This window comes from Arvicanthis niloticus, chromosome 1 (assembly GCF_011762505.2).
Source record: "Arvicanthis niloticus isolate mArvNil1 chromosome 1, mArvNil1.pat.X, whole genome shotgun sequence".
Lineage (NCBI taxonomy): Eukaryota > Metazoa > Chordata > Mammalia > Rodentia > Muridae > Arvicanthis > Arvicanthis niloticus.
In genome coordinates, this window is record NC_047658.1 from 7,331,433 (window position 1) to 7,457,944 (window position 126,512).

Sequence of the window (126,512 nt, forward strand, 5' to 3'; positions counted from 1 at the left end):
CCAGAATTCCAAATATCACACACTCGCAGAAACTACCAGCCGATGGTAAAACCACGTCCCGACTACAGCGTGAGGCAGATCACAGTCACCTGCTGTGAAGCAGCCCCATATGCCACACCTGGGATTAGGATGAAAACATATTCCCATAATAGTTCTGTGTTTCTAAAAAAGAAACCAAAATTCCCACTACAAGTGTGCATATATGTATATGAGTGTGTGTGTGAATGCATGTGTGCTCATATGTGTGCATGTTTGTGTATGTATTTGTGTATATGTGTGAATTTCTATGAGTGTATATGTGTGTATATGTGTGGTTGTGTATGAGTGTGTGTGTGTATGAGTGTATGTGTGTATATGTGTGGTTGTGTATCAGTGTGTTTGTATGTGTGTGTGTTTGACATGGGTTTTGTTATGTAGCAGGCTAGCCTGAAACCCTTTAAAAAGTAAAGCAATTTATATATATATATATTTACATATGCATATGAGTGCCCTTGAAGGTCAAAGGAGGGAGCTGGATCCCTGCGAGCTGGAATTAAAGGGGTGGTAGGCTGCCTGCTGGGTGCTGGGAACTGAACTTGGGTTTCCTGAAAGAGCAAATTCTCTTAGCCACTCTGCAGACCTGGCCTGGGACTTTTTGTTTTAATTTTTTTAGATTTATTTATTTTATGTGCACGAGTGTTTTGTCCACATACATACATTCATACATATGTAAGTGTACCATATATATGCCTACAGACACTTGTGAGCCAACATATGGGGCCTGGGAACTGAAACCTGCATCCATTGCTAGAACAACCAAGTGCTCTAAACGGCCGAGTCATCTCTTCACCCTTGAAGATTTATTTTTCCTGGTTTTAAACATTGTATGTAGGAGCCAGGCATGGTAGTGTCTCCATCTATGACACTGTGTCCAGCATCCCAACACCTTTTTTTTCTTTTTACAAACAGTTGATATTTTCATGTTCTACACTGTCTTTTGTTTTAATTTTTTGACGCAGGGTCTCTCTATGTAGTGCTGGCTGTCCTGGAGCTCCCTCTGTAAATCAGGCTGATCTTGAACTCATGAGGTCCTCCTGCCTGTGCTCCACAAGAGCTGGGACTAAAGGCATATGCTGCCACTCCCAGCTACTGTATCTATTTTTTTTTTAAATCTATGTATATATCCACAAATGACATCATTGTCACAAGTGTATCGCTGCTTCTTGGGGCAATTTTTAAAGAAATGTATTAATTTTTATTTTATGTGTATGTGTGTTTTGCCTGTGTGTATGTCTATGTATCAGGTACATACATTACCCACAGAGGTCAGAAGATGGTGTCAAATACACCTGAACTAGAGTTGCAGGTGGTTTGTAAAACATCATTTGGTTGCTGGGAATTGAACCTGGGTCCTCTGGAAGAACAGCTGGTAGTCTTAACCTCTGAACCATCTCTCTGACCCTTCTCTGCTGTGACTTTTAGTATCCTCTAACTGCTTAAGGCCAACTGGCATTGACTTGGAATGGCTGAGGGCAGCCCTGGAGGGATCCCACCCATACTCTGATAAAGGGTTTTGTTACATAAAGCCAAACTTGAGCATTGTACATACAGGTTTATGAAAAGGACCCCAAAAGGCTGTGAGGTAGCACTTAAGGGTTTTAAGTGAAGGTATCCTGTAGAAGTGGGAGAAGCTTTTAGGAATCCTAAGGTTGCTGGGTAAAAATTCCAGTACTGGGGTGAACTGCCTCCCTATGAGTTGTTGACCTAGGAGGCCATCTTAGTCCCTGTTCTACTGCTGTGAAAACACATCATGATCAAGGTAACTATTCCAAGGGAAAGCATGTAATTGGAAGCTTGCTTACCGTTTCAAAGATTTAATCCATTACCATCATAACAGGAAGCTTGGTGGCCTGCAGGGAAGTGCTGGAGTAATTGTCAGGAGCTGTATTCTGAAACTTCAAAGCCTACTCAGAGTGACACACTTCCTCCAACAAGGCCACACATCCTAACCCCTCTAATCTTTTCTTTCTTTTTTTTTTTTCTTTTTTTTTTTTTTTGTTTTGTTTTTTTTTTTTTTTTCGAGACAGGGTTTCTCTGTGTAGTCCTGGTTGTCCTGGAACTCACTCTGTAAACCAGGCTGGCCTTGAACTCAGAAATCCTCCTGCCTCTGCCTCCCAAGTGCTGGGATTAAAGGCGTGCACCACCACTGCCTGGCCCCTCTAATCTTTTCAATAGTGCCACTAAGCATTCAAATAGATGCACCCATGAGGATCAATTTTATTCAAACCACCAGGGAGGCCCCAGAAGTCCCACAAACCATTAAACCCATTGACACAGATGTCACTTACATGCCTGAAGTAGATGGCACAGATGTCACTTACATGCCTGAAGTAGATGGTAAATTTCTATTGCTGAAGACGCCAGACACAGTGGCTAGAGGACATTAAGAAATCAGTCGGGGACTGAACTGGAAACTGTCTCCCTGCTTAGATGATTTTCTTCCTTCCTTTCTTCCTTTCTTCCTTTCTTGTTTTCAAGCCACAGTTACTCTGTGTAATAATCTTGGCTGTTCTGAAACTCACTTTGTAGACCAGGCTGGCCTCAAACTCAGAGATCTGCCTACCTCTGCCTCCTGAGTGCTAGAATTAAAGGCACGTGCCACCCACCATGCCCGGCTGCTGGCTGGTTTTCACAGTGTTAGGATATACCATTCAGACTGCTTACTGGGAGAGACTTTCCCCCAGCAATCCTGATCTGCCTTATGTTACTGTACAAACACGTGAGGCAAGCTGCCCTCAAAGGTACAAAATTAGACAAGTGTTATGGGCAGAACCAACTGCTTTCCAGGGAATCTAAGACTTATTCCACAGGAAGAAAATCACACCTGATACTGTAAGCTGGAGCAAAAGCCTGTGGCTGAGAGGGTCCTAGCTTCCATTGTGTAATTCGCCACTATTGTTTTGTTTAAATACATGCAATAAGTCTGTCAAATTATTTCTAAACATTTCTGCCTTTACTCACAGATTACTGTTGCTCTCAGTTGTGGGGAGCCAAGCTAACCCAAGACTTTCTCCGAGGCCCTGATAAAAGAACAAAGGCAAATTTAGTCCTGTGTCCTTGTTTAGGAGTGGACTTGGCAAGGTCAGTCTAGTGCTGGAGCTAGGACCTTGAAGGAGTTCAGGTTGTTACTTCTGGGGACACAATTCTTCCCCCTGGGCTGTGTTGTGTCTGAGATATCCTGTGCTCTCTTTGCCAACATTGTCTGATTTAGCTCTCCAATAACCTTGGCCATTTTTTCCTAGCAAAAACTATATAGGATTCTGAACTTCTTAATAAATGTTCTTGGCATAAGTCATCAGCTTATGCAAGACCTCCTGGTCCCAGCTATTGCTTTTGTCTTATTTCTTGTTTCCTTTATTTCTCATCCCTGGTCCTCCTACTTGATACCTCACTATTCAGAACTATTATTCCTGTGGACTTTGGTCAGTCAGCCTTGATTTGTCATGGAAGAAATTTTTATGTTTGCTAGGGGAGGTGTACTGCAGAGATTCATAACTGGTCAACATCCTGGGACTGGCTATCATTGTAGCATAATATCCTAAGTCTTAGCCATAGATGAAGGAAAATAATCAGTCAACCACATGACTCCATCCATGACTGGGGAAAACTGGGGAAAACTGGGGAAGAGTTGGCAAAAAGAATGTGAGAGCCAGAGGGAAGGATGGGATGTTACATAGCCATTTTCTTGGAACTGAAACAGCCCATTCTAGAGGGAAGCTCCTTAAGATTTATGAAGTACAAAACTGATAACGACTTCCAAGTCTCAGGGAGTTCCTCAAACTTACAGGATTCACAAGGCCCCTCCTGAAGGTAATATAAGCAGTAACAATTACTCAGGCGAAAAGACTCTCTGAGACCTTTATCTGTGATGGAGTGTGTTTTTTGGTGATGGAATTGCCCTTAAGTAATCTGTGATCCAATAAGTAACCCCTCACCCACATTCCTTCTGTAAGTTACCCCAATACACTCATTCATTTACTAAGTTTGATTTTTTGTGGTTGGTTGTCAGTGCACTTTCTGGAACAAATAGAAATCTACTCACTATTCCACAGGTGTCTTAGTTAGGGTTTTACTGTTGTGAAAGGACACCATAATCAAGGCAACACTTGTAAGGACAACCTTTAATTGGGGCTGGCTTACAGGTTCAGAGGTTCAGTTCATTATCAAGGTGGGAACAGCATCCAGGCAGGCATGGAGCAGGAGGAGCTGAGAGTTCTACATCTTCATCTGAAGGCTGCTAGCAGAATTCTGGCTTCCAGACAATTAGGATGAGGGTCTTAAACCCATACCCACAGTGACACACCTACTCCAACAGGGCCACACCTTCTAATATACACTTCCTGGCCCAAGCATATACAAATTATCACACCAGAAAAAAAATTACATAATACAAGAGTAATTTCCAGAGTCTGGTGTGACCCTGCAGTCCTGGTGTAATGGTCATGCTATTCCAAGGAATCTCCAGTTTCAAGATGACCTGTGACAAAATCAGAAAACTCACTATTTCCAGTGTACCCACACTCTCACATGGCTTAAAGTTTCAGAGTCAGGAAATTCTAGGTGTCAAGGGTGTGACTCAAGAACTCAAGGGTGTGACTCAAGAATTTCCAGACTCCTGGAGGCTTGAACATGGAGTTCTGAGGATTAACCAGAGACCCCAAGGTTGCCTTGTAACCTTGAATTCCAAGAGAGATCTGAGGACACCATCATGAAGTCAGAGGGAAGATCAGTGAGTACCTTAAAATTCAGTTAGAATCAGGGAACCCAAGATTTCAATTATCAGATCCCAGGGACCCCATGTCTGGATAAGAAAATGGGGAATCTAACGATTCCAGAAACAGTGTGTTCTTTCTCCTGGGATCTGGAATACTACCTGCCAGGCTGGCCAGGAATAACCCCTTAAGTCTTATTCCATTGCTCAGACAGATAGCTTCGGACAAAAGTCTACAAGATTTGGGTGAGGCAGGGCCTGAGAAACAGGGAGACAAAGAGAGACAAATGGATCGGCCCTAGCTAAGATCTCCAAGGACAGGATAGCATAAAGAAGAGAGACTCAGGGATGAAGAAGAGATCCATGAGACAGAGACAAGTTACAAGACAGGAAAACTGGCAGGGCCATCAGACCAGCTAGTGAAACCAGAGATAGGCAATGCCCAGCTCTCCCATATCCGTGCTCTATTCTGATGGAAGGCATCAGCCCAGCTCAGGCTTCTCACCTGGTCCCACCCAGATGCAGACCGCCTAGCTCAGCCCCAGAGGACAGAAGGACATTGCTGTGACAGGGAGCTGCTGAAAGGACTTTAAGTAAATGCAGGTGGGACCAAGCTTGGTGACTCAGCCTACACCTTCCAACCATTACCCACATCTGGCACAGACCCGGGCCCTGAGGCAAAGCTGTCAAGGCTGGGCAGGTCTCCTCCTATTGTACCCCCACACTCTGGGGCGTGGCTGCCCTGCCCTCTCTTAGGCTTGTAGAATAGGGACAGTCTTTAATATTGAGATTTGCCCTCCCCTCCCCCCCCACCCCACCCCCCCATCCAGAACAGGCTTCCTCCTGCCTTGCACAGTGCTCTGTTGGGTTTCCTGGAGACTAGCCAAGTCCAGACAGGCTCAACAAGCCACAGCCTCCACCTACTCTCCCCAGAGGGCCTTCAGCCCAGGATCCCATGCTGCTTTGCTTAGCCAAGATCAGCCTCTGCCATTTGTCCCAGCTATGAGAGCTACAACTGGGAGTCGCAAGGGCTGCATTATGTCTGCTTGTTCAGTGCTGGGTTAGTCACAGGGGGTCTGGCATACGGGAAGTGCCAGTAACGGAGGGTGAAATAAAGATGCCACACTTAATAATGGTGTCCAGGCCTCTGGGTGTCCAGATGTGTCAGAATCTCTGAAGCCACCAGGACAACAGAGAGCAGCCTCCACAAAGCACTAACAAACAGGGAACTGAACCGGTGAGAGCAATTTTCATAAAGATCAGCTGTAGGACCACTAACTGAGCCACTAAGCAGGTGTCTGTCTCTAAGGAGCTCTCCTGAGGGCTCCATCCTGATCAGCTCCAGCTCAGAGTCCAGGAGCACATGTCCTGGTTTGATCCCTTAACTCTTTAGCCCCTCTCTGAACTCCTGTCTTCCTACCTAATTTGCAGATGGGGATCAGGGGGAGACAAGATACGGGTTGGAGTGTTCCAGACCCCAATCACCACCTGGTTCAAACATGAGAGAAAATGGGAACACTGTCCACAAATCTTTGGGGCCAATACTCTTGGAGAAGACTCTTAAAAGTAGGAGAGTCCAGTACTGTATTAAAAGAAGTTGCTGGAAGGCAGACAAAGGATGAATGAGCAGCAACCACACCTAGCAGCTCAAAGTCCACGAGGGCCCTACTCTTGCCCTGCCCACCAGGTTGTAGAGTCCAGGAGTGAGGTGCATGCTGGGAGTGAAAAACTGACATGGAGACTCTAAATATAAAACCAGCTCCCTATAGTCCTCCCCTGTCCTAGTGCTCCCGACATTCTAGCCATGTGCTCCCAAGGACCCTCACATGGATGACCAGCTATAGAACCTCAGGTGAGGGCTTGTAGCACTTTGGAGGCAATGTGGGCTTCCTGATAATTCCATGCTAGAGTCCCCTAGAGGGCTGCAAAAATAACTCAACAGTAAAGTACTTGTCTAGCTTGGTTAGGTTCTGGGCTCCATCTTCAGTGTCATGAGAAAAGAAAAAGGAGAATCTTCAAGTGTGGTGGTGGTCCATGGATGCAATTACAGAGTCTGGGAGGTGGAGGCAGAAGGAACGGGAGTTCAAGGCCAGAATATGAGCTCTGGAGAGGCAGAGCCAGCTTTGGTGGGACAATGTAGCCGGCGAAGCCTGGGTTGCTTTTTAATAATTACGGAAACACAAGACCACTGGCGATTCTTTCTAAAGCATTGCACGCCCCTCCTCCCCTTCTCCGCCCTAGCTTAACTTGTCTCTCTGTCTCCAGCGCAGAGAGAGGGAGAGATTTTATTTTTCATTTTGTATGAGACAGGTTCTCACAATGTAGCCCTGGATGGCCTGAAACTTGCTATGTAGAGTGGGCTGGCCTAGAACTCAGAGACATTCTCCTGCCTCTGCCCTTAAAGGCTGATTTTTCCCTATGTGTATCTTGAGCTTGCTAATCCCTCCTGATGCTGACTTTGCTTTTGATTACTCTGAAACTATTTGAATTAATTAATTAGTTAAGACTATTTAAAAATTAATCTCCAATTTTAGACAACTTCTTGCCTCGTTTCTCCTTGGCACTTAAAAGGCAACATGAATTTTGATTCTGAAATTTATTTGAAAAAGGATCTTGCTATGTAGCCCAGGCTGGCCTCCAGTTCATGGCAATCCTTTTCCATGTGCTGACATTATAAGCATCTGCTACTGGACCTCCATACTACTTTTCCAGGAGGGAGTGCACTGCCTCCTTTGCAACTTTTTAGTTCTGAGGGGTAAAATGTCAGTTTGGTGAAATCTGTTACGTGAATATAGCTGCAAAGGAGTCCACAAGAAAGTTCCTCATTAACCTCCCAGGGGAACCCTGCCTCTTCCGTTCTGGCCTGGCTTGGGAATTCATACTACATCAATGTAATCCCATTTTCTTACTCACAAGTGAACTAGTGACATTGGCTTGAACTGAAGCCCCTATTATGATAATATAAGTGTCAACGAAGGGGATGTGACGACGTCTCAGTAAAGTGATTGCTGAGTAAGCATAGGACCTGAGTTCAATACCCAGCACCCATCCAAAAGGCTTGAGGTTTGGTGGCATGTGTTCTCAATCCCAGCACTTGGGAGGAAGTGGAAGGTGAATCTTCATGAGTTTGAAGCCAGCATGGTCCGGTGAGTTCCAGGTTAGTCAGGGCTACATAGTGAGATTATGTCTGAAACAACAAATGAAGAAATGTTTTTAAAACTAGGCATGTGACAGCCTGTGCTTGTAATCTTAGTCCTGGGGAGAGCAGGGACAGGAGGAGGCAGGGGGCTCAATGGCCAACCAACCTAGCTTAACTTGTTGTCTTAGGGTTTACTGCTGTGAACAGATGCCATGACCAAGGCAAGTCTTATAAAGGACAGCATTTAATTGGGGCTGGCTTACAGGTTCAGAGGTTCAGTCCATTATCATCAAGATGGGAGCATGGCAGCATCCAAACAGGCATGGCACAGGAGGAGCTGAGATCGCTACATCTTGTTCCAAAGACAACAGAAGACTGGCTTCCAGGCAGCTAGGACAGGGATCTTAAAGCCCACGCCCATACCCAGTGACACACTTCCTTCAACAAGGCCACACTTACTCTAACAAAGCCACACCTCCAAATAGTGCCACTCCCTGATCCAAGAATATTCAAACCACCACACCTGTGTACCATCTCAAAAATTCAATGTTCCTGAGTAAGTCCACTCAGGGTCTCTGCCTCCACATGCTTGTTTGAAGGAACCTGCACATGTGCACACACACAGTAAACTAGATTAAACTATGCTAAGCTAAACTAAGTATTTTAAAAAGTGGGAATGGAATTTATAACTACTCCATTCATCTTCCCTCATAATTACAGCATGATCTGGCTATTCTGTGTGGGACATTTTTTTCTGATTGGTTTATTAGTTTGTCTTGTGAGATAGTCTCCTGTAGCCCGGGCTGTCCTCAAACTTGTTATGTAGCTGTATATACACAGATAGGTACGTATACATATATACACATACATATATGAGGTAGAAACTTCTAGTTTCTTTGGAAAGTTAGTTACGTCAAATGATGTCTTGCTGGGGCACACAGGTGAAAGGATGTTTAAATATAGAAAACACGTGATGAAAAAATGCTTGATGAAAAAGTGTAAATGTGACTTCACAGACATCAGGAGATGAGCCCTGAGCCTTGGTCTGGTTTGCTCCGCCTTGCTGTTCTTCGCCAAAGATACACATGTGTTGCTTTGCCTTACATAGCGTTATTGAAGCACAGTTTGTGAGAACACTGTTGTATTAGTCAGGGTTCTCTAGAGTCACAGAACTTATGGATAGCCTCTATATAGTAAGAGAATTTTTTGATGACTTACAGTCTGTAGTCCAGCTCCCCAACAATGGTCAGCAGCAGCTGTGAATGGAAATCCAAGGATCTAGCAGTTGCTCAGTCCCACAGGGCAAACAGGCGAAGAAGTGAGCCTTCCTTCTTCCATGTCCTTATGTAGGTCTCCAGCAGAAGGTGTGGCCCAGATGAAGGGTGTGCACCACCACACCTGGATCTGGGACTTGCCTTGTCCCAGATGATCTTGAACTCAGAGATCTCCTTGCCTTAGTCTCCTGAGATTCATAGGCACTATGCCTCAAGATCTCCATGCCAAGATCCAGGTCGGAAACTTGTATCTCCCAGCCTCAAGATCGGGATCACAGGTGAGCCTTCCAATTCTGGATTGTAGTTCATTCCAGATAGAGTCAAGTTGACAGCCAGGAATAGCCACTACAATCGCCATTGAGAGAAACTCGCCCAGGAACTGCTTGTGAGAGTCCAGTGGAAGCTTGCTGCTTCGGGGACCTCACCTAAGGCCAGTTGGTGAGCCTGGTGGTTTCTTCAGGATTGAACTACAGCTGCCTGGTGTCTGCTTGTTGAAAGGACTGGACTGTAGCTGCTAAGTTGTATTTGGTGTTTGCTAAGGGACTGAACTGCTGCCCAAGAAGAAGGAGTTCAGCCCTACAGAACTAACCCTGAACAGGTCCACTTCCTCACATCCTAATAACTTTTCTCTTCCACTATCTCTGCCGAGTGGTGGGCTGGGGGAAAGGATGAACCCTTATTAAAAGTAGGTTGCAAAAATGTATGCCTACATAAATATATATACATACATATATAAACACACATGTATGTATGTATGTATCACAGAAGAGAGGCAGAATGATAGTAAGAACCAGAACACTGGGAACACTGGGAAAACCCTCTCCTAGGATGCCTGAAGAGACAAGGCTGGAAAAATGTCAATATCAGGAGATCTGCTAACATGGAAGGGGAAAATTGTTTGCTATGGGGTCCCAACTCTAGGTAAAGAACTATCATCAACTACTGACTGCTGGGAGGAGAATTAGCCTGTCTGAGGGATGAACTCCATTATTGCCTGTCCAATCTGAGTGGTCAGTCCAGAAACCGTAAACACACAAGCAGCAGACATGGACTCAGCAGGTCGTATTTGCAGATGTGTGCAGACATATGCAGAAATATGTAACAATAATAATTTAAAAAGAGGCTATGGATTTGAGAGTAGGGAGACGTGGGAGGGGTTGTTGAAGGTCATGGGGCAGTTGGAGGTAGGGTACCCGGGAGGGACTGAAGGGGAGAGAGCAAAGGAGAAAGTTATATAATTCTGCTTTAATTAAAACTTATTTAAAAGTAAAATAAAGATATACATGGTGGTGGTGTATGTATTCGTATATGTCACAGCCCAGGTATGGCGGTTGAAGGTCAACCTGTGGGAATCCATTCTCTCTTTTCACACTGTGGTTCCAGGGAATCAGACCACGCAGGTCTTCAAACTTGGTAGCAAGAACCTCACCTCTACCTGCTGAGCCATTTGGCCTGTCTTAACTTTTTGTGGGTTTTTTTTGTTGTTGTTGTTGTTGTTGTTTTTGAGGCAGGGTCTCACTAGGTAGCTTGACTGTCCTAGAACCCACTATGTAGACCAGACTGACCTTAATTTTTTTTTTTTTTTTTTTTGGTTTTTCGAGACAGGGTTTCTCTGTGTAGCTCTGGCTGTCCTGGAACTCACTCTGTAGACCAGGCTGGCCTCAAACTCAGAAATCTGCCTGCCTCTGCCTCCCAAGTGCTGGGATTAAAGGCATGCACCACCACCGCCCGGCCCTTAATTTTTTTAACTATATTTATTTATTTTTATTTAGCCAGGTAATGTGATGTACTCCTTAATCTCAACACTTGAAGGATGGAGGCAGGTGGATCTCTGTGAGCTAAAGGCCAGTGTATGTGCGTGTGCATGTGTGTGTGCATGTGTGCGTGCACATGTGTGTGTGTTGCCATGACACATGTGTGAAGGTCAGAGGACAACTCTGTGAAGCTGATTCTCTCCTTGCACCTCTCTCAAGGTCCAAGATTGATCTGCCTTCAAAGTGACTAAAATCTGGGTAAAACATGATATCCTCACTTTTCTTTCTGTCTCATTTGACTTAAAACCTTGAGTCACAATACTACCCAGCTATGACACACCCATGAACCCCATCAACAACCAGCACGGGACAAAGATCTTCAGGGTACTGTAGTAGCACACACGTCTCAGGGTAACCAACAGCTCTCTAATTGGACTTAAGGCCCATTCAATAAGAGGGACTCCACACCTGGTACTGGAAGCCTAGCTACCCAGTGCTAATGAAGTCATGATTGTTGACGGAGAATCTACAACCATTAATTTACAAAACCACCATAATCCCTAACAACAATCTGTAAACATTTGTCTTATATGCACAGATAAGTGTAGTCTTCATCCCTCCCTAAGGAAGCTTCTCTTTGCAACAGATGGAAATCACTGCAGAAAACCACAACCAGTCAAAATGCACACTTGTGGAGCCCAGTCCCAACAGATGCATCTACAAAACACCCCAGCACCCAAAGCTCAGGAAACATTGCAGGCAATAAGGTAGACAGATTGTAAGAGCCAGTGAGTCAGGGAGTTTGCCGGGAGATTGTGTACTCCTAGTCTCACCAACATGGCTGCCTAAACATAAGCTGAACAAAGAGAACACCAGTAGACACGCCAAAGTGGATGGAGAAAGGCCCACAAGGCCTCAAGTCTACACAAAGAACGGCAGGCATGGAGGAAAACTGGGTGTGGGAGCAATGTTCTTCCTCAGGGAAGCAGTATTAGTTTTCCAGTGTCAAATGGTCAGCCCTGAAAATATATGTACAAATAATATTGTATAGACTGAACTGGTTATACTTAAGAATACATATGTATATCAAAATTTTATATATATATATATATATATATATATATATATATATATATATATATTGTGTATATACATGCAATTGTACATAAATGCACATATATACATTATATATGTGTATGTATACATGCAATAATAATTAGTGAAAAAAAGGACATGAGTTTGAAAGAGATCAGGAAGCAGTATATGGCACGGTTTGGAGGGAGGAGAGAGAAGGGAGAAATATTGTAATTATAATCTCAAAGCAAACAAACAACACTGGGCGAGTCACCTGTTTAGCCCTGTGTGTTAGCATGTTAGTCACTCCAGGCGGGGGTGCTCTGTCTGGAACTAGTGGTAGCTAACTCACCCCATATTCTTCAGGGCTGAAGGTACAGTCGTTGAGGAGGCTGGGAGAGAGTACCCAGTTGGTAACGCGCTTGCCACCCAAGCATGAGAACATGAGTTTGAGCCTCAGCACCCACATAAAAAGCTGGGCATGGGAGAGCATGTTTGTAGTCCCAGCACTGAGGATTTGGAGTCAGCTGGCTCTCCGGGCATGGCTGGCTAGATGAGCTAGCCGGATATCAAACTCCAGGCTAATGAGAGATGCTGTCTCCAAGACCTAGGTGGGTTGCTAAGTGTGGTGGTACATGTTTTTGATCCTAGCACTGAATAGACACAGGTAGGAAAGTATCTGTGAGTCCCAGACCAGCCTGGTCTACACAGTGAGACTCGGTTGGGGCAGGAAAGGCAGGACGTCAGAGGAGAGAGTCACCCAGAGCATTGTATTATCAGGGCTTGACATTTAAAAGACCTCCTCTATGGCCTAGAAATGCTTACTGCACAATTAAGACACGGAAAAATGAATCCCTTGTAAAAATCATACTGTCTGCTTAAAACAATTAATAGATTTTAATTAAATAAGTTCATAAATGGAGCTAACACTACAAGAAAAGGCTTGCCCTCATCAGAGACTGGAGTGTTCAGCCTACTATAGTCATTAGAAGCATTAGCTTTCATACAGGTGCAGTGACTCTAACCTGTAACCCCAGCAGTGGGAGGGCTGAGGTTTGGCTAGCTTGTGCTATGGCCGAGAGCTCATCTAAGAAAGAAAGAGGAGGCTGAAGAGATGGCTCAGTGGTTAAGAGTACTGGCTGCTCTTCCAGAGGACTCGGTTTTGTTCCCAGGATCCACAAGTGACTCCCAACTGTCAATAACTCCAGTTCCAGAATACTTGATGCCCTCGTCTGGCTTCCTCAGGTACTGCACTCTCATGGTGCACATATATGCAAGCAGGCAAAAAACCCATACATATATAAAGTAAAAAACCAACAAAATCTATGTCAGAGGGCTCACAGGCCTGTGAATTCCAGCTCTGGGGATCTGACGCCCTCTTTTGGTCTCCCCAGGAATGTATGCATAACATGCATTACACTCACATGCATATACCTCTCAGCAGGCACACACTTAAACCGAAATCAAATTAAAATCTAGACAGTTCAGATTTTCACCAAATCATCAATATCATTATCACTTCATTCTTTTCTTACCCTTTTTCTATTTTTGTTGTTGTTTGTTTTGTTTTGTTTCAAGATGCAATTTCTCTGTTTCACCCTGGCTGTGCTGGAACTTATTCTGTAGTCCAGGCTGGTCTCAAACTCAAAGACTTACCTGTATCTGCCTCTCTAGAGCTGGACTTAAAGGCATGAGTCACCATGCCTGGCTTCACTTTGCTACTTTCACTGTGTACAAAAAAATAATAAAAACTAAGACAGACTGACATTGACAAGTGGAGTCTTGGGTTTTAAGTTTCCACAGCTGAGCTGGGGATGTGGATGCTGGCCCGCCTGTCCATCATGGACAAAACTCTAGGTTCAGCATTGCAGCGACCAGCTGTGATCACACAGCCTAGCACTTGGGAAATAGGGGCAGTAGGAGTAAGAATTCAAGGTCATCCTTGGCTAATTAGGAAGTCCAAGGCTAGCCTAGACTACATGACATTTTTGTCTCAAAAACAAAACAAAACAACTCCCTCTTTACCTCCCCCAAAACCTCAAGGACCTATTTGTTAGAATCTTTCTTGCTTTTTTTGTTTTGTTTTGTTTTGTTTTGTTTCTCGAGACAGGGTTTCTCTGTGTAGCCCTGGCTGTCCTGGAACTCACGTTGTAGACCAGGCTGGCCTACAAACTCAGAAATCCGCCTGCCTCTGTCTCCCAAGTGCTGGGATTAAAGGCGTGCACCACCACTGCCCAGCTGCTAGAATTTTTCTTAATCCATAGTATTTTTCCATAAAAATAAACCCTAGGAAAAAAAATAAATTCACTAATGAATTAGAAATGAAAAAATGAATAAGTTCAAGGGAATACTATTCATTCAAAGCTTACAGTGAAGATGATTGAGACAGTCAGACATAATCAATCAGTGATGTAGCACATCTCAATTCCCAGAAAGGAGGTAGATACAGGAACCGATAAAAAGGACTGAATGCAACTGTTTTACCAATCACCTAAGGCAAGTTCAGACCCGTGAAGAGCTGTCTGTGAACTTCCATCCAGCTCTGATGAAGAAAACGAGAGGCCAGCCAGAGAGGCCAGCCCGTGGGAACCAGCAATCACAAACAGGACTGAGGTGCAGACAAGTGTCAGACAGTGATTTATACAGACGTGAAGCCAAAACAATGGAAACCACAATTATCAGCCTAACTGTGACAAGCAGGTGGTGGTGTAACATGAAACCTGGTGTCCTCTTGTTGCAGCCTCTGATGGGTCCTTGTCTGTCCTTGTCCTGTGGAAACACAAGTCAGAGCCTTCAAACCTCACTCTAAGTAGCTCCTCAAACCTGAGGTTTCTTGTTTGTTTGTAAAGAGTTTTAAAGTGTGTGTGTGTGTGTGTGTGTGTTCCTTGTGTGTGAACTTGAAGAGGCCATAAAGGGCATCCGATTCTCTGGACCTGGACTTACAGAAGGTTGTAAGGCCCCTGATGTGGGTGCTGGGAACTGAACTAGGGTCCTCTGAAAGAGTAGCAATGTTTTTTTATTATTATTTTTGTTTTGTTGTTGTTGTGTTTTATTTCTCTGTGTGTGTGTTGACAGGGTTTCTCTGTGAAGTCCTGGCTGTCCTAGAACTCACTCTCAAGACCAAGCTGGCCTTGAACTCACAGAACTGCCTTCCTCTGCATCCGGAGTGCTGGGATTAAAAGCATGTCCCATCACTACCTAAAAAAGGAAGGAAGGAAGAAGAAAGGAAGGAAGGAAGGAAGGAAGGAAGGGCAGTTGCTGTTGAGACAGTCTCCTGCAGCCCATGATGATTTCAAATGAACTTGAGCTGACTCTCCCGACTTCATTGGTTTCCAGGCGGAGTAATCACTTTCATCTCAAGTCTGTCTTCTCCGTGCTCCTCCTGCAGCATGTCAGCACCCACGTTTCTCTGGCATCTTCTGTGCCCTCTCTGGACCTCCACATGGGAGTCCTTGATGTGTGTTCTAGGGTGGGGAGGTGAATCTGGGATACTGGGACAGAGGAGCAGGAGATGAAGCATGATCCTAATCTCCATGGCAATTTTCCACTCCCAGCATGCATCTGGCCTAGGGCTCTGCCACCTGCTGGGTGGGGTAGGAGTAGGGTGGTGGGGGTAGGGATGAGAAAGATCTTCCAGGAAAGCTGCTGGGTTGTTAGGACTGGTTAATGCTCAGCACTCCCACCCTCCCTTTCCCTGTCTTCCAGAAACTTCTTTTTTCATTCTTTATGAGTCACCCCTACACACACACACACACACACACACACACACACACACACACACACACATACTTCTCTGGAGTGCTGGTCCAAGGAGACTAAAACTTAGGCTACTGGCAGTTTCCCCATTGTGTTTCATTTATCTGGGGGGACACCCACCAAACTATATTCTATCTCACTCTAATTGGATGGGAAGATGGGCTCAGTTCAGGGAGGAACTGCTAGAGACCAGAAGAAAAGCAGAACAGATGTGCTGCTCCTGGGAAGGGTATAGGACAGAACCACTGAGAGTGAGAGGGACAGGGGGAGGGGGAGGAGGAGGGGAAGGGGCACTGTGGCTAAGCTACACCCCACATCTCCTGGTGAGGTTCTGACACATCTGGACATCCAGAGGCCTCAGCCTGGCCGCTGTGAGCATACCTTCTTTATTTGACCCTTCATTACCAGTCACTTCGAATGTGCCAGACACACTCTTGGTAACTTGGGGGGCCTGGCATAGGACAAGAAGAAATAACAGGTTTCCTGGGGACCCCAATGAACAGCATTGAGTTATTATACCTGTTTTCAATGGCTGAGGCAGAGTTGCCCAGGACAAACCAGAACATCCTGAGCTCGGGGGAAGAGGCTCCTTTTAGAAAGGGTGGAGGCTGACGCTTGCTCAGCCTTTCTGAATCCAACAGAAATCCAAAGAAGTTCTGTGTCTGGCAGGGCTGTAGGGGCATGGGAGGGGAGGTGGGATGCTGTGGGGAGCACATGGCAAACCTCCCCAGTCTTGGTATTAAAGATTGTCCCTCTCTCTAAGCCTAGGAAAAGGGGAGAGGGAGCTGCACCACCACTTGGTGTGTGGGGGCGGGGCAGGAGGAGACTCGCCCAGCCTGGACAGCTTTGCCCTAGGGCAGGGGTCTGTGCCAGGTGTGGGCGTTGGATGGAAAGGGAGGAGCTGAACCACCACCTTGCCTTTACTTAAGGTCCCCTCCTGCAGCTACTGGCCACATTGTTGCAGTATTGCTGTGCCAGCCATGTCTGTAAGTGTTCTATGGGCCGGAGCTGGGGGGAACTGAGCCTCGGGATAGGGCCAAGTTGAGAAGCTGGGGTTGGCTGAAACCTCCCCTTCAAAGCAAAAAATGGGTATCAGGAGAGCCGAGTGCTACCTATCTCTTGGGTTTCACCAGCATGTCCTGATGGGCTGTCTACCTACTGGCTTTCCTTTCTTCCAACTGCTTTGTCTCTGTCACATCTGTGTGTCTGCCTCTGCTTCTCCCTTAAGCTGCATCCTTCTTGGTTTCTGCCCTGTCCATGGAGTTCCTAGCTGGGGCTGACCCATCTGTTTCTTTGTCTCCCTGGGTCTCATCCTTGCCCCACCCAAATCTTACAGGCCACCCAGCACAAGACCTCTCTGCCTCAGGGCATCCGTGTGGGCACTGTCATGAGAATTCGAGGCGTGGTTCCTGACCAGGCTAGCAGGTGATATGCCAGGTTCCAGGGGGAAGGGTGGGTGGGGCATCTCCTGGCTCAGTTGAGCCCTGTTTCTTAGAGCCTACATATGGTGTCCCTGGGACCTTGTTTGCCAAGTGGGGTCTTGGGTCCCCTATTGCTAGCTTAAGCCATTTGGATGTTCCCTAAGACTTGTGGGTGGTGCCCAAGTCTCCCTAAAAACGTAGGGTTCTATAATAACAGTAAGGTTAGTCCCAGGATCTCCAATGTCCAGTTTTACAGGACACTGAAAATCTGTCTTGGAGCTTGAAGCTACCCTGAATGCCTAGGATACCTGGCATCAAGTCCGTGGCCTACTAGAATTGAGACCTTGAGCTTTGTGGGCGTGTTGATAACCTGGAATAGTGGGGTCCCTGCTATTAATTCTGCTCATCTGGAGTTGGATTCCTGTAATCAGGAGCTGCTGGACATCACACCAGAACCCTAGGACAGCTCCAGGCTCTGGAAACGAGGGGACCCTGGCTATAAACGCAGGGAATCTCTATGGTTGGGTGTGCCGTGGAATCACACAAACCTGCGCATGGCAGCTGCTGACCTATGAGGTCTACTTGTCCCTGAAGGTTCCATGTAAACCTGCTATGCGGCGAGGAGCAAGGGGCAGATGCTGCCCTGCACTTTAACCCGAGGCTGGACACATCGGAGGTTGTCTTCAACACCAAAGAACAAGGCAAGTGGGGCCGTGAGGAGCGGGGCTCCGGCATCCCCTTCCAGCGTGGGCAGCCCTTCGAAGTGCTTCTCATTGCCACAGAGGAAGGCTTCAAGGTGAGTCTTTGAAGGAGAACAGGCTAGACCCAAGTCTAAAGCCAAATGCTGAAGACTGAGCTGTTGAGGATGGCGGGAAAGCCCTTGGGGTACTGGGACCTGGGCCCAGACCTGACACGGGCCTCCAAGCCCCTCTCCAGGTCCGCTTTCTAAGAGCGACAAAACAGGAACAAGAGCCAAGTGCCCAGGGGTTGGGTGTCCTAGCAGTACACCGTGTTCTGTTACAATGGACAACCGACTCATTTTCCTTCTGAGGGGAGGGGAGAGGCTCGGGTGTAGTTAGCCTCCTCCAGACTTAACTTGGGCTCTCACCCTGCAGGCTGTGGTCGGGGATGACGAATATCTCCTCTTCCGCCACCGGATGCCGCCCATGCTCGTGCGCTTGATGGAGGTGGGCGGAGACGTGCAGCTGCATTCCGTGAAGATCTTCTGAGCAAGGACCTAAGGGCTTGGCGGGTCCGGGTAGGGGTGTAGGATCCTAGAGGAGAGTTGTGGATGGCGAATAAAGTGTAACTGTAGTTCCTGACTGTGTCTGTGTCCTTTATGTGTGACTGGAGAAACTGAGGCTCAGAGAAAAACATTTTCAGGGTCAAAGCGAGCCTGTGCCTGAGACGCTGTTCAACCTGCCCGGCAAGTGAGCAGAAGCCCAGCAGAGTTTCCTTTGGGGAGCAGTCAGGTTTGGAGTGGGGGTGGGGATAAAAAGTCAAGGCTGTGTAACCCGGGTCGGTTAACTTGTGACCACTCCCTTGCCTCACCCTTCCAAACTGGTAGAAATTACAGGGAGCATGATCACACCAGTTGTGTGTGTGTGTGTGTGTGTGTGTGTCTGTCTGTTTGTCTGTCTGTCTGTCTGTCTACATGCACATAAATGAATAGAGTGGGTGTTACAAGGAGTTGTGAGGTGCCGGACATGGGTACTAGGAACTGAACTCAGGTCTAACGCAAAGAGCATCAAGTGCCTTTTGCACAGCAAGCCGATGTCTTCGGCGGCCTGCTATCATTTGGAGGTACCTTTCTATGACGCTATGCCAGCTTTATAAAGGTCACCAAAATGCCTCCTTTTGAAAAAGGAGAAATGCTGGGCCTGGTGACTGAGGCCTGCTATCCCAGCACTCAGGAGGCTGAACTAAAGCAATTGCCCTTAGTTCGAGGCCAGCCTGGGATACATACAGAATGAGATTCTGTCTGGATAAATAGTTAGATAAATTAGTTAATTAAAAACCAAGGGAGTTCCATTTTATCTCTCTCATCTGGGCATCCCAAACTCACGACTTCCTGGGCCCCCTGGAGGTGCCCCGGCAGGCAGGGATGGGCATCTCGCTGGGTGGACCCAGCTGGGAGGCTCTCCCAGCATTGGGACAGGTCCCCACTCGCACACCCCCAGGGTAGACGCAATGTCTCCAGCAGATGACACTCTGAGCGAGGCGGGGCGGCTTCCGTCCTCATCGCAGCCATGCACCCCTTGGACACAGGTCCTGCTGACCTGACCTGACTATCCGGACCCCCACCTTCCCCATTCCTGCCATAAATAAGCGATTTTGGTGGCCGGGCGTAGCCTGGTCTCCAGGTTGATTTTCAGGCTCTGCCAAGGAGGCACCAGACACAGCGCCCCGGAGCCAACACCGCTCCTTGTTGGAGACCAGGAAGCTCTACCTGTGGCTTCCGCGTTAGGCAGTAGGTTGGAGCTCCAAGTTGCCCTTCTTTCCAGAACATTCTTACGGAGACACGCCCAAGAGAGACACGCCACAGGTCTGTGCCCAGGCCTAGAGCACAAACAACACTTCCCCCTGGCGGCCACCGTCCGCCTTGCCACGAGGATCAACGCGGGCGCAGAAAACTCCCCAGGATCTCTGTGTCCTCAGCGGGACCCTAGAGACCGCATCCCCAGGATCCTGCTCTTCCTCCACCCAAGGTTTTTGCCCTTGGGACCTTCCGCTGGAGACCCCTCACTTTACCCGCACCCCAAATACCCAGAGGCTGCGCTAAGGATGGGCGCCCCCCAGAGGTAGAGGAGAATTCTGAAAACCCTCTTTTTCTTTTTTGTTGTTATTGTGTATGGTGTTTGTGTATATGATGTGTGTGGGGGTTTACACACTTTGTGGAGTTGGTTCTCTTCCTCTGCCTTTAGCTGGGTTCTCCAGATTTAGCTTGGAATGCAAACTCCTCATCAGCCATCCCACTGGCCTGAATTAATTCTTTGTTCTTCTGTTTTATATGTGTGTAGTATGCATGTCTGTGTCTATGGGCACGCGAGTGTGCTCGTGTGTGTGTGTGTATGTGTGTGTGTGTGTGTGTGTGTGTGTGCATGTGTGTGTAGGCATGAAGGCCTAAAGTTGATGTCAAGAATCTCCTTCCATCCTGACATAGTGGCACACACTTTTAATCCCAGCACTTGGGAGGCAGAGGCAAGCAGATCTCTGTAAGTTCGACACCAACCAGCCTGGTCTACAGAGTGAATTCCAGGATAGCAGGGGCTATCTCGAGAAAAGAATCTTCCTCCCCCATTTTTCAGCTTATTAGTGAATAAGTCTCAGAAAATCCCCCAGGTCCTTGTTCTTCTCTGCTGGAAGGAGGTTAGTCAGCTTGCTCTGGGGATCCTGTGTCCATTTGCCTTCTATAGGAGCCCTACCGAGTGCACCCAGCTTTTATGTAGGTTCTGGAAGCCAGTATTTTGATCACCTTCATCATGCAGGCACCTTAAACCCTAAGCCATCTTCCACGTCCCTTAATGATTGAATTATTAGTTATTTATTGTTTTGGTGGCAGGACTCACTGTAGCCTCTGGCTGGCCCAGAATGAATGAATATGAAAAAAAAAATATATATATATTCTGAACTCAGCCTGGTCTACAGATCAAGTCCCAAGGTAGCCAGGGCTAGCCTCAAAAAACAGAAACAAATCAAAATAAACAAGTAAATAAGTAATCAAATCAATCAAAAAACAATGTCCCCTTGAGAAATATTCAAAATAAAATGTTAAATAAAGAACAGTGTTGGCACAGTGGTGAATGGAGTCTGTGCACCTTGCTATAGTAGATAGTGGTGAACCATTGATGTTTTTAAACACTGTTGGGGGCTGGAGAAGATGGCTCAGTGGCTCTTTCACACTGCTCTTTCAGAAGACCAAAGTTCATTTTTCAGTACCTGTGTTAGTGAGCTCAAAACTCTAGCCCCAGGGGATCCATCTCCTTTTTCTGGCCTCTGGCACATGAATGCATATGTTAACATCCACTCATGGGCATGTGTTTACAAATAAAAATAGGCGGGGCCTATTGGTCCGTGCTTTTAATCCCAGCACTTGGGAGGCAGAGGTAGGTGGATCGGTGTGAACTCTAGGCTGTGTGATGATATGCTGTTAAAAAGAAAAAAGGAAATAGAAAAAAAAGGAGAACAACTTCAAAACACATGCTGGGATCCAAGTTTTTGTGTAGGGAAATTTTCCTCAAAGACTCTGTAGACTTTGAGACATATTCACATTAGTTAATTTTCCCTCCCTGGGTAAGTGGCAGTGTGGTCCCTGAGCTGCTTTTAGCACCAGTAATGACACCAGTCACAATGACATCCCTGAGTCCCTACTGTGTATTAGTCCCCGGTTATGAGTGTTCTTACAAGAAAACAAATATTATTTAAAATCATCTTTTAGTTACTTAATGTGGATGGGTGTTTTGCCTGCACCTATGTCTGGGCATCACACCCATTCCTGGAACCCTCCGAGACCAGAGAGATCACCAGATTTCCTGGAGCTGGAGTTATAGACAGCTTCGGGTCACTATGTGGATGCTAGGAATCAAACTTGTGTCCTCTGGAAGGGCATTCAGTGCTCTCAACCTCTGAGCCATCTCTTCAGCCACACCCCTCTTTAAAAAAAAAAAATTAAGATGGTCTCATGTAGCTCAGGCTGGCTTCAAACTTACTAATTAGTCGGAGACGACCTTGAACTTCTGCTCTTCCTTCCTCTGCCACCTGAGTCCCCGGTTTATAATCCCCTGGGTTTATAGGTGTGCACCACCATGTGCAGTTTTATTCAATGACGGAAGAGGAACCTAGAGTTTCTGTATGTTGGGCAAGGACTCTGCCCTCTGAGCCACATTCCCTAGTCCTATGGCCATCCCTTTCAGTTTTGAGGGTTTTGTTTGTTTTTGTTGTTGGTTTCCCCACCAAGACAGGGTTTCTATACATGGCTCTTGCTATCCTGGAACTTGTTCTGTGCCTTGAACTCACAGAGCTCCTCCTGCCTCTGCTTCCTGAGGATTAAAAGTGTACCCCACCATCACCTGGCCTCTTTCAGTTTTGTTTTGTTTTGTTTTTTTAAAAACAGATTTGTTATTTTTATTTTATACATGTGAGTGTTCTACCTGCATGTATGTGTGTGAACCAGGCTGGCCTCAAACTCAAAGCAATCCTCTTCAATCCTCCTGCCTCAGCTTTTCCAGCATTGGGATTGTGGGAATACACCACATCTAGCAGAAAGTTGTAGACAACATATATTTGATCTGGCTTTCCCATCCTGTTTAAGGATATGTCGGTTATCTATTGCCACATTACAAGCTACCCCGAAAACTCAGCCCCACTGTTTACCTTACTTGATATCTGAGGTTAGGAATTTGGGAGTGACTCTCTGCGTGGTGGCTCGGGACTGCTCATGCCGGTGGAGTTTACAATCATATCAAAGAGAGAGTGGCACACTGAGGATGGGATCCAGTTTGCGCCACTTCCTATGGCTCACAAGCTAAGAATGAGTTTTCCAAGCTAAAATAGCTAGAGAGAGAAAAAAAAATCAAAGACGACTTCCATTATGTGATACTGAAAATTATATGACTTCAAACTTTGGTGTTCACAAATAAAAGTTTTATTGGCACCGAGCCACGCTCATTCTCTTGCGTTATCTAGTGGCTGGTATCTTGCTTCACCAGTGTTGCAACATTGTGGCATCACCCACAGTGCTTTAAAAGCTTGCCTCACCCATAGTGCCTTGCGCTTGTGCACTCAAGCCAATCCCGGTACAGAGAAGGTGCGCCGTCCTTTCAAAGAGCTGACTGATGCTGTGGGGTCTTCCTCCAAGAAAACGCTCAGATACAGGTCTTAACAGGAAACTCAAGTGTTATATTACTTGTGTCTGTCTTTTCGTTGGAGGCACAAGAAGTGGCCGCATCCTCAGAGAGGCTGCTCAGAGCAAACGATGTGGTGTCTGGTGTAGCCTCGTCTTAGACATGGTGTAATCCCCTCTGTCAGCGTCTCATCACCCCTAACAACCTTGGTATGATTTAGGAGATGAACACCCCCAGTTCTGCAGCTTAGGAGGTCACCATGGACCTGGCTGCCACAGACAACCTCTGAGATTTTTTGTTGTTGTTGTTTCTCTTTTTGAGAAGGGTTTTTCTGTGTAGCCTCAAATTCAGTCCTGGTTCAATTTCCCGAGTGTTGTGACTAAAGGCCCATGCTTCCATACCTATTTAATAGCTCCTTCCAACCTGCGTGTTGGCACAGGACTTCAATCCCAGTACTGGGGGAGGCAGAGGCAGGCATATGCCTGTGCGTTTAAGGCCCGCATGATCTACATAGTCATTTTCAGGCCAGCCAGAGCTACACAAAGAGACCCTGTTAAGAAAAACAGCTGTTTAGGGGCTTACAATATGTATCATCTTTATGGGTCTGAATTCACGCCAGGGAGATGCAGCAGCCTGGCTCTAAAGTCTTCTTCCTTCCCTCCATCCTTTGTTCTACATCATCACGTACAGAGATCACAACAATATACGTTATTTCAAAATTTAAAATCCATTTTACTTTAGCCTGTGTATGTGTCTGCCAAAATGCATGCGTGGAAGTCAGAGGACAATTTGCAGGAGTTGCCTCTCTCCACATCTTAGGGATCAAACTCAAATCATCAAGCTTGGCAGCAAGCACCTGACCCCGTTTATAGTTTCTGAGACGTGATTGGCTGGCCCCGGTGCCCCAGAGATTTGCCTGTCTACATGGCTTCTTTCCCAGTGCTGGGGCCTCGTGATCTGAGCTCAGGTCCCCAGAAAGCACTTCACCCAATAAGCTATTTCCCCAGCCTTCCTAGTCTTTTTTATTTTTTATTTTTTATTTTTTCCCAAGCAGATCTCTGGGTTCGAGGCCAGACTGCTTTACAAAAAGAGTTCCAGAACAAGCAGGGCTACCCAGAGAAACCCTCAACAACAACTAAAGTTGTTTTGTTTTGTTTCAGACAAGGTCTCTCTATTTAACCCTGGCTATCCTGGAACTTACTATTATTATGGGGTATCCACCAGAGAAGACTACTCAGACTGAAGCCATAGAGAATCTTTATTAGGTGGCAGGTGACTGCATCGGGGGTTCTGGATCCCAGCGTAGCACAGAGCCTTTCTGAGTGAGTTTTAAGCACAAAAACCGTATCTAGGATTGATACGCTTCAGTTAACAAGAACAGATAGCCAGAAGCAGAACTACAGAAGATAAAAGGCAAGGTTAGCGCATTTAGATACTTTCCCAGAAGTGTGGCCTTTCATGGATCAGGTCTTTGTTTTACGTTAGGTAGATGTTGCTGTCTGTGTTCTGGGTTTTATACTCTGAATGGGAGGGAGTCATTTGGGCTAAGGTCTGGGGGCTTCGTAATTTTCCAGTGGTCCTAGTGAATGAGTCAAATTGTAGAGTGAAAAATTATAAAGGCCATTTTATGAAATATGTGTAGATTTTTCACCTTAGACCTGAGCAGGAAAAGTGCAGATTCCAGAACGCGGAACTGAAAATAAGATTTCAGTCCTTCACATTCCGGTGAAGGACATTGCCCCTGAATCAGAGGACACTTGCTGGATTACATTCCTCAAGCCTCAGGCAGCGAGCCCACCTGTATGGGGGGGGGGTTGGCGAAGCAGGAAGACGAATTCCTGACCATAAAAAATAGCCGTCTAGGTGGGGCTGTGACCGGAGGAAGTGAGAAATATTTTGTAATGACAGTATAGAGGACGGTGACTTGGTAAAACCACATTTTTTGAGAAGAATGGTTGTACTGAGTAATTTCCATGGCTATTAACCCTTTAGGGTGGGTTTCTCTTAAATGTACCACTATTTTTATGTTTTGTATCCTTGACAACCCCTCACCCCTTCCCACTACCCTGGTTTGTGGGTTTTCCCTTTAAAACCTTCCTCAGACTGGCTGGCGGGGGTCGGACCCTACTCCTGCGAGAGTACGTGGTCAGACCACTGGCTGCCAGCTCTTTTTCCTAATAAACCTCTGCTGATTGCATCCAGGTATGGTTTCTTGTGATCTTTGGGTGGTCGTGATTTCCTGAGACTTGAGGAAGGGTCTCCCGAGTATGGGGGTCTTCAAAATCATGGACTCATCCTGTTTTAAAGAAATGTAACTGGCCCTAAGGACTACTAATTTTACTGAGCTGATACATAATTGGCCATATAGTTTAAGATGGGGGGGGGGCACTGTTAATCCAATCAGAATAAGAATTAAAAGCTTAGCCAGGGCTGACAGCAGAGTAGTTAGCCAGACTAAGAGAACAGAACTGATATCAATGATCTGACTAAGGGCTTTGTCTCTTTCTCTCTCTCTCTCTCTCTCTCTCTCTCTCTCTCTCTCTCTCTCTCTTTTCTTTTCTCTTTTTTTCTCTTTTTTGAGTTTTTTTCCCAAGCCATGAGATTTTTTTTTTTAATTACCCCTGATCAACTAGCATAGAAACAATAGGTTTTCCCCAAAGCCAGACACAGTTTCCTTTATCTCAAGCCTCTCCAGTGTTGTAAGATTGTTTCTGCAAGGGAGTCTAACTGCTATGCTAATACCTCTAGGTCCTGATCAATCGTCTACTTAGTTTGGAAAGTATCCGAAGAGGTACAAGGCAGAGCAGCAGCATCAGGATAAGGGAAGGGCCTAGGTTAAACGTTTGGATATCAGACAGGTTTTAGGCCCTCAATAGTCCTCTCACATTAATCTGGGCTGCCCCAGTCACAGTGGCTTTTGTCAGTCACTGGGCTGACAGTCTGGCTTGTTCCTATCCCTATGTAATATATGGTCTCAGTGTCTAAGCATAACCAGTGATCTTGGCTTATTTAAGTCTGGAAATAATTAACTCTAATCCCCAGGGGCCCTTCCTGTGGCACAGAGTCTGATTCCCTGGGTTTTTCCTGTTTTCCAAAGGCCAGAATCTTTTTAAAGGAAATCTTCAGTTCAATTTCAGTCTTATAACCCCAGTTTTTGAAATGGAAACTCAAAAATTGTTTCTGGCAACTATGAAGTCCACCCAAAGAGGCATGCATAGATTGTACACTCTGTATTCCTGCCTCAGAAATAGGTCTCCATGTAATAGTATCTTTTATGTGCCTGATGTAATTGTCTCCGAGGCTTCCTGCCTTGGTCTGCTAACCTAGGCCTAGACCTAGAAGCTTCTAGCCCCTGTACAATCTAATCTGGGCCTAGAGTGTTTCAGCCTCTAAGTCTTACTGCTAAGTAAGCTCACCCTTTCTAGTTCTTTCTGAACTCTGTCTGGTTCAACTCAACTGTTTTGGCTCAGAACTCCTCTCCAAGCTGACTGATTCAATCTGCCTTCTCTCAGCTTCTCTTGAACTGCTGTGCTTGACTTCAAACTAACTTTGACTATCTAATCTTCTGGCTCCATCTCATTCTCTGGCTTATTCTGTCTTCACCTGTGTCTAAATTGTTCTCTCTCTGCAGCCTGTCTCTCTGTACAACTGTCTCAGTAAAAAACTGCCTCCTCGCTTCCTCTCCCTCTCTTCCTCCCTCCCTCTTTCCCTCTCTCTTTCCCGGTCTCTGTCTCTGTCTCTGTCTCTCTCTCTCTGTTTCTCTCTCTTTCTCTCTCTCTCTCTCTCTCTCTCTCTCTCTCTCTCTCCCCTCTCTCTCCCTCTCTCTCCCTCTCTCTCCCTCTCTCTCCCTCTCTCTCCCTCTCTCTCCCTCTCTCTCCCTCTCTCTCTCTCCCCCTCTCTCTCCCTCTCTCTCCCTCTCTCTCCCTCTCCCCCTCCCTCTTCCCCTCCCCCTCCCCCTCCCCCCTCTACCTTTCTCTCTTCACTGCCCCTCAAGTAGTTTCCCTTTCCTGTCTCTTCTCACGAGAATTGGTCAGATTCTATTCTGTCAAATCTTTCTCTGATTTGTCACTTTGCCACTCAATTAGACATCACTTTTGAATATGGGTGATTCTTTCTACAAACTAACTTTACCTTCATTTTTTGGGATTAGAGCTGTGAACTAAAGATCTGTCTGTATTCCAGCCAGAGGATTAAAGGTGTGTGCTAAGGCTGAGCCACACTACAACTAGAAACAGGTTTTTCCAGTAAACAACACAATCTTGGGGTTCACAGTAGGATCAAATATCCTGCAACATTTCCAAATATTTATTTTTCTCCAATACAACCAGACACATAAGGAGGCTTCAGGCTCAGTGGTTAAGAGCACTGGCTGTTCTTCCAGAGGTCCTGAGTTCAATTCCCAGCAACCACATGGTAGCTCACAACCATCTGTAATGGGATCTGATGCCCTCTTCTGGTGTGTCTGAAGACACTGACAGTGTAGTGTACTTACATAGAAACAAATAAATTAATCTTTAAAGTAGGCTTCAGACAGGTGGATTTCTGAGTTCGAGGCCAGCCTGGTCTACAGAGTGAGTTCCAGGACAGCCAAGACACAGAGAAACCCTGTCTCAAAAAAAAATAAAAATAAAAATAAAAATAAAAATAAAAAAAATAAAGTAGGCTTCAGTGAGAAAAAAAAAAAAAGTAATATTGGTTGCTGGTCTGTTGTCACACTAGCTAATACCTTCCGTGTATCTGTCTTCCTCAGTTTCCAGCCCAGGCTGGAGGGTAAGTAGACCATGACCCCAAATTCATACTCATATCACAAAACACAGACTCAGGAAGTGGTAGAGGGGCAAGAAGTGGAAAGGCCAGGGGCCCGATGAAACCTTAATTCCAATGAGTCCATCATCTAGAGACTGTCCATTTAGCAGCCAGTGTCTGTGGCTTCTGCTCTTTTGACTTGGTGTGGTGAGTTCATGCTGTGATACCAGCTACCTTCACAGTCACAGGAGTGGAGAGACTCACCTCATAGGGTTCTTTCCAGGCTAGTTCCAGCACCCCGCACCTAACCTATTTGCTTGACTCAGACAGTCTCACTGGACTTGAGCAAGGGCAAACTGGTGGAGCTCTCAGAGGTCAGCTGGGTCCCTCCGATCAACGTATAGCCTCTATGGAGAACTGGAGAGCCTGTGGTGACAAGAAAAAATGATTAGAGAGTTCTGCCAACTGCCGGTCTCCGAGCCTGGGAAGCAGTGGTGGAGGTCGTCCAAACATAGTCTCATAGTGGGAAACTCCTCCCTTTATGTGCTGCAGTGGGCCACTGGACCAGCAGCCACATCTGACCTCTCCTGTGTGTCCAAACAGAAGGTGCCTTTATCAGACTTTACCTCTGGAGGTAAAGACCACGTGAGTTTCTAATATGTTTCCTTTTGGGGTGTAGGTGTCAGATCCCCCTGAAGTGTTAGGTGTCTTATTGATCAAGGTCCTGGGGATCTGGAACAACTCCTTGCTCATTCCCTAGGAGTCCCCTGGCCATCACACTCTTCACTGATTTAAGGGGCTCTGAGACCCCCTGGTGTCTCAAAGTCTAGTGTCTAAATCCCAGTGGTGCCTTGAGAAGTGTCGTGAGGTAGGCATTCACCAGAGAGGACTGCTGGGGCATTTAAGCCAATAGAAAGCCGTTATAGCTGGCCATTGACTACACTGGGTTTTCAGGATCCCAGTGTAGTAGCAAGCCTTTCTCAGGGTGAGTTTTAAAGCACAAAACCATATTCTGGGTTGACATACTTCAGTTAACAAGAACAGTTAGCCAGAAGCTGAACTACAGAAGCCAAAAGGCAAGGTTACTACATTTAGAGACTTTCCCACAAGTGTGGGCTTTGACGGATTAGGTCTTCATTTTGGCAGGTGTTCCTGTCCATGTGCTGAGTTTTACAACCTGAGCAGTACTTCCATCATGGAGTCCGTTGTGCTAAGGTCTGGGGCTCTGTTATACTGTGTAGAACAGGCTGGCCTCAAACTCATTGAGATCTACCTGCTTCTGTTTCTGGACTTCTGGGATTAAAACAGTATACCACCACACCTGGCTTTAATTTATATTATTATTATTTTGTTTTTTCAACTTAGGGTTTCTCTGTGTAACCAACCCTGCCTGTCCTGGACTCACTCGTAGACCATGATGGACACAAATTCAGAGATCCACCTGCCTCTGTCTCCCAAGTGCTGGGATTAAAGGTGTGTATCACCATGACTAGCCTTAATTTATTTTTTAAATTTATCTGTATGAGAGTGCACCTGTGTGAGTGTATGTCATATATATATAGGAACCATATATAGGTTCCTAGATCCCCTGGAGTTACCTGTGGTTGTGGGACCCCTGGTATCTTTGCTGGGATTCAAACTTGGGTCCTCTAGAAGAGCAGTAACGGAGGAACCATCTCTCGCTGCTCCTATTTCTATAAGTCACTAAAAAGCCAGGCCCACTGTACACACCTGTAATCTGAGCACTTGGGAGGATCTAGGATTTAAGGTTGGCTTTGGTTACAATGAGAATATGAGGGCTGGAGAGATGGCTCAGTGCTTAAGAACACTGGCTGCTCTTCCAGAGGTCCTGAGTTCAATTCCCAGCAACCACAAGGTGGCTCACAACCATCTGTAATAATGTCAGGGGCAGCTTTTCTTATACATTGAAGGCCTAAAATCAGCCATAGGCCTAAGTCAGCCCGCTAACACAAGGTCTCGGTCTCTGTGGAAAAAACATGAAACAGATGGCTAGACACTATTGTAAACAAGCAGCTTCGGTGGAAATTTGCCAGCCTAGGTTGTCATAGACCTTATAGATACATAGCCTTGGTGGATAGTACCAACTTAGATAAGGACAAGTGAATCATAGGCAGAGTCATAGTGGCCTGTCCCCTGAACCTTCACCCAGCTGATACTCTGTTCTGGAAGATATCTGTACTCCCCCTGAACATTTATGTTCCTGCGTCATCCCCTTCCCCACATCCTGCCTTTTTGTGTATATAACCCCTGTGTGAAAAAGTAAAAATGGCGATTTGATCAGACTATAGACAGATCGCCATTCTTTATGTCTTTGCCTGTTCCCCACCCCCCTTTCTTTCAGGTGACCTCCCCGAGCCCCTGTTTACTGCCCTGCTGGACAGGATATAATGGGATCTGATGCCCTCTTCTGGTGTGTCTGGAGAGAGCAATGGTGTACTCACATACATAAAGTAAATAAATAAATATTTAGGAAAAAAAAGAAGAATATGAGGCTTGTGTGCAAGTCCATAGCCAGACTGTGCTCTCAAAGTCTCTACAGAAAGAAAAGAAAGATGAGGAGGAGGCAGTAGAGGAAGAAGAGGAGGAAAGGGGAAGGAGGGAAGGAATAAAAAAGGAGAGAAAGATGTTTTCTTAAAGCCCCTGGGAGGCCAAGGCTAGATGGCTCACAAGTTCAAGGCCAGCCTGGGCTACAAAGCAAGGCTATGGTTCAAACAATAAACAGAGCAGAGCTGGGGAGGTGGCTCCCGGGCTAAGAGTGCTTAGCTGTGCAAGCATGGAGACCTGAGTTCAGATCTCCTGTCCTGTCCCTGCAGGACAGGAGTGTTCAGGGCCTGGAATCCCAGCACTGGAGGGCAATGGCAGGAGGGGCACCCAAAAGTGCTGACCTCCAAGTGTGCATGCCGGGTCCTCCACACAACCACAAAATAAAAGATGCTTTCTGTCAATTCAAATGTCACACTTCAGGGATCTGGGGAGATGGTGTACCAAACAACTGGGCTTTGCTCTGGGAGCTTAAAGCTTCCAGAGTTTGAATCCCCAGAACCCACATAAAAAGCCAGACTTCCCTGGGTCTGCTGGCCCATCATCTATAATCATGGTACTTTAGAGGCAGAGGCAGGTGGATCTCTGTGAGTTTGAGGCCAGCCTGCTCTACTTAGTGAGTTCCAAGACAGGGCTTTACAGGGAGACACTTTTTAGATAGGAGAGAGAGAGAGAGAGAGAGAGAGAGAGAGAGAGAGAGAGAGAGAACAGAACTCAACTTAGATATGTCTGCCTGTAGCCCCAGGATGGTAGCTGGAGACAGGGGGGTAATGAGGCCTCTGTAGCCAGCCAACCTAACAAAAACAGCCTAATTTCAGGTTTAGTAAAAGACATTGTCTCAAGGCAGGAAAGTGAAGAGCAACAGAGAAAGACACCCCATGTCTCACTCTGGCCTCCACATATGTGAGCATGGGCATGTGCACTTGGACACAGAGAGAGGGAAGGGGAGGGGAGGGGAGAGGAGGGGAGTGAGAGGAGGAGGGGGGGACGGGGAGGGGGAGAGGGAGAGGGAGAGGGAGGTAAAGGAGGCTGCCCTGGCTCTGTGGCACACTGTTTACCTCCACTCTGCCATTCTAGAGAAGCCTAAACAATGAAGATACGGCCTTCTAACTGGTCATCCTTGAGAGCTACAGAAGCCTGGTCCGCACTGGCCTTGAGAAAGCATCAGAAGCCTCTCTTCTCTTCCCCGTCCTCAAGTCGCTGCATTCAACTCTGTCTGCAGGCTGCTGGACTGTCGAGTCACAAAGAAACATTTGTAACTAGACCGAGGAATGTCAAGGTCAGTCATGATGTTAAGACCGGGAGATAAAAAGAAGTCCGGGCTCAGGGACACCCTGTTTTCCATGTCACAAGATGGGACTTTGAAAACAATATAACAATAATCCTTCTGTGTTCCTGGGGTTGGACCTTAAATACCCTGGTTCCTTGTTGTTTTCTTTGTCTTCTTCTCCTCCTCCTCCTCCTCTTACTCCTCCTCCTCCTCTTCTTCTTCTTCCTCCTCTTTTATCTCCTCCTCCTCCTCTTCTTCCTCCTCCTTCTTTTCATCCCTCTTTTCTTTTTTTGGTTTGTGGAGACAGGGTTTCTCTGTGTAGCCCTGGCTGTCCTTAAACTCACTCTGTAGACCATGTTGGCCTCGAACACAGAGATCAGAGATCTGCCTGCCTCTGCCTCTGCCTCTTAAGTGTTGGGATTAAGGACATGTGCCACCACTGCCTGGCTGAATCTTCCTTTCTTTCTTTCTTTCTTTCTTTCTTTCTTTCTTTCTTTCTTTCTTTTCCTCCCTCTCTTTCTTTCTTTCTTTTCCTCCCTCTCTTTCTTTCTTTCTTTTTTTTTTCTTGTTTAATTTCTATTTTTTTTTTTTTTGACAAGGTTCTACTCTGTAGCCCAGGCTGGAACTCATGGTACCTCTCTGCCTCAGCCTCCTCACCATGCCACCAGATGTGGGTAGAACCCTGGCTCTCAAGTTGCCTGGTGAGGCTTTAGTCACCATCCTCTGCCTTGTGAATATGTGTAGTCGCTGTGAGTCCACTGAAAGTTTTATCCCAGCGCTTGAGTGCTTGGCGTATTGAATCCTGGGTAGATCTCTTTGTCAAACCAGTGTGGTGTGTGGTGCTGCTCACCTATTGTCCCCAGGCTCAGGAGGCGGAGACAAGAGAATCAGAAGCTCAAAGTCATCTTGACTCTCTAGTGAGGCTAAGCCTGAGCTACCTGAGAAAAGTTTGTCTCAAAAAACCAGTTCATTCGGGGCTGGAGTTCAGTGGGAAGGAGCACTTGTTGCTCTTCCAGAGGAACAAGTTCAAGAGATCGAACCCAGGAAGGGCCTCATGCACGGTGAGCAGGCTGCCTTCTACTGAGCCACATCCCAGCCCTTGTGTCAGGATCTCTTGCAAGGACCTTAAGTGTCAGCTTCAGCTTGTTTCTCCAGCTAGTCCGCTCAGGCACAGATGCCTCTCAGACTCTTTCTCAGGATCTTGCCCTATTACATCAGGCTAATACATTTAAATATATGCCTTTTAACTCAGCTGCTAGGGGCCACCAGTTGCCCCGGTGTGGGCCACTCATTCCCAAGGGAGTCAGCCAGCAAGTAAACAGAAGGCAAAAGGGAGCGGGCTTTGGTGGCTCACGTCTGTGAGTCCAGCACTCGGGAAGGAAAGCTGGAGACCTGCACCTGCACAGCAGAACCCTGTCTCAAAGAGCAAACAAGGGGACATGAGTCCAAGTCACCAGGGCCACATACAGAGATGTGTGTGATCCTGAGCAGACACCTGAAGCTTCAGCGCTGGACTGAGGGGGGAGGAGGGGGAAGGGGAGGAAGGGGAGGAGTGGAGGAAGGGGAGGAGGGGAAGGAGGGGGACAGGGAGGAGGGGGAGGAGGAGGACTTGAGTTTGTTGGGCTTGCTAGTTGCCAGCCTAGCTCCAGGATCAGTGAGGGACTTTGTTTCAGGTAATAAAGCATTGTGTGATTGAGAAGACCTTCCATGTTCTCTGTATATCCCCCCTCTCTCCCTCATACACACACATACACACTTTTTTTTTTTTTTTTACAAGATCTCACTATATAGCCCTGGCTGGCATGGAACTTACCACGTAGCCCTCCCTCATGTTGAACTCGCAGAGATCCACCGTCTTCTACCTCTCTAGCTCTGAAATTAAAGGTGTATCTCACCAAGCCTAGCCCATACAACCAATATTTTTTAAAAAAAAAAATAGTATTTTTAAATTTTATGTGTATGAGTGTTTTGCCTGTTTGTACGTATTTGCATCAAGTGCTAAAAGAGGCCAGAAGACATCACCAGATCCCATGGCTGGAGTTACAGACAGTCGTGAGCTTCTGTGTGGGTGCCAGCCCTTCACACTGCCAATTTCTAAAAAGCTAAAAGGCAATTATAACAAGGGCTTCCACTAGTCAGCTGTCAGAGACACCAGCCTTCCTGGGTGGGCATGATGGAGTTTAGAAATGGTTATCTTTCCATTTATGTATTCATTGGCTTATTAATTAGCATAGTAAGTGCTAAAACTGAGTTTGAATTGATGAGTCAGTACACAGTGGTGGCTAGAATATTTTAGATACCTCTGCCCTTGTTTGAGCAGATTACAGGGATCAAGTGTACATTGGGGACTGACTGGATGTGCACTGTAATGATCCTGCCTTCAGGGACTAGTCTAGCGCTCTCATTTCTAGGGCTGCCAGAATATGGTTTTCCAAGGACATGGTCAAGTTGACCTTAAACGAACCTTGTACAAAAGGTGTGTTCATAACACAAAGCTGGGACCTCATAAACCTACAGAACAGGTTGGGTGGCTGCTTGTGCCTGCCTGTGTCATCCGGGGCCTTCATCTCAGTTCCCCTCACCTGCATTCCAGCTTCATTTCCGAGTATGTGTGGCTAACTCCATGTGGAACCAAGAATGACCTTGCTGACCCTCCTGCTGTCACCTCCTTGGGTGCACATACCACAGGGCACAGGGCTTCATACACACCGGGCGGGAGCACCGCCAACTAAGCAATGTCTCCAGTCTCTAGGCACTGGATTAATGCCCTGAACTAAGCCAAATTAGTCATGGGCAAGCATCAGCTCCATCTTGTGGGCGGGCATTGGCAGCTGCCCAGAGCAGGAGGAGGCCAATGTGGATTCACTACTGGGTAATTCGGTCCGAGAAAGGTCCTCATTACAGCTGGATGTGGTGGTGCGCATCTTTAATCCCAGTACACAGAAGGCAGACGCAGATGGATCTCTATGAACTGGAGGCCAGTCATCAGTCTGGTCTACTCTGACTTCCAGGCCAGTAAGACTCTGTCTCAAAAACAAATAACAAACCTAACAAACCCACCTGGGTTTCATCACATCTCGACACCTGGAGTATGTTTTCACACTTGGGGGAATCGTGTCTCCCCATCACTTGGCCACCCTCATCCGTGCTTGCTTTAAGCAACTCAGCACCAGCAAAGAAAGAGAGAGGTTAGCGAAGATTGGAATGATCACCATTGGGGGCGTGGCCGAGTGTGGCCAGAGGCTGCTGCACTGTGATTGGCGGGTCTGCGTCAGATGTGGTCTGAAGGGAGGGGCCATCTCTTAGGAGACCCCAGTGGCTAGAGAATAAGCCACAGGAGCCAATATCAGACAGGCTTCTGGGTTCCGGAAGGAGCTCTGCAGTAGAAGTTTGACTAGCGTGTAGGGGTCCTCACGTTCATCTCCAGCCCCGGCCAAAAAAAAAAAAAAAGAGGCAGGAAGGGAGAAAGGCAAACCATGGACACTCACTACTATTTGAAGAAACTGAGGCACATGGAGTTTATGTGACTTAGCTCACAGTCCTTTGTCCCACAGTGTAGCCTAGGCTGGCTTGGAATTCAGGTTCCTCTGGTCTCTTCCTCCCAAGAGCTGGAGTCACAAGTGTGAAGCATCATACTAGGTTTCAGACATACAATTCTGAGTGGCGGGGCTGAGACTTGAACCAGATACCTGTCACGTAGGTCTTTGTAGGATCCCAGCAACTCCACAGGAAGAAAACTGTAGGATTTTTCTGTTTCGTTACTGGGTCTCTTGTAGTTTAGGCTGCCCAGTATTTGCTATAAGCTAAGACTACTGTAGAACTTCTGATCCTCCTGCCTCAGACAACCCCTGTTGTTGGCTGTGGTGTTTGGGAAAATGGTTGGATGGAAGATGTTGAAAGCTTGAGTTGTCAGCATCTCAGCAAAACTGAAGTGACTAGGCTCCTCTAGGGCCAGAGGCACTGAAAGGCAAGTCTGTCTGCCTTGCCAAGGATCCTCCTCGTCTGCTTCACAGAGCCTGCTGAGTTTGGAAAGGGGCCCCAGAATCCTGGGCACAGGTGAGCACATATTCACAGCACAGAGCAGAACCTCACAGCATAGAGAAGAACCTATTTTCTGTAGTCAGCCTACAGTAGTGACCTAGCCATGGTCTACTTTCCTGAGAGCTAGCAGAGTGAGCTGGAAGGAAACCAAGCCAAGGATATGTTTGGTAGAGCCAGGTATGGTGAGGTGGGAGGGGTGCCTCGGTGGGCCCATGCTGAGCCATCCCTTCCCCCTGAGGGACCAGCCACAGGACAGTATAGTATAGAATACAGTTTATTTAGGGCATGGGGAGGGGAGTTGGGAGGGAGAAGAGAGAGAGAGGAGATGAAAGAGAGGGAAGATGAGAGAGAGAGAAGACGAAGACGAGAGAGAGAGAGAGAGAGAGAGAGAGAGAGAGAGAGAGACAGACAGACAGAGAGAGACAGAGAGACAGAGAGACAGAGAGAATAGAGAGAAGAGGGGAGGCTGGCCAGGAACATGTGGAGAGAGGGGGAGGGCCAAGGGGAGAAAGGGGCCAGAGAGTAAGAGAGTAAGAGAGGAGGGGCAAACAGCTCCTTTTATAGTAAGCCAGGCACACCTACTGGCTGTTGCCAGGTAACTGTGGGATGGAGACCAGAAGGAATGTTAACACAGGGTGCTAAGGTGAGTGGCCAAGGCCACATGTGGGCTGCAAGATGACACAGAAGGACCAGAGATGGGAGACAGAATCAGATGTAGAAGCTGGTGTAGTAGTACATGCTTTTGATTTCAGGCAAGTAGATCTCTGTAAATTCAAGGCCAGCCGGGTCTATATAGTGAAACAATGGTTTCTCAATGAAACCTAATAATAATAAAAACTAACCACCCCTTAAAAACTGGTGCATACCTTTAATCCCAGCACTCGGGAGTCAGAAGCAAGGGGATGGATCTCTGAGTTTGAGGCTAGCTTGGTCTATGGAGTGAGTTCCAGGACAGGCAGGGCTATACAGAGAAACCCTGTCTGTCTCCAAGAACCCAAACCAAAGGAACAAAAGGACAAAAGCCACCACCAACAAAACAATGTCACACCAGTAGATCTAACATCTGGGATCCTAAGGCAAGAGAACTTGAGAGCCCAAGGCTAGCCTTGGAAACTCAGTGAGCCCATGTCTCTAAGTAAGCAGTTAAAGGGGGTTGGAGAAGCAGTGCAGAGGATGCTTGCCTGCCATGTAGGGAGGTTCGGTCCTCAGCACTGTCCCCACCCCAAAGCAGCCAAGGAACCAGTGAGGCTGGGTTGGGCTGACATGTGGCAACAGGAACAGGCATGCAGAAACACACCCCCACACTGACCTCCTTCCTGGCGCTCCCAGTGATGGCGGCTCCTTCGAGGCCTGCCTACCTTTTGTGTGCTTCTGGTCATTAAGCTGCTAAACTGGCCACAACTGAAGGCTCCACGCCCCAGGGAGGAAACCACTGAAGAGGCGTCCCTGCTCCCTCGCACCCCAAACCAGCAATTAATATTAACAAGAGAGAATGCTCCTCGATGCCTAAAGACCCCCAACGGGGTACAAATGGAGCAGAAGCCCCGCCTCATGACTCAGGAGGTTAAAGGGCTTGGGTCCATCTGTGTGCCCAGAGTGTCCACATGGAGAGTGGCAGCAGGAAGGTCACCATCCAGCTGGTGGATGACGGGGCCGGAGCTGGAGCTGGGGGCCCACAGCTCTTTAAAGGCCAGAACTACGAAGCCATCCGAACAGCTTGCCTGGATTCCGGGATCTTGTTTCGTGACCCTTGCTTCCCTGCTGGCCCTGATGCCCTTGGCTATGACAAGCTGGGACCTGACTCAGAGAAGGCCAAAGGGGTGGAATGGAAGAGGCCCCATGTAAAGTGGGGCTGGGCTGGGACCTGGGTCTGAGGGAGGAAGGGTGCGGCCTGGATTATTGATTCTTGGGTCCAAGGGAGGAGGGCCAGGGCCTGGACTCCTGGGTCTGAGGGAGGAGGGCCAGGGAATGGACTCATGTGTCTGAGGGAGGAAGTCTAGGGCCTGGATCTGAGGGAGGAAGGCCAGAGTCTGAGTCTGAGGGATCAGGGCCAGGACATGGACCTGTGGGTGTAAAGGAGGCAGGCTGGGGTCTAGAACCCTGGTTCTGAGGAAGAGAGTGAGGGATAAGGGCAGACTCGGCCATGGGTTTCAGGGGGATCCAGGTAGGCGAATTGCCACCCACAGACCTTCCCAAGGTTGCAGGCCCTCATTACCTGGGATACTGGTGTCAGGGGCCCAGGTCTCTGACTTCTCCATTGCTCCGGCTTTCCCTTACCTGGGTTTGCTGGAACCCCAATCTTCCAGGAGTTTTGTGCTGAGCCCCAGTTCATCTGTGAAGACATGAGCAGAACAGATGTGTGCCAGGGAAGCTTGGGTGAGCCCCCATGTGACCATCAGGAGCGCCCAGACCCAGGACTTGAAAAGCTCCACTCCTCTGTCTTCTTTCTTCAGTTTGCTAGTCTCTGGTCCCCTCTTAGCTAATCTAAGACTCTCTCCTCCTCCCAGGAAACTGCTGGCTTCTTGCAGCTGCTGCCTCCCTCACGCTGTACCCTAGACTCCTGTACCGGGTGGTCCCCCCTGGACAAGGTTTCCAAGATGGCTACGCAGGGGTCTTCCATTTTCAGGTAGAGCTCATTTCCTCTCTCCGTGCCTCAGTTTCCCCCATGGTAGCATGATGACATAGGCTTCACAGTTACCATTATGTCCCCACCCCAGCTCAGGGGGACAGGAATTCCAGAACTTGGGAAGTGGAAGGCAGAAGTGGGGGTTGGAGGTAGGATTCAGGAAGGGTCTGGAAGCCGAGCCTGCTCCTGCCCTGTTTGTTTTTTCCCACTAGCTCTGGCAGTTTGGCCGCTGGGTGGATGTGGTGGTAGACGACAAACTGCCTGTGCGTGAGGGGAAGCTGATGTTCGTGCGCTCGGAACAAAGGAACGAGTTCTGGGCCCCTCTACTGGAAAAGGCCTATGCCAAGTAAGGACTCCACCCCCTCCCAAAGCCCCACCCCCTCCCAGCTGCAGCCGGAAGAATATGCCCAAGCCATATGGAGTACTGACATCGGGGGGTCCTCCAGACACCCAGCCTAAGACCCTTGATCAAGTCATAGCCGCCACTGCCCTACCTAGTGTCACCACACTCTCCCGGAAGAACCTTCATTTTTTGGTATTTTATTTTTATATTTTATTGAGAAAGGGTTTCATACAGACTAGCTTGTTCAGGAATTAGCTGTGTAGCCAAGGGAGACCTTGAACTGAGGGTCTTGCCTCTACCTCAGAAGTGCTGGGGTTATAGGTGTGTGCCACCACACCAGGTTTATGTGGTGCTAGGGATCGAGCCCAGGGTTTCATGTTTGCTTGGTCAGCCGTCTATCAACTAGCTGCATCGAACCTTTACGCACTCACCTAGTGTCTCTATGTAGGTCACGTTGGCCTCGAACTCATAATCCTCCTTTGTTGGGCTCTTATGTACATAGAATACAACCCCTGACTAAATTTAGGAAGAGAGTGTGTGTGTGTGCTGGAGATGGAACCCATGATCTTGTGCATGGTGTGCCACGCCCCCAGCCCCTCCCTGGGGGAGTCTAGGCTGGAGCTTTACCACTGAGCCACGCCCCCAGCCCCTCCCTGGGGGAGTCTAGGCAGGGGCTCTACCACTGAGACATAAGATTCAAACTATGAATCTTCTAACCTTATTTATTTATTCATTCATTTATTTATTTTTGGTTCTTCAAGACAGGGTTTCTCTGTGTAGTTCTGGCTGTCCTGGAACTTACTCTGTAGACCAGGCTGATCTCAAACTCACAGACATCTGCCTGCCTCTGCCTCCTGGATGTTGGGATTAAAGATGAGTGCCACTACCCAGCAGAATCTTCGATTTTTAGGCCTTCTGACATTTTCCACAAACATTCCTAAAACCCCATTGATACTCATATTTCCCAAGGATCCTGAAGTCCCACCCATCTGTCAGGTCCTGGATTTGCCAAATCTTATTCCCTCAAGGGCCTTTAACCTTACACCGTCTCTCATGGTCCTTTGAGACGTCCACAGCCCATCCTTTCCCATCTCAGGCGCTGGAAGGCCCGACAAGTCCCCATAGGCATTGCCTTCACAGGCTTCCAGAGCCTCTAAGGTTCATGGAAGGTTGAGAATTCTGGCCGGCTCCTTCCATGGCTTCCAGACTGCATAGTTTCATGGACCCTAGAGATCACAGGCCTAGCATGTGTCAGAGTCCCCCACCTCATCTCTGAATAGTTCAGGGATTGAGCCAGGCATGGTAGCCTACAGCTATAATCATAGTAGTACTGAGTACCCTGAGGCAGGAGGATTGCAAGTTTGAGGGCAGACTGAGATGCATAGTGATATCATGTCCCAGCAAAACAAAACAAAACAACTGAACCACCCAATTAGCTGAACATGGGAGAGGACATCTTTGTTTTTAGCACTCTGAGAGCAGAGGCAGGTGGATCTCTGGGACTTTGGGGCAAATGTGCTCTACAGAGTGAGTTCTTGCTCAGTCAGAACTACATAATGAGACCCTGTCTCAAAGACAAGGGAGGGATGGGGATGGGAGTTCGGAATCTGCAGAGATGGCTAAGTGTTACGATCACTAGTTGCTCTTCCAGAAGACCTGGGTTTTATTCCCAGTCACAACTGTGTCTAACTTCAGTACCAGGGATCTGAGGCCTTCACCGACACTGCACACACGACATGTGGTGCACAGACATACATGCAGGCAAAACACATACATATAAACATTATATACACATACACACAATTGGGGCTAGGTCCTGGGGACCCCTACCCTGATAGAGCTCCCAGGCCCCAGATGTCCCTGTGTACGTCAGACCCACCTCTACCTGCTCCAACAGGCTCCACGGCTCCTACGAGGTAATGCGAGGAGGCCACATGAACGAGGCTTTTGTGGACTTTACAGGCGGCGTGGGTGAGGTCCTCTACTTGAGACAAAACACTCCAGGTGTCTTTGCTGCCCTTCGCCACGCATTGGCCAAAGAGTCCCTTGTGGGTGCCACCGCTCTGGTGAGAGCCGAGCTCCCTCCCGTGTGGACCTCCACCAGACCAGCATAGTCGGGGATGAGGTGGGAGGGGAGCCTGGCGTCCAGTGTCTTACCTACCTTCTGCTGTTGCTCCGCCCACGCCCGATCCTCAATGGTAGATTCTAGGCCATGTTCTACATGTAAGCTACATCCCTCCACCCCCTCCATGTTTACAGTTCATTTGGAGGCAGGGACTAAGTTACCCACACTGGCCTTGAGTTTATGATCTTTCCGTACCAGCCTTCCGTGCCATTGGGATCCCAGTCTTGTAATGCAGAGTCCTGGCCCCCTCCATCTCCTTTCTGTCACTCCAACTGTTCACCCCAGCACCCTCCCTTGGCCTTTTATGCTGCTTGGAGAGTTCCTGGGTTGGAAGCATGAGGCTGGGTTGGGAGGCTAGGGAGAGATGCTTCTATCCCCCACCCGAGGCTCACAATCTTGACCTCCTCCAGAGTGATCAAGGTGAGATCCGCACAGATGAAGGGCTGGTGAAGGGACATGCTTATTCTGTCACGGGCACGCACAAGGTGAGTCAATCCTAGTCCTAGGTGGACTAGGCTAACTCTATCCTCTGTAATGATGTCCCCACACCACCCTCACGGATGACATTGTCTTCAGATGTCTCTGGGCTTCACCAAGGTGCGGCTGCTGCGGCTGAGGAACCCCTGGGGCCGCGTGGAGTGGTCCGGGCCCTGGAGTGACAGGTGGGATGGGCTTGGGGTGGGTGGGGGCGTGACCAGCGGGTGTGGCCCCACATGTCTTCCTCTCACATTGGTCTCCTCAGCTGCCCACGCTGGGACATGCTTCCCTCTGAGTGGCGAGATGCCCTGCTTGTGAAAAAGGAGGATGGCGAGTTCTGGTGAGTTCTTAAGGGACTCTACCTGTGGGGGGCCCCGCTGGGAGAGGAGCCTTAGAACACAGGGCCAGAAAGGACACAAAGAAACTCAAGGGATGGATGGGCCATGTCTATAAAGGACATTGTTTTCAGAGGGAGAACACTGAGATTAGGTTAGCCCCAAACTCACTATGTAGACCAGGCTAGCCCCAGACTCATGGCAATCTTTTGACCTCAGCCTCCCCAAGGGCAAGGCTGGAACTGCAGGCATGAGGGGATCTAAAGGAATTTGGAGTCAGTTATTTTGGGAGGTTTAATGGGAACAGAACCATATTTACGGTGATCTGGGGAGGCTTGGTGACATTTGGGGCTTTAAATATATATATGTTAAAACTATTCCCCTAGTTTTATATTTCTCTATTGACCCTGTGAGAGGAGTCAGTCCTCTCCTTCCACTGTGGGACAGACACTAAAGTCGAACTCACTCACGCTGCCAGGTTTGTACAGCAATAGCTTTTATTGGCGCAGCCATCTTCCCAGCCCTATTTGAAGATATTGAGAGGCATTTGTGAGTCCTTCTAGTGCTGGGGTATTTGTCAGGACTTGGAGACCTTGGCATGGCCTGAAGGTTTCATGGTTTCTGGAGATTGGAAGTTATTCGACAGTATTTAAGGATCTGGGAGCTTTGTGGTGATGTGTACTTCTGGGGTCCCTCAAGCTGGGCTCTGGGGTGCCTGGGCACTTCTCATGGTTGGTGCTTTCCAGGATGGAGCTTCAAGACTTCCTCACACACTTCAACACAGTCCAGATTTGCTCACTGAGCCCTGAGGTGTTGGGCCCCAGCCCTGCTGGTGGCGGCTGGCACATCCACATCTTCCAGGGCCGCTGGGTGCGAGGCTTCAACTCCGGTGGGAGCCAGCCCAGTGCTGGTGAGGCCTGGGGATCCCTGAGAAGCAAACTTGGGTGAAGCGTGTGGCAGGGTGGAAAATTCCACCACCTTCTTTTCTGTCAGAAAACTTCTGGACCAATCCCCAGTTCCGGCTGACACTGCTGGAACCTGATGAGGAAGAGGATGATGATGATGAAGAGGGGCCCTGGGGAGGCTGGGGAGCAGCAGGGGCACGGGGCCCAGCGAGAGGAGGCCGGGTCCCCAAGTGCACGGTCTTGCTGTCACTCATCCAGCGTAACCGGCGGTGTCTGAGGGCCAAGGGTCTCACCTACCTCACTGTGGGTTTCCACGTATTCCAGGTGAGGCCAAGGTCAAGTTGAGGGTATGGAGAGGCAGAGGGTCACAAGGGCACCATTACGGGCAGGAGTGTACTGGGGGTTCAAAGAGGAGTGCCACTGCAGAGATCATTGGAGAGAGGGACTCAGGTACAGGGAGAGAAACAGGTTGAGGGTCAAAGGGCAGGAGGGAAACCAAAGGGACAAAGAAGGGATGAGCGCACAGGTGGAAAGGAAAAGGTTGGGGGAGGGGTTACAGGGAACTAGGTCAGAGATGAGGAAATATTAAGGGTCCACAAAGAAGGAGGGGTGTGAGAGGTGTGGAGGGGCAGGAAGGAAATCTGCGAGCTCCCCAGCCCTCATTCCGTTGGTGTTTTCTTCCTGCAGATTCCGGAGGAGGTGGGTATCAGATGCGGCTCCAGACCCACCCTAGGGCTTGGTGGACCAGTGCAGGCAGCCTGGGAACTCGGGAGGGCTGGGCCAGACAGTCTGGGTGTATGTGGGGAATGGCAGGGGATATCAGAGGGTTGGGTGGGAGCTGGTCATGGGTGAGTGGTGGTCATGGCGTCCCGCCCACAGCTGCTGGGACTCTGGGACTCCCCGCGCAGCCGCGCGCTCTTACCGGGACTGCTGCGCGCCGACCGTTCGGTTTTCTGCGCCCGCCGCGACGTGAGCCGCCGCTGCCGCCTGCCGCCCGGCCACTATCTGGTGGTACCCAGCGCCTCGCGTGTGGGCGATGAAGCCGACTTCACGCTGCGCATCTTCTCGGAGCGCAGCCACACAGCAGTGTGAGTCGGTGCCCTCCTCCCCAAGACTTACCAGGGGCACTCTGACCCCTGCCCAGACACCTCAATCTAGAATCATAGGCTCCGCCCCTGGCACCAAGCCCCGCCCAGGGATCACAAATCCCTGCCCCTGCATCCCCAACCCCGCCCTACCCAGGGATTGCCCCCTCTCCCCAAAACCCACTGCCCTTTGACTGTACCCACTTCCTCTGCTGATACTCCCGCCCAAATGCCTCCCTTCTTCTGTAATTTGCAGGGAGATTGATGACGTGATTAGCGCAGACCTGGACGCCCTCCAGGTGAGGACTGCTGTGCTCCGGGACAGGACTCAGAGGGCGGGCAGGGCTTCGGTAAGGAACTGAACTCCTCCACCCCACAGGCCCCCTACAAGCCCCTGGAGCTGGAGTTGGCACAGCTATTTTTGGAACTGGCTGGAGAGGTGAGAAGAGTCGGGGACTGGGGGTGCCCCGCCAAATGATACTGAGCTCCCCTCTCTCCTTAGGTGTCTTTTTGTTTTGTTTTGTTTTTCGAGACAGGGTTTCTCTGTGTAGCCTTGGCTGTCCTGGAACTCACTCTGTAGACCAGGCTGGCCTCGAACTCGAACTCAGAAATCCGCCTGCCTCTGCCTCCCAAGTGCTGGGATTAAAGGCGTACGCCACCACCGCCCGGCCTTAGGAGTCTTAAGAAACAAACAAAACCACAAACCAAACCAAACACTGTAGATCAGGATATCCAGGAACAATTATGTATCCTGTAGCCCAGGTTGGCCTCCTTCAGGTTACCCAATGCTGGGGTTACAAACCTGAGCCACTTTGCTGGGGTTTGGGGTGTCTCTGCCTTACTCCCACAGTGCTTTCTTCTTGTGTTCTGGGAATGCTCAAATTGCCTCAAGGCCTTCGCTGGGTCTGCACCTCCTTTCTCTGGAGGTTCACATCTCCTGTCAGACTCAAACCCGTCTTTCCGGAGTGTTTTCCTCTGTCATTTGCCCACGGTGGGCTCTCGAAGTGTGTCTCTCACCACCGTCCTGACCACTCGGGGGACAGGCCTGCTTCTTCTAGCTAAACCCTAAGAAGGCAGCCACAGACACGCCCTCAGCACTAAGGAGCCCGGGGTAGATTGTCAACTGGCTGTTTTGATCGGGTAGCCTCACAAGGGGTTCTCTCCTGCTCAGGAGGAAGAACTCAATGCTCTTCAGTTGCAGACACTAATAAGCATTGCTCTGGAGCCTGGTGAGTTTGGCTGAAGGTTGAGGTGGGGGCCCTTGCAACTGGAGCACAGAACCTATAGAGCTTCTCTGTGTGAAGCTAGGGGTCCAGGCACAAGAACTAGGACTTCCTACCTGGTTATGTGAGGGCCATGATCACTCGCAGCCCCGCCCACCTCCTCTGAGAGGTGGGAGCAGAGACATAGAACCCAGCTTGGTTGGTTTTGCAGGCATGAACTCTCAGCACCTGTTTCTACAAAATGACCACTGCAGGGAGTTAGTCTGCAAAGCTCTTGCAATGTTGGCCTACATGCAAGGGCTGCTGGATTTCTTTTTTGCAGCTAGGGCCAACACCAGGACCCCTGGAGAGATTGGGCTTAGGACCTGTGAACAGCTTGTACAGTGTTTTGGGGTACGTGGGGCAGTGTATGGGGAGGAGGGACAGGGATGCTGGGGTTTTCCCTTGCCTTTGAGGAGACATTGATTGTAACTAGGTGTCCTCACTACAGCGAGGGCAAAGATTGGCTCTACACCACTTCCAGGAACTCTGGGGCCATCTCCTGTCATGGCAGGTATGTGAGGGTTGTGATCTGGGGCCATCTCCTGTCACAACATGTAGGTGAGGGTTGAGAGCAGGTGCCTTCTTCTAGACACTGATATCTTGTGGGCCACCAAGGGGGCACTGTCAATTTAGGAGTGAGGTGGATATAAAATCCCTGTCATCCTATGGTGGCCCTCTGAGGGTACTAAATGCAGTGATCTGGAGCTGCCTTTGGTTCCTGTTGGAAGTCCAACACCCAACGCAGCTTCTTCCTTGCCAGGGGATTGACCACAGGCTTGTCACCTTCCCTCCGAGGAGCCTCTGCTTAGGGTACTCCTTCACGGGAGAAGCTGAAGGCTCCCAGGACTGATCATAGTGATAACTCCTTGGAGTCCTCCCTAGCCTTTGTGGGTAGATGGATTTGAACTTGTTCCCAACAGCCTGGGAGCTTGTCCCTTCTCACAGATACAGGTACAGAGTGGTGCCCACCCAGAAGCCAGGGGAGCTGCGGCTGGAGGCCAGCCTGTTGGGCCTCAGAGGCCCTCTCTTAGCTACTTCAAGGTGCGAGAGCATCACTCTGGGGCTGGACTTGTGATACTGACTCCCACCTGCTTCTCCATCCTCCAGGCCACATTTGACAAGTTCGATGAAGATGCCTCTGGGACAATGAACTCCTGTGAACTGAGGCTGGCACTGACTGCCGCAGGTGTGGCTGGGGACCTGGGATGACTGTAGGGACAGCACTCAGTCCTCAAATTCTTGTCTGCACCCCTCAGCTGTGGCCGTCCTTAATGGGCTGGCACAAGGCCCAGTGCCAATTTCCTTCTGGGGAGGCTCTGACTGCTCTTATCTGTGACACAGCTAATGTGTAGTGTGGCAAGGAGCCCTCAGGATGTCACTGGACAGCCTCAGAACACCACAGATACCCTAAAGCACCTTCTGAAGCTATTGCGTTTACAGCAGAGGAAGGAAATCCCACCCTAAGCCATGGGGAAACATATGGTAGGGTGGAAACATCGAGATTCCAGAAGACAGATCCATGCCTCTAGCTGGGTTCATCTGACCACTAAGTAGAAGCCAGGACAGGCAGGGGGTGGAACAGTTGGCAGTGTCCAGGAACATGTAAGACAGGATCGCAAGGCATCACAGTAGAAGGCTGGGGCCAGGGTGCTGAACTAAAGCAGTGGACACAGGACAGAGGGGAGGTCGGGAACTCACTGGACCATCCGTCCATTCGTCCTGGAGTGCCTGGCACATGCTAAAGGCTGTTTTGGACGGGAGTCTGAAGACGTCTGCGGGGGAATTCTCAGCAATTCTAACAGGTTGACCGAGGGCTCTTGGGGTCCTTTCACTGCCATCTAGTCAGGTTTCCCCTCAATCCTGGGCCAGCATATCCCAATACTCAAGGGTACATCAACACCAGAGGGACACTGACCTGCCTCAGGTCACCTAGCTCTGGGCATGGTGTGTAACATTTGTTGAATGAGGCACGATGCAAACTTGTGCAGTTATCTCTGAGACAGTATGGGGCATGTGGAAGCTGAGAGAGACAAGTCCTTAGGCCTTGGTCCTCTAGAAGCCAGTTGCATTGTGATTCTACAACAGATGTGGCAGAGCCAATGTCTAGACTTTAGGTGTGGGCTCAGACGAGGAGTCATGCAGCAGTGTTCTCCAGTCCCCAGGCAGGAAGAGAGTCCTTCAACCTCTGGAGCAACCTTGAAGCTGCACCCGTCAGCACCTTGAGAGGCAGCCTAAGCAACTAAGTGTCACATTAGATTCACAAAGGGCTGTGGACGTGGCTCAGTGGGACAGCCGCTGCCTAGTCTACCAGCGAGGGGCTGCGGGCAAGTACAGTGGAGAGAACATTTGCTTAGCCTGTGCAAGGGCCCTGGAGTTCCATCCCCAACACTCCAAAACAGCAACAAAACCCCCAGATCAGCTGGAGGGTGTCCATCTAGCATGCTGGAGGCCCGGAGTTCTATATCAAGTACCACATAAACCACAGGCTGAACTCCTGGCACCTGGAAGGAGGGGGCAGGAGACTCAGGAGCTGGTGACTGTCCTTGGCTATGTAAAAGGAATTGGAGGCCAGCTTCTTTCAAACAATGCAGCACAAAACAGCACACAGGAATGTGGCTTAGGTAAGGTACCCGCAACTAACGTGTGAGGGCCAGAGTTCAGATCCCCAGCACCCATGTGAAGGCCAAGTGATCTCCAGAGGAAGTTAAACAAACTGGTTTGAGTTGTGGATCTCAGTGAGACTCTGCCTCAATACATAAGGAGTGATTAAGGAAGATGCTTCCATGTGTACACGTGCCTGCACAAGTGAACATACCACACACACCTACCCCCAACATTAAAATGAAAAGCAACACCACGTGTGGAATGCTGTAAACACACTCAACAAGGCCGCCTCCTTGTAGGCTTCCACCTGAACAACCAACTGACCCAGTCCCTCACTAGCCGCTACCGGGACAGCCGGCTCCGTGTAGACTTCGAGCGCTTCGTGTGCTGTGCAGCCCGGCTCACCTGCATCTTCCGTGAGTGCTACTCCTGGCAGGGGCGTGTGGCAGGGCGTACCTCAGGGCTGGTGCTGCATACTCACCCTGGCCTCCCACACACACAGGCCACTGCTGCCAACACCTGGATGGCGGCGAGGGGGTCGTCTGCCTGACCCACAAACAGGTGAGCTGGCCCGAGGAAGTATAGTGGACAGGGTAGCTGCTCTAGCAGCATCCCAAAGCCTCTGCCTCAAGGCCGTCTCTTCTTTCTCTTCAGTGGTCGGAAGTGGCTACCTTCTCATAGGTTTGAAGCTGAGGGAGGCCACCCTGCTGCCCTGCTTGGTGCCAGTGACAGAAGCTGAACATGGAAGCAAGTGCCTGCTCAAGTTTCCATCACACAGGTGGTGGCTATGGTGTCTGTCTTCTGGCTCTGTAGCCATGGCTGGCCTCACAAATGCTGGGATTGTGAGCCAGAGCCATCCCAAATAGAACTGCCTTCCTTCCTTCTGAAGCCTGTGCCCACAACCCACACATAAGCACTGGGCCAGTGGCACTGCCAGCCCCCTGGGGCATGAACAGGGATACAGGGAGAAGATGACACCAGAGTCCTTCTTAAAAATATTACATGTTTTATTCTCCCATCCCCAGAGGGTGGTTTATCCAGAAACCAAGAAAATAAAAATCAATCAGAATAAACTCAAGGGGGTGGGTGGAGAGAAACCCATTAACGACCAGGCAGGCAGGCCAGCAGCCCACCTCCACCTCAGGAGGTCCCCAGAGACCCCTGCCCACCGCCACAAGGGGAAAATCAGGAGGGGACTGGGGAGGGCATCGAATCAGCTATGTCTTCATTATGAGAGTGAGAGAGGTGGCAGAGATATGCAGCTAGATGGATATATATTTATATAATAAATCCGTAAGTTAATAAAGTAAATAGTAATTCTCTGGAAGTTTTTAGGTTTTTTTTTATAGGTTTTTTTTTTTTTTTTAAGTTTTTTTTTTCCTTTTTTTTTTTTTTAAATGATTTTTTGTTTGTTTATTTCTGTTCCATTCTTTGTGTTTTGTTGGTTTTGGTCCTTAGAAAATCTGAGACTCAGAGCCCAGGTGAAACAAGGCCAGGTAGGCTGGGGCTGACTGCCCCAGCAGCCACTCCTGAGGCAGAGAGGGAGGGGTTATGGCAGGTCCTCTGTTCCTGGTGATCACAGGGCCGGGGGAGGTGGGAGGAGCCACTACAGTCTGGTCCAGGGAGCTAGGTGCCCTCTGCTGGACTTCTTAGGGCAGGCTGTTCCTAGACAAGGCACATGGGGCTTTGGCCTGGATGTGAGAGGCTTTGAAGGGGCCTCAGGGGCAGAAGGGACCTGGGTTTAGAAAAGTATCTCTGGGGCACAGACAGGGCCCAGGGGTCCGCTGTCCCTTCCATATAGGCTAAGAACCCATAACACAGCATATATATATATATATTTAGCAGACCAGAAGTGCTGATGTCAAACCTCCCTCCCCTACAATACTGGGAAAGAGAGGCCTGCCTAGCTCCTCCCTGCCTGCCCCCTAGAAGGACCACAAAGAGCTCTTTGCATAGATACAGAGTCAGGGTGGGGGCAGGGCTCCTCAGCCCCTCCAGGAGGCCAAGGGAGTCTCTGTTCAGGGTGGCTGAGGGCCTCACAGGTCGCTCTCCCCATAGAGGGCTGTGGAGAAGGACTTGTAGTCAAGGGCTCCAGGAGTGGCATCAGGCCCCTGGTAGGGTGCCATGCGGGCGATGCAGTACTCAGCCTGGTCTGGGGGCAGCTCTCTCCGCAGCTCCTCGGCAGTGATGAAGTTCTGGAGACAGAGGACAGAACTCTGAGCCAACCGATCTGGCCCACCTGACCTAGTACCCAGTGCTGGCTCAAGTTTTGGCCACTGGTGGCCAGTGCTTCTGTGGGCCTTGCTCACCTTGTCCCCTGCCAGGACCTTGAAGGAGGCGATGACCTGATCAGCTGTGTCTGTGTCTGTGGTCTCCCTCGACATGAAGTCAATGAAGGCTTGGAAGGTCACGAGGCCGCTATGGTTGGGGTCGACCACACTCATGATGCGGTTGAACTCGGCATCACCCTGTGGGGAGGGGAAGGGCAAGGACACAGTGCTTAGTGGAGCTGCTTACAGATTCAGTTTTAGAAGAATTCAAAGAGAGAAAGGCTGCCAAATAGTGCCTTGCCCTCCCCCAAAGTCTGGGGAAGTGGGGGTTAGGTTCACTGTCCAGCTCTGGGGGATCAGGGGTTGGGTTCACTGTCCAGCTCTGGGGGTGCAGGGGTTGGGTTCACTGTCCAGCTCTGGGGGAGCAGGGGTTGGGTTCACTGTCCAGCTCTGGGGGAGCAGGGGTTGGGTTCACTGTCCAGCTCTGGGGGAGCAGGGGTTGGGTTCACTGTCCGGCTCTGGGGGATCAGGGGTTGGGTTCACTGTCCAGCTCTGGGGGAGCAGGGGTTGGGTTCACTGTCCAGCTCTGGGGGAACAGGGGTTGGGTTCACTGTCCAGCTCTGGGGGAGCAGGGGTTAGGTTCACTGTCCAGCTCTGGGGGAGCAGGGGTTGGGTTCACTGTCCAGCTCTGGGGGAACAGGGGTTGGGTTCACTGTCCAGCTCTGGGGGAGCAGGGGTTAGGTTCACTGTCCAGCTCTGGGGGAGCAGGGGTTAGGTTCACTGTCCAGCTCTGGGGGAGCAGGGGTTGGGTTCACTGTCCAGCTCTTGGGGAGCAGGGGCTGGGTTCACTGTCCAGCTCCGGCTTAAAGTAGCTCTGGAGGGTGGGCAAAGAAAATGAGAAGCAGAAAGAAGGGAGAGAGTTGGGAGACTGTTCCCTGAATACTTGTAGGAAGAGTTTTTTGGGGGGTGGGGTGGGGGTGTCCACTGGAAGCCTCCAGGGCAGCAGAGCAGAGGAGGCAGGCAAGGCCATGTTGCACTGGAGGTGGAGGAGTGTCCCCAGGAAGATATGCAAGCTCAGGAGGCAGTGAGGGGCTGGGGAAGGAGGAGGAGCAGAGGCAGGGGAGGCAGAGGCAGCATACCAGGCTGTATCCTGTGGAGATAAGCAGAGCCCTGAAGTCATCTGAGTCCATGCTGCCTGTCTGCTTCTGCTCCCAGGACGCAGGCATAGCAGAGGCCAGGCCCAGAGTAGGCCCCATGTGCACAGTGGACAGACAGGACAATGGAGAAGCAAGGAGACAGGAGGCCCAGAGACCAGGTAAGGGGGAAAGTGTCCAGAGACATGAGGGAGGAGGCAAGAGCCAAGAGACAGCACAGGATGCCAGGAGTGGGTGGTGAGAGGGAGGGAGAAGGAGAGAAAGAGAAGAGCAGTTAATGTCAGTCAGCTGGAGGCGTGGTGCGCGTACCTGCCGGTCATTCTCCACGTCGTAGCCCAGGCTGATGAGGCAGGCCTTGAATTCCTCAGGCCCCAGTGCCCCGCCATGGTCCTGCCGGGAGGCCATCGAAGGCAGGCGTACAGGGGTGATGCAGAGACCAGGCCACGGAAGTGGGAGAGGGGCCAGGCCACATGCAGTGGACAGGGGAGGAAGACACATGGGGAAGGGAAACACACAGTTAGAGGCGATGTAGACAAGGTGGTGGCCAGGGATTGGTGTGGCAGAGAGGTCTCCATGGCCTCAGTGGGGGTTGAGTGGGCAGCAGGAGGACCAAGTCCAGGGATCAAAGATAGAGAGACCTCTCCCTGCCTTCAATGTTTACAGGACAGCATTAGAGGCTGCACACTGATACTCACAGAAGCTGAGCAGCTGTGGTAATTGGGTCAAAGGTCATCTGGAAATAAACTCAACACTCAGAATTCCTCAAGAGGCTACCAGTCTAGATCCAAATTTTAATAACTCTGTATATGGGGACCAGAGTCCTGGAACCTCTGCCCACCTGGCCTTGTGTACTCTGGGGTCCTGCCCATCATCCAGTGGACAGTGGATGGATGGATGGATGGATGGATGCAGATGGAGAAGGTGGGATGGGACGTAACGATGGGGAGACAAGAGGCCACGCTATGCCAGCATGGGGTAGGGTAAGGTGGGGTTACCTTGTCAAAGTGGTTGAAGGATGCCCGGAACTCCTGCATCTGCTCCTGGCTGATACCCTTGGCATCTCGGGTGAGGATCTGGTTTTCCACCTCATTGATGGTGCGGGCAATGGTGGTGAGCAGCTGCTCCCAGCCCACACGGATATGCTGAGGGAAGAAGAGGGCGTGACTGGATGGATGGGTGGCTGTCCTCAACAAGTAAGGTCTGGGGGGGAGAAGGGGCTCCACACTCCATCAGCTGACGGGGACACGGGTCCTTCGCCAACTATGGGCCTCACTCACTCCACCTACAGATGAGCAGGGCCGAGAGGCTTGGGACATGACAACTTTACAATTATGCTGGCCGCTGCTCAACAGCTGACCCTCTGAAGGAGTGGAACCCACGGAGCTTGTAGCACCGCGGAATGTAAATGGGACCCTCCCTACTCTGCTGGGCAGCCCCAACTGGTGGCCTGGACTTGCTGCTCCCGTAAGGCCCCAAGTGTTGAGTCCACAGTAGGGTGTGAATGTGACCCTTTCTGTGTCAGGTAATTCTAGAATGGAACCTCAGTTTTTCAAATGTCTATGTACACTAGTCTGTAAAGACAGGGTCCCCCTCTATACATAGTCCAGGATGGCCTAGGAGAACTCCTCCCACTCCTCCTGCCTCTGACCATGACTGAATGCTGGGGTTGGGCATTTGATACTGTGCCCACACTCTGGTAACTTCCGTGCGGCGGCCCACTGTCCCGGGCAGTGGCACACACCTCCATGGTGTAGTTGGTGTGCTTGTTGTCGAAGATGAGAGCCTCCTGGATGAGCTGGTGCTGCTGCTCCAGCAGGTCCAGGCTGGGCTTGTAGTCCACAATGCTGCGCTCGTACTGCTTCAGGTGGCTCAGCTGGTCTTCCAGAGTCCCGTTCATCTCAATGGAGATGCGCCCAATCTCCTGCACAGAGGAAAGACCCCGTGAGTGACACCAGCTCAGCTGCCTGCCCCATATGGAGTGATCCCACCCCACTCTTTGTTGTTGAGAGTCTGTGTTACACATCTAACCGCACCAGCCACTCTTGATCCCTCTGTGAGGCCCTGCACTGTGACAGAGAAGCGGAACTCAGGGAGGGCAGGCCGAATGACCTGAGAAAGTGCCCTCACCCTTTGAGTGCACACACCTTCACCCTATGACAAAACTATCTTTTGCTACTTAGAAACAAAAAATAAAGAACAAAAGGAGGGCAAGGCCTCTGGTTGTGGGCAAACCCCGATGCCCGTGGCCCTCCACGGCCTGGCACACTGAGCACTTGGGCAGCGGGGCAGGAAGAACTGCTACTGGTGCCTTACAAACCATCCTGTCCCTGTCAGGAGTGTCCCTCGGCACTGCGTTGCTCATAGACACACTACGGCTCTCACAGGGGTCTAGCACAGAGTGGTGGGCAAAAGCCATTTGTTGTGGGAATGCTGTCACCAGAGATGAGAGCACAGGAGTGGAAGGCAAGTCAGGGCTGGGCTAAGCTCAAGCGGTCAAGGACCAAACCGGCTCTGACCCATCTTTAGCCAGGCAGGCTTCCATCTACTCGATATTCCCATTTCCATCTGTGTGGTCCAATGATGCCAACTGGGGTGCTGACAGTAAGAGCTGAGATCAGATCTACCAAGGCTATGGAATCTGCTGCCAAGGCCACAGGTACCATGGGGACCTCCAGGACCCGAGCTGACAGGTAGCCTGGATTCACTGTTTGGGGTGGGACAACCTTACCTCCATCTTGGTCTGGATCCAGGGCCCCACCATGTTGGCCTGGCTGGCGAACTGCCGGCGAAGGTGCTCGTTGGACTGCTGCTTGCTCTGCTCCTCCAGCAGCGCGTGGTCCCGTTTTGGCACCAGCTGCTGCACCTGTGGGATGTGCAGCAGCAGAGGTCAGGTGACAGCTTCCCCACCTGCCCATTCCAGCCCTTGCATGTCAGAGAGCCTGGCCCACCTTCTCCCACTTAGAGTTGATGATCTGGGGGGTAACGGTGGTGTAGGGGTTGCTGCCAGACAGCTTGATGTGATTGCTCTCAGCGATCCTTTGGGCCTCCTTGTGGATGGCCAAGATGGCCTCACGCTCCCTGTCGGCATCTGGCAGGGTGGACTTGAACTGGTCATGGGCTGAGATCAGGCCCTAGAGGAAGAAACAGAGTGAAGAATGCAGCCTGCCTTTCTGGGGGTGGGGTGGGGTTACCCCCTAGAGGGCGTGGTGGAGCAGACCTCGATCTCCTCGATGGTGTGGACGATGAACATGTCCTGCAGGTCCTCCATGGCGCTCTCCATCCAGTTGTTGAAGGGTGCGGCCCGCTTGGCATACTCCAAGTGTAGCTGGTCTATGGTCTCCAGCTGCTTCTCTGTTTTCTGTAGTGTGCAGACAGGGATGGGGACAGGGAAGGCAGGTCAGCTGGTACCTGAGGGCCTCAAATGATACCCTCCTAGAAGGCCCCAACATCCCTAAAGGGCATCAGGCTCCCTGGTGACCCACCCCATCTCACCTCCAAGGCTTCTCTACGACTGTGGGTCAGAGAGCCCAGGTTATCCCACTGGTCGCAGATCTTCTGGCACCGTGTGTTGACATTGTGGGAGTCATAGTAGTCCAGCTCGCTGTGGAGCAGATAGAAATGAGGGCCAGCAGGTGGGCAGGGGTGTACACAGACTCCACCCTGGGACCTTAGGTCCTGGTACAGGTGACAGACAGCAGCAGGCGGATGGGAGGAGCTGAGTTTCCTTTTCCTGTCAGCAATGTCTACAGCCAGGCTGCAGTGTACCTGATGCATACTCAGGGAGGGTGGAGATCAGCCTCAGGGTCTGCCTCAGTGAGCAACCTTCTCTTTCCATCTAGACTGTCTCACTGAAAAGCTGTGGCTGGCCTGGAACTCCAGTTCCTCCTTTCTTACACTGAAATCGTGCACCTCAAACGTGCCTCATAATTAGTGTGTGCTTGCACATGTGTCAGAATGTGTTTGTGGAGATGATAGGACAACTTTCAGGATTTGGCCTGGCCTCCCTCCCACTGTGTTATGGTTTCTGGGCTTCATACTTCAGGGCTACCTGCCTGGGCTGGTAAGTTTGAGGTGCCAGGGTTACAGGGGGATCCAGCTATTTGTGTGTCAGGCTTGTGTGGCATCCACCCTCTCTTATTGAGACAAGATCTCTCACTGACCACAGAGCCCATGGGACCCTCTCATACCCACCTCACCTGGGCTAAGGCTACAGGCATGTGCCACCATGCAGTTTTACATGTGTTCTAGTGTCCTCATGCTTACACAACGAATACTTCACCTACTGAGCCAGCTGACCACGTGTACTCATGGAGGCCAGAAGGGGACCCATCAGAGCTGGGGTCACAGGCACTGAGCTGGCAGATGTGGGGCCTAAGATCCTGAACTCGGGACATTGTGCCCTCTTGAGCACTGAAGAGGGCTCCAGCACTCTTTAAGATTCTTCTACATTTATTTACTTTGTGTGTGTATGTGTGTGTGTGTGTGTGTGTGTGTGTGTGTGTGTAGGTCAGAGGAAAATACATGGAGAGAGCTCTTTTCCACCTTGTGGGTCTCAGGACCCAACTCGGGTCTCCAGTCTTGGAGGAAATGCCTTGATCACTGACCCATTCTCCTGGCTGCTCTTTTTTCGATTTCAACAACATCTAGCAGAGACAGCATGCAGTGGCTCAGAACTGTAATCCCAGCACCAAGGATGCTACAACAGGACTGAGTTTAAAGCCAGTGAGCTATAGAATCAGGTCTTTATGAACTAGAGAGACCCTGCCTCAAAACAAAATAAACAAAGAGCCAAATCACTAATGGCAAAAGTTGGCTTTTTAGTCCTAGTTACTGAAGTCTGAAAGCACTGGCATGTTAGGGCTGTCAGCTTGAAAGGCTCTATTTATACATGTTCTGTCTGTAGTAACAATTTTGGAATTTTGGTTTCTTAAAAAACATTATTATAAAAATGTGTTTTCAGACTGGAGAGATGGCTCAGAGGTTAAGAGCACTGGCAGGTCTTTCAGAGGTCCTGAGCTAGACTCACAGCCACCACATGGTAGGTAGCTCATAAACATCTGTGAGATCTGGCGCCCTCTTCTGGCTGGTGGAACATTGCATAATAAGTAAGTAAGTAAGTAGGTAAGTAAATAAATAAATACGCAAGCAAGAAAGCAAGCTTTTGTTTCCCTCCCAGGTGTGGGATGTGGGGCTGCTTCGGACTGTCCTCAGCAGCTGACTGTGATTTCCTCGTGCTCTAGCAGAGGCGTGGCTTTGGCAGCTGCAGAGTGTGTGACATGTAGAATTCGGGAAACTTCTCAGGAGGATGAATGCTAAAACCCTATAAGCAGGGTTGGTGGTGTTCAGGGGCTGGCTGCAGTTTGTTAATAGTAGTGCTCAAAGAGGAAATGAGGAAATAAATTAGATTCAGGAATCTCTTTTCCCTCTATCCTTTCTCTTTCATCTAGTTATGGGGGAAGAAACTAGGGGGAGAAAGAACTTACAAAATAGCAAAGACCAGCTACAGTGCTTATTACAAAATTATTCTAAGGCTAGATGTGGTGGCCCATGTCTTTAGCCCCAGTACTAGGGAGGCAGAGGATCTGAGTCTGAGGCCAGCCTAGTCTACACAGAGAAACCTTGTCTTTGGAAAACAACAAACACCGAATCTAGCTGTACTGTTACTTTATTCTGCTGCTGGTCCTGATGCGGCTCATGTACACGTTAAGCTCTAGGACAAGCACAGGAAGTGAATGACGCAGCGGACTCAGGCCTCTGTCTTTCTCTGAAGCATGCACACACTGCATATCCCTGGCACTTGCTTGACTGACTTGAGAAATGCTGGGCAGATAAAGATAGCATTCTTGTCAGTGGTTAAGCATGGACTCAAGAGAGTTCTGCCATGCTGCTGAACACGGGGCAGTCAGTGGGGTGGGGCCCAGGCAGCCTCCTTTCCTCCCTCTAGGGCCATCTCACATGAAAGGGCTATTTCTATTGCTTCCCTTGGTTTGGACAAGCAGGTCTCTGGAGGGTAACCCCATGGTACCAAACAAAGTTACTGGTCCCAGTATAGTTCTGCCTCTGGTATGCAAATGTGCACACTGTCGACAACAGTAGTGGGAAGCAGGAAGAAACTTGCCCTGTTCCTGTGGTCCCACTGGCGCGAGTGGGAAGACCTAGCAGAATTGCTCAAGTTTGAGGTGAATAGTGGGTGGAGGTGTCTGTGGAAAGAGCAGCTCCAGCCAAGGATCTTATTTTGGGAGCTCCTTTCAGGGCCTGTGGATTTTCCATGATGTAATGGGCCGGGCCTCCCACTCCCTGGCTCCTCCTCACTGCTGGCCACTGCAATGGTAGAATAAGGGCCCCATTCATTGGCTCATGAGGTGCAGTGTACTAACTGTGTACACAAATTTATGTGACTGGGCAGGGGAAGAGGGGGACACCAGCCACCTGGAAGCCCTAACAGTGACTATATTCTGAGCAGGATAGACAGGGCCAGGCAGAACAACAGGGACACTGTAAAGCACTCCCCACACCAAGGAGGGGCCTAGGGGAGCTACACAGGGTGGCAGGCTGGGGAGACAGGAACCCTTAGAGTCTGGGGTCATCCCTGTGCTGGAGAATCTAGGTCCCTTATGCTTCTTGGTGTTGAGACAGCATGGGCAGAAGACTTCATTCTGTAAGGCCCTCTTGGTTGGGAGGGAGCAGGGACAGAACTCTAAGCTTGCAGATGATGATACCATAGGCACACACGTACTTGAGCTCCTGGGCAATTGCAGCAATCTGCTCCACTCGGTCTTGGTGTGCGGCCAGGTCACTCTCAAAGGCCTCATGCTTTCGGATCAGGGCTTTGATGTCTGACAGGGTGGCTGTCTCGTAGTCCCGGTGCTTCAGCATGGCCTCCTTCCCTACAGGTGTGGTGGAGAGGCACCGTAACAAGTCACAGAGCTGTCTGACCGGGGACAGGTGCAGCAGATATGGATCACATCTGTTACCCCAGAGGATGGAGCCTAGAAGCTCTTGGACCTTTCCTCCTTGCCTCTTGGGGAAGGAGTCTTCAAGGCCATTTATGTTCTGTATAGCTCTGTGCAGACTTAGAAGATACTCAGTGTTTATGGGTTTGAGACAGATATTACAGTGTAATGCCTATGCTCTAAATAGTATCTCTTAGTGGTAGGAGAACCAGGATAGAACAGTTGATACCAAGGCTGAAAAGTTACAGACACTCATTTGTGGAGGATGTTGACTGGGAGAAGCCTTGGGCTTTCAGCCAGGCCCAGCGGGATCAGGAAAGGGACAAGCCTGGAGTCTGGGCCCAGGAGTTCTGCCTGTGCCAGCTTTTTAGAGCCAGTTCTCCTGGGTGGTGGTCCTAACCCAGTCTTGTTGCCCCACCCGCTTTCTTGGCATAGAGGGTGGGGCTGTCCAAATCCTTTGAAGGAAGGGAGAAACACTGTTATTAGTCCTGGAGCCGGGCTAATTACATGCCCAGAGCAAAAGCCCAAGCAGCCTGCTAGTAACTTAAGGGACAACAGGGTACTGAGGGGAATGCCAGCCAGGACGGCATTCAGGCCTCCACTTTCTTCCTCAAGGAGCCCTGCTTCCAATGGCCTCTGGGCTCACCCTCAGGTCAGCCGCCAGAGTGCCTGGCAAACAGTTGGCACCTCTTGGCCAATCTCTCCTATGTAAAACAGTGCTATCAACAGCACCTATGTGGCCTTGCCCATCCTAAATTTTAGCATGATGGTTAAGAATGAAAACAGTTGGTGCCACCCCCACTCAGTCACTCCCAGCCTCATCTGCCTAGCAACTGCCAGCCACCCCCAGGCCAGGGCTGGCACCAGGAGGTAAGAAGTGAACTTAGAAAACAGACTCCACAGGCCTGCCACCCCTGCCTCAGGCTAACCACAAGGCAAGCTTGCAATTCCCTTCTCCAAACTGCTTTCTCCCAAGGGTGGGAACCAGAAATAGCAGCTGAGAAAAATTCAGCCACAGCTGTTTCAGCACAGAACTGGCAAGTGTGTCTCTAAGGCAGCCATGGGAGGCACGCAGGCTCCCTGGTGTTTGGTTTATTCCTAGGCACTCAGGTCCCTCTGGAAACCATCCACATGGGCCCACCACTTCTGTGTACCCCTCCTTTGGGGCAGGGGTTTCACAGCAATTTAGAATACGGGTGGAGGCTCGGGAGGTCTCCGGAGCACTGGGAAGGACAGGTGTGTGAAGGTGCCAACCATTACTGAGCCTGACTGCAGGTGAGCCTCATTCCCAGATCCCCCCAGGGCAAGCCTGTCCCCAGGTACTTCCAGAAAAGTTCTGAGGGGTCACCACACCCAGAGCCCCATGAAACCAGCTGCCAGTCCTCTGGCAGCCCTAGGTTGGGTACTCTAGCTCACTTTGTGAGAACCACAAAATAATCTAGAAAATAAGCTGGCAAGACACAGCAGAAGACACCTTAGCCACATATGGGGCACAGGGTTATGGCATTCCTTACACACTTAGGGCACTCACAAGAAGTGCAAGCCTATATGCCTGAGTTCTCTCAGGCAGGACATAGCCACTTGGGAAACTACCATGCACAGCCAAGCGGCTCAGATCCACAGCCACATATGTGGAATTTTGTTTGGATTTTCAAGACAGTAGTATCTCACACTGTACTATAGTCTAGACTACTCTGGAACCTTCTATACAGCCCAAGATGACCTTGATTTTACAGCAATCCTCATGCTTCAGTTCAAGTACAGAGATTACAGGCACAAACTGCCACATCTGGCTAGAGATGTGTCTCAAATGAATGAGTGAATAAATAAATTAACTCAATGAGCGCCCTCATTCCCTCCAACATGGCATCACAACCAACACACCCTCCTTGAAGGGGCACCATGTCTGAGGCAGGAGGTAGTGCCTGCCCCCAGCCTAGCCTGGTCAGCTCACCACCTGTATTCTCTCCTTGGCTTGCTTTGGATAATAGCAGGGCTGAGCTGCCGTGAGAGCAGGGACACAGTGGTGCAGTTCGTGAGCTATGCAGCTGCCACTGTCTCCAGAGGGTGGGGTTCAGCACCTGCCTACAGCAGGGCTATATGCCCACACAGTTAAGGAGGCTCCCGTGGCACCATGGTAGCAGTGATGGAGAACTGGGGTGGAAAGGGAGACGGTGCTGTAGAAGGAGGTGTCTTCTGGAGGGCTACTTATGTCTCGGCAGTGAGACTGAGCCCAGGGCTTCCACTGAATGACAGCTTGTCTGTGGGCGTGTCACATGACGTTTGTTTTCCATGCGCATTTTCTGAGGGCTTTAGGTCTCCTGGGAATCTAGAGTCTCAGTGGAGTGGATCTCAACCAAGGGCCAAGGATGTGATGGAATTCTACATCCTGAGTCAGAGACAGGCAGTTGCAGGGCTGCTGGGAAGCAGGCTTCGGGACAGGACGGTGACTGGAGCACCAACTTCAGATATGCCAGTGGGGCTGGGGGGTGGCTGAAGAGATAGACTAATGGAACCTGGTCAATGTGCCATGAAGTTCACAGTCACAGACAGCGTGGTAGGCTGAATCTGAGATTGCAAACCATCCTTGGAAGGGACATAGCAAGTGTGCAGGCACAGGAAAGAACCTTGCTGTGTTGTTCCTGAATAATCCAGGAGGGGGCTCACCCATAAGCCATTTTAGGCCAAAGCACAGAGGCAAAAGGGAGACCTAGGCAACAGAGTGTCATGCCTTGCCTTGCGACAGCTCTGTAAGCCTAAAGCACCATTTTTGCAGCCAGGAGAGGGATTACGTGTGCTCGTACACCTGAGAGTGGACAGAGAGCAAGGGAGCACAGGAAGCATACCATCGGTCCAGGCCTCATGGATAGAAGCCTTCTGCCGGAACTTCTCTGCCAGGTGGTCAAGTCGTTCCAGCCTACGGATTTCATTCAACAGCCATTCTTCATAGCCCTTCTCAGCCTGCTCCAGGTGTTGCCACCCATTGTTGATGTCCTGTGGAGTGGGAGAGAGCAGAGGTCTCACAGGATGCTGGTGGAGAGGCCTGCCTGACCCAACCCTGCAGCTCTGCCTACATGGATCAGCATGGACAGATGCACGTGTGCGTGCGTGTGCTGTGTGGGTATCCACAGGAGCCAGAAAATGGCTCTGGATCCCCCCAGGAACAGGGGTTACAGGTGGGTTATGAGCTGCCTGACATGGATGCCGGGGACTGAACTCGGACCCTTTTCGAATGCCTAACCACTGACCATCTCTTCAGTTCCACAAGCAGTGATTGTCTGGGTCTAACTAAATGAATCTGAGTACGAGTGGGCAGGTGGACAAATCAATGGATGGCGCTTGCTGAGTAGACCTTGAAAGGCGTCTTGCTATTTCCCCCATCATAGAGGGTCTCAAACACTTGCTAGCCTGGAGTCCTGGCAAATTCAAATGGTTCACACAAACTGTGATATGGCTGAGGTGAATAGTGATAGTGCAGAGAATTCTGGGTGTAAAACCTCAGGAGAAATAGCCAGGAAATGTGAGGCACGCCCATCACCATCCCTGCCCCAAGGCTGATTCACAATGATGTCGGCCAAGCTTTATGCCCTACTGTGGCTTAGCAGGTAATGCCCCTGGCCTCTAAGGTGGTGATGAACTCACCGAGACCATCCTGCCCTCAGAGGGCATGAAGGCAGGCCGGTTGCTGAGCCGCAGCTTGGTCTGCAGCGTGTTGAAGTTGATCTCCAGCTGGCACTTCTCCTGCACCTTGGGCGGCTTGTGCACACGCCTGTAGTCTCGGAAGTCCTCTAGCTTCTGCTGCATCTCCTGGATGGTCTTCTGAGGCACACGGTCCTCTAGCCAGGGGATGGTGCGCCGGATCCACTCTAGAAGCTGTAGGCCCATAAGAAATCATGGTAACTACCGTGGAGGTGCCTGGGGTGCTGCTGGGACCGGCCCCCTCTAGCTTACAGGGAAGCAGAATGTGGAGTTACAAAGCCCTGTCCTCGGGGCTGCCTTGCTCCCACTCAAATTGTTCATGATTTCTGTGGGGACCCCACAGCACAGGTCTATGAACGTGTGCCACTCCTGGAAGCACTACGCTATGCTCTACTTTCTTTCTGCTCATGCTCAGAGTCTTCCTTGCCCAGACTGAAGTGGGTGGTTTAAGTTGTCCCTACCCAGAAGAACCCTTTCCATACTGTCAGGAGACTTGTGACTGTTGGACTCGCAGGCCATAGCTGTCTTGAGACTCTTGCTCAGGCTAAGTTTGTTGACCATACCTGACACAATGGTAAAGGCTACAATATGTGTGCCTGCCTCACTCAGATGGCCAGTGCATACACAAGGCCTGGCACCTCAAAAATGAAAAACTGAAAGAAAAAATGACAAGTATTCTTATGACCTATTCTGATCTTTAACAAGGCAAGGAAGAACACCAAGAGGCCAACAGTCTAGACACTCCAAACAATTCTAGAACAATAAAGGCACAGAAATGGCTTTGTAGGAGCAAAGACAAAACCAGAAATAGAGGCACCAGGCTGAGTGTGCATTGTGACTCCCACCGTGTCTTAAGGTTGGGAGTGGCAGGTACAGCTTGTAGTGTCACCTTTTGTTATCCCAGCCTCACAGAACCCAGAGTATAAGGCAAAAGCTCCAGCAACCAACTACGTCTCAGCCCTAGACTTGCCAGTACACAATCCATTAAACCCTCAACTGAGCAGAAATTGCCACTTTGGGTTGGCACTCAAACACCTCTCAACTTTCCTTATGTGGCTCAGGTGGTGGGGCTGAAGATATGGCTCAGAGGGGGTGCCTGCCTAACATTCAGGAGACCCATCTCTTCATATCCACATCTGAAACCAGTAACCTTGAAGTCCTCAGACCTAAGGGCTTAAGAACTGAATCTGAACATTTTGGTATGAACCTAAGCTCTGGACTCAAAGGCTGGCTAGCATAGTGATTACCAAACCAAACGTTCTGTACTTCATATTTTCTAGGTCTTACGGCTATGCTACATCTACTTTCACAGCAAAATAGTGTTTGTTATTCCAGTACTTGGGAGGTGGAGGCAGGATGATCAGAAAGCTGAAGCCATACGAGATTCCATCTATTGTTGACTCCCTCTGTGTTGCCTCTCTCCCAAAACAACAACAAACCAAAACCCTCTATTTTAATTTGATCTGTGTGGGTATTTTGCCTGCATGTATGTCCATGTGTCACTTTGTGTACTTGGTATCCCCAGAAGTCAGGAATCAGACTCAGGTTCCCTGGAAGAGCAACAAGTGCTCCTAACACTGGAGCCACCTTTCTGGCTCTCCCTGCCTATACTTCACTCTGGTGGGTCATGGAGCACTGTGGAGCACACACTCACGTCACTGGCCAGGCGTTCATAATCTTCCATCAGGTGCTCATTTTCCTGGTTCACAGCCAGCACCTTGCAGATCCGGTTGGCGGCAGTTTCAGCCTGGAGTAGAGAAGCACAGTCAGGGCTGCCAGAGGCTGGGGACCCTCCCTCCTAACAAGCAGGTCCCTGGAAAGCAGGTTATCCAAGACCCACAGAACTCTCCAGAGAGGGAAAGGAGAGGAAGCACATCTCCAGTAAAATGGCCTTGAGTGGCCATGTCCTCGGGGTCTTTGTTGAGAAGGATGGCAAGGCCTGAGCCCCCACTAAGAACCAGGCCTCTAGTTCCCAAGCCTGTGTGGGAACAGCACTGGAGGGGTGATGTGGGGGTGCCAGTACCATACAGTCCCAGTGGTCAGTACATGTCCTGCCCACTCTGGCTTCTACTCAGGGGTGAGGCTCACTACAGTAAGAACGGCAGAAGGGAAGCACAGAAGGGTAGCTATATGGAGTGGGCTGCTGCAGGCTAGGAGCCTGGGTGAGAGACAAGTGCCACACAGGAGAAGGGAGGCAGGTACCTTTCCGACAGCACAGAAAAGATCCAAGAAGAGTTGGAACAGCAACAGAACAGGAAGAGAAATAGCAAGAACGGTCTACAGGGTAATGAGAAGGGAAGAGGCTTGGGAGTGAGCTCCAGGTCCAGTGTGTTTCCCCATCCCTATGTGGTGCAGGACAGACACAGAGCTCACAGAACAGCCACAGGTGTGTGCATTTGTTCTATCTACAACACACTGTATGCAGGAAGCACCAAGACTTGTTCCAGAGGTAAGACAAAAGCCAAGACTAGAGGTGCTCCTGGGGTCAGCTTCTGACCCCTAACTGAGCATGCCGCTGGCCAGAGGTGCTCTACTTCACTGCTGGAGCGTGGGCATGTTAGGCGCTCAGAACTGATGAACTGAAATGCAGATAAGAAGAATGAATGCTTTGGTGGCACACATGGGGGAGATAGTACTCTTGTCCCAGGTATACTTTGCGGAGACTGAACTGGCCTCTGGGAAATGACAGCAACCTCAACCACTGCTGGGTGTCTCAAGGGAGAAAGCTGAATCTAGCAGAGGCCACCATTTTCCTCACTACACAGACTAGGCTACCTTAAAAGACATGCCAAGCACAAGCATCCTGAGCCCACATGTCCCCTAGCTTGAAACTGCTCTGCCTTGGACTTTCTTGCTAGTGACTGATCCCTTTACCAGACCTAAATCGGCTCCAGGCACAGGGCATTTGGGTAGAGAAACAAAGGAATCAAAGCACAAGGCTAGGGAGGCCCACTGTGGGCAAGCCCAATGGTAGTCTTGCTATTAACTGGGGCTCATTACTACCTATTCCCACTCAGCCTTCATTACCAGTCAGTGTGTGTGTGGGGTCTTCCCTCTCCGTGCTTTCCATCCAGTAAAACACTCCACATACAAGATCTAACCCATGCTGGGTGGGTAGGAAAGGGGCACTGAAAACTGGCCATTTGGGGAGGGGCCTGGAAGGAACTGAGCACCCTTGCTGTGCCACAGACTCCCTTTAACCCTGGAGCTTGTTACTAGATGCCTAGAACAATCCCTGTGAGGAGCAATAGGATTCTCATCTTATAAATGGGGAAACTGAAGTAACCTATCCAAGATCAGGCTGCCAAGAGGGAGCAAAGCAGGGCCAGGCCAGACTGCCCATGATGAGGTCCCCACTGGATGTAAGGTTCTAGGAAGGCAGTATACAGCAGATGTGGTGTCTCTGAGCTTCATTTTCGTTTTCTTTCAGATGAGTCTAACAGCCTCCATTTCCTCCCCGGTGTGCAGAGGAGTTCTGATGGGACCTAAGCAGGTAAAGGCCCTGGAGAGGGCCCAGGGAGTTAGACGTCCCCAAACAAGCACCGTTCGTCTCTAACTCCTGGGCTGTTAACACAAAGGCCAGGAGGGTACAGAAGTGCCAAGACTCCTATGTAGACGTGTGAGTCCCTGACGGGAGCCACGATGGTGCTGTGAGGTCAGCAGGGCTCTGGGAGATCACACCATAATAGACATGTTTCCCTGACTCACCCAGGAGCCGCCTGCGCATCTGGACAGGAGACTTCTGAGAGGAGCCTCACAGGTAGGTGGCCTTGAAGTAGAGTTCCTGACAAGCAAAGGGTCACACACCGACTCTATCATCTACAATGAGTGATCTGGGCTTCTGTCTCCCTGTGTGGTCAGAGCTGTCACATCCACCATAGGCGGCTATGCAAGAAAGTCTGTGAGGCTTTGGGAAACACTGGCCAAACAGGAGGCACGAGGGTCCTATGACCACGACAGCCCTAGGCTGCTCAGTCAGGTCTCCATGCAGGGACACGTGGACATATAGGGCTGACTCGACAGGAAGGATAAATCTCAGTCCACAACACCGAGGGATCTTGCATCTTACTTGCATCTTTCATCTTACTCAGGTGTGGGCTGCTTCAGACCGTCCTCAGCAGCTGACTATGATTTGCCTCATGCTCTAGCAGAGGTGTGGGCCTACCAGTTATGACTGTGTGAAGTTTGGGATTCTGTAAACCTTTCAGAGGGTATATAAATGCCTAGGGCCCCAAGAGGTAGTATTGGTCTTGAATTGTTAGTGGTCAGCCTCAAATAAATAAATACAAGGAAAGAAATTAGATTTAGGAATCTCTTATCTCTCTCTCCCCACTCTATCCTTTTTTTCTTTCTTATCTAGTGTTAGGGGGTGAAACTGGGGGATAAAGGGTGGGAAAAGAAGAACCCACAGAGTAGCAGAGACTGGCTACAGGGTCCTCCCACCCTGGCTCACCTTCTGGGCCCCCGAGAAGGCGTGGTAGAAGCAGGACACGTAAGTCATGATGGCCTTCTCATCTGGCCTCAGAGTGCCTACAATATCTGCGCAGAGAGAGAGAGAGAAAGAGAGAGACAGGAGAGAGTGAAAGATGCAGGAGGGAGGTAGCCAGCCAGCCCGAGGCTCATGCGGGAAGAATAGCGCTTGCTCTGGACTGGAAACCAGCGGAGCTCGGACCAGGGGACATGCCCTGCCATAGTGCACAGAAGGGTCACCAGGCTTTGAGAGAGGAGCTTCATTTTCAAACAGGTCACTGAAACTAACTAGACTGTATGAAAGGAGCTGCAAAAGTCAAAAGTTAAGCAACTGTGTCTGAAACCCTAAGCAGAACCATGTCTAAAACTACCAGAATCAAACTACCAGCCATTTTTGTATGTTGGGCTCTATGGTGCACATCTGTAATCCTGGCACTCAGGAGGCTATGGCAGGAGAAGCAACAGAATCAGATTCTGCTTCAAAAAGAGTCAAACACTATCATACATTGGCAGTCCCAGCACCCGAGAGAGAGAGAGAGAGAGAGAGAGAGAGAGAGAGAGAGAGAGAGAGAGAGACAGACAGACAGACAAGAAGATCAAGGTCAGCCTGGTCTGTATATAGAAAGTTCCAATATTCCAGGATAGCCAGGACTATATCAAGAGGATACGCCCGCCAAAATAAATAAATAAAAAGCCCCAGGTGGTAGCATATGGAGTCTCAGGACTTTTGAGCTAGCTGAGCCATATGTACGAGACACTGTCTCAAAAGCCAAAATAAAAGAACCTGTAACTGGGGAGATGGCTCAGCAGTTAAGAGAGCACTGTACTTAGGTTCAATCCAAGCTCCCACGTGATGGCTGACAACCATCTGTAACTCTAGTCCCAAGGGATCCAACACACAAGTAAGCAAAACACATAAAAGATATTCCAAATAAATTTAAAAAAAAGAAAAAGAAAAAGAGAAAGGAAGAAAGAAAGAAAGAAAGAAAGAAAGAAAAGAAAAGAAAGAAATGCCCTAAGCAGAATGACCAACAGCTTGCTTGCCTTTTTGCACCTTTCCTTTCCTTGCCCATCTCTCAAGCCATTGCCTCTGCAGCCTTCACCTGGCAGCCCCAGCTACGAGTGAAGCTCCTTTCCAACTGATGGTCCCAGCTACCAGGGGACCCAGGTGGCTCTGCCACAGCACCCTGTCCCCTGCCCTCCACTGACTCCTTGTATCACATGACCTGAAATATGCTGTCTATCTCACCTACTGGGAAACAAGCTTGCTTGCAGCAGGGACTTGCCTGTGCTCTCACTGCCTGAACAGAGCCTGGTGTACAGTAGGCATTCAATAGACTGAGCAAGGACTAGATAGGCGGCAATGCCCAGGACTGAGGGAGCTGGCTTCCAGTCCAAGAGAGGCCACTGCCGTCTGCAAGAGAAATGAAGTGAGCGTGGGAGGCGAAAGGCAGCGGCGGCATTGGGCAGTGGCGGCGAGGAGGGCTGCCTGGCCCTGCCTGGTACCTTCTGCGCTCCTGAAAAGGCATGGTAGAAGCTGGACACATATGTCATTATGGCCTTCTCGTCGGGCCGGGCTGTGTTCACGATGTCTGTAAGTGAACAACAAGGGTTAAATGGCCCAAGCAGGGATGAGATCACTTGCTAGGACACACAGGTTCCCAAAGCCACAACTAAGCCGGGGGACAGACCCTCTAAGCTGATTCAACAACAGTGGTTGCTCAGCTGGATGGGCTCAGTCACATCCTAACCTCCCCCCATGGTCTCAGGAAAGGCCAATGCTGTGGGAACTGAGCTGGAGTAAAGCCACTTCCTTTCTCTGAGAAAGGCCTCAAGGGGCTGCAGGACAGTGAACTCCAAAGGCCACCAGAGGCCAGAGACATGGGTCCTGCTGGGGGTGGTGCTGGCTGGGAAATGGAGCAATGCCGGAAAAGGAAACAGCAACATTCCACTTTGGCAGGCTCCAGAGCCCGGGCCTCTGGCTGATCAGGAGAGGCCAGGGTTGTTCACAGGAAGCCAGGAGCTGGCCGCTTCAACCTCCTTGTCCTTTCTGTGGTACCAGTAAATCGACCCTTTAAGCACTAACCACTCCCCCCTTCTGCTATTCTGACTGCATCTGGCCACCCCAGATTCACCCAGCCTTTCACCCTGGCTCAGCCAGCTAGCTCCCTAAGGTTTTCGAGGCTTTGATGAGTCGTAGAGCCCAGCCAAAGCTAGGTCCAGAGAGATAAGGCCCAAGGAATCATGGTGTTGACTGAACATAGGGGAGGTACTCACCCTCAGCATCCAACATCTTGGGGATATCAAGGTATTTCTCAGCCACTTCAAATGCATTGTTGAGGTTGGTGACTGGATCATCCTGGGGAGGCAGGTAGAATAAACACAGACTTCCATCAGGAACAGGATCCAGGCAATTGTAAAAGGCAAAACGCTGACCTGAGACAACCTTGAGGAGCAGGGCTGGAAAGTGTCAGGAATTCTCATCCTGGTGTGCTGCTATACAGAGAAAGGCCTGCTATATATATAGCACAATTCCTGCCCAAAGCCGAACTACAACCTTTTCTCTAGAAAAATGTAGGCATACTTATAGAACTGCCAGCCAGCCACAGGCCTTAGCTGAACCCTGTGGTCTGAACCTTTGAGGGTGTGGTTCAGGCTTGAGAGACCATAAGGTACTCTGTGTGTGTGTGTGTGTGTGTGTGTGTGTGTGTGTGTGTGTGTGTGTGTGAGAGAGAGAGAGAGAGAGAGAGAGAGAGAGCGCACACATCCATGTTTCCCTCCCTAGAACACCTGAGCTTCTACACAGGACCCCGCTGCTTTAACAGTGGATAGAGCTTGCATAACAGGCCTGATCTACCTCCCTCCCTTCACTAGTTTTCTACTACAACACAATCCTCGTTCCTACCACACCCAAGAAGGCTGGGTGCCGGTGCTCCCCTGGCACCCCTGACTCTTGAGTTCTCTCCATCTCCAGGGGTCCTTCCCCCACCAGAGCAGCTTAGGGGTACCACCATTCTCCAGCTGTCTGGCCCTTAACTCTGCAACCTCATGGGCCTAGTATGGCACAGATGGCTGGTTGCTTTGGACATGATTCCCTTCCTTTCCCAAGAGGCCAGACCTTCAGCTCTGAATAAGCAAATAAGAGCAAAACTCGCACAGGAAATGGAGGCAGATGGGAAGGTTCAAAATTCCTTCTTTCTTCCTCTGGACAGAAGAATGCTTCTAGAATCCAGAAAGTCAAGGAAGGGGGTCAATGGTCAAGTAAGACCCTAAAACAGCCCAGCCAGTTGCTATGCCCATGGAGGACTGGACAGTGCCGAGAGTGTCCAGGTTAGACTTAACCAAGCCAGTGACCGGGTGAAAGCTAACTTGAGCAGCCCCCAATTTGTGCAGCTGGCCAGAGTTCAGCTGTGAAGGTCAGCTGTGGGGATGGAGACCAGGGATACCTACCTTCCTCAGTTTGTCATACTCAATCAGCTCCGGTCTGTGCCGGTGGATGAGCGCGTTGAAGGCCAGACCATCCTTCCAGCTGTAAGAGAAGGTAAAGGATAGGAAGTGGGTCCCTATAGTGACATTTTTGAGGATTATGGATTTTTTTTTAAACAGAAATATTTTAAGAATGTGTTTTTGTTATAATCCCAAGCATGGTGATATGGGGCTGCTTCAGACTGTCCACAGCAGCTGACTGTGATTTGCTTCATGCTCTAGCAGAAGCATTTTTTGTTAGTTGCAGACAACTTCTGAGATTGCATGACGTTTGGAATTTCAGGAAGTTTTCAGAGGGTATATAGATCTAGGGCCCAAGAGGTGAGGTGGATGTTTGTGTTGGTTTTTTAGGGTGGTTGGCTGTAGTATTTCAGTAGCTGTGGTCAAAGAAGAAACAAAAGGCACAAGATTAGGGTCAGGGTTCAATTTCCCTCACCCCTCACCTATCTAGTGTTAGGGAGAAGAAACTGGGGGATAAAGGGTGGGGAAAGAAGAACCCACAGAGTAGCAGAGACCAGCTGCAGATCCTTGTTCTGGGAGCCCTGATAGCTCCTGGGGGGCCTACACCAATGACTAATTCCCATATACAGCAGGCTCAGTGAGTGGTAGGCACTGCAGGGACATGATACTACAGTAGCTTTGAACACAACCTCAGAACCAGACACTTTGGGATAAAGTATTGATTTGGGGGCTGGAGAGATGGCTCAGTGATTAAGAGCACTGACTGCTCTTCCAAAGGTCCTGAGCTCAACTCCCAGCAACCCCATGGTGGCTCACAACCATCTGCAATGGGATCTGATGCCCTTTTCTAGTGTCTGAAGACAACCACAGTGTACTCATATAAATACATGTTAAAAAAAAAAAAAAAAAAGTATTGACTTGGCAATGACAGTGTGACCTTGAGAACAATCACAGAACTGATCCCTGTTTCCATGCCTGTAAAATGGGAAGAGGCAGCAGCTACCTCAGAGGAGTAAATAAGCTAATGCCTGCACAGAACCTGACATGTCATAAGTGCTGGCTTTCTGCTGGCCACTGAGATGCCCCAAGCAGCCTAACACTGCATATGAGGGCTCATAGAAAAGGATAGGCTTGCACCGAGAGACAGCCCTCTATGGGGAGACAGGTGGGGTTTTGAATCCTGGCTGACTCAACCATGGTGGCATAGGCCAGGGGCTAGCTAAGTGCCTGGATGTTTGGTGGCCAGAGGTCCCTAAGCAAAATGAACCCTACAAAGCCAGTCTCTTCCCTGAGATCCTGCAAGGATTGGTTCCTTCTAGGATGGAGCTGTATCACCTGCTTAGAACAGTTACTCATTTCCCACCACCTCACTATTTGGAATCAACAGCCCAACTAGTGCTTGGGCTTAAAGGGTGGTGCTCCCTGCTGCAGAGCCTTTCCCGTGCCCTATGTGTAGAAGCAGCAGGCACACTATAGATACTGACTCAGGAAATCAGTGAGATCAATTGCAGACAGCAGCAAAGGAAATACACTGAGCAGAGCCATCAAGGAGAACCATGTGCTGTTAAGAACAGAACACAATCAGGATGGAGTGACACAGCAGGGCCCTGTGGATCCTGTTCCAGACATCACATGGTAAAGTCATGTGTTGAAAGAGTCTAAGTTCAGGGGACACCCCAGGCAGACAGTAGCCTCCTGCTGCCCTGGCCTCACACGGCACAGACCCCTGCCTCTTTCAGTTTACAGCAACAACATCTATTCTCACCCAGGGACAGTAGAGCCTTGGCTAGGCTGAGTTTTGCTCATCTTAGCAGTTGGAAAGCACATTTTCTTATGTTAAAACACAACAGCAATCTATGTACTGGCCTCTCTTAAAATGTAAAAATGAAGAGAAAGCCTGACTGTGGCCTGAGACCTGCTAGAAGGCCTACAGCTGTCTTAAGCAGCTTCAGTCCCCTTTTGGAACAGACGGGACTTTCCAATGGGCACTTACTGGAGGTTTGCTGACTTATTGAGGTTTGTTATATATCATAGGCCAGGATGGAAACATGGCAAGGAAAGCCAGGTATGAGGAAGCACCTGGATCTCAGAAGCAGGAGGGTGCTGCTGGGTGCCTACCTGATATGGAAGTTCTGGACGTTGACGTTTTTATACGGGGCTGTCTTTCTCTGGCACCAAAGGAGGAGTCCTTCCTTGGCAGAGGTCTCTGCAAAGCACACGGTAGGTGAGCTCAAAATTAAACCTCAGAACATGGCCCGAGCTAAACAGGACTTTCAGTCTCAGGCCTTGGGACAAACAAACCCAGGGAAAGAAAGCAGACATGGTAACAACAGCAGCTCCGGCAGCTGGCCCCATTCTGGATGTGGATGATCTTTGCCCATCCAGCCACCACCACACAAAGCCCAAATCCACAAAGCCTTGTCACTGGGACTGCTCTAGAAAATGGCAAGGATAGGATCTGAACCTACCCCCCATCCCTGACTAGCCTGTCAATAACCTCTAGGCCACATGGTGAGTAGCCCTAGAGACTAGCCTCAGGCTGTTTCCAACAAGTACCATCTTCTCCTCTGGGTAACTTGGCTGTCCTCACATTGGAAGTCCTATGAAGACAGGAATCCATCTATCTTGGTCACCATGGTGACCAAGCACCCAGGAGCCCCTGCAGATCCTGGCCTCGTGGCTTTCCTCATTTTGTGGTGTACACATACACAGTGGCTAGGTGGAAAGGATAACATTCTTGGATGGCCAAAGCAGGCCACAACGCACATTCCCAACAGGTATGTGCAGCTGAAAGAGAAAAGGCCAGGCCCAACTGCATCCTGAGTTTGCTCCGCAGCTCAGGTCACCAGGATGTACAAATGTGCCAGACTTTCTGGACCACTTCAAGGGGAGAGAGATTGGGGTTGCTTTATGAAATAGAAGCCATAGAGCACTTTTGCTCTGGAGTAACCTGGAGCCAGCAAGGGCTGTGGGAAAGATACGCTTCAAAAAAGCATGGAGGAGAATGGAGACAAAACTAGAGTTCGTTCTTAACTCATCCCATCCTAAGAGAGTGAAGAGATACTCTCCACCATGTCTTACCCTCCACAGAGATGTCTTGGATGGCGAATCTGAGAATGATGGTCCAGATCATACCAAGGGTCATCTTTGCATTGCCATCCACAATCTCTGTACACAGGACAAAGGGCAGGAGAGAGAAGGCTGTTAGTGAGAGCCAAGCTCTTTGCCTCACACTAGGGCAGAGCCTACCTTACTAGGAGGAGGCAGTGAGCATGCTCTAGTCTAGATAGTACTATTATAGAAGCCTGTTGCCACTGTCCCTAAGCCTCTGTACAGGCTTCCTAGCCTTTATCTCCACTGGACAGCTCACTAATGATCCAGCTCACAGAACTGCTCCTCTGAAGACTGTCCCAAGCCTCTGGTCCTCACTTCAAAACTTGTCATCCACTACTACTGTGGTAAAATTCCATCTTTACATAAGCAGCCTGCACTCAGGATTAAGGAGGTCTTTTGTCAGTCCACTAGCTATACTATCACCTACTAAGGACTAGCCACTTCCTTTCCAATCACCTTGCCACCACTCACAATCTTCTGCACAACTAAACAATGCTGCCTCCTAGTGACCCTGCAGTGTAATGTGATTTATCTTGTGCACCTGGCCCTTTAAAGGAGTCCCAGTTTCTAACTTAGTTGGGCCAGGTGTGGTGGTCCGCACCTTTAACACCACCACTGGGGAGGCAGAGGCAAGTGGATCTCTGTGAGTCTGAGGCCGACCTGGTCTACAGAGTGAGTCTAGGACAGCCAGGACTCTGTTACACAGAGAAACACTGTCTCAAATAAAAGCTTAGCTGTTAGAATTGCTTAGCCTATACTATAACCTTCATTGTTGGTTGTCTCTTGGACAGGATAGGTTATAAAAAAAAGGCAGCTGAGGCAGAGAAAAAGAAATGGGGCCAGCAGTGCAAGAGAAGACAGTTGGTGGAGAAGATGTTAGGAGACAGAGCTGAGCAGATAGGCTAGAACAGTTGTTACAGTTTGGAGCTGCTAGCATTGGGAGAACGTGAAGAACAGACTGTTGAAGCACACTGTTGGGGAACTGAGGGAGAAATGGCTGAGCTGGAAATTGGGAAGAGGGCTGGCAAGGAGTTACTGTTCCAAAATGGCTAGCCTTTTACACTGCAGCCTTCCTCTGGACACAAGGTGCCCCTACTTAAAGTTCCTTTGCAGTAGACAGTATTGGGCAAGCACATTACCACTTGAGCTCTAGGGGAGGCAGAGGAATGGAATGTCTGGCCCATCTGTCCACAGATGGATTCACAGCTATAGACTCATTATCAAGCAGGGCTACCAGTCTGCTACAGCATGGGGCCAAGTAAGCTCTCCCACCAGAAAAGCTGAACTAAGCTTCAAGAAGGCTAGGCTTCCTCAGTCAAGGGACATGACCAATCTCACAGCTGCCATAGGTATAGGCTGGCCAAAGTTCCAGGAGGAAGAGGACTCTCATTACACATCTACCAGCTGCCTCTGTGACCTGCAGCTGTGCTTCAAATTGCCACCCCCTCTCATAACCCTAGCGAAGAAGCCATGTTCAATTGCCAGACCATGAGGATGCCTGGCAGGGCCAGCATTCTTCGTGAAGTTGCCCTTTACCCTCGTCTAGGCCTGTGACAGTCATAGGTTAGGACAGGATCACTTAGAGCATGCAGAGGAAACATTTGCAGACTGAGCTGTCCTCCAAATGAAGTGGAGACTGGAACCTAAGCTGGGTCCCTCCTCTTACCCCTCTGTATTTACAGATGAGCCTCTGAGCAAAACAAACGCAGCTGTGAGAGGCCGGGTCTGGAGCGGAGCCCGGAGAAAAGATCCATGCAAGGACACAAAATCTCTGGGCCTGACTGAATTTTTGGGTTTTGGTTTTTAAACAAACACCAGCTACCTCTACTGTGGCATGCAAGGCTTGGCACCCTGCCGCAGAGGTCCCGGCCAGAGCAGGGCCTTGGAACTCAGAAGCGCTCATTCCGGCCTATCTCCTGCCAAATTCTCAGTCCTGTCATTAACGCAAATTAGTTTTCTTTGTTTTTCTAAAAGCTGGGACAACAAGGATGTCAGGGCAAGAAACTGCTTTGACTAATGAGCAGAGAGGCTGTTGGCAGCCTCTGGGCTTCATGAGCCTCTTCTCATCCAAAGGCGCCTGGGAACTCAACCCCAGGGCCCCAAGGAGCTGCTGCTCCAGGAGGGGCTGGCTGAGGTTGGTGGTACAGATCTAGGAGTCCATCCAAGACAGGGATCCTGGGTATCCAGAGCCATGCACTCAGCCCATGCAGCTGAAGCAAAGCATAGGGGTTGACCTTTGACCTTGCACTTCCTGTTCCAATGCCCCATCAGGCTACTAACTCCCTTCTTCTCCTTGTATTTCCTTCTACCCATATGGACCTGGCAAAGGTGCTCTTGACAGACATAAATCAGGTCATGTGTGCAGGAGCCAATTCACAGAGTTCCTCCTCAGCCCCGGTACACACTAGCTTTAGCTTAAGGGTGTAGAGGCCATGGATCCTCCTTGCTATCGAGTAGAAGCCACTGTTAGTCACTACCAGCAAAGCTTCCTGGATTCATTCAGCACACAGAAGTCCTGCCTAGCAGCAGGACCCCTGCTTACCTTCTGCCCCGATGGACACCAGCTTGACTCCCTTGCTGGCGATGAAGTCCAGAGCTTTGTTGACATTGTTGATCTTGTGCACGCGCATCTTTCCCCGCTCTGGCTTAGGCAACCGCTCCCCTGAGAAGACAGGTGGTGAGGGGCCCTTCAGAGCTGCTCAAGCCACTCCCAGCCCCACCACACGGGCTGAAACTGTCAAGCTTCCCAGTGGCAAGGGGGCAGCAGCAATGCCTGCTGGGACGGGGTAAGTACGGGCTGCACAGGGCTACCTGAGTCTTACCTGAAATGACCTCCAGCAGAAGCATAAGTTTGAGCCCATCCCTGAAGTCCTCGTCGATGTTCTCAATCTGAGTGCCAGCCTTCCGCAGATGGGAGTTGCACCAGGCTGTGAAGGTCTAGGGAAAAGGAACAGAGACAGGATGGAGGTAAGCCAACATCAGGGCTTTGCACCAAGCAGTACTGACCCTCTATATACATCATGCCTTAAGACAGATCCTCATGTACCCCAGGCTGGACTTAAGGATGGCCTTGAACTCTTGCTCTTTTGGCCTCTACCTCCCAAATGCTGAGATTATGTAAGCATGAGACCACATCCAACGCCATACAAATTCTTCCTGATCTTAAAAGTGATCTATCTAGGCAGGCTGTTAAAGAGGCAGACACTGGTCCAAGTGGTCATAGCTTTCTTTACCTAGTGTTCTGTTGAAGCAGGATCTTCCACTGTGAGCTTTCTATTACTGGACACATATGACCTGGGACAAGAAAGCTACTGGGTGAGCAAAGTAAGGCTCACTGGAGCTGAGGTAGCCCAGCAGCTAAGCCCTCTTCTGTAAGGCAGGACTCTGACCCCCAATTCTGACCCATAGTTTGTGACCTCACAGGTCAAACACCTTGGCCTCCCTACATGGTCCATTCTTCCAAATGTTGGAAACTGAATGTGCCTTAGGGGTGGGTGGCTAAAAGGTAAGGCAGCCGTATCTAGGAAGTTTCTGAAGATCAAGTAGATGGTAAAAAACATGTGCTTTAGAAGGCTACAAAGCAGCTGCAGTCCTAGACCCCAGCACACTGCAAATGATGGCAGAACACCCAAGTGCAGGGCCACTCAGTGCCTGCAAGCTGGAGCCTGTTATCTGTGCCACAGAAGCGGCTCAGATCAGTTAATACCAACAAGCCCAGGCATCTTCTGGGGGAAACTGGCCTTCTCCCTCCCACAGCAGGATCTGGGAAAACCCAAGCCTCTGCTCTCCTAGGAGCCCCCAGAACAGAAATGGGCAACCCGCCAGGAACATGCAAGAGCACATTCCATGCCTGGGGTGTAAGCAAAGGCCACACGGGGTGCCAAGGGCTTCCATGGAGCCTCTCGCCAAGCATCATGTGTTTTGACAACTGCCGGCAAGCCTGCTCATTCAGAGACTCAGCATAAGGCGCCTTCTAGACAAAGACACTGCCTAATAATACACCAACCTACATCGAAGACTCAGCAAATGAGGGCAGCTGGAATGGCCAGATCCAACGGCTCACCCATGCTGCTATGCAGAGTTCCATGCCTGGGAGACAGAGACCCCTCCTGGTTGCACACTGCTATTTCTCAACTAACCATGGCCCTGCCTACTTTGTAGCCTTGCAATGGAACCACCACTTACTCATCACTCAAAATGCAGCCCATGTGGATGTGGTGGTACATGCTTATAACTCCAGCACCCAGGAGGCAGAGGCAGGAGCATCATAGTTTGAGGCTAACCTGAGCTAACATACCAAGAATCTGTCTCATAACAACAACAAGAACAACAAAAGCTACAGCAGTTCATAGTGTAGCTCCTCCTACCCAGAGACTGCCCCACCAGCTCCCCATGGTCTGGTTCTACCCCACCAGCTCCCCATGGTCTGGTTCTACCCCAGTGCCATTCAGACAGCCATTGATCTTGGACAGTTGTCTATTCTGTTATCCACAGCTGTGTGCACCTCCAGGGGAAGGACCCCAGAGCAGGTTCTCACTGGCCTGTTTACCAATCTCCTCTCCTCCAGCCCCATTTCCCCTTCTTTCACCCTATAGTTCTGAATTCAGACAAACTAAGTCTAGACTTGGCTATAATTCTGAGACAAGTTTCCTAACCTTTCCTAACATCCATTTTTCCTTCTGTAACACAGCAATGAAGACCTGTGTGCTAAGGCTGTGGAGGGTTACAGCCGTGCTCAATGTCTCCTCTGTCCCTGATTTCAGAAATCCTGTCAACTGCCTCCACAAGCGGTTAGCTGCTCTGTGCTTGGCCCCGCCCTGGACTGCAGGTACAGACCATGGCTCACATCATACAGCAGTCTTCACCTGTGTCTCTCTGTTTTTTCTTTTCTTTAGGGGGAAAAGTAGGAGAGGCTAGCCTTCCTCTCACTATGTACATAGCTGTGAACTTCCATGTGAGTGCTGGGGATTGCACACAGGCTTTCTGGGAGAGCAGTCAGTGATCTTTACCACTAAGCCATCTCTGCAGCATTAGCTCTGAACTCTTCCTCCCTCCACCTCCAAGCATTAGGATGACAAGTGTGAACTACCATGCCCTTTTATTATCTTACGGATTCTAGCAGACACACAGCCCACTCTCCTGCCATGTGTGATCCTTCTTGTCCAGAATCCAGTGGGCGGGCAGGTACAGCCCTCAGAGGTAAGCGGGGCGTGGTCCAGTGGTGGAGTGCCTGCCTGTAGTACCAAGGCCTTGGGTCATATCCGCAGCACTAGCGGCCCAGAGTGCAGTGCAGGGGAAAGACAAGGCTGATCCGCAGTCACATCCGACAGCCTGGGCTTGGAGGAAGGCAGTCCTGGGGAGTTAGCTTTCTGGTACTCTGATGTCACTCAGAGCCCAGGGCATGTGTCTGAAGGGTGCCTTTGCCTACATGGGTTGCTCTAGTATGCTGTGGGAAGGGAACAGATGAGAGTCTCTATGCCAGCTTCTTGGGTAATTTGGCCTGTTTCCAACTGACTTTACCCATTGAGCTTGTCTCTTGTCCTGTAAAATGGATTGATCAGAGTCCACCTCCTATAGTTGCTCTACGTATTAATTGTGGAGCAAGGCAGTTAAGCATCTGTCACAGGCTGGGCAGATAGTGCCAGATGAATCATACACACTAGTGGGTTCCTTCCTACCAGTCCTCAGGAAGGGTAGGATGCCCTCCCTGTGTTCAGACCCTTTGCCCACTCCTGCAGTTAGAGGGGAAATGAGACTGTGAAAGTGTCTGTACAGATGTCCCGCTCCCACACAGCAGGATGATGACTAGACCCCACTGCTCAGGGAAGCCACCTGTCCTCAGAACTTCACTACTTGCCCTTGAAAAACACCTTCCATCTTTACTCATGTCCTCTGGGCAGTAAATGAGGTAGTCTTGCCTCTGCCACTGAGGCAAACTGCCATAACCTTGGCAAATGAGAAAGCTGAATGGTGACTATAATCCTCTCCTAAGATGAGGATTAAACAGTGATGCAAGCCAGTCCTTCTACACTGGGCCTGGCACATGAGGCTCGAGGTCGTGCACATGCCAAAGCCTGTTGTGATGAGTAGTGGCTGGGCCACGTACTGTCTTTCTTGCTGCAGAACACAGAGCAGGTGCCAAGAAAACACCCAGCAAGAGGACACATAGGTGCTCCTTCCTGTCCTGAGATGAGGGCACTCAGGATGCTGTGTGGAGGAGAAGCGGCTGCAGTAGCCACTGCTCTGTGTGTGCAGCAGGACTAGTGAGGGGGCTCTAGGGTTGGAAAGGACATTAAAAATTCATAGCTTTTTATACTTGGTTACAAAAATAACACCCTGCTCAGATTCTTCCTCTCCCTCCCCAGTACAAACTAGCACTGTGGGGTGGATGACAGAGGGTGGTTTCTATAGCTGGAGGCTCACTCCCTGTGCCCACCCTAACTTCCTCCGCTGTGCACAATTCTCAGGCCCACTTGCAACAATCCAGTTGCCTGGAGTCAGCCATCTGCTCTGGGTTTCCAGATCAGGCCTGAGGAGTGTCTAGTAGGAATCAAACCCTGACAGCACTCAAGAGGCAGAGCCAAGTGGATCTCTGTAAGTTCAGGGCCAACCTGGTCTACATAAGACAACCTGGGCTATGTAGAGAGACCCTGTTTCAAAACAGCCAAACCAAACAACAACAAAACCCCAACACCACCCAATAGAAATTGAGTTGGCATACCCCTCACCCTGGACAGGGCCAATACATGACCAATCCAGCCACATTCCACATCAAGCACACCTTAATAGTGGGGAACAACCACTGCAGCAGATCTGTTACAACCAGCCCATTGGCAGCACCACTCCCCGTGCCTGCCACACAGTAGCCAGTCTAAGTCTCACACCAGTTAGTGAAGCCGTACTATCACTGCTCCTGTCTGACAGAAGAGGAAATGCAGAGCTCATGGCTGAGGCAGATGGCCACACCAATCATACCCCTTGACGTCGACTTGTAGGTACTGAGGCTTCAGAGGAGAGAGGAGAGAGGAGAGAGAGAGGAGAGAGGAGAGAGGAGAGAGGAGAGAGGAGAGAGGAGAGAGGAGAGAGGAGAGAGGAGAGAGGAGAGAGGAGAGAGGAGAGAGGAGGAGGAGGGAAGAGGGAGGAGAGAGGGAGAGAGGAGGGTGGAGGGAGGAGAGAGGGAGAGAGGAGAGAAGAGAGAGGAGAGAGGAGAGAGGAGAGAGGGAGAGAGGGAGAGAGGGAGAGAGGAGGGAGGAGGGAGGAGAGAGGAGAGAGGAGGGAGGAAGGAGGAGAGAGGAGAAAGGAGGAGGGAGGAGAGAGGAGGAGGGAGGAGAGAGGAGGAGGGAGGAAGGAGGAGGGAGGAGAGAGGGAGAGAGGAGGGAGGAGGGAGGAGAGGGGGGAGAGAAGGGAGGGAGGGAGGGAGAGAGAGAGAGAGAGAGAGAGAGAGAGAGAGAGAGAACACGCACAAGTAGCAATGGTGAGGGAATCACAAAGAATAAGACAGATGGTGGAACAAACCTGTGCAAAGGAAGGCCTTGAGTCAGAGGAAGCAGAACCTGGTCAAATACAGGAGCAAGAACAAGGAATGGCAACAGGGCAGCTTCGCAGGTCTTCCAAAGACCACATGGATGCTGGAGTGTGTGTAAAGAGCAGGAGGCCCAAGGTGTTAGAACCAGGAAGAAAAAAGAAAGATGCAGACAAAGTAGAAACTTTCTTCTGGCAGGAGGAGGGCAGAGAAGCCATGTCGGGGATGCCTGGTGTGACTTAGAAATGTAGACTTATGTTCTCAGTGTCACTGGGGAGAAGCCAGAGTGTCAAAATGGGCTGTGTAGCACTGAACTGGTGTTGGAGAGTCAGCGGACTTCATCAAGAAGGTGCTGTTCATGCTGAAGCAGGCAAAGCCCTTTTGGGGCGGCCATGCTGCTCTCAGTCAGAGGCATGAGTGAAAAGGCAGACGGGAGAAGGGAGGCTTTGTGCCCAGCCCTGCTTTAGGTGAGACCAGGGGTGAGCTGGGTAAAGTGAGCAGCCTCCTTAGGGAGGCTCCTAGGGCTTTCTGCATTGTCACTCTGGGGGGTTGGGGGAGGGGAAGAAGACTTGGCATCACTGGTCATAAAGTCCTTCCTGTGTCACAGGGTCCATTCCCAACCATCAGGATGTGGGGCGGCTGGTTAAATGAATGATGGATATTGTTTGTGAGGTGACTTAAGCGGCCAGGAATGTGGCAGCAGTGGGCTTTAATGAGCCTTTCATTGATGGTGACGCCTCCCCCAACCCAGAGAGGTAAATTCTCTCTGGGTTGTCCCTGAGCAAGAAAGCAAGCACTCCCAAAGCCAGTGGCCGAGTGCCATAGCAGGCGGGATGAGGAATACAAGGATGGCCCTTGACAGGATGCAGTCGGCCCAGCTGGAATTGTCTCTTCCATTTTCTTTCTCATTTCTCAAAATAAAAGTCGTTCTTTCCACTCAGCACAGAACAAGAAGCCCTGTAATGTCTGCCTGGACTTAGAGACAGGCTGTGATGTGTCCCAAGGCTAAGGCACACATACTGGCCCTGATGTGAAGGGACAGAGTTCGGCCTACCTAACACACCACACAGGTGGGTTCCATCAACCCCTCACTTGACACGATTTTAGGAAAAACTGTTCAATCCCTCAAGATACCCACCCCCCTTCCACACTCCCACCCACTCAGCAAGCCAATTCACTGCCTAATCCAGAAAGACTGGGCTATGCTTTCCCTGGACCTAGGGAACTGCAGTTACCCACAGCAACCTCCCCCAGGGAACAAAGGCCAGGGGTCCTGAGGTTTCAAACCTCCTCTCTGAAATACCGTGTTGGGTGTGTTGGGTCTGCAGCTCCGCTGGGGCACCGGCTGCTTTGAGGGAGAGGGCGCCATCCCACCTCCTGAACTCCCACCTTGTCTGCTGTGGCCTCTGACAGTGCCCATGCCTCCTGCTTCCATGGGTCCTCAGATGGGACATCCAGGGTTTGTCCATGAAGAGGTAGGTGCAGTTATTTATTTCTAGGGTAAATAGCCACCTTTGTTATCGCCTATCTACCAGGCTACTGCCAGGCTCAGGCCAAGCTGGACCCAATGAGACAGCTTTTCACTTCCTGAAAGCAGAGACTGCTCCTGGGCCCTGGGCCTTGTCACTAACTATAAAGGTGCTTTCAGGGCTCAGCCTTCTGGAATCTAGGTTACCAGCTGCCCAGGCAAAGAGGTGATCACCTTGCTAGTTTCTAAGGCCTCTGAAACGGGCTGTAAGTTTGTACCTGTGAATGATACAAAGATCCATTACCTGCACCAGATCCCTCAAGGGATGGAACCCAGGGACCACAGCAATACGACACAAATAGCCTTTGCAGCACAGGGAACCAGGGCTTCCACTGCTGAAATGCCAGGACACTGAGTCCAGCCTAGACCAGGGGCAGAATGGGTTGTGGTATGACTGCCTCATGACAACATGGCCTAACTTGAAAGCAATTACAGTGAAATATGGCAGCTTCTCATGTTCTGGTCTGAAGTTGCCTTATTCGGCATTTTCTCAGCCTACATGAAAAAGCTGACTTCCCTTTGGAGAGGTATAAATACTGCAGAGTGCAGTCGTGAGCATTCCAAAGGTCCTGCGTGTCTGTCCAGAAACCAGCTCCCCCTAACCCCCTCCCAGCAGCCTGTGTTCCAGACAGGGCCAATCTCTTTCAAGGGTGTCAGAGAACATGCACACCCCTATGGACTTCGGAGTGCAGTCCTCATGAGAAATGCTGGCCTAAGGCTTTCTTCTGGTTTGTCACAGAATTCCCTTCAAATGCCATCATTTCAGGAAGCTTTCCCTGAGGACAACCTCCATCTTCTTTATCTACAACACCTATTATCAGAAATTGCACTATCTGTTCACAAGAGGTCTGCTTACCAACTGTAACAAGAATCTACTGAGTCTGAGGACCCTTTGGGGGTGGAGGTGGGGGAGAAATGTAACAAGAATCTAGTGAGTCTGAGGACCCTTGGGGGGGGGGCGGATGGAGTCTTACAGTGATGCTCTGTTGAGTCCTAGGATTGGGGCTTTTCATATTCAACCATTTAGCACCTAATGGTTTCTTTTGTTTGTTAGTTTGATAGAGGGTCTCACATAGCCTAGGCTGGCCTCAAACATAAAATCCTCCTGCCTCAGCCTTCCAACTGCTAGGACTGCAGGCATGCACATCAGGCTGGCTTCACCATTTCTGTTCCTATCCTATACTGAAAGTCATTATGTGGGGACAGAATTGTGAACATATATATATTCTGTACACAAGCCAAGGAAGACAATGCTGAGAGGAGAGGCCAGTCTGAACTACAAAGTAAGACTGTGTCTCAAAAAAAAACAAAACTCAACAGCTTCCACTGCCTGGTAGAGTCAGAGATCAATAGAGGTGCTATTCACTGCTGCAACAGCAAGGCTTCAGAGCATGCCAAGCCTCAGCACCAGGGCCACAAGTGAAGCCAGGTCCTTCCTGGGCTTGCCAAGTTGCTGGCTGTACTATCAAACAAATAAAGGAACCTAGCACAGTGGCACTTGGGAGGTAAAGGAGGATCAAGAGCTCAAGGTCATCCTTGGCTATGCAGTGAGCTCCCAAGGCCAACCTGGGCTACATGAGACATCCTCAGACAAACGGACAGAAATGAACAACAACAACAAAAAAAAAAGCAAATAAGTTAGGAAATAAAAAAAAGAAGTTAGAATTATCTGCTTTTTATTTCCAAGGACTGGGGCTATAGCTCTGTAGTAGGGCAAAGGACCACAATGACACCTGTTATGCCAGCACTTGGGATGCTGAAGCAGGAGAATCCAAGTTCTAGGCCAGAGAGAAACATTAAGAAACTCTGTTTAAATCCAGCAGTTTTCAGTGTCTCTGTGTGAGAAGCACCTGGGGGCTTTCCTCTCTTTCTCGACAATTCAGACTATGGATATGCTATCATTTGGATGAAGGAGTTTTCTAGATCACAGGTGGACTTGGATTCTTCTTTCTCCCCAACCCCCCTTTTTCTTTTTAGATAGGGCTTCCCTATCTGACCAGCTTAGAACTCATGAGATACAGCTCGCCTTTGAGTGCTGATCTTCAAGGTACGTATATAGAACCATGCCTGGCCTTCTGTACCTTCTTCAAATAGATGATTTTCAGAGTCACTATTGCTTCTATGGGATGTAATTCACATAATTAAAGATTAATCCTTTAAAAACTGAAGTCAGGTTAGGTGTAGTGAAGCACGCCTTTAATCCCAGCACTCAGGAGCCAGAGGCAGGTGGATCTCTGTGAGTTTGAGACCAGCCTGGTCTACAGACAGCTAGGGCTGTTATCACAGAGAAACCCTGTCTTGAAAGGATAAAGAAGTGGTTCATCAGCCATTAAGAAAATGTCCTGCTCTTACAGAGAACTAAGTTTGGTTCCCAGCATCCAGTCATAGTTCACGATCACGTGTAACTCCAGCTCCAGAGGGATGGACGCCACAGTCTGGGCCTTGCCAGCATCTACCCACACACAGGTACATAAATGAAATAATAAAAATCTAGCTTGAAAAAAAAATCGCACAGGGCTTGGTAATATTTATGATCTGCAACTATCTCTGTCTACTTCCAGGGCACCGACATTAACAGCTGAAAACGGCCCCGAGGCACCAAGGACCCATTTCCTGTCTCTGGAGTTGCCTCTTCTGGATATTGCATACAGAGACAGTATGCAGCTTTTCCAGGCTAGCTTCTTCCTATTATGTCTTCAAGATTCAGCCATGTTGAGTCATGTATATACTTGATTAACAATCCCTTTTCAAAAGTCTTGTACCTGTGGCTGTTAGTCCTTACATGGATGGGTTTTCAATTCCTTCGGTATCTTGGATGTGGGACTTCTAAGCTGGATGCTAACTATGATTTTCATCATCTGAGGAACTGCCCAACAGCTTCCCAAAGAGGATGTGATATCTCATGTTCCTACCAGGAATTCCAGCTCCTTCATGCCCTTGCCTAATCATGCTCCTACCTGACCTTTTTTATTACAAACTGAGTGTAAATTCACATCTCTCTGTGTGGGTTTTTTTTTTTTTTTGGGGGGGGGGGGGCCAGAAAGTGGTGGTGGAGGGAAAAATCAAACCCAAGGTCTGGAGCATGCTGGGCAAGCACTTTATTTGCCACTAATCTCCCTATACTTCCTGTCCTGATTACTGATTGATGAGGACAGCCTGACCACTTATTTAGAGGAATGCCTGTTCAAATCCTTTGCCCATTTTAAAATTTCATCTTTTCATTACTAAGTTGTATTAGAGTTCCTTATACCTGCAGGGCATTACATCTTCTTCAGAAATATGAACTGCAAATATCTGTGGACTTTCATTTCATTTGCATAATGTCTTTGGGACGAGACATGGCTCAGCTGTACAGTGCTTTATCTAACAAGCACCATCTGACTCCTGGTTAAAGGGAGTTAGAGTTTGCTTTCGGAAGGTCTTGGAGCCACAGAAAGTTGCCTTTGGTGTGTGTTGAGGTATGCAGCGCCACTCTGCATGCAGTGTTCAATTGTTCAGGCATATTTTTTGAAAAGACTATTCTACAGCTGGGCAGTGGTGGTGTACATCTTTAATCCCAGAGATACCTTATCTCACCAAACAACAACAAAAAAGAGCATTCTTGCCGGGCGGTGGTGGCGCACGCCTTTAATCCCAGCACTTGGGAGGCAGAGGCAGGTGGATTTCTGAGTTCAAGGCCAGCCTGGTCTACAGAGTGAGTTCCAGGACAACCAGAGCTACACAGAGAAACCCTGTCTCAACCCCCCCCCCCCCAAAAAAAAAGAATTCTCTTCCTTAATTAAATTATCTGGCATCTAAAAATCAATTGACAATTGATTTATGAATTTGGGGAGCTTCCTCCCCCCCCCCTCCTTTCCCTCTCTTGATTTTTCAGGGTTTCTCTGTGTAGCCCTGGCTGTTATAGAACTTGCTCTCTAGACCAGGCTGGCTTTGAACTCAAGAGGTTTCCCTGCTTCTGCCTTCTGAGTGCTGGCTCAGTAAGTAGACACTTGCCACCAAGCCTAAGGACCCATGTGGAAGAGAATTGACTCAAAGTTGTTCTCTGAGCTTCATGGGTGCCATGGCATAATAAATAAATTTAATCTTTAAAAATGGCAGAATTTTACCAAAGGCCAAATGACTCAGATTCCCTAGAGGTGGATCCCAGACAGTGACACTTGACACAGGAAGTCAGGGTTGACACAAGGGAGAGGTAGCCTGGAGTTGAAAGGTGCTCCAATTGCCCCTGTCTAACCACACAGATTTCCGGAGCCACCTCACACTCAGGGAACTAGCCAGGCAACCAAAAGCTATTCAGATTACAAGCCACAGAACTGGGTCCTCCCCAAGGAGATGTGTCCAGCCTCCCAAAGTAAAGTCCACCTGTCTAGGAAGAAATTGGCCTGATTTAAAGTTAGGAGGGGAGACGGAAGAGGCAGGTTCAGCCCTCCCCACTAAGATTTTCAGCAGGAAGGAAATGAGTGAAGCCTACCTTGGTAGCTACTCTTAAAAGTCCATCCAAACATCCACTCTCAAGAGTTTTAAAATTTGGGCTTTACCCACTCCCCTGGCATTCTGCCAGGAAGGTCCTCAGGCTACCCTTCTCACCTGGAGGACAGGGAGCTAGCTCCAAAGACAAAAAGTCCATTCATCTTCAATGCTTACAGCTGAGCTCAGGTTTCCTGGTGAGGGTGGGGAACTGAATATCTAGTTAAACTTTGATCTTTCAAAAAGATAGACAAGGCAGCTGATTCTGACCTGGACACAGTGGCTTGCAACCCCTAACAGGTACCAGAGACCCAGTGTTAGAATTGTTTTAGTTTGGACCAATCTCCCTAGGGCCTTGCTCATCTAGACAGGAGAGGGCTGAAATCGGACAGGCACTGATGGGCTGTGGTCTAAGCAGACACCATACCTCTATTCCAGGACACCCAGGGAACTCCCCATAGCTCTTAAGTGCCATAGGCCAGGGTACCCAGGCATGGGGAGCAGAGCAAGCATTCCACTCCTCCTCCTCCTCTTCCAGATGCTAGGAGGTAGATGTTTTTGCTGGTGCTCACAACACCCAGATACTGGGCTCTCCAACTACAAGTGGACTGTTAACTGGACTGGTTTCACCTTTGCAACTGAAACTCTGTGACCTTTTCCTTTTTTGGAATACTGATTCCAGTTCACAGCATTCTCTTACAGAAGCAGACAGACCTGAAGGGTGGGCTCATAAAGTCCAGGGTAGAGAAAAATGAGTCTAGAAATCTGTAGTCTCAGCCAGGCAGTGGTGGCTCACGCCTTTAATCCCAGCACTTGGGAGGCAGAGGCAGGCGGATTTCTGAGTTCGAGGCCAGCCTGGTCTACCTAGTGAGTTCAGGACAGCCAGGGCTACACAGAGAAACCCTGTCTCAAAAAACCAAAAAAAAAAAAAAAAAAAAAAAAAAAAGAAAGAAAAGAAAGGAAGGAAGGAAGGAAGGAAGGAAGGAAGAAATAAATCTGTAGTCTCAACCCCCTGAGGGGACACAGGAGCCAAGTACAGATGTCTTGCAAATGCTGCTGCCACTGGTGCCCTGTCCTCTGAGCCTAGGGTCCACCTCAAGAGGGCTTAGAGCCCTAGGGGAATGCAGGGGTCCATACCTGCATTACCAGTCTTTTGTCTCTGAGTCCAAGGTCAATTGGTGTGGCCCCAGAATGACTCCTCTCAGGCTGGCATCCAGCAAGGGCTTAAGAGAGCACTAGGTGAGAGTGAAGGAATCCAATCAACCTAGGAGAGGCTTCTGACCAGAAACCCTGGTCTTCTAGTGCAGACTTTGCCAAGAGGCAATTGGAAGAATTAGAAATTATGCATCTTTCCCCAGCTTCCTACGAATAGGCATTAGCTGATCCCTGGTCTGGAAATGCTTTGAAGTATACACTGGGCTTGAGAGTCGCCCCACCACTGCACACATATCTAGTCTATCTCAGACTCCAAGGATGTAAAACCTACACCAACAATAGAATGGTGTCTGGGGAGAATTTCAAAAAAGAAAAACCAAAATCAGATTCTATAGTCAGAGAGTAATTATAGGACTAGGAGGAACCAGCAGGGAGCGACTGAAACCTCTGACTCACAGCTGGCTCCATTAAAAATGGTGAAAGCGCTTGCTCTGGCCGAATGACAGGGCACACTCTCACCCTAGCTTGCACTGCCCACACACTTTCTTAGCCTGGTCTTAGCTAGCAATGAGAAGACCAGTTAGGCTTTTCTAGAAGCACTTGAGAAAAGGAGGCTCAGGCACTCTGGGGCAGAGCACACAGCTACCCTCAGGACAGAGGACAGGGCACTGGGCATGGTCAGGTGTGGATTCCATTTCAACGGGGGAGGACAGTGGGAAGAGGAGCTTTGTAACCCTTCCAACCCACCCTCAAAGCTACTAAGGGGCTGGGTCTGGGAAGTCAACAGGAGGTGTTTTTTGTGATTAGGTGGGGGTATTATGTTAGCCCTAACATAATTATAGAAATGACTCATGATTCCCTCCCTGCGTATGGAGCTTTCTTTGATTTTACAGGTAAGGTTCCCAGTACTGAAGAAGCCGCCTACTGGTGGGCCTGGAGTCCCACTAACTAACTAGCTAAGATGGGTGTTAACAACTTCCGCTGCCTGCTTCAATCACCCATTAGACTTTCATATAGCTTCTCACAGGATCCCCAAGAAGATACTAGCCTAATAGCAGTCTCAGACCCTCAGGCAGATTCCCAGCCCAGATGGTGTGTGGTGCCTGCTTGTGATGAGACATGGTGCCTGGGCTGTAGGGTGAGTCATGGAAGAGGGAGGGCAAGTCAGGTGACCAGGTGAGAATCAGAACTCCTGAGGTAGCCTAGTTACCTTGACATTCCTGTGATTCTGCCAAGGTAAAAAGTAACCCAAGATTGCCTTATATGGGCACAATGACAGATTTCAACACAACGTGTTAACTGACCCCACATCAAATCTAGTCCAAGTTGCTCGGGCGACACCTGATAATGCTGCTCTGAAAGTAGGAAATAACAACTTATGACAGGTCGTGGCCAGTGACTCACAAAACAAAGGTGCAGTCCAACTGCATCTATGTGACTTTTAGACAGGGGGAGGGGTGAGTGGCCAACAGACCAAGAGGCTCTATCATTCCTCCACCCACACAGGCAGGGAGGGGTGTGGAGGAAATCCACTTCAGGCTGTAACTGAACAGCAAGTCCCATCTGAGAGGCCTAGTGCTTTCCCCCAGAAGGGCCAGGACAAGCAGGAGAGGCATGGTTCTTTATGCTGACAGGACAAATGGGTAGAGTAAGTACAGGGCTCCTTCATGAGAAATCCCAGCATTAAAGAGACTGAGATAGGAGGACTACATATGCCAGCATGGGCTACATAAAGACCCTGGAGTTTTGGTTTAAAAAAAGAAAAGAAAAAAAGATTCATATGAGAACTAAAGAACCCAGCTGGGCTTTGCAGGAATCCTTAAAGCCATCCCAGGAGCTAGGTCCTTCTGCAGAAGCCCAGAACCCTAGAAGAAAGGAACCATGCTCTCAGCCTCTGCCAGATGCCATCCATTCACTCCAATTTACAAAGGAACCCAACATCTAGCATGTGCTGACTTCTCCCCTAAGACTAGAGAGAAAGAGAGCACTAGGCAGGGGCTTACTCTGGTGGGGTTAGGTTTTATCCTGGGGGTAAGGAAAGCCTTTGATGCTCTGTAGGGAAGAATGGGAGCAGACAGAGGAGACGGCAAGGTAAGAGAAAAGACACTCCTCCATGGTTGGGTGGAGCAAAAGGGGACTATCCTGGACTAGAGTTCTGGAAGAGGATGGACACTGGAAGGTCTGAGCACACTCTGCTGACACAGTTGGAATGCACACACTTCCTGCCCTTTACAGAGCCTCCCATAGTCCTCTCTCTGCTAGGAGACTTCTGTGTAACTTTGCACACACTGCACCCAGTAGGTTGCACCAATACCCATCCACCTGACACATGCTTCAGAGACACAGGCCTCACTTCCATTCAGCCAGTGACAGTGGCAGCAGAATTAAGTCATAATAGTGACTTGTAAACAGTGTCCCAACAACAGGGTATAGGGTCATGGTGCCCTATACTCAAAATATAACCTCAGTAGTTTTTGTTTTCAGTGGTTTTTTCCTGTTTGTTTTCGCAATGCTAGAGATCGCAGGGCCTTGCACAAGCTAGGCAAGCACTCTACCAGGAGCACCACCAGCTTCAGGAGCTCTTGTCTAAGTTGTAGCATGGAAGACCCGGATATTTTGTTACAAGATATCTTATGACATCTTTGCTTTCAATCTTAAATCCTCTATACAAAATCTATTCCAAATGGTTGAGGTCTGTATATTCCACTGGGGAGGTAAGGTCCAGGCTAAGCCAGCAGAAGAGCAGAGTGGTATCTAGCCCGCCCACCCCAGCCTCTCTGCTCCTTTGCCCCATGGATGGCAAGCACCACAAAGATGGCAACCTCAGTCTCCCATGGCCTGGTCTGGGCCACTCCCTTATGCAGAGAAGGTCTGTATCCTAAATGCCTCTACAAACCCCAGTATGGCCCAGGGCCAAGAGATGGTATCTGACAGGAGAGGCAGGAAAGGAGCAGCTTGGTTCTATAGCAGAGCTGCCAAGTCAGGAAGCCCTTCTTCCCAGAGGGAGAAAACCTCTTGCTTGCTATGACTACCTCTCCAGCCTTAACACCTCCAAGGACCAAAGGTGAGAGGAAGAGAAACACTCCTCAGATGGTAACTAGCTCCTGCAAAGGGGAACCCTGCAGTCAGATGCCCCACTACCCAGAACTGAGATCCCGAACATGAAAGGAGATCACACCCGGACATCTAGAAAAGCATGGTCCAGTTGGAAAGAGACACTGGTAAGCCAGTCACTGCAGGGCAGTGTGATACAAGGACAAAGGTGAGAGGACACATGATCTGGGCCTTGAAAGAAGAGTACTGTTCTGATGCATGGTGGCCTGGGAAGAAGGTCATCCCACAGTCAGAACACTGACAGAAAAAGTCACAAACGGGCAGGTGTTAGGGACCCAAGAGAGTAGTCGCAGTAGGGTGCAGCACCAACAGGAGTCAGGCATGTGTGTACGTGTGCACATGAATGTATCATGTCTTTAAGTCTCTTGTACTACAGAAAGGTTGAAGAGAAGTTTGTTCTCTGTGCAGATGAGAGCAGAGCAGGTTAACTCAGTGACCCGATTAGAGTCTCTGAAAGATAATGTTCACCAAGTCCTCAAGGCTCCAGGTGAGTGAAGTCAAGCCAGATAAGTGCAGGAGGACAACAGGATAGTGAGACACTGCGGTGTCCCATTCACCAGGCAGAGTGGCTGACTTCCACTCAGGGTTGCTACAACTGTAGAATCTGCACTTTCTGCTACCCACGTGTGTCCTGAGCTATTAGGGCAATAGAAGGAACATTGTAGAAGAAGAAGGGCAGTTATTCTAGAATAGTCTAGACGGGCGGTGGTGGCGCACGCCTTTAATCCCAGCACTTGGGAGGCAGAGACAGGCGGATTTCTGAGTTAGAGTTCGAGGCCAGCCTGGTCTACAGAGTGAGTTCCAGGACAGCCAAGGCTATACAGAGAAACCCTGTCTCGAAAAAACAAAACAACAACAACAAAAACAAACAAACAAACAAACATATAGAATATAATAGTCTAAGCAGTAGTTCTCAGTCTTCCTAATGCTGCAACCCTTTAATACACTTCCTCGTGTTGTGGTGATTCCCCCCAACCATAAAATTATTTTTTGCTCCTACTATTCATAGCTGTAATTTTGCTACTGTTATGAGTCAGAATGTAAATATCTGTGTTTTCCAATGGTCTTAAGTACTCCCTGTGAAAGGGCTGTTGGAACCCCCAAATGGGTCTTGACCCACAGGTTTAGAACTGCTAGTTAGAGAAAGAAACTCAGTGCCTGTTACAGGGTGAGCCGTCAAATGTTCCTAGGCTTCTGACCAGGATGGATTATGAAGGACAATGTAAAATGTGGGTGCAGAGAACCTGGGAACATCAACTGGAGAATGCCAAAATCAAAGTGCCACATGACCAGCAGGCATGTGGGAACTTCTGTCTAAAGCTAGCAGAAGAACACCTGTTTACGCATGCTTTCATTCCACACTCATTCAACACATCCTGCCATGCTGCTGGCTCCAGGGACACAGGAGAAAGTGAAAGCCTTCCATGGCCAGCCGATGAGACACTCAACTCTGTCAATAACTGGGTATAAGGAGTGGATCAGGGCCAGAGAAGTGGAAACATCTCAGACGAGCTCCTTAGGGCCAAGAGAAGAATACCTAAGACCCCTCAGGGAAAAGCATGTAAAATGTCATCTCCAAGACAAAAGTGGAAAGGGGAGGCACACAATGGAGGGTTGGACACAACTCTGTACAGAGGGGAGCTAGGCAGTGGTGGCTCATGCCTTTCGTTCCAGTACTTGGGAGGTAGAAGTAAGTGATCTTTGAGTTTGGAGTCATCCTGGGCTATGGATCGAGTTCCAGAAGAGCCACAGAGACCCTGTCTTAAAGAAAATAAAGAAAAGGAAAGAAAAGAAAGGAAAAGGAAGAGAAAAGAAAAGCATCAAATAAAATATAATAACTGTTGTCAATGCTCAAGTATACACATCCTAGGGGTTGTGGGTATAACTCAGTGATACAGTGCTTGCCTAACTCAGTTATCTAGCCCTGGATTCTACCCCTAGCATTACAAGAACAAAACCAAACAAGTAGGACCCATGGCTATTTGATCAGATGCTACAGTGCTGTCTGGTAGGAGTGAGAAATGTGGGATCTGGCAAAACCCTAGTAATCACTGGTGCTGGCAATGGATACATGACTATTTCTGCACTTTGATAACTATCCCAAAGATCAGCATGTGTGTATGTGCACATGCATGTATATCTTTTCCCTCCCACGAGACTTGGGAGGAGACGAGCGGGATTCGAACACACAGGGGAGAGAGAGAGAGCACAGAGGGGCCCGCGCCCTCTGCAGGCGGACGCCTTACAGCTGTGCCACCACCGGTTCGCTGGCATGTATAGTTTTTATGTCTCCTGTACTGTAGAGAGGTCGAGGAGAGCAAGGCTGGGACACTGGTCTCTATCCTGGGTGCCTACTGAAGGGCTGCAGACACTTCTGTGATGAAGCAGGCAGCCTTGGTAGACACTAGGAACTAAGAGGCACTCAGGAAGTAAAGAGATTGGTTCTATTGGCAAAGGTTTATAGTTTAAAAATACACCAAAGGCAATATCCAAGTGCAGGACTTTTTCCCAGATCTAACCCAGCTTGTGAGCCCCAGTGCACTAGACTCTTCCGACAAGAGAAAGAATCAAATGCCCCCAGGTACAAGCTGGACATTCACAGCCCATACTCCACCTTCAAATTCACACTGAACTCCCTGTGTTCTCCTCCTGGCATTCATTACCCAGCAAAGGATGCTAGGGTAAGGCTGTGCCCTTTGCAAAGACAGACTGGAGCACACCCACCATGTCACAGAACAAGCCACCTCTTTCTTTCCCTCTCCTGCAGAGCAAGGTTGCATTTAAAAGGAGAAACAATCTCAGGTTTTGTCTCCCAAACAGCGAAAGCCCCAGGGGCAAGGGCTGGGAACAGAGCAGCTAGTTCCCCAGGAATGGGTCACTACTGCCTGTGAAGAAGGTGTAGAGGAACACAGGAGACAAAGCCCCAACCTGAGCTAGACAGCAGAGAAAGAAAAGGGAGCAGCTGTGTGCCTTTGGGTCCCATGGCCCAGAGAGAGCTGAGGAGCTATCAGATTCTGCTTGGCCACACCATGTGGCCTCTATCTTTCTCTACATTTTCCATGGCACTGGCTTCTCTGCCAATGCCCCATAAATAACAATGGTCAGCAAACACAGACCAGCTTGCTCCTCCTTTCCTGTGCTGCACATCTCAAGGCTGGGTGGGGGCCCAGAACATGGGGCACAGGAGGCCAGGTTTCAGGAAGGTGGCTAGCCAGCTCACCACAGGACTATGCTTTAACATTTTTTAGCTGTCCCTAGGAACAAAACACTTTATTGTCTCTGGCTACATATATTAATTTTACTTAAAGGCAGCAATTTTGGTATCAAAGGAAAAGATTTTCAAAGGAACAGCAGCAGAGAAAGGTCCAAGGAAAGGTCCAAAGAAAGGTCCAAAGGTCTGACTCCCTCATCCAAGTCTCCCTTCTGCTTGGACTCTCAGAGGATATGTACACCAACCAGGACAAGATCTTCATCCCTCTAGATGAAAAGCAATGGCTTCCTCCTCTGCCTACTGGGAAAGCATACTGCTTGTCTGCCGACTGGCAAGACACTCATGGAGAACTCTGTAAGAACAGCTGGCTGCCAAGCTGGGTTCTAGAAGTGTCCCAGAGAGGACTTCTTAGGATTTTTATAGCGTACAGCTGGACATGAGGATGGCTTTCAAATGTATCATAGCAGGCTTGTAGGAGTGAGCCGGGCCTGGCAGGTAAGAACCTCTTTCTCAGAGAGCAGGCCAAGGACAGATCAATTTCCACCCTTAACACCATACCAAGTGGCCATTCTAAGGGAGGAGGTCAGACAGACAGCAGTCTATTCCACCTGTCTGGTGCCTTTTTATCCATCTACTCAACATTTACTTACTAAGCATCAAACCACATGCTAGGGGTACCACAGTGAACAAATCAGTGCCTCTGCTTTTGAGATGCTCAGTCTTATGTGGGATGGAGAGCTGTGCACGGCTGGAGTTAAAAGTACAAGATGGCTTGCCCCACGGTGAATTCAATCTCTGGAACCCACAGCAGGAGAGTATTAACTCTTGAAAGCTGCCCTCTGGCCTCCATGCCTGTGCCTGCACTCTCACACGCATCATACATACGTGAATATTACTACTAATAATAAATGTTTAGAAAAAGAGAAGAAGCCAGGAATGGTGGCACACACCTTTAATTCCAGCACTCAGGAGGCAGAAACAGGCCTGAGTTCAAGGCCAGCCTGGTCTACAAAGCAAATTCCAAGACAGCCAGGGCTACAGAGAAACCCTGTCTCAAAACAAAGGGAAGGGAAGGGAAGGGAAGGGAAGGGGAGGAGAGGGGAGGAGAGGGGAGGGGAGGGGAGGGGAGGGGAGGGGAGGGGAGGGGAGGGGAGGGGAGGGGAGGGAAGGGAAGGGAAGGGAAGGGAAGGGAAGGGAAGGGAAGGGAAGGGAAGGGAAGGGAAAGGAAGGGAAAGGAAGGGAAGGGAAGGGAAGGGAAGGGAAGGGAAGGGAAAGGAAGGGAAAGGAAGGGAAGGGAAGGGAAGGGAAGGGAAAGGAAGGGAAAGGAAGGGAAAGGAAGGGAAAGGAAGGGAAGGGAAGGGAAAGGAAGGGAAGGGAAGGGAAAGGAAGGGAAAGGAAGGGAAAGGAAGGGAAAGGAAGGGAAAGGAAGGGAAAGGAAGGCAGGCAGGCAGGCAGGCAGGCAGAGAGATGGCTGGACCATATATTAAGGGCATTGGGTGTTCTTCCATAGGACCTGGGTTCAATTCCAGCTCTAACACAGCAGCTCACAACTGTCTGTAACTTTCCAGTTCCAGAGGATCTGATGCCCTCTGACATACATGCAGGCAGAACACCAATGTATGGTGAGAGAGAGAGAGAGAGAGAGAGAGAGAGAGAGAGAGAGAGAGAGAGAGAATGTGTGAGGTATGGCCATTCTACAAGTATGACAGTAAAAACTAAGGTCTAAAGAATGAGGGAGGGGCGGTGTTGAAATGGAAAGAGGCTAGCACAGAGGCCCCTGTGAAGGCACCAGGCAGGAGAGAACATGACCGGATCTGGGATAATGTAGATGTGACTGGAAAGACTAGTGGACAAAGCACATGCCACAGGGCCCCATCATTGGGAACAAAGATACCTAGGAACAACCCAAGCAAGATGATGCTCAGCCCTGTGAGAACAGCTCAGAGGGCTCAAGGCAATGCTTGGGCCAAAATATTTCCGACTGGTACAAGGACTTGAACGCCTGGCTGTGCTCTCACAATGGGACAAAGAGGCTGTTTCAGAAGTGGTGGGCCCCTCAGGGCTTCCTGGGATGAAAAGCTACAACTTGGGCTTTTCTGGGCCTGTCTACAGCAAAGCAAAACTCCCTGTGTACCTCCTAATATCTGGTCTAAAGGCTACATACATGAAGCACTCTGCATGATGTATGCTAGCTCAACACATGCTTAGGGAGATTTATGGGCTGGGCTGGGGGGAGGGGGGGCGCACGCACTGGCTCCCTCTAAGCCCGCTCCAAGGACTTACCTACCAGCTCCACCACTACCTAGTGTACTGTCTTCTCTTGCTTTAGTTCAGCTCCATCTACTATCACCTCTGAGGTGGAATGGGGAAGACACACTTACTATCTGGCAGCTGAACTGACTGCAGCTCAGTCTTCCATAAAGAGCTGGCTTCTAATGTGACACCATGGATCTCTCTTCAAAGTTCCCCCTTCCCAAACTCCATGAAGATGCCATCTCTCTGAATCCTGACCACTCTTGGCCATGATTTTGTAAATAAGAAAACTGAGGCTTCTTTGCCTGAAGTCCCTCAGGCAGGTAGAGAATCCAGTACACTCCAGCTTGTAGCCTGTATCCCTAGAAACAAGCTCAAGAATATGGTAGTACTCAGAACCTAAACACATGGGTCCCAGTAAAGGGGCCCCAACAGCAAGACTCACAAGTATATGACTCCTGTGGTCAGGCCTCTGGGGGAGGGTGCTCTCACTGAGCTCACTCAGCTGAACCTTCACCAGGAAACCTCTGCCTGACACCTCATTAGCCAAAGTGCTTGTGTTACAACATGGACTTGAGCCCTTCAGATAGCTGGAGGCACCCAGGTCAGCTCTCAAGAACGCATCGAGATGCTCACACAGATCCTCCTTCTCCAAAGTTATTTCTGGGCTTATTAAAAAGCAACAGTCAAGAAAACCACACCCAATCCAGGTTGGCTGTACTCTCATCATGTGAATCTCAGACCAGGATTAATTCTTTGGCTGGTTTCAAACCTTCAATTTCAAAGCTATCTAGTTTGTGCTTGTCTACAAAGGAATGTTACTGGGCACCTCCCGATAGCAGCACAGAAAACAACTCCCACTACCGTCACCTGCTCCTTGAGACCAAGCCATATATAGGCAGCCAACTTCAGAAGGCCTAGCTCAACTCTCTACTTCCCACTACTTAGTCAGGTTCCCCAACATAATCTTTACTCAAATGCCTCTCTCCTGCCGAAGGGTCCAGGGAACCGTGAAATGAGCTATGGAACCATAGATGTGGCCAGCTCTCTCCTCACCACAGCCCATCCTCTGGACATGATGCCATCACATGCCTGAATCCCAAGCTTCACCAAGAGACCAACCATCTTGCTAGAATAGCCAACAAAGGGGAAAGCTCAATTTGGTTCTCAGTTCTGCTGCTCACAGGCTGGGTGGCCTGAGGCAAGCCAGGTCCCCTTATCTCCAAGGCTGTTTATCAATGCCGAGTGCATGTGAGGAGGCCAAGTTGAAGGAATCTTTTATGAGCTGGTGTGCCATCTGTACCAGCCTCAAACGACACAGTTTCTGAGGTGTTTCTCTTGCCTGGGAGCCTCCCAAGGGCAGGGCTGGTTCTGGTCTTTTCAACGCTGTATACTCAGTGTCTAAAACATGTGGACAATGTTTTTTGTCACATTTAGACTAAAATCCAAGACCCTCACGAGGGCCTGGTCTGGGTGCTCTATCCACCTGGCCCCTAGACATGTGGCCTATTTCTCAACTCTGACCAGCTTCTCCAGGCCTCTCCTTCCCAGCCTCATTTCACCTCAGAAAGAGTGTTCACCTTGGAACACTACATTATCTGAGAGTTGTGTGCTGGGTTGCATTGTCAGCTCCACAAGGACAGGAGGACTAATTTGTTCTCACCACTTTAACAACAAAACAACAAAAACTCTGAGGCTGGTAAGATGGCTTCTCATACTCTGCTCCAGTTAGTTGCCATCCTTTCTCCATTCATTCCAAATCCCCCAAAAAGGATATGATGGGGGGAGGGCACAACCCCTTATAAAACTGAGTATGGTGAGTGTACACCGGGAACCCTGGCACCCAGGAAGTTAAGGCAGGAGGATCTAAAATTTGAATCCAGCCTGGTCTACACAGCAATTCCCAGGCCAGCCAGGGGTATTGAGACTGTTGTCAAAACAAAAAACCTCTCTAAAACCTCACATAATACTGCTACATGATCCACACAGCTGGCACCGAAGGCCACTAAAAGAAGCCCCTGCATGTTGGTCCCTACCCTGATGTTCCCAGGGCTGCAAATCCATGGGAATCTAGAAATGTTCTCTTTATAGGATTATATGGCAGTCCAGTGGCTGATAAAGTCCCTCTATCCAGACATTTTTCTAGATGCACAGCCCTCTCCTCAGGCAGTTTCCGTGCACACGGAAGTGGTGAGCAATGCAAAGCATTGCAACCATTTTTCCTCCAGCTATTTCTAGGCACACAAAGAACATTTAAGAACTCAAGGCCAGCCTGAGAAAACAATCGAATCAGGAAATACTCACCAGCTCAAAGGCAACAGAGCCCAAAAAAAGTCAAGAGTTGAGGGCTTTGCCTTGATGGAGACATTTCCTGGCTTTTCACAGGCAGCTTCCACAAAGTTTGATGATGACAGTGAAGCCAATAACAGAATCAGCACAGGATTCAATTAAGACCTCAGAAAACCTGCTTTCTCAGGATTCACGTCCATTCTTCATCAAGCGTCAACACATCTGAGTGCCTACTATACATCCTGCTTTCCTGCGGTTTATCAACACGCAACAGTAGGAAGCATGGAGTTCCTTCTACCCAGGGCTTGGCAGTGACCTTCCCAAACAGGGACTGTCAACATCTTCCAGGTCAAAATTAAAGGGTCAGTCCTAGACAAATATTCTTGCCCATGTGGTTTCTGTGTAGATTTTGAACTGGCAGGTTGTGTGAAGCCTGCTCCCCAGGCTACTGTGGGTGCAAACAGTTGCCTGTGTGTGCACATGTATGTATTTTAGGCCCTTCTGGACAAGCAAACAAAAATAATTCCCAGAAGGTCAGAGCTTAGGAAAATGTGTATTTGTATGAAAGAAGCATATACATTCTTGAGAATCCATATCAATTACCTAAGGTAATGTACTGAGTTCACACCAGTATAATGCATTTCTGCCCTCACCTTTTTATCAGGGCGGCCACTAAGGAGCAGGAGGAATGGATTCTTTCCCTCCGCTAAGAGGATTCTGAAACAGCAGTTCATAGGGGGAAAAACAGTCAGAAGAGGCAGCAACAGGGCCAAGAGCATGAAACAGGTGGCAGGCAGTCTACAGAGCGAGTGCTCCTGCGGATTTTAGGTCTACACATCACTCACTGTTTGGTTTAAGAGTTGAATTATGTCAGCAGTGGGGGATGAACACCTTTAATCTCAACATTATTTTTTAAAGTTATTATTTATTGGGCAGTGGTGGCGCACCCCTTTAATCCCAGCACTTGGGAGGCAGAGGCAGGAGGATTTCTGAGTTCAAGGCCAGCCTGGTCTACAGAGTGAGTTCCAGGATAGCTGGGCTATTACAGAGAAACCCTGTCTTGAAAAACTTAAAAAAAAAAAAAAAAAAAAAAGATAAAGTTATTATTTATTATTTAATCATAGGCAGAGGAAGGCAGATCTCTGAGTTCAAGGCCAGCCTGGTGTATAGACTGAGCTCCAGAACAGCTAAAGCTACAGAGGAAAATGAGAGAGATAGAGAGATAGATAGATAGATAGATAGAGAGAGAGAGAGAGAGAGAGAATGAGAGAGAGAATAGATAGACAGACAGAGTGAGTAGTGCCCCTTCACCTCCCAGTACTTTCCAAATTGTGTTCAGAGAGAACAACTATTCCCACATTAATCAGAGGAGCCCTAAGGATCCTTTCTGACCCCAGAGAGGGCAGCATCAAGGACACTGCACAAACGGATCAGTCAACATGTCTGACCCAAAGCTACACCCTCTAAACACTCTCCTCCTTTCCAGGACATAACTGCAAGGGCTAGAGCTCATGAAGGGCTTGCCTAGAATCCATCACTGGTGGCACAGTGAGCATGCCCAGGGCCCTGGGTCCATTCTCAGCACTGGTAGGTATGCGCGTTGATTTGACTGTTTTAAAGCCATTATTAGGCTTATACACATACATACCTACACACACACACCCCACAGACAGGATATGAACCACAGGAAACTTTCATGGCTTTTTTGTTTAATCTTCACACTTCCTTCTAAGGCTGTTAGTAGGGACATATTAACTAACTGTATCTGGAACCTGCATTCACTTTAGAGGCCCAGTTCCATCCAGAAAGTAGACTATGCAAAGCATGAAAGGAGACACCACATTACAGCCCCATCTGGGTGACTGCCTGTGGTTTGTCTGGAATTCAAAGGCTTGGGCACTTCCCTGATCTTCTTATGGGTGCTTCTACACATAAATAGTTCACCAGCTTGTATGTATTGCATTAATGTCCTTACACAACGCTGCTCTGAGTTTATTTTTGTTGCTTTCATTTCAAGGCTGTGTTTGTGCCTCTCTGTTAGACTTCCAGGCAGGGAAAAAAATGACAAGATACAAAGCTTGTCCTTTGTTCGGAGACAATCCAGATGGCTCCTGGAGGCACATGGAAGATGAACAACGTAAAGATGCCAACTCACTGCCCTGGGGAGTCTTCTGAAATGCTTTCTGCAGAAGAATCCGATGTATCAATCTAGCTTTGTGTTGGATTCCATCCTTCCTCATGCAGGAGGGAGCAGCTACTAGCTCTTACTTCATGAGGAGAACTGCCAGTTACACACAGCACCAAGAGGGAGCCTTTCAGAAAGGGCTCTCTCTAAAAGAGCAGCATTCTGAGGAGAAAGACTAGTAACAATGATTTGTTTTGTTTTAATTAGAAAAACTGAATCTAAGACACACATACACACACACACACACACACTTTTTTTGTCCTTCTTTCTTTTGGGGGGTTGACAAGGTTTCTCTGTGTAGCACTGGCTGTCCTGGAACTCACTTTGTAGACTAGACTGGCCTCAATCTTAAAGAGATCCACCTGCCTCTGCCTCCTCCTATACTGGGATTAAGGATATGTCTCACCATGCTAATTTAAGATCCTCTTACAATTCTCTTCCATTTGATTTGCTTAAAAAGAAAAAAAATAAAAGACTGACAGATATTCCTACCCCACCCCATACACACACATGCACCACCCCAGGCCAGATGTTTGGTGGTGTCAACTATAGCAGTGTTTCTCAACTTTCCCAACGTTTTGACTCTTTAGTACAGTTTCTTGTGTTTTGGTGACCCCCACAACATAATATTATTTCACTGCTACTTCATAACTAATTTTGGTAGTTATGAATCACAATGTGGATGGATATCTGATATGCGTGCGACTCCTGTGAAAGGCAGTTTGACTCCCACCACACACACACACACACACACACACACACACACACACACACAGACAGAGGGGTTGAAACCCACTGGTTGAGAACTACAGACTTAGAACAATGACATCATCCAGGTTTTGGGTCCTTGGCAAGGTCACAAATATTGTTCACACTGAGTTTCCTGCAAAGGCTCTGAAGACAGGAAACCAGCCCAGTACCTCAGTCCCTTGCCTGATCTGAGCCATCCTGTCAGGGCAAAACAAAGACTTTTTGTGTTTTTCCCTTACACACACACACACACACACACACACACACACACACACAATTTGCCCATGCTTTTAATGAGTGCCTTAATTAAAAGCTAAAGAATTAGATATATTTATGGATGACCTCATGCTTGCTGTAATTAGCAATGTGAAAAGAGCTGGCACATTCCTATGCTGGTTCTTTCTCCTCTTCCTTCCCCACCCCAGTTCAGGTTAATTAGGAAGCCTGACCTCCAAAACAAGTCACTCTGGTCCAGAGAGGCCCCCCCCCCAACCCCCAGAGGATTGGTCCTCCCTCTCCTTAGTCTAAAATGGATAGGACTTCAGGAGTTTGACTTGCCTGGGATAATGATGCAGGAGAGGTGACAGATTTCTGAGGGGCCCCTCTCTAAACGTTGGCAAGTTTTAATTAACACTGAAGATAATTTAACCCTGGCACAGTAAAGGGTAAGAAAAGCACTCGTCTCTGAGGCAAGTGTTTGGATCTGCATGGCTCCCATGCTCGCTCCCTCTGCACTGACTTTGTACTTAGTGCTCTCCTGATGTGTAAAGCCCACACAGAAGGTGCGGCTGACTCAGGCTGTTACTTTCCATATACTTTTTTTTTTTTTTTTTTTTTTTTTTGTGCTACAGGAGTGTCAATAGCCTGATTTGGAAAGTGCGAGCAGGGTGGTCCTCCCTCAGGGTCCTGAGAGTGGTTGTGCCTGTACAGCCACCCCCAAGCCCCCATCCCCCATCCCAGCCCTCAGTCAGTTGTCACTCTGCTATAACATTTTCCAAATTTGCTGTGGGCCTGAGCCCTGTTAGGGGAGAGGCTGGGAGGCGGACATTCTCCTCATTCTTTTTCCATATTAGGTTGTGGATTTGATTGCTTTGGGGGGGATAGGGGCTAAGTTGAGGAATGGCATCAGGAAGTGACCCCAGGAAGGGGGGCTGCGAAGAAGGAAGGGAGATGAGCAGCAGGCAGAAGTTTTTTATTGGGGGGAGGGGGTGTCGCAGTTCTGCTAAGCCCTCTAGGGCCCCTTGCTTGGGGTTGACATCTGAGCATAGGCTCCAGTGTACCTTGTGACCCTGTGTTGGCAGCCTTTCTGGGCAGTTACTTGGGGGTTATCAGTGGAAAACGGTCCTGTTTCTACATCCCTTAGAAGAAATGGCTGCTAACTGCAAGTGAGCATGGGGGGAGGTTCGATTCTAACATGAGGTCATAGGATTTTTCTTTTTTCTTTTGCTTTGAAGGGGACTGGAGAAAAACCTAGGGAAAAAGACTCTCAGTTGACTGCAAATTTGTCAAGCTGTTGTGCTGGCCATGGAGAAGTCTTGCTGATACTATCTGTAGCTCATCCAGACACAAAACTGTTCAGGACTCAACTCTGAAACAAGCAGCCACCTCCCAGATAATGAAGCCCAGATGGACAGAGAGGGCTAGGCCATGCCACTTACAACTTGATGGGAGGGTGCTCATTTGAAGTCACAGGCAGGGCTTAGGCTCTAGAGCTCCCTGGGGGAGAACTAAAGGAAAGGGATGATGCTGGGTTTTCTACTGTGTTGCCCATTTCAACAGCACGTTCAACCCCTTTGAAGTGGAGGCCAAAACAGCAAACAGTGCCTGGATTCAGGATGGAGTGCTTACAACCTGCTTCTGGATCACTATTTGTCCTGGTCAAAGCTCAGAATAACTTGTGAAGTAAAGGGATGCCCGTTCCAACACAACACTGAAACTTAACATACATACATACATACATACATACATACATACACACACACACACACACACACACACACACACACACACAATATAACACAGGCTAGCATTGAACTTGGGAAATACCTGCCTCTGCCTCACAAGTACTGGGATTACAGGCATATGCCACACTCCTGGTTCATGCAAAAGTATTTTGCAACTTATGGCCCAGAAACTTTTTTTTTCCCAAAATGGGGGTTAAACAATATATTCCCCAACTACAAGCATGAATCTCAGGTCCTCATTTGATAGAGCAGTGGCCTTCCTAACTTCTCTGCCTTTCATGAAAGAGAGAAGGGGTACCTCAGAAAGACCGTCAGGCAGCTTTGACCAGATCCTGAATAGGCAGAAAAGGAAACAGAAACTGGCTCTGTTTCTCCACCCTCTGGACTTAATGCACCAGGCTACAGTGATGACTATCCCACAGCACCCCTGCTGGTTCGTTCACCCCGCAGCAAACCTATTAATCCCAGGTAGAAGAAGAGGAGACAGCACCACCAGGTAACTGCAGCCCTTTCTGCTTGAGTGGAGCTGAAGTATGAGCTTCATGCATCATCGGCAGAAGGGAAGATGCCACTTGGACAAAGGCACAGATAGTGATGCTAGCCTTATCTTACAGAGGCCAGACACTGCCCAAAGATGTCAGTTTATGAAGCTCATCAAGGGCACTGCAGTGTCTGAGTCACACAGTTGACCATCAGCAACTGAATACGGCATTTAAAAACAAAACAAAACAAAACAACCCAAACAAACAAAAACCTCAGTCAAGTGTTTCATGGGATGGAATCTTTTCAATTCCATAAGCCAACTCTATTACTGGCACCTGGAAATTTAGCTTGTCAGTAAAAATAACTCTTAGGTTAGAGTACTTCTGGGCACTGCAGGGGCAATATATCACCTATACAATGTTCTGGCCAGCCTCACTGATCTTTGGGACCATCATACAGAACGGCAGTAACTAGGGTGATATGGCTGGCTATCTGCACAAAGTGGCAGTGTGTGGTCTTGCACAGGATGCAGAAACACAACTGGACATACAAAAGATGTGTCCCTGTTATTTATGTTTGTTTGGTTTTTGAGACAGGGCCTCTCAATGTAGCCCTGTCCTGGAACTCACTCAGTAGACTGGGCTGGTCGTGAACTCAGAGATCCAGCACGCCCAGCTTCCTGTCTTGTCTGAATTTGAGACAGTATCTCATATAGTCCACTATGAAGCTGAGGATGAGCCGGCAGTGGTGGCGCACGCCTTATCCCAGCACTTGGGAGGCAGAGGCCAGCCTGGTCTACAGAGTGAGTTCCAGGACAGCCAGGGCTACACAGAAAAACCAAAAAAAAAAAAAAAAAAAAAAAAAAAAAAAAAAAGAAGAAGAAGCTGAGGATGACCTTGAACTTCTAATTTTCCCAGCCCTCCGGAGCACAGGGATCCCAGGTGTTCATTAACTTGCTCAGCTTCACTGAATCCTGTGAAGGATGACGACTACAAGTCTGAAGGCAGCCCCAGCTACAGAGTGATTTCTAGAACACAGGTAAGCTAACTGTCTAAACATCAGAGGCAGAACAGGTCCCTACCTGGGTTTCCACTAATAACACTCTACTTGTAAAAAATAAGAGGGCCCTACATGGACTGGAATTCAGAGGCTAGGGTCTGGTTACTCAAAGGGTTCCAAACATAGCTGAGCTAAAGCACGTAAGGCGCCCGCCTTTAACACCTGGAGATCCCACATAGACAATATTCATCAGAGGAAGCACTATTTGAAAGCAGAAGATATGCATGTAGAACCCTCCTCCAACTTTGCCCCCCCCCCAAAAAAAAAAACCTTGCCCAAAGCTGTGGTACACAGTCCCCATCCTCACACTCACCTCCTTTATGAAAATGTCCATGACTGATCCCACCTGTCCTTTGTCACCCCTTTCCTCTCCCAGGACACAGCTAGAGTACTGTAGACTTGTTGGTGTGCAGTTTAGTGGCCTTCTGAGGTCTCATGTAGCTTTACTCTCTATCCAGAAACACTGTGAGCTCCTTGAGAGCATGGGCCGGGTCTCCGGTTTCTCTCATACCCCAAAGGCTCTCTCTGCATGGAGCTCCACTCAGCAGAGAGGCCCAGCAAGGGCTGCTTGTTCAGCCCTGGCGGTCATGTTTCTACCTGAGTACTAGACTCCAGGGCCCATGGAGCCCCAACTCAAGTTACACAAGAAGCTGCTTGGCTATAAAATGCAAACCTATTCTGTAGCCAGTGGCCCCTCATTTTGCTATCTAAGTGGCCACTTTCAAGAATCGTTCCTCCGCTTTACAGTTTAATGGAAACACAGCTTCTCCCCCCCCCTCCCCCGCCAAAAAAACTTTTCTATCTACAGTAGTAACCTGGAGCAGGTTCAGGTGAACATAAATGTATAATAAACCACCCACCATAGATACTAGGCGCAGTCTGCATGAGGGGGGCACACAATAGACTCCGACACACTTGCCCCTCACTGTACCCTTTTTGTCCACTGAGTCAGTTTTATTAAGAAAAAGTTTATTTCATATTTGAAGAGATGAAGATAAATACACACACAGACACACACACACACAGCTACCCTGCCATACAGCTACTGAAAGATTTAATAAGTTACATGGGTTCTCTGCCAACAGCAAACAGCGCACATTCTTCTTTCTGACTAAAGCAGCCAGCTGCCTGGGCCACTAAGACAGAGTTGACTCCACTCCTCCTTTAGCTTCTGCTGACAGAGAGATGTATGCTATAGAATCTCTGCAGGACAGGGCATATCCAAAGCCACGCTCACAGAGTATACAGGAACTTACCTTCTCCCTGATACAGTGTGCACAAAGCAAGAGTGTTCACGAAGAGCCCCAAGCTCTTTCTCTCTGCTCCTCCCTCTAGGGAGTAAAAGCCACACAACTAGTCTGACAAGCTGAGTCTTCAAATAGCCATGGGCCCAATGAGACTACATTGTCCTGCACTGGCTTCCAACAGGATGCAAAAGCAGAAATGCTGAGATGTAATCACCTAAAAGTCCACCTCCTTTGAACTGAGTAGCCCTAGACCCACCTGACCGGAGGAAACGGGAAGACAGAGTAGGTGGGAGAGGGGTTTACAGGAGAGGGCCTACAAGAGCTCTGTTAAAACTAAGGCTCCACAGCCCGGTGGGGGTGGCGCACGCCTTTAATCCCAGCACTTGGGAGGCAGAGGCAGGCGAATTTCTGAGTTCGAGGCCAGCCTGGTCTACAGAGTGAGTTCCAGGACAGCCAGGGCTACACAGAGAAATCCTGTCTCGAAAACAAAACAAAACAAACAAACAAACAAAAAAAGAATGGATAACATAGTGAGACCCTGTCTCAAAAGCCAACAGTTGGAACAACATACAGGCTTCAGGCTTCAAAGGGGCAGTGAACACTTTAAGGCGGAAAAGACGATTTGTGGTGTCTCTCGATGGGACCTGGGATGGGAAGGGGGTTGGACCTGTCCATGTGGTGAAAGTTAGGTGCAGTCAGACTACAAAGCATGAGCATACAGTGCTGTAAAACTCCAGACTCCAGTCACCCAGGCTTTAATCAAACACAGGTGCCTACTGCAGCACGATCACAGAGATAATTAAGCCTTTGTTTGCTTTACTGTAGTGCAGTTTGGGGGTTCCCACTTTAGAAGTCAGTTCTGGTTTGGCTTGCCCAAGGAACCCAGGAGAAAAAGGCTGCAATGTCCAGTTTCCTCACCACCTTATCAGCACGTCAGGAGCCAAAGCTCTGAGATGGCTGTGCCAAGCAGACTCTGACACCCTGGCCTTCCTCCACTGTAGGGAACAGCTAAAGTGCCCACGTCAGAGACCTTCCCGACCGATCCAGAGCCATTCCCAATCTCTAGTCCAGGGCAGAGCTTAGTAACGAGAGCATAGACCAGAGAGCCATACCTTTGCTCAACTCTGGCCTGCATCAGTTTATCTCACAGCTACATTGATTATCTGAGGTAAACACAATCATTTTCATTTCCTTACTTGAGACAGTCTCTCAGCCTAGGCTCACTTGAACTTGCCTGGATTAAAGATGGGTGTTATTCAACCCAGCCCACAGTCCCATTGCTGCTCATGTACTGTGAGGATAAAATCTTCAGAGGATTATGTGCTGACAGACCACAATATACCAGAGTAAAATGCTAGCTGCCATTAGTTTATAGCACACAGTCCAACCTGAAGTTATCATGTTTACTGTGTGTGCCCACACTAACCTGTGCAGGCACATGCAGAGGCCAGAGGCTGACACTGTCATGTCTTCCTTCATTGCATCTGCCTGTTTTTCTGAAGGGGGGGGGGAAAGAGAGAGAATGTGTTTGTGTGTATCTCATGTATCTGAGTGCCCAGAGGCCAGAAGAGGGTGTTGAATTTCCTGGAGCTAGAGTTATAGGCCATTTTGAACTGCCTAGTGAACACTGGGAACCAAACCCTGGTCCTCTACAAGAGAAGTACAGGCTCTTCATTAAGGAAGGCTATATCTCTAGCCTTCTTTTGGAGACAGGGTCTCTTGCTGAAGCTGGAAGTTGCTGCTCTGACTACCAGCAAGCCTTCCAAATCTGCCTGTTTTCCTACACATATGTACCTTATGGTTCCAGACATGTGTTGCCATGGCTGGCTTTTACATGTGCTAGGGACCCTAAATCAAGTCCTCATCCTTGTGCACCCGGCACTTTGCTCATTGAACATCTCCACAGACCCCTACCTACCTTATGTACATGTGTAGTGTCCTCCCCACTAACTTCCAAGGCAACTGAGAACATATAGAATGAGGTGGAAGAAGGCCTGCATTTTGGTCCTCCAACTTCCTTAGTGGCCACACACCAATCCCAACAGTCCCCAGAGGCCCTGAACTCTTGACAAAACTGAACCCATTAGAGCCTGAACTGCCACTCCTCAGAAATCTCATTTTCTAACTATGCTTGGAATGTCTGATAGGATACAGGAATTTATTTTTAGGCAAGAAAAGTTGTCTCCTAAGCTAACCCTAGTCTTAGAGCAGGCCGTATTTGGCAAGGGTTGACTTAGGCTTGTTTATCAAAAGGCCTAGAATTTTCTCAAGTCTTCGGTAGCTGCTCAGAGAGTACAGTGGTCTGTGGGTTTTCTATCTTTAGGGTTAGAGCTTGCTCCATTGAGTCTTGGGGTACTCCTGTGTTGCAGTAGAATCCAAGTGATCTTTCCACACCTCCCCCAGTTTGGGGATAGCCATTAACCAGGCATCCAGAAAGAGTTCAGAGCTATCAGTGTAATAAATTTTCTTCCATCAGTTGACCCCATCACTGAGTTATAAAAGCTGGGCATGGTGGTCTATAATACCAGCCAAGACAGAAGGAATACCAATTATTAGAGGCCAGTCTTGATTATGTGGTAACTGACTAGTCAGGGTTTTGTACTAGACTCTTTCTCAAAGTGAGAAGAGGTTGGCATGCTAGTGATATGGCACAGTGGTAGTCTGCAGAACATCCATGATTAGATCCCTGGATCTAATCTCTAGTATTAAAAAAAAAAGTTTTAAGAAGTGGCCAAGGCAGGTGTGTGTGTAGGGGTTGGGAGTGTCCACACACACCTTTAATCCCAAACACTTGGAAGGTAGGGGTAGACAGATCCACATAGTGTCAGCCTGGTCCACATAGTGAGTTCCAAGCTAGTTAGGACTACACAGTGAGACCCTGTCTGAAAAGCAGGAAAAGGGAAAAGTGACTAAAAAGGTCCTTCCCTCACTGGTGTAGGTATTTCCTGACCACCCCACCAAGAACCATAGGTCTGGGTGACTAAAACCAACATCTCTGAAAAAGACATCTTGATACAGGCCGTTCTGTTTTACAGAAAGTCAAATCTACCACAGTCTTGGCAGTACCATTCAAATGAGCCAAAAAAAAAAAAAAAAAAAGTCACTGCCTCCAACCCTGGTGATGTTTACTGTCTGGACACCTTCCAGGACTTGAAAATCTGAATCATGACTGGTTCACAGACAGCCTGCAAGAAGGGCCAATTCATCAGACTACCCTTGAAGCAGCCTGGCAAGTCACTGCTTCCAGACATTTTGAATTTTGAAACTGGGTTTACTTCATAGGCCCAAACTAGAAGATTAGGTTAAGTCTTAAAGTTAAAAAAAGAAAAGAAAGGAAGAAAAGAACAAAGAAAACCCAGCCTCTCCCAAAGCAAGCCATGTCGGCACCAGCCAGGACCGCGCTTCTCAAAAGTATGTTTAGTTTCATCAGGAATTTAATGAGCCATGTGTCTTAAAGGAAAGGACGGGGGTGTTCTCAGAGATGGAAAGATGTGGATTTTTTTTTTTTTAAATAGTGCTCTTTATTTGCTCTTGGGGTCTGATGAGAACGTTAGAATTTTTAATTTGTGCTTGTAAAAAACAGGCAAAATCTGAAGACACATGGGAGGGGTTGTTTAGTAGCTCAGGGTAAAGCTGTTCCCTAATACATGTGAGGTCCTGGGTTCAACCCCCAGCACTGAGACAACAAAAGGCCACATAGCTGAAATTCCAACTCTAAAAACCTAGAGAAAAAAGACCCTAGAGTGGCTACAAAGCCACCAGCTGCTGTGCATATCCCTTATCAATAAAGGAGGCTGGCCCAACTTCTCTTCTTGTCAGGGAACAGAGCCACTTATACCCTTCTGGGCATGGCCACTGTGCAAGACATTTGGGCCTTTTCCTGTGAGACACCTGGCAGCATCTTTCTGCCCAGAGGCCCCTGGGTTGGGTGCAGCACTCCCAAATAGTAAGCAGACTGGTTTCCATGGTGAGAGCAATTAAATACCTTCTATTCACACCAGAGTTAGTCAGACAAGAGTGCTAATGTGCTACACACACACACACACACACACACACACACAGAGAGAGAGAGAGAGAGAGAGAGAGAGAGAGAGAGAGAGAGAGAGAGAGAGAGCATTCCCTGATAACACTGACTGAAGCGGCCAGTTTTGAGTGTCCCTGTGTCCAGAACTGCCTTTGGCCTTTAGTGATCAAAGGCCAGTCATTCGGATACCTGAACAGAAGACCCACAACTCTTCTTCCTGCCTGAGACACTCCCTCAAGCAACCCTGTCATGTCATCCTTTTGTTCTTCCCCCAACCCCTAGAAGCTGAATCATTTGCAAGCTTCCTTCCACAAGGTTGTCTAACCTCACATTGGCTTCCTCTACTATGGTGGGGAGTGGGGGACTCAACACTTCACTTGTTGCTGTCCCTTACTCTGGAGTACTGGAGTAGTTTAAAGACATTCTTAAAACTGCACTTAAACTTAAAACTGCACTTAAAACTGGAGAGATGGCTCAGCAGCTAAGAGCACTGACTGCTCTTTCAGAGGACCTGAGTTCAATTCCCAGCAATCACATGGTGGCTCACAACCATCTGTGATGGGATCCCATGCCCTCTGCTGGTGTGTCTGAAGACAGCTACAGTATACTCACATATAAAATAAATAAATCTTTAAAAAAACAAAACAAAAAACCAAAAAACTTGCACTCTAGAGAAACTCTGTCCTCTTTGTATATGGGACTTGGGAGAAGAGTTAAGAAGATGGGCTGCCTACACTCCACCCACTATCAGAAAACCCACTAGAAAGCCAGTGACAGACATCACTCAGTCCCACACCTTTGAGGGAAAAAGTTGAAAAAGGATAAAACAAACCACAATGTGGCCTTTCTTCTGTGTGCAGCAGACACAAATGCTATTGTGCTGCTGGTATTCCAGCACCCATTCAGTCCTTGCGACACCATCACAAGGATATTTCCCAAGATGACTTCATGGTGTTCCTCAAGGCAGTAACAGCCACTTCCAACTACTACTGCCCCATGTCCATGTTTCCACTACAAGACAAAGAACCTGTTCTGTTCCAATACTTAGAAGACAAACATTGGTGCATCTTAACTGCACAGGAGAGAACCAGCTTCCTTTTAGACAGGAAAGCAGTTGCTTTATTCATGGCTGTGCCCAGGCTTCCAGTATGGAAGGCTAAGGAGACCAAGCCTTGGAGAGAAACTGTGGAACAAATGACAGCTCATACTCTTATATTTACAGTATAGTCTGGAGTGGTAATGTGGACCTATAATCCTAGCACTCAGAAAGCAGATGCAGGAGTTTGAGGCCCTCCTGGTTTACATATCATAAACTTGTCTCAAAAAGATCAGGAAGGGGGCCTAGAGATGGAGTTTAGTGGTAACAAACTTGCTTAATAAGCACCATGTCCTGGGTTCCAGTCCCAACATGGCACAAATTGGGCATAGTGACACCTGCCTATAAATATCAGCACAAGGGAGGGAAGTAAAGACAGGAGGGTCTGAGTTCATCTTCAGCTACATATTGAATTTGACAAAGCCTGGGCTACATCAGAGCCTATCCCAAAAAGAGAAACAGAAAACAAAAATGGGAAGGGGGGGGAACTGAGCAAGGATGAATCAAGGATCATTCAATTCTGAGTAAATCTTGTGGGACATTCAAGGGACCAAATATTCCAGGGTGAGTCACTGCTCTGCCCACTTCCGGACATGTTTCTACGGTCAGATAAGATAGTTTTGAGTGTGGCAGGCACAAGGGGTGGATGTTCAGGGCTATCTTCCACAGACCCTCTGTAGAGCCTTGAGCCACAAAAGGGTTCACCCCTTCCTCCCTTCAAGTCAGTCACCAGTTAAGCTAGTGATTTCAGGTCTCTTGCCACATGGTCTTCAATATCCACCAGCAGGCACCACCTCTGAACAAAGGGAGCTGGCCTCAGCCCAGCACCTCAGGCAGGAATAAGAGCCCATTGGAACTTAATATTCTTTTGTTCTCCATGAATTTATTTTTACAGTTTCCTTTTATGTATGGCCAGGGAACCCAAATCTGTCAGGCACCATACAGATTTCCCCTTTTTAAAAAAGGGGCTTTTAGTGTCAGGCATGGTGGTGCATACCTTTAATCCTAGGACTCAGGAGGCAGAGGCAGGTTGATCTCTGTGAATTTCAGCCCATCTGAGGCTGCAGAGTTAGACTCTGTCTCAAAAAAATTAGAAGTGCTCCGTGTAGCCCAGGTTGGTCAGAAGCTCAGCAGTAGCTGAAGATAACTTTCACCTCTTTTTCCTTCTGCCCCCACCTCTCAAGTACTGGGATTGCAAGCATGTGTCATCCATCACATCCAGATTTCAACTTGTTTTTAAAACCTAAAAATTTCAAATTGACTTAAAGCTATTTATTAAGTATGAGCCGGGCAGTAGTAGCACACAGCTTTAATCCCAGCACTTGGGAGGCAGAGGCAGGCGGATTTCTGAGATCAAGGCCAGCCTGGTCTACAGAGTAAGTTCCAGGACAGCCAGGGCTACACAGAGAAACCCTGTCTCAAAAAAACAAAACAAAACAAAAGATTGCCTTTAAGTATTAAGTATGTAAGGTAAACATGGGTATGGAAGAGTTTAGGAGACTGAGTTAAGTGCAGACAGTATCTATTTGGGTCTGTTCCTTCATGCACACATGCATGTTACCTAACTATTGGTTGGGAGCTGGTGGTTGAGAGAGGTCATTACAAAAACAGAGGAGCAAATACAACATGTGGCAAACATCAAATCCCAGTAAGCTTTTAAGCTTTTCAGGTAACATTTCAGTACATCATAGCTAAGAAAATGGTCACCAGCCCCCCCAGTAACTGTGGCTCAAACTAGCTACTGAGGTCTTTCAGTGGGCAATCTGCTATGTACAAGAGAAGGATGTGGGGAGAAAAAAACCACAACAAAAGAGGCATAGCAACAAGATAAATGTCTCAGGGACTTTATAGTCCAGGCAGACTGTTCCTGGGCTAAAATCCCCAACCACTCAGGTTTGTTCATCTAAACAGAGAAGCTGCTTTCTGCCAGAAAGCCCCTCCATGTCAGATGGTTTGGGCCTTCTCATCTTTAAAAAGAGGCTACATTGAAAATAATTGTTTCTCTTTAATTCAATGACACTAGACTCCAGATATCTGGTCAACCGAATAAAATGTTATTCATGAATCTTCTTGAAGTGTTAAGAGCTGTTCTGCCACTTTCAGATACTTTGTAACAATTCCCCGACACCTACATTGCAACACTGTAACTATGCTTCCTTGTAACTCCTCTTTGATGATGTTTTTAACCTCACTAAAAGGACTCTAATCTTGAGCTCTCAAACTACTCGGTATAAAGGCTTCTTTCACTGGTCCAGGAAAGATGGTTTTTGTATCTGCTTTCATCTCCCCTTTAATAGGTCAGTGTCTCAGTTACCTGGGCCATTGAATTGCCAACTTGCTATATCACTAGCCTCTTATTTCCATGAGAAAGGGAGAGGGAAAAAAATCGTCAACAATGTAACATGAGTGTTTTTGTTATTCTGTAAAACTAAACACATAAATAAAGGCGACAGAAGAAAACTGAGGGAAGGAAGCTGAATGCTGAGTACAGAGACATGGAGAGCAAAGGAAATAAGGATAAGCAGGTGGACACTCAGCAAGAACACAGCAAGCAGGGCTGGGAGATCAGCATCTTGATATTTGGGCTATTCAGAAAACTTGAATGAGTGAGTGAGACTACAGCAAACAGCTGTTGGCTCATTTTCTCCCCCTCAAGATAACAAGGCAATTAAAAAAAAAAAAAAAAAAAAAAAAAAGGAGAGGAAAGAAAAGATCTGGTCAAAGGCTTGTGCAATGTGCAGCACGCTATAAATCAGTATGGCAAAAGCCTAGAGTGTTCATCTCAGCAGCCTCAAATTCCTTGGGCATTCCCAAATTGATGCTTTCTTTGGCTCCCTCCTCCTAGCTGTCATCTACTAGACAGCACTGCCAGATAACCTGCACTCCCAACTCACTCAACTCTGGAAAGACTGCTGTCTGGCCAAAGTCAGCTATAAGCAGAGTGCATGTTGAAATGGCAGAACTCTCCTTACCTACCTAACTGTTAGGTTTAGACTTGGAATTCAAGACTAGGCCCTGCTCCCAGGTGGGGTAATGAAGTGAATATATTAAGTGTGAGTATTCATTTTAATTGATCTTCCTGCTAGCCTCTCCCTTCGGTAAGAAGACAGTATCACACCCTCACTTCCTGGTGGACTTTTTGTTGCTGTCTTTTAAGACAGGGTCTTACTATATAGCCTTACCAGGCCTGAAACTTTATGTAAAAACCCTAGCCAGCCTTAAACTATTCATAATCCTCCTGACTCTGCCTCTCGTGAGCTGATATTACAAATATCATTACTCCATGCTCAGCTAGAGTCTTACTAAACAACTCAGGCTTGCCTTGAATATTAGGTCACACAGGCTGGCCTCTAACTCTGTGATCCACCTGCCTCAGAATACCAAATGCTGGGATCACAAGCCAACTCCTGGGTCATTCGTTTTTTGGGTCCCCCCCATAACACTTTCACCCAATTTTCCCCACAAGGCCAAGCAATTGGCTGCCATTAAATGAAAGCTTTTAGCATGATTTTCATTCAACTGGAGGATGAGTCAGTTCCTGCTCCCAAAGAAACCACCCAGTTGGTCTCAGAAGCTGGAACCAGGGAGGGTGTTTTAAAACGTAAAAGGCAATCCCCCCATCCCAACACATACCCTGGATTGCCTAGGATTAAGTGAAGTGGTAGATGCCACTCCAGGGCCACAACCAGATCACAGCTCTCAAGTGTGAAGAAACCTTACCCTATTTCCTTTGCTTGTTTTTTTTTTGAAATAAAGGTCTCCCCCATATTTGCTCATGCTGGCGGGCCCTGAACTTGAGATGGGCCTGACTCAAGATCTTGAGTGCTGGGCTTCCAGAACACCACACATTTTCCAAGAGGGCGAGAGGAACAGGATACTGGCAGCTGAGGTGCTTCCTCCTCTCTTCTCCCAAGAGGGCACACACAGCATATACTAACCCAGCTCACATACTTATCTTGTTTCCAGAGGACAACCCAGTTTGGCTACATTTTTTTTTTGGGGGGGGGGGTAAGTATGTTATTTAATTTTGAAAGCTGCTAAGGAGCTGTTAGTCTTAGCCAGCTTTTCAGAGGGGCGCAATTAGAGTAATGGAGCAGATACCAGATGGCTACTTTGGGACCTTCATCATCAGTCCAAAAGAAAAATAGGGAGAGGGAGAAGAATGACTTACAGAAAAACAAAACACTATCAGAGCTTTCAAATAATTAACTCACATTTAATACCGCCTGAGCCAAAGGTCAGGGTCTAAACTCTGAGGTCTGCAAACAATGGCGTGCCAATGAACACTCAATCCCAGAACAAGGCATTTCCTCTTGCTGTGAGACCTTTGTGGGTAACTCACCCTTCCACAAGAGCAGGAGATGTTACTGAGGTCATTCTAGGAAAGTGGTCTTCAGTCACATTATCCTAAGGGTTAGGTCTGATCATCACTTGGATGGGACAAACTTGGAAGGGAACTAGGAATTCTTAATTGCTCAAGAATTTGTTTACAGGCCTGTCATTCCATGCGGCTCGGAAAGCACATGGATCACCTGAGCTCAGGAGTCAGGAAAAACCTGAATATAAACCCAGACTAAAACGACAATAAAATAGTTTTAAAAACTAGCTTAGTTCCCTGTCCTCCTACAATGTTCAAGGTTGCCCTGTGAAACACCTGTTGCATAACCTCCTTGTGGATAATGCCTTGGGTATAAGGGCCCCTAGAATTCAGAGTGAAGGGCTTCCAGGTAAGAGAGACGACATACTCTTGACTTGAGCCAACTCCTGCTTCAGCTGTTCTAGCCACAGAATTTTAGAGTGTGTGAACAGGTACATACAAGACTGTCATGCTTCCTGTAGTGGGAGTGTCTACATGCCTTGGAGAGGCAAGAAAGGCCTGTCATTCACATTCACAAAAGTTGCACTGGAACATGGGAAAGGCTCAGTCATAAAACAAAAAAAGGAAAGTCCTGCCCATTCTGTTGGGGGCTGGGCGCTCTGTAAGGAGGATTAAAAGCACCTACTGGTATCTTCCTTTCCTAACTCCTTCCCTCATGGCACCAGGGATCTTAGCCTATGCAGAACAGGGTGCAGAGGTGAAGCAATACTTTTCCCCTAAAGAACAACTGAGTGTAAATATTTGCTGGAGTAGGTTATAAAGCAAGCGCACTAGAGCAGGGCCCTTACAGAGCCGCTGAGGCGACTTTAGAGAATACTGTGAGCCACCCTGTTCCTCAACCTTTCCTGACTGGGAAGGAAGGGAACCAGGAAGGAGCAGAGGAAAGCGACACAGGCAGCCATGGGGGTTCTGGTGAGTCCTGGTTCCTGCCCAGGGTCTGAATGCACACCAGCCTTACCACCCTTGCTCCCCTAAATGTGGGATAGAGAAAAAGGAGGCACCAGAGGTTGGTATTTCTGAAAGAAGGATGGCCCCTACTCCTGTTATCTAAGGAAAAGGGGGGTAGAGGGGCATGGCACTTTTACCTAAACATTAGAAAAGCTAGATCCAAAACATTCTCAAAGCCAAGGCTGTGACCCCGTTTCCTTCCAACTTTCCAAGTCTTTTGGCAACTTTCAACCTTTTCCAATCTCACATGGCCTCAGGCAATAAATAATTGTTGAGATCCAGACTAGATCTCCCCTGCCTTTCAAAGTGCATTCATTCCTCAGCTATCATTCCTCAGCTATTTTACACACCCACTTTTTGGTAAGAAAGACACCATCGTTACCCCACTGCTGACTTCCACCCCATTAATGACTGCTGAGAGCATACAGCTGACATCATGACTGAGCCAAGGTTACACCTGGTCCACCTCAGGCTGCCCAGGCAGCAGCTTCTTACCACTGACCCTCCAGACTGGATGACTGGGCCTAGCCATATAGCAACTTCCCTGCCCTCCCCGGGGGGGTGGGGTGGGGGGTGGGGGCGTCTGGGAAATGTCACCAAACCGGCTCTCTCCCACACCCTCAGGGCCCCCGCTCCCAACTCCATACATATCCCATCTGCAGAGTCACCAAAGCACAGTTCTGATCACCTGAAGAGCAAGGGCCACAGTACCCATCCATCAATAAGTTACAAATCTGGAAGGTCTCAACCTCTAGAAGGCATGAAATAGCTTCTAATTTCAATTTTAATTTCCCAGCCTCCTCGCACACTTGTGAACCACCCCCCACATTCTCACCCACTCAACACACCCTTTTTTTTTTTTTTTTTTTTTTTTAGCTCTTCCTGCATATACTCACAACCTCTCTCTGAGCTTCCCTCTCAACCACCCCAACACACCACCACCCCTAGCCTCCTACTCTGGCCTCCCCTCCATACTGTGACGTCCCTTTGACACTGCCTCCACACTCCTAAATACCATCAGAAAATACTATTTTAGTATGCCTTTACCTACCCTCCTCATCAAAAGACACTACTCTCCTAGGACACTCATTTCTTCCTCACCCAATTAATCCCCCTTTCTTTCCCAGGCTCTGCATCACCCAGGGCCTTTCTAATCAGACTTCCATTTTCTCAAACTAACCTCCTCCCATTATCCTCCACTCCAGCTCCTACTGTCTTCCACTATTCTCACTCTTGCTCAACTATTTCCCCATGGGCCTGGAACCTTTACTGTCTCACTACCTCTCACCCACACTCTTTTGGGCCTCCCCATTAATTCTAGTACGCCCCTTATCGTCTTCTTCCCTTTACAGCAAGGCACCCTCAATAAACCTCATCCCCTTCACAAACATCTGTTCCTAGGCCCCTAACTTCTGCCCTCAACACCTACCTTCTCAGGCCCCTAGTCCCATCAGACCGTCCTATATCACCTAGCCACCCCACGCCCATGTAGACTCCCTGGCCCTCCGTCCTGTCTCAGGATTCCACAATCCTCTCCTTAGTGCTCCTTCTTTACCTTTCCTGATTCTTCATCTCTTCTAGAACCCCACCACCCCCACCCAACAAACACACACACTAAGGCTCTCTGCAATTCCAATCTCTTCTTTAGACTCTGCACTCCAGACCATCTCCTCCATACTGGGATTCCCAAACGGCCAAATACTATCCAGACTCACCAATTCCCTTCCGGGACTCCATTGCTTGCCTGGGCTCTACCAATGCTTCCTCCGACCCTACAATCTCGCCTTAAAACTTAGCTTCATTTCAACCTCTCGAATCATCATCTCGTTTGCCCCAGTTCTCCCTGTCTCATACCTGGCCGCCACTTCCCCCCTCCCCCTCCAGATTCCCGATTGCTTTCTTAAGCTCTGTAATCCCTCTCCGGGACTCCAAACCCGTTCCCGGACCGGCCAATTGTTTCCCAGGACCCCCCCTCCCAGCCCTCCCCGCCCCGCGCAGGACGCCATCCAGCCCGGCTCACGGGCCGCGCACCTTGCGCTGCTGCTTCTCCCAGGCCGGGTCCAACAGCAGGTCCCGGTCCCAGTCATCCTCCTGGGCCATGTAGTCGCCCATGCTTCCGCCGCCGCCCGCGCCATTGCCGCCGCTGCTCGGGCCATACTGGTACGCCTGGTTCGCCGCGTGGTAGTCCACCATCCCGCCGCTTTTTTGCTAGCCCGCCAGCCGGTCTGCTACCGCCTCAGCTCCCGCCCCTGTGCCGGAGCCTCCGACTCGGCCGCTGCTTCAGCTGCTTTCAGCCCGCCCAAGACTGACGCCTGCGCAGTTCACTCGCCGCGCCTGCGCACTGCGCCGCCACCGCCGCCGCCCTCCCGCGCGCGCGCACCTGAGAAGGCGAGCCCGCTCCCGGACGCTCGGCGCCGGCGCAGAACGCACCTCCGGCCGCCCGCCTAGCGTGGGAGCCCAGGCGCTTCCTTAGCGTGAACGCGCGCGTCACCCCCCCCCGTGTGGGCGGGGCCCAAGTCATGAATGATTCATAAGGCGGGGCTCGTCATCCGGCTTTAACCTGTTTTGGGGTGGAATGTGTTCCCATTCAGCCATTCAGACATAATCAAGATTTATTTGTGTGCGAGACCGTCTTTTCGGTCTTGGCATTAAAGAAGTCAGAACAAGTCCCCACCCTATTGAAACTGTCTACTATAAAGCTTGCACGATGGTACATGGGGTCTCTGTTCTCAGGCCGCTAAGACTGAAAAACAGTTAACATGTTGGAGCTTGGGTTACACAGGGAGACCCGTCTTATATTAAATAAATAATCGAGCTTAAAACTGGACATGGTAACACATACCTTAGATCCCAACTGGAGGTGTGGACGGGAGGATTCAAGGCCAGACTTGGCACAGAGCAAGTTTAAGTCTAGTGTGGGCTACATAAGGACCCTGTCAAAAAAAAAAAAAAAAAAAAAAAAAAAAAAAAAAAAAAAAAAAAAAAAAAAAAAAAAAAAAGAAACTCTAGAGTGGGCTGGATTTATAAAAGTCTTCAGGATATGCTTCATGGAAAAGGTAGATATTTAGAGAAACTCTGAAAGATTCACAAAATAGACATGGAGTTAGATCAGATTGGAATAACTAGCTAGCTGGGAAGGCAAGGGATCTCTTTGGACTTGTCTACATTCACTCAGCAAACACTGAGCACCTACTATGTGCAGTCACTTTCCAACTACTGACAGCATGATAAGCCAGGTCAATTATGAAATGAGTAACTTTGCAGGAGAGATGGGCAACAATAAGAAACATGGAAACCAGGCATGATAGTGTATTAATCCCAGCACTCAGGAGGCAGAAGCAGGCTGAGCTCTCAGTTTGAGGCCAGCCTGGTCAACAGAGTGAGTTCTAGGACAGCCAGGAAACCCTGTCTGAGAGAGAGAGAGAGAGAGAGAGAGAGAGAGAGAGAGAGAGAGAGAGAAGGAGAAAAAAAGAAACACACTTGGGAAAATAATAGTGCCTTATTAACAGCCATCTTGATTTTTTGTTTTGTTTTGTTTTCCGAGACAGGGTTTTTCTGTGAAGTCCTGGCTGTCCTGGAACTTACTCTGTAGACCAGGCTGGCTTCGAACTCAGAAATCCTCCTGCCTCTGCCTCCCAAGCGCTGGGATCAGAGGCATGTGCCACCACCGCCCGGCCATTGATCTCCATCTTGAAAGGTGACTTCCTACTTCCAGATGCTCAGGGAACCTTCATCCTCCCTTACAGGACTTCTTAAAAAGAGGCAGTCAGGAGCCCGGTAGTGGTGGCGCATGCCTTTAATCCCAGCATTTGGGAGGCAGAGGCAGGAGGATTTCTGAGCCTTCTTCCTGCTCCCCCACCCACCTTCTGCCTCCAGCCCCTCCCCCCCCCCCCCCGTTTGTTATTGATTTCTTTTAAATGTACATGTATTTACTGTGTGAGGCAGGGGAGCACATGTCACGTGTGGAGGTCAGAGTCCAACCTGTGTGACTGCCACCTGGGGTCCTAGGGATCCGGTCAGGTTGACCCGCTTGGCTGCAAACGCCTTAACAACCGAAACATTTGGAGCTGTTGCCTTTGTTTTGCTTGAGACAGGGTCGGCCACTAACTCACTATGTAGCAAATGACCTTTGGCCACTAATCCACCTCCTGCCACCTCCTAAACTCTGGTCCTTTTTTCTTTGCTTTCCTTCTTCCCTTCCCCTCCCCCTCTCTGTCTTTTTTTTTTCCCCCTCCTAACAGGATCTTACTATCTCTAGCTCTGCCTAGTGTGGAACTCAGGAGAGGCATATCATTAGCAAAAGGCAGCTGGGTCAGACACCTGAGTCACACCACAGCCCTCCCTGTTCAGCTCAGAACCTGGTCTAGACCCACCCTTCCATTGTAATTTAAAATATTTTTATTAGTCAGAACTTTGTGTGGCGACTTGCAGATAAAGGTACTGGCGGCCAAGGCTGTCAACCATAATTCAATCCTTGAGACACATAAGGTAGAAGAACTATCTCTCAGAGGCTATCCTCTGACTTCCAGGAATGCCCTTTTACAAAATGAAATGTAATGAATTTAAATATTTAAGTACATAAAAATAATCGCACAAAAGGATGCCGGGCAGTGGTGGCGCACGCCTTCAATCCCAGCACTTGGGAGGCAGAAGCAGGAGGATTTCTGAGTTTGAGGCCAGCCTGGTCTACAGAGTGAGTTCCAGGACAGCCAGGGCTACACAGAGAAACCCTGTCTCAAAAAAAAAAAAAAAAAAAAAAAAAAAAATCGCACAAAAGGAATGGGACTCTGTCAGATCCATAAGAAACTGAGGACAGACTCAGTGAGTGCCTGCAGGTCCTCTGGAGAGTGTCCGTGTGCTTGCTCTTTGCCCTTTTGGCTCTTGGTTCTCTCCTTCACTGGCCTCTCCGTTCTCTCATACTCCTCTCTTGTTCCCCACCCCACCCCCACCCACGGCCTGGCCTGGTTCATCTACTAATCATGTTTAATCTACTACTTTCTTTCCATGCTCTGACTCTTCCAGATGCCTCTGGCTGTACTCTCCCTCATGTCTACTCTGTGGCGCATGCTTTCAGTCCTACTGCTGAGGATGCAGAGGCAGGCGGGTCTCTGTGGTGAGTTCAAGGCTACCCTTGTATACAGAGTGAATTATGGGATAGCCAAGGCTGCACAGAGAAATCCTGTCTCAAAAAAACAAAACAAAAACAAACAAACAAACAAACAAAAAATGCCTAAAACCTTTCCCCTCAACCGTACCTCGAACCCGTCTAATCCCGTTCCCCGTTCCCTTCAGTTTCCTTACGACATTTCACAATTCACGGCCTATACTTAGACAATCATATCCACCCGTCACCCCCTTGTTCTTCCTCACACGAACCACTTCCCAGGTAATTCCCTTTTCTAATCTCAGCAGCGTTTGTTCCCCTTCAGCCTGGGGTCTTAGGTTGGACCTTCAGGCTGAATCTCTCCTGCTACCCTCTTTTTTTCATGGTGTTTTGTTTTGTTTGCCCCAGAACTGGAGATTAAAGTTAGGGCCTGCTAGGCAAGCTATCTACTTTTTTCTTGATTTTGTATTTTGAGACAGAGTTTCACCAAGCTGCCCACACTGGCCTGGCCTGTGACTTGGGATGCTCCAGTTGCAGCTTCCCAGGGTTACTGGGATTTCCAGTCCACATATCTATCTTCCTTCCTTCCTTCCTTTCCTTCTTTCGTGTGTGTGTGTGTGTGTGGGGGGGGGTGTCAAGACAGGTTTTTCTCTGCATAGCCCTGGCAGTCCTGGAACTCACTCTGTAGACCAGGCTGGCCTTGGACTCAGAGATCTGCCTGCCTCTGCCTCCCAGTGCTGAGATTAAAGGCGTGCACTGCTACAGCTCTTCTCCACATATTTTCTTTCAAGTGGAAATTGTATTCTTTATGCCAGCATAGCCTTTAAAGTAGTAGGAGAATATATTTAATAAAACAATGAAAGTCCTGGGCTTTCAGCCAGACCCAGAAGGTCCTCCACATCTGGGTCCGTTTTCCTCTCAGCTTACTGACCACTCTCTCCCTAGCTTGCTGGCCTCCTTGCTGTTCTTGCCTCCTGTCCATGTGATCCCAAGCCTCCGAGACCTTGGCAGCGTGTTGTCTGTCTGCTGCACTGTCCCTACATTCCTCGTCTCCATGACTCAGCCTCCTCTCCTGCAGGTCTCTGCCGCTTCACTTCAGGAGTTGGTCCCTAATCACTTTATATAAAATTACATTCGGGGTTAGAAGGGTGGAGGAGTTCACCAGAGAGGAATGGGGGTGCGCCTCAATGGCGGACCACATGCCTAGAATCCAGTCATGAGGGTTTCATAGCATGGCTCAGTGGTAGAATGCTTAAGTAGAATCCATCAGTGAGGGGCTGGGGGCTTGGCCTACTGAAAGAATGCTTGCCTAACCCCAGGTGCCTAGGTTCTATTCTATCCAGACAAAGACTGCCTCCTGAACCTTTTTTCATACTTTTCACCATTTAACATTGTTGAGTCATTGCTGTTTTAGGTCTTGTCTGTTTCCTCCCCTAAAATAGCAATCCAACTCACAAGGGAGGGAAGAGGACCTTTGCTTCAGATTCTGCTCTAGCCCTGGCCTCTGAAGCTGTGGCTGGCGGGCAGAGGAAACTTAGTAAATCCTAAGGGAAGGAGGAGTGAGTAGGCTCAAAACCACAAGCAGAGCCAGGTACACGGTGACTCAAGCCTGTAGCTCCAGCACTTGGGAGGATTGGGGCATGAGGAGGTGTTCAAGGTCGAGGTCAGCTTGGGCTACAGGGAGAGTATATTTAACAAAACCATGATACAACAACTCAGAACATTGGTGCAGTTATGGGGTGGTAGGATGGCTCAGCAGGTAGACATTTAATGCCAAGCCCAATGTCTTAAAGTTTCTATTACTGCAATGAAACACCATGACTGAAAATAAGTCGGGGAGGAAAGGGTTTATTAACTGTTCATCACTGAAGGAAGTCAGGACTGGAACTCAAATAGGGCAGGAACCTGAAGGCAGGAACTGATGCAGAGGCCATGGAGGGATGCTGCTTACTGGCTTGCTCCTCATAACTTGTTCAGCCTGCTTTCTTATAAAACCCAGGACCACCAGCCCAGGGATGGCACCACACACAATGGGATGGGCCCTCCCTCATTGAGCACTAATTAAAAATATACCAGCTGGATCTTTAATCCCAGGACTCTGGAGGCAGAGGCAAGCAGATCACTTAGTTCCAGGCCAACCTGGTCTACAAATCTACAAATCAAGTCCAGAACAGTCAGGGCTTGTTATACAGAGAAAACCCTGTCTCGAAAAACAAAACAAAACAAACAAAAAAACCAACAACAACAACAAAAAGAATATGCCTTACAGGCCTGCCTACAACCCGATTTATAGAGACATTTTCTTAATTGAGGCTCCAGCCTCTCAGATGACTTTAGCTTGTGTCAAGTTGACATAAAACCAACTATTCAACACATCTAATGACCTTAGTTTCATCTCCAGAACCTGTACCATGGAAGGAGAGAGCTGGTTCTGCTAGTCGTCCTCTGACCTCCTCTCTCTCTTTCTCCTTCCCTCTTTCTGTCTCTGTCACTCTCTCTTACACACACACACACACACACAGAGAAGTACAGACAAGTAAGTACATTTTAAAAAATATTTCATTTTAATGTGTGCATGCTCATGTGTATACGTGAGAGCAGTAGTTTGTCAGATCTCTAAAGCTGGAGTTACAGCCAGTGCGAGCCACCCTACACGGATACTGGGAACCATACTTGAGTTCTCTGAAAGAACAGGAGCACTTTTGATTGATGAACATCCCCCAGTCCCTAAAATAAAATATATGAATATATAATAATCTATATTATATATACACACATACATATACATATATATATTATATTTGAGGATGTTAAAGTGAGGTTTTCGGCAGTGGGAGGGAGGCTGCTGACTCATGGGGAGCCACAGGTGAGGAAGGACTGTGACCTGTTACCTACAGCACTGTGGAGGAGGGAGATCAGAAAGTGTGGGGGTTGGGGCGGGCGGGCAAGAGTGTCATGAATTGCCAGGCAATGGTGGTGCAGGCCTTTAATCCCAGCACTTAGGAGGCAGAGGCAGGCGGATTTCTGAGTTCAAGGCCAGCCTGGTCTACAGAGTGAGTTCCAGGACAGCCAGGACTACACAGAGAAACCCTGTCTCGAAAAACAAAACAAAACAAAACAAAACAAAACAAAACAAAACAAAACAAAAAGAGGGTCATGAATTTAACTTTGTTGGGACAATCAGGGTGATACCCTAGCATTGGGATCTGAGCAAAGGAGACATGTGGGAACTTTACTGAAACCAGAAGGACCCCAGGGAAATGGCTTTTTTGAGGAGGTGGGGGGATCTCAAGTAACCCATTCTGGGTTTAAACTCCCTACTTACCTGCTTATCTGAGGATGGCCTTGAACTCCTGATTGCCCATCTCTCAAGAGCTAGGATTCCAGGTGTGTGCCGCATGCCCAGCTTAACCCAGGACTCTTGTGATGGGTACAAAGATTTCCAGCCCAACAGCTCAGAAAAGTGGAGGCAGCAGCTTGAATAGTGAGGTTTGCATGAAATAGTCCCTTGAGCACTTCCTGACACCCATGGTCGTGGAATGATAGGAACTTCTATATATTTGGGGAGCGAGGGGCTCATGCACCTTCTCATTTTTCCAAGAGGGGACTGTTAAGGGCAAATCCTCTGAGGGTCTCCTGTAAGTAACCATAGCTGCTGGTTGTTAAGATCAACGTGTGTGTCCATATACATATGAGCACCATATGCATGCCTGGTCCCCTCAGAGAGCAGAAGGGAGCAGAATGGCCTGGAATCATAGTTACAGAGAATTGTGAGCTACCATGTGAGCCATCTCTCCAACCCTAACTTTTTGAGACAGCGTCTTACCATGTAGTCTGGCTGGCCTAAAACACACATGCCTCTCTCTCTCCACAGTGCTGAGATTAAAGGACTGTGCCACCATGCCCAGCACACTACTCTAGACTGAGACAGCAATAGCTGTCATGCGTGTCAGTGTTCTACAACACGGGGTCTCTATTCCAGGCTGATCTTGAATTCCAAGCAGTCCTCCAGCCTCAGTCTCCAGAATGCCAGGAAACTGCAGCTGGTTCATGTGTCCCTAGTTAACACTGTAGGAGGAGTCTCCTGAAACGACTGAGGAGTGTCTCCCAGGTTGGGAGTAGACAGTGGAATGTCACAGGTGACTGCAGCAGCTCGAGGAGGCAGACACCAGAAACACACTCTCTCTCTCTCTCTCTCTCTCTCTCTCTGTCTCTCTCTCTCCAGCCACTAAAACAAAGCTGTAAGTCATCTTTAGTCAGAGCCAGATTGGAAGTAGAGACTTGGCTGTCAAAGCACAAAGGTCACTTCTCCTGCTGAGCAGCTATGGCCAATTGTTCAGAATCCTACAGAGAGCACCTGCCAGTGGATGCCTAGTTGTGGTCCCTACCCAGAGATGGCTCTTTGATTTCTACACAAGATGGCTGAGGGTGGGGCAGCATACCAACCCTCCCTCCTCTAGCACCTCAGAGCTTTCGGGAACAGAAGTCATTTATTTGCTGTCCCCAGGGTTAGGATGAGTTCTAGTTCCCGGTGCCTGCTCTGGCACGGTAGGTCTAAAGGCCAGAGCAAAGGGTGTGTGCCCCACCCAGGTTCCCCAGGCCAGGAATGATGGGTGAGTGCTGACTACAGGGAGGGATGAACGTGCAATCCTTTCGCTGGCATGACAGAACAGGCCCCAAGGGAGTTGGGAGTAGCCAAGGCTGAACATTTACTGGGTCACTTATCTCCACTGACCTCACCCCTGACCTTGTGCACACTGAAATCACCTGTCCAAGATCACTTGGCCAGAATACCTGGAATATCTTGGGTGTGACATGAACTGGGTGTCTGGGAGGACAGCTGACTAGGCAGTCTGGTAACCTTTCAGACTAGAACCTCAAGAAAGGCCAGCCAACAACCTGGGTGACAGATCTTCAAAGTCTAAGATGAATGACTCCCGCTTGCCCATTTGTGTTTCTTTGGTGAATCAAGGGGTTTTGGATTACTGAAAGAAACAGCTAAGAGGCTGGTAGAAGAACAAAAGCAAACCACTTCAGGTTGTCAAGTGTGAAATGTGTGTACACGCGGAAGTGAGCCTCCCAAAGACCAGGGTTACGTGTGTGTTGTGATGCTCGAACCGAACCCAACTGAATATAGCTTCAGCACCAATTAAATCATGGTCGTCCCCCCCCCCCCTCAGAGCTCGGCAATTTGGTTAGACTTGCTGGCCAGCAAAGCCTGTCTCAGGCTCCC

The 126,512-nt window shown here is 49.0% G+C and overlaps 3 protein-coding genes and 1 long non-coding RNA gene across 14 annotated transcripts; 2 read left to right on the forward strand and 2 right to left on the reverse strand.

Moving 5' to 3' along the window:
- The first annotated feature begins 9,354 nt into the window (after positions 1-9,354).
- Lgals7 (galectin 7) lies at positions 9,355-18,490 on the forward strand. The gene is made up of 5 exons (XM_034517729.2): positions 9,355-9,441; positions 16,677-16,733; positions 17,084-17,172; positions 17,763-17,964; positions 18,284-18,490. The coding sequence occupies exons 1-5, from the start codon at positions 9,370-9,372 to the stop codon at positions 18,395-18,397; spliced, it is 534 nt and encodes a 177-aa protein (XP_034373620.2). The 5' UTR covers positions 9,355-9,369; the 3' UTR covers positions 18,398-18,490.
- An 18,507-nt stretch (positions 18,491-36,997) lies between these two features.
- On the forward strand, positions 36,998-48,972 carry Capn12 (calpain 12). The gene is made up of 21 exons (XM_034520031.2): positions 36,998-37,471; positions 37,937-38,006; positions 38,138-38,256; positions 38,469-38,602; positions 40,497-40,665; positions 41,135-41,209; positions 41,301-41,386; positions 41,467-41,541; positions 42,283-42,446; positions 42,530-42,765; positions 43,129-43,140; positions 43,321-43,529; positions 43,783-43,825; positions 43,906-43,965; positions 44,698-44,755; positions 45,072-45,142; positions 45,240-45,302; positions 45,899-45,977; positions 47,695-47,811; positions 47,898-47,956; positions 48,050-48,972. The coding sequence occupies exons 1-21, from the start codon at positions 37,235-37,237 to the stop codon at positions 48,074-48,076; spliced, it is 2,163 nt and encodes a 720-aa protein (XP_034375922.1). The 5' UTR covers positions 36,998-37,234; the 3' UTR covers positions 48,077-48,972.
- LOC143441712 (uncharacterized) lies at positions 42,436-43,508 on the reverse strand. 2 transcript variants are annotated; one of them, XR_013109340.1, is made up of 3 exons: positions 43,364-43,508; positions 42,739-42,861; positions 42,436-42,574 (listed from the first exon to the last, which is right to left on the reverse strand). It is a non-coding gene; the product is annotated as an uncharacterized LOC143441712 (long non-coding RNA). The 2 variants fall into 2 exon arrangements; XR_013109341.1 differs by having other exon boundaries at positions 42,739-43,122; positions 43,364-43,504.
- Actn4 (actinin alpha 4) lies at positions 48,379-118,510 on the reverse strand. Of its 10 annotated transcripts, none has more exons than XM_076930911.1 (22): positions 118,207-118,496; positions 75,325-75,439; positions 75,045-75,164; positions 72,470-72,556; positions 71,507-71,594; positions 69,392-69,470; positions 68,219-68,300; positions 65,925-66,010; positions 63,126-63,218; positions 61,415-61,645; positions 60,619-60,766; positions 57,556-57,706; positions 54,312-54,420; positions 54,037-54,177; positions 53,768-53,950; positions 53,548-53,682; positions 52,561-52,740; positions 51,815-51,961; positions 51,129-51,209; positions 50,805-50,870; positions 49,705-49,863; positions 48,379-49,590 (listed from the first exon to the last, which is right to left on the reverse strand). In XM_076930911.1, the coding sequence occupies exons 1-22, from the start codon at positions 118,366-118,368 to the stop codon at positions 49,432-49,434; spliced, it is 2,802 nt and encodes a 933-aa protein (XP_076787026.1). In that variant the 5' UTR covers positions 118,369-118,496; the 3' UTR covers positions 48,379-49,431. The 10 variants fall into 10 exon arrangements, with proteins under 10 accessions (XP_076787026.1, XP_034375908.1, XP_076787015.1 ...); XM_034520017.2 differs by lacking the exon at positions 65,925-66,010 and adding an exon at positions 67,448-67,533 and having other exon boundaries at positions 118,207-118,495; XM_076930900.1 differs by lacking the exon at positions 50,805-50,870 and adding an exon at positions 67,448-67,533 and having other exon boundaries at positions 118,207-118,483.
- Positions 118,511-126,512: the final 8,002 nt, after the last annotated feature.

Excerpts from the sequence above, each read along its gene's own strand:
- Lgals7 (XM_034517729.2), top strand. The coding sequence starts at position 9,370 with ATGCCTCAAGATCTCCATGCCAAGATCCAGGTCGGAAACTTGTATCTC. Across the intron at positions 16,734-17,083 it reads TTGCTGTGCCAGCCATGTCT|GCCACCCAGCACAAGACCTC; the intron begins GTAAGTGTTCTA and ends CAAATCTTACAG. Across the intron at positions 17,173-17,762 it reads GTTCCTGACCAGGCTAGCAG|GTTCCATGTAAACCTGCTAT; the intron begins GTGATATGCCAG and ends TTGTCCCTGAAG.
- Capn12 (XM_034520031.2), top strand. The coding sequence starts at position 37,235 with ATGGAGAGTGGCAGCAGGAAGGTCACCATCCAGCTGGTGGATGACGGG. Across the intron at positions 38,007-38,137 it reads TGTGTGCCAGGGAAGCTTGG|GAAACTGCTGGCTTCTTGCA; the intron begins GTGAGCCCCCAT and ends TCCTCCTCCCAG. Across the intron at positions 45,303-45,898 it reads GCCATCTCCTGTCATGGCAG|GCCACATTTGACAAGTTCGA; the intron begins GTATGTGAGGGT and ends TCCATCCTCCAG.
- Actn4 (XM_076930875.1), bottom strand. The coding sequence starts at position 118,368 with ATGGTGGACTACCACGCGGCGAACCAGGCGTACCAGTATGGCCCGAGC. Across the intron at positions 54,421-57,555 it reads GCAATTGCCCAGGAGCTCAA|CGAGCTGGACTACTATGACT; the intron begins GTACGTGTGTGC and ends TCTGCTCCACAG. Across the intron at positions 51,962-52,560 it reads ACACCAACTACACCATGGAG|CATATCCGTGTGGGCTGGGA; the intron begins GTGTGTGCCACT and ends TTCTTCCCTCAG.